The 137,872-nt window shown below is 37.6% G+C and overlaps 17 protein-coding genes and 1 non-coding gene across 28 annotated transcripts in view; 6 read left to right on the top strand and 12 right to left on the bottom strand.

Annotated features, from left to right (window-relative positions):
• Positions 1–738, bottom strand: part of LOC116199271 — a 3,349-nt gene extending 2,611 nt beyond the window's left edge. The window contains exons 1-2 of the mRNA XM_031529567.1: positions 167–738; positions 1–59 (exon numbers count right to left, since the gene is read on the bottom strand). The exon at positions 1–59 is cut by the window's left edge and continues 127 nt beyond it. Coding sequence (XP_031385427.1) covers positions 1–59; positions 167–670 — 563 coding nt within the window. The 5' untranslated portion in view covers positions 671–738. The remainder of the gene's footprint in view (positions 60–166) is intronic.
• A 6,383-nt stretch (positions 739–7,121) lies between these two features.
• LOC116198794 (PI-PLC X domain-containing protein At5g67130-like) lies at positions 7,122–11,392 on the top strand. The gene is made up of 9 exons (XM_031529033.1): positions 7,122–7,266; positions 7,413–7,505; positions 7,615–7,737; positions 8,171–8,308; positions 9,113–9,211; positions 9,497–9,800; positions 9,953–10,176; positions 10,337–10,423; positions 10,983–11,392. Exons 1-9 carry the CDS (start codon positions 7,261–7,263, stop codon positions 11,181–11,183), a joined length of 1,275 nt encoding a protein of 424 aa, XP_031384893.1. The 5' UTR covers positions 7,122–7,260; the 3' UTR covers positions 11,184–11,392.
• TRNAT-AGU lies at positions 7,850–7,923 on the bottom strand. The gene has a single exon. It is a non-coding gene; the product is annotated as a tRNA-Thr (tRNA).
• A 1,502-nt stretch (positions 11,393–12,894) lies between the features above and the next one.
• LOC116201049 (probable serine/threonine-protein kinase At1g01540) lies at positions 12,895–16,142 on the bottom strand. Its single transcript, XM_031532120.1, has 8 exons — positions 15,517–16,142; positions 14,840–15,021; positions 14,626–14,730; positions 14,365–14,487; positions 14,113–14,283; positions 13,903–14,032; positions 13,611–13,820; positions 12,895–13,283 (listed from the first exon to the last, which is right to left on the bottom strand). The coding sequence occupies exons 1-8, from the start codon at positions 15,940–15,942 to the stop codon at positions 13,104–13,106; spliced, it is 1,527 nt and encodes a 508-aa protein (XP_031387980.1). The 5' UTR covers positions 15,943–16,142; the 3' UTR covers positions 12,895–13,103.
• Positions 16,143–20,082: 3,940 nt separating this feature from the next.
• Positions 20,083–30,653, top strand: LOC116201645 (DNA polymerase alpha catalytic subunit). The gene is made up of 32 exons (XM_031532936.1): positions 20,083–20,558; positions 20,788–21,581; positions 21,886–22,056; positions 22,197–22,280; positions 22,383–22,457; positions 22,612–22,676; positions 23,053–23,143; positions 23,245–23,433; positions 23,678–23,841; positions 23,966–24,080; positions 24,371–24,550; positions 24,624–24,737; positions 25,072–25,191; positions 25,284–25,589; positions 25,693–25,785; positions 26,079–26,197; positions 26,298–26,370; positions 26,494–26,550; positions 26,632–26,724; positions 26,832–26,954; positions 27,028–27,125; positions 27,274–27,319; positions 27,689–27,802; positions 27,906–27,989; positions 28,089–28,202; positions 28,294–28,383; positions 28,467–28,543; positions 28,775–28,994; positions 29,637–29,690; positions 29,829–29,948; positions 30,042–30,116; positions 30,227–30,653. Exons 1-32 carry the CDS (start codon positions 20,234–20,236, stop codon positions 30,368–30,370), a joined length of 4,587 nt encoding a protein of 1,528 aa, XP_031388796.1. The 5' UTR covers positions 20,083–20,233; the 3' UTR covers positions 30,371–30,653.
• Positions 30,654–32,171: 1,518 nt separating this feature from the next.
• LOC116200838 (nicotinate phosphoribosyltransferase 2-like) lies at positions 32,172–38,124 on the bottom strand. Its single transcript, XM_031531767.1, has 15 exons — positions 37,700–38,124; positions 36,915–37,062; positions 36,124–36,243; positions 35,851–35,985; positions 35,708–35,769; positions 35,298–35,373; positions 34,949–35,050; positions 34,581–34,697; positions 34,213–34,271; positions 33,684–33,858; positions 33,464–33,598; positions 33,251–33,349; positions 33,037–33,145; positions 32,701–32,813; positions 32,172–32,597 (listed from the first exon to the last, which is right to left on the bottom strand). The coding sequence occupies exons 1-15, from the start codon at positions 37,870–37,872 to the stop codon at positions 32,520–32,522; spliced, it is 1,701 nt and encodes a 566-aa protein (XP_031387627.1). The 5' UTR covers positions 37,873–38,124; the 3' UTR covers positions 32,172–32,519.
• A 19,807-nt stretch (positions 38,125–57,931) lies between these two features.
• On the bottom strand, positions 57,932–58,664 carry LOC116198469 (probable E3 ubiquitin-protein ligase HIP1). Its single transcript, XM_031528622.1, has 2 exons — positions 58,513–58,664; positions 57,932–58,193 (listed from the first exon to the last, which is right to left on the bottom strand). The coding sequence occupies exons 1-2, from the start codon at positions 58,657–58,659 to the stop codon at positions 58,062–58,064; spliced, it is 279 nt and encodes a 92-aa protein (XP_031384482.1). The 5' UTR covers positions 58,660–58,664; the 3' UTR covers positions 57,932–58,061.
• Positions 58,665–58,717: 53 nt separating this feature from the next.
• LOC116200337 lies at positions 58,718–62,758 on the bottom strand. The gene is made up of 5 exons (XM_031531196.1): positions 62,710–62,758; positions 60,977–61,444; positions 59,827–60,500; positions 59,019–59,069; positions 58,718–58,894 (listed from the first exon to the last, which is right to left on the bottom strand). Exons 2-5 carry the CDS (start codon positions 61,407–61,409, stop codon positions 58,718–58,720), a joined length of 1,335 nt encoding a protein of 444 aa, XP_031387056.1. The 5' UTR covers positions 61,410–61,444; positions 62,710–62,758.
• A 3,456-nt stretch (positions 62,759–66,214) lies between these two features.
• Positions 66,215–68,879, top strand: LOC116200049 (F-box protein At5g67140). 2 transcript variants are annotated; one of them, XR_004155649.1, is made up of 6 exons: positions 66,215–66,506; positions 66,651–66,797; positions 67,317–67,452; positions 67,640–67,738; positions 67,992–68,222; positions 68,599–68,879. XR_004155649.1 is itself a non-coding variant. In XM_031530713.1 (5 exons), the coding sequence occupies exons 1-5, from the start codon at positions 66,400–66,402 to the stop codon at positions 68,154–68,156; spliced, it is 654 nt and encodes a 217-aa protein (XP_031386573.1). In that variant the 5' UTR covers positions 66,215–66,399; the 3' UTR covers positions 68,157–68,420. The 2 variants fall into 2 exon arrangements, 1 of the variants encoding a protein (XP_031386573.1); XM_031530713.1 differs by lacking the exon at positions 68,599–68,879 and having other exon boundaries at positions 67,992–68,420.
• On the bottom strand, positions 68,653–73,145 carry LOC116200047 (PI-PLC X domain-containing protein At5g67130). 2 transcript variants are annotated; one of them, XR_004155648.1, is made up of 9 exons: positions 72,790–73,144; positions 72,489–72,611; positions 71,513–71,650; positions 71,022–71,120; positions 70,615–70,918; positions 69,963–70,186; positions 69,722–69,808; positions 69,085–69,496; positions 68,653–68,876 (listed from the first exon to the last, which is right to left on the bottom strand). XR_004155648.1 is itself a non-coding variant. In XM_031530712.1 (8 exons), exons 1-8 carry the CDS (start codon positions 72,919–72,921, stop codon positions 69,317–69,319), a joined length of 1,287 nt encoding a protein of 428 aa, XP_031386572.1. In that variant the 5' UTR covers positions 72,922–73,145; the 3' UTR covers positions 69,082–69,316. The 2 variants fall into 2 exon arrangements, 1 of the variants encoding a protein (XP_031386572.1); XM_031530712.1 differs by lacking the exon at positions 68,653–68,876 and having other exon boundaries at positions 69,082–69,496; positions 72,790–73,145.
• Positions 73,146–74,699: 1,554 nt separating this feature from the next.
• Positions 74,700–81,921, bottom strand: LOC116200815 (histone-lysine N-methyltransferase CLF). Its single transcript, XM_031531732.1, has 17 exons — positions 81,631–81,921; positions 80,787–80,888; positions 80,360–80,691; positions 80,108–80,269; positions 79,820–79,904; positions 79,445–79,600; positions 79,307–79,354; positions 79,144–79,215; positions 78,327–79,042; positions 77,506–77,662; positions 77,171–77,394; positions 76,862–76,993; positions 76,164–76,254; positions 75,657–75,704; positions 75,440–75,568; positions 75,263–75,340; positions 74,700–75,159 (listed from the first exon to the last, which is right to left on the bottom strand). The coding sequence occupies exons 1-17, from the start codon at positions 81,694–81,696 to the stop codon at positions 74,968–74,970; spliced, it is 2,790 nt and encodes a 929-aa protein (XP_031387592.1). The 5' UTR covers positions 81,697–81,921; the 3' UTR covers positions 74,700–74,967.
• A 6,160-nt stretch (positions 81,922–88,081) lies between these two features.
• LOC116198530 lies at positions 88,082–88,836 on the bottom strand. Its single transcript, XM_031528695.1, has one exon. It carries the CDS (start codon positions 88,584–88,586, stop codon positions 88,383–88,385), a length of 204 nt encoding a protein of 67 aa, XP_031384555.1. The 5' UTR covers positions 88,587–88,836; the 3' UTR covers positions 88,082–88,382.
• Positions 88,837–92,946: 4,110 nt separating this feature from the next.
• On the top strand, positions 92,947–95,809 carry LOC116200200 (protein IN CHLOROPLAST ATPASE BIOGENESIS, chloroplastic-like). Its single transcript, XM_031530975.1, has 12 exons — positions 92,947–93,106; positions 93,226–93,309; positions 93,744–93,818; positions 93,887–93,929; positions 94,009–94,066; positions 94,231–94,398; positions 94,473–94,535; positions 94,623–94,717; positions 94,821–94,902; positions 94,994–95,104; positions 95,229–95,386; positions 95,487–95,809. The coding sequence occupies exons 1-11, from the start codon at positions 92,995–92,997 to the stop codon at positions 95,367–95,369; spliced, it is 1,032 nt and encodes a 343-aa protein (XP_031386835.1). The 5' UTR covers positions 92,947–92,994; the 3' UTR covers positions 95,370–95,386; positions 95,487–95,809.
• LOC116200199 (filament-like plant protein 7) lies at positions 95,799–100,728 on the bottom strand. 4 transcript variants are annotated; one of them, XM_031530973.1, is made up of 7 exons: positions 100,128–100,703; positions 99,858–100,000; positions 99,533–99,656; positions 99,204–99,348; positions 96,764–98,810; positions 96,607–96,667; positions 95,799–96,412 (listed from the first exon to the last, which is right to left on the bottom strand). In XM_031530973.1, the coding sequence occupies exons 3-7, from the start codon at positions 99,629–99,631 to the stop codon at positions 95,951–95,953; spliced, it is 2,814 nt and encodes a 937-aa protein (XP_031386833.1). In that variant the 5' UTR covers positions 99,632–99,656; positions 99,858–100,000; positions 100,128–100,703; the 3' UTR covers positions 95,799–95,950. The 4 variants fall into 4 exon arrangements, with proteins under 4 accessions (XP_031386833.1, XP_031386832.1, XP_031386831.1 ...); XM_031530972.1 differs by having other exon boundaries at positions 99,938–100,000; positions 100,103–100,702; XM_031530971.1 differs by having other exon boundaries at positions 99,938–100,000; positions 100,128–100,702.
• A 7,537-nt stretch (positions 100,729–108,265) lies between these two features.
• LOC116200193 (OVARIAN TUMOR DOMAIN-containing deubiquitinating enzyme 7) lies at positions 108,266–113,571 on the top strand. Of its 4 annotated transcripts, none has more exons than XR_004155684.1 (12): positions 108,266–108,437; positions 108,562–108,668; positions 109,111–109,186; positions 109,627–109,776; positions 110,180–110,241; positions 110,486–110,570; positions 110,672–110,821; positions 110,944–111,064; positions 111,463–111,567; positions 111,715–111,803; positions 112,783–112,926; positions 113,233–113,571. XR_004155684.1 is itself a non-coding variant. In XM_031530949.1 (12 exons), the coding sequence occupies exons 1-11, from the start codon at positions 108,291–108,293 to the stop codon at positions 112,910–112,912; spliced, it is 1,245 nt and encodes a 414-aa protein (XP_031386809.1). In that variant the 5' UTR covers positions 108,267–108,290; the 3' UTR covers positions 112,913–112,926; positions 113,233–113,571. The 4 variants fall into 4 exon arrangements, 2 of the variants coding, with proteins under 2 accessions (XP_031386810.1, XP_031386809.1); XR_004155683.1 differs by having other exon boundaries at positions 111,463–111,590; positions 112,783–113,031; XM_031530949.1 differs by having other exon boundaries at positions 108,267–108,437; positions 111,463–111,590.
• A 308-nt stretch (positions 113,572–113,879) lies between these two features.
• Positions 113,880–117,791, top strand: LOC116200194 (CBS domain-containing protein CBSX1, chloroplastic-like). 2 transcript variants are annotated; one of them, XM_031530951.1, is made up of 8 exons: positions 113,883–114,368; positions 115,171–115,258; positions 115,360–115,424; positions 115,648–115,696; positions 116,594–116,646; positions 117,155–117,270; positions 117,349–117,406; positions 117,519–117,791. In XM_031530951.1, the coding sequence occupies exons 1-8, from the start codon at positions 114,156–114,158 to the stop codon at positions 117,591–117,593; spliced, it is 717 nt and encodes a 238-aa protein (XP_031386811.1). In that variant the 5' UTR covers positions 113,883–114,155; the 3' UTR covers positions 117,594–117,791. The 2 variants fall into 2 exon arrangements, with proteins under 2 accessions (XP_031386813.1, XP_031386811.1); XM_031530953.1 differs by lacking the exons at positions 115,360–115,424; positions 115,648–115,696 and having other exon boundaries at positions 113,880–114,368.
• A 4,319-nt stretch (positions 117,792–122,110) lies between these two features.
• LOC116201916 (ethylene-responsive transcription factor ERF008) lies at positions 122,111–123,915 on the bottom strand. The gene has a single exon (XM_031533374.1). It carries the CDS (start codon positions 123,021–123,023, stop codon positions 122,496–122,498), a length of 528 nt encoding a protein of 175 aa, XP_031389234.1. The 5' UTR covers positions 123,024–123,915; the 3' UTR covers positions 122,111–122,495.
• Positions 123,916–132,945: 9,030 nt separating this feature from the next.
• On the bottom strand, positions 132,946–137,495 carry LOC116201856 (protein couch potato). Of its 2 annotated transcripts, none has more exons than XM_031533288.1 (10): positions 137,130–137,495; positions 136,469–136,531; positions 136,098–136,182; positions 135,918–135,983; positions 135,584–135,659; positions 135,361–135,412; positions 134,478–134,563; positions 134,312–134,381; positions 133,888–133,973; positions 132,946–133,359 (listed from the first exon to the last, which is right to left on the bottom strand). In XM_031533288.1, exons 1-10 carry the CDS (start codon positions 137,433–137,435, stop codon positions 133,311–133,313), a joined length of 939 nt encoding a protein of 312 aa, XP_031389148.1. In that variant the 5' UTR covers positions 137,436–137,495; the 3' UTR covers positions 132,946–133,310. The 2 variants fall into 2 exon arrangements, with proteins under 2 accessions (XP_031389148.1, XP_031389149.1); XM_031533289.1 differs by having other exon boundaries at positions 135,584–135,656; positions 137,130–137,493.
• Positions 137,496–137,872: the final 377 nt, after the last annotated feature.

Here is a 137,872-nt window from a genome sequence, read left to right as displayed (position 1 = left end):
GTCGCCACCCCAGAGTGATCTGACCCTGCTTGCACCACGAACTGATCAAACTTGATAGTCTGCACCCGTAACACAACATCAGACATATATGTACAAAGTTAAATTTGAAATGACTGCACCAAATTGATCTAAGATTGACGTATGGTTAATTCTATGGTGCTATCACCTTCATAGTGATCCTAGGCTTCTGGGGCCGACTCGCGCCCCACAAGATCAGGGCAAAGAACGAGAAGAGCATGAAGAACCCTGCAACAAATGCCGGGAAGTAGCAGCGCCGAGGAATGATTCCTTCCTCCCTATCATCCCCATCAAGGAGGCCCTCCTCCTCGATCACATCAAACTCCTCTTTCCAGGGCACACCACGACGGGAACCCCTGCGACCGTGCTTGGTGTGCTTGAGGGAACCAGAGAAACGGGTGGAGGAGGAACGATTGGAGTGGGGGCCAAGGGAGGAGTTTGAGTGGGAACGGGGAGGGGAACCGGCGGGGCTGAGGGCAGCCGGGGTGGAGTGGTGGGATGAGTTGGTTGTGGTCGCATCGTGAGAGTCCCGGGACGGGCTTTGGACAAAGTATGCCGGGCGGCCGCCTCGGGCTGGGGAGGAGTTGGGTGGTGATGATGGGGTGAGGCTGCTCACTTCCGAGTCCGTCTTAGAGAGGTTTGTCGACGACATTGCCGTTTGCCCGTTTGCTTAGTGAACCACCAAGCAAAGTTTGAGGTAATGAAGATCAGATGGTTTCAGGGGGGGGGGGGGGGGGGGGGAGCTAGGGAGATTTCAGTGATGCTCACTTGGAAGCTTCAGTAATCACAATGATATTGGAGTTTGTGTTTTCTTAATTGCATGGTGCATATATATATATATTCTTTTAATCCTAACACTCCGAATTACGAAATCAAGCTTTTTTGTCAATATTTTTTTTTTCTTTTGGAAATCACGAAATATGCTCATCCCCCTATTGACTGTATAATCTCAGCTTAAATATCAGCTTATTTGACCACAAAATACTTTATATTTCAAATTCTTCCATTACATGCAGTTTACTACTAAAAACCAATAGTTGGGTTCAAGTGATTTATCCTTTTCTTTTTTTTCTTAAATAAGATTTCGGTTTCAAGTCGTGCAACTGGAGAAAATCCATGATTGAAAAATTTTTATCCCTTAATGGTTCGATTTCATTCGAACTTATTAGGCTCAATTGAATTTTCAAATACCAAATGATATAAATCGAAAAAGGAAAAGGTTCATCTAGCAGTTTACTAAATGATGCGCACCTCAGAGGTCAATAAATCTTGTTTTTTTTTCGGTGAAGAGTAAATCTTGTTTTTACTTGGAAAATAAATCTATCTAATCATACAAATACTACTATTATGTCTTCTTTAATACGCGCTTTTTTACCATAACCTCAGTTCATTCAACAATAAACCCTTAAATTCATTCTAGAGTTCGAAAATAAGAGTTGAAAAATCATCAAATTGTAGGTTACATGTTCATTTTCTTACAAAAGAGTGAACCGAAGGTGCCCCCAAATTCGACAATCAGGGAAGGCGACATCACGCAGAGACGTACGGAGCTGTGTATTTTTATCAAGGTTGGGGGTGGTGCAGAAACCCTAGCTACCATGCCCTTCATTAATAAGGACAGCAGGTTGATTAATTTTTCTATTGTTTCTGATTCTCTTCCCCTTAAGATCTATCGATCGCGTCCATTTTAGGTTGCAGGGGGCACGTTGTGCTTCGGTTTCTTTATTATTTCCAAAGAGGGCGTTTATGAAGGTAATTAATGGAGGAAGGAGACATTGACAGACTGTGTGTTCCCCAAATTGATTAATTATTCCTGATTTTTGCCTACCGGTTCTTGTTTTACTCATGGTCATGAGTTAATTAATTACTAATCAATTTGTCTTCCCAAATTATTAAATGACAAAGCAGTCCAACACTTGAGTTCAGTGCAAGTGATTTTGCTTTGTCGGAGCCAAGTGTCGTAATGCAAAAATCAATTGTAGAAATTCAATATATGAATTGGATTTGTCATCTAGCTTGGGTTCGATGTTATATTCCTATTGCTTTCGGCTTCGCTCGGTTACGTGTCACGCCAATCCGTCGGCTTTGTAGTTTGCTTTAACGCGTGTTACATAATTAATCTGATTGATCCACATTCATGCTATTGGTCTACAACTATATATAAAACTAGTCATGGAGCCATTACATGGAAAAAAAAATTATAATTTAAGTTTTTTCAATTATTTAAAAATTATAATAATTAAAATGTATATATTATTAAATATTAAATATATGGCTGAGGGTAATTTAAATTGACGAATAAGATATGAAAAAACTATATGAAAGAAGTATAAAAAGAGTAACAAAAAAAGGTATAAAAAGACATCATAAGTAAAACTATTAATCGTACATAAGTAACGAAAAGAAAAACAACTAATTGAAAAATTCACTTTCATGTCTAATGATAGACAATCTTTTCAAACACTCACCTTCGATTTTAATGTGTATATCAAGAAAAAAAATTCAAAGCACAACGTGTTACATGCATAGAACAAAGCGTGAAATTTATGAAAATGAATTTTTCATAAGAACATAACTAGACATACAAAAAAGATAAAAGAAACAAATAATATTAGTTTATCATTATTTTCATACTTTCGACGTTGAAAGTTTGAAGTGAAATAACAAAAAGTAAAAAATCTCAACCACCACCGTCAAAAAAGTTGACTACGACAATTTTAGGTCTGGGGCTTATGGAAGTGGCTGTTTTAAAGGGATGGAGCTCATCGAGAAGGAGAGCATAGTGTATGCGATACACATCTTCACGTAATAATTAAAAGATTTTAAATTTTATTATCGTTAATGAGACAATTAATATTCTTTTATTTACCTTTTTATTTTCTTATATCATGTCTTAGATCACTGTTGTAACTGAAAAGGCAAGGAGTGCAGGTCGAGTTCTCGGGCATGCATGTGTTCGATCTCTGAGGGCACATGGTTGACCTCTCAGTTTTTTGCCGCGGCGACGATGCAGCTTTTGCTGATCCGATAATTAATTAGATGCTGCCCAAGTTATAATTAGATGTCTCTTCTTACTCATATCGTCATTGATTGCTGATGAGAATTCAAAAAATGATGAAAAATAAGAATGGAGGATTTCTCTGTTTAGTAGCACGAAATGTTTTTTTTTTCCTGAGCAAATAAATGAATGTTCATTGATGTACAAAAATGGGTATAAAGTAAAATCTTCAAGAAACAAAATTACAATGATATAAAAAAAAAGGCAGGAAATCTGCCGGATCACTGTAGCATAAAATATTATTATTATAAAGGAAGGTATATGAAATTATAAGTATGCATATCAAGAAAAAATCTATCATGCCACCAGGTGCGTAGAATGTTGGTAAGCAGCCTTATATACAGCTGATTGTGTAGTCTCTCCCTATGTCAGATGAATGCGTAGAAGGACCTTAGAATTCCTAATCTAAGGCAAAAGGATACGTGAAGGCCGCCTTCCGCGTGCCTCAGATCGATGCTCAACAGTGTCTGTCGTATGGCATGATGTTGATGCCTCCTCTGGCTTAATTGCCACACAAAAGAGGCATCCCTCTAGCATGGGGTGGAAGCAGCACCGGTGCCTCCTCCCTCAGATCAATGGCTAGTAGGGATGGTAGCAGTGCATATACGATGCAGATGCCCCAAGAACTGCAACCACACCGTGATCTAAAATCGCACATTGTATCTGCACTACATTCGCTACGGTTTTGAAAATTAAAAACCATTAAAACTGCGGTTATCCACACCGCACAGCGAAATTAAATTAAATAAAAATCACGAAAAGCGTAGCAATTAAAGAAATAAATAAAATAAAACCCTAATAAATAAAAATTATCCATGAATTACTATTCAATTGCTATAATTTTATTAGTTTTTATTAAATTGATTAAGAAAACAAGTGAGATTGAAATTGGGCTACGGGTGAAATATTAGTCTAATCTATATGTATAAACATACAGATTGCAGTGCGATTTTTTATCCACGGTTTTTTCATCAAAACCATATCGGCACCACTCCACAGCGATTTTTTAAATTAAAAATTATCGCACCATAACCATTTAGTGCGGTTATGTTGGGTGAAAAATTATGTGGTTATCCACGGATATGGCTTTTTACCAACACCATTGACATTCCCAATGGCTAGATAAGAGGCGTTTATCTAAGATTTGATTGAGGCGGTGTCGACACTTTTAATCGATGCCTGACGAGCGCAGACACCTCCACTAGGGATCAATTTAAGTTTGAGCAAATTTAGCATATCAAACTTTTGTTATATGAACACTTTTCGATTCTTCATGAGGGGCATCTTATGGTTCGTTAGCTGCATGTATAGTTCGATCAAGCCCAACAGTAACATGTATATTAGCATTAGCCTCATGTTCTCTCTCGTAATAAAAAATATATATATATGGATGAGAAGAAATGGGTCATAATGCAATAAGGCGTCGACTCTGAATCAAGAGGTCTCAATTCTTATTCTACGGGTTGGACTTATATACCCATTTATTTCGCTTTATTTTTTAATTTTGTATTGAACTTCAGGATATCCTTATCACCGAAAAAAATATATGGATGAGTACTGATGGACCAAAAGCCCGCGTTCTTAGGCGAATAGCTAACGGGGGCTTAACCCATGTCAGTGAGCCCAAGCCCAAAAGTGCTGTCCGTCTTTTCTTTTTGAACTTTTACATTGTATCATTTTTTTTTTCTATTTTTTTCCATTTATTTATTTCAAAGAAATCTGAAAACGCAAGCCTAATTTTATTTTGTTTATTATTAAGATTATCTGCATGGAGTATGGACTCCCCTTTTTTCTTGGCTAGAAGAATGGACTTGTATTTTAGAAGTTTCGATTTTGACTAGGAAAGAAAAATATATTTTTTTTTTGGCAATGGAAGATATTAATTTGATTGTGTCTTTTTCTTGCGATGGCAACTACGGCGCAATAGAAAATTCCAAGGTAGAAGAAGTCTCCTAATTTAGTTTAACTTCATACGCCACATTACAGAAAGGGGTATCACAAACACGGTTCCCTTTCAAACTTTTCCTCCTCAAGTTATGTTTCACATTCTTTTTCGTGGACCGTTTTCTCTTGAAAGGGTCGACTTCTTAATGTAATCCATAAATGTTATCGGTTTTATAGTGTGTTTGAATGGGAGGAAAATGGAGAAAAAAGGGGGGGAGGAGAGGAAAAACTTGTATAGAAAATTCGAAAAGTTCTATATAATGTCTTCATCTCTGCCCTTTCCTTTCCCTTCATTTTTCTTTATCCAAATAAAGGGTTAATGTCCTATGAATCTATGATATTTCTCATTCGGTGCAAATAGCAGTTGATAACGTTTCGCTCTCTAAAGATAAAACAATTCGTAGTGATTTTCAATGTTTGTTTCAATGAAAAAAAGAATCAATCAAATTAGTAAGATCCGGAATTATTTCTTCAATCGTGTGAAGGATAAGCAAATTATATTGGGAGATGATAATGATGAGAACCTTTTTTTTTTTTGATAGACAATGTGAGCTTTCAAACTTGATATACCATATTAATAATTAGAGCAGTTGTTCTAATATTAAAACACATAAAAAATAATCTCAACGAGAACTTTTGACTTCTACCGCAATAAAATAAAGAAATTCCAAATCTTGCAGGAAATGAGAAGAACGTTCACAAGTGTGAAATAATCCGAAAAAAAAATTGTAAAGTGTGAAATCAAAGAATTTGTGGACAAGTTGATATTATAAGATGGATGTGAACTTAATTGATCAAAGTATGTAAAACGTAGAACTTGGAAATACAAACTGACAACATATATAATCATGGCATTAAGTCGACCACATTTATAAGAACCAAGGGAGAGGGAAAACGTCGCTTCCTGTCATAAGGAAAGTCTAAGAGTCTTGTATAAAGATAAGAAATAAAGTGAAATAAAGAGACAAATGAGTCCTACTATAAGGATCAAACTCAGGATTCTTAGTTTCGAGATTATGTTTTTTGCAATTTGCTACTGCACCAAAGACCAAACATTGTTAAGTACAAGTTTTTTTTTTTTTGCTGTTTATAAAAAGAAGTGGGACCCTCTAGCGTGACCGCATGTCAAGGTGAACTCGCGTCCCAGCCGTGTGATGCGCATGGGTCCCATAAAGAGCAGCCCATCTAACGGTTGGTATAAACGGATTCCGTAATCATGTGCCATGCTAGAAATTCACAACGAAATGGGAAAAAAAAAGTTTTTTGACTTCTACCGCAATAAAATAAAGAAATTCCAAATCTTGCTGGAAATGAGAAGAACGTTCACAAGCGTGAAATAATCCGAAAAAAAAACTGTGAAGTGTGAAATCAAACAATTTGTGGACAAATTGATATTATAAGATGGATGTGAACTTAATTGATCAAAGTATGTAAAACGTAGAACTTGGAAATACAAACTGACAACATATATAATCATGGCATTAAGTCGATCACATTTATAAGAACCAAGGGAGAGGGAAAAAGCCGCTTCCGATTATAAGCGAAGTCTAAGAGTCTTGTACAAAGATAGGAAATGAAGCGAAATAAAAGGGCAAATGAATCCAGCTAATAAGGATCGAACTCAATATTCTTAATTATGAGATTATGTTTTTTTGCAAATTGCTACTGCACTAAGACCAAACATTGTTAAGTACAAGGTTTTTAATTTTTTGGCTGTTTACAAAAAGACGTGGGACCCTCTAGCGTGATCGTGACACGATAAACCTGCATTCCAACGGCGTGATGCGCATGGGTCCCACAGAGAGCAGCCCATCTAACGGCTGGTATATGCGGATTTTATGACCATATATCATGCTAGAAATTCACAACAGAGCGGGAAAAAAAGAAATTTGGCCTGTGTGGGGGTTAAAATGTACTTTTCAATCAATCCCAAAAAGAAAAGGGAAAACCAAAAACTTTCTTTTTGTTATTATTATTATTGTTTTTATTATTATTTGCTGGGAAACTTCTTTCTTTTATTTTTTTGGTTAATATAGAAAGATGTCAGGTTCAAAATGGAACATCTCATCCTCTTTAACCACTTCATAGCTGACGATTGAACCCATCGATTCGATGGACCCGTCAATTACTTAATAGTAATCAAAACGCCTTTGCTTCCATTACAACCCTCTCCCTCTCATCTCTCTACTTCTCCTCTCTCTCTCTCTCTCTCTCTCTGAAAAATAGAGAGAGTCCCGAAAATGCAGGCAAGCATGCAAAATTCTCCTCCATCGTCGCATAATCGCATTCCCCCATGTCCATTTCTTTTCTCATTGTACTTTTCTTTATTCAGAATTTACTTACTTACCCAGAAACCTTTTTTTCATTGTCTTCTCTTGTATGGTGTCTTTAGTTCCAGAGAAGGAATCAATGGATCAACATCAAGGCTCTGTTCTTGGCTGCCCTGTTGTTCTGTCTCTTCACCTCCTCCTCCTCAGCTCTCAAGGTCTCTGTTCTCTCCATCCATATACACAATTAACATTCTAACCTTTTTTTTTTTTTCTTTTTGTGATTCCTTCTGAAACATTGAATCATTTGTTTAAACAAAATGCAAGATCGGGGAGACATGTTCCTCAGACAGCTCGTGCGACGCGGGGCTGCGGTGTGAGACCTGCGCCTTGAATGGCAACACCAGGCCGAGATGTACCCGGATCCAGCCCGTGGCTCCCACCTCCAAGGTCCAACTCCCAACCCTTCCTCTCTCATAATAGTTCCTTCTAGAAAGAAGAAGGAATTGAGAACTGTTTTATCGGGAAAAAAAAAAAAGGCGAAGCTCCCAAAAAATAATAATGCTTTCATTGAGAGTCGAACTCAAGACCTCCCGCTTACTAAACGGGTGCTCTAACCAACTGAGCTATGAAAGCTCCTCGTCCATTGTTCGAGACCTGTTTTTCAGATTCTTAGCCAGCTCCAAGCATCTGAACATATTTTAAGGAAACTATTATTAACGTTTTAATGCCAAGTGCATGAAGATGGGGCCGGACCGCACCGTACCGTAATTGCATTTGCTTTGTTGACTTTGATCTGACCGTTAGATTTTTTTGCTTTTGCTGTGTGTACGTGTTTTATTGGACGGCTGTGATGTGATGTGATGATGGGGGGAAGGAACAGGTCAACGGGTTGCCGTTCAACAAGTATTCATGGCTGACGACGCATAACTCGTTCGCTCTGTCGGGATCGAAGTCGCAAACCGGATCGACGATCGTCACTCCGACCAATCAAGAAGACAACGTTACCAGTCAACTCAACGTACGCCCCTCATTTGCCCTCTTTGCTTTTACACTCTTTCATATCATTTTTCTCGAAGATTATGAGAAGTATTACTCCCACTCGAATTTAAACATTAAAGTTTTATCGCATTTTTGTCTCTAATAAATTGTGCTTTTTTATAACTAAATAAGAGTTCGAGACTCCCTTAACCCAATCTTTCAAATGTTTAAGGAAGTCTCTCTTTTTCATTTTTTAAATTAATTAACTCTTTGTACAGTGAAAACGACTTGCCAACTACGTTTAAGAGATCCCGAATTTGATTATTACCAGTACTTTCTTACTGGGTCCATCAGCTCCTTCATAATCGAAAGAGAACCCCTCTTTTCCATAGCTAATTAAGATCGTGATTAGGTAATTCTTATCGATTCGCTGTTTGTATAATATGTCTACGTGGAAGGGATATCTTGCGGATGCCTCAATAAAATAATTATTAATGTCACCTAAAACCCAAATATAATTATTATATATCACAACTGCTCCATTGACGGACCATCTGGCCCTTTGCTTAGACAAGAAGCCTCTCGAGTCACAGCCTTGCTTTTTTGATTCTATCATTTTTGTTAATTGACAAAAAGCAAATCTTCAACAACTATCATTCACACATACTTACGCTAGTACTTATACACACGTATGTACGTAATGTGCGCGGGTTGTGATTCATGTTGTCTTGCCGTATTCATACTTCGATTTGTTTTTCATGATTTTTTATGAAATGCAGTGATGCACGTGGCAGTTTGGTTCCTAATGTATGTTTGCTAAAAAATTGTTCCACTTTTGCCGCAGAATGGAGTCCGAGGGCTTATGCTCGACATGTACGACTTTGAGAATGACATATGGTTGTGCCACTCGTTCCAGGGAAAATGCTACGACTTCACCGCTTTCGTAAGCAATCGACGCTTCTTCATCGTCTTCTTTAACCGAAATTATTAGTCAGGCAATATTTTCGTGTCATAATCGTATAGAAACTACAAATGAAGTAACGCATGTCTCATGCAAACACTCTCCGATACATGAATTTGCAACAAGCATGACGCGGCACACATAGCTCTTCAAGTATACGGAAATCGTCCAAGCCGTAGAATAACATTAGATGTATCCTCAAAGATTGAATTTCGAAAGGACTTACCTAATTTTCATCGCGTTTCTGCATCGAATTCTTCTCTCTAGCAACCGGCAGTCGATGTGCTCAAGGAGATCGAATCCTTCCTTGCATCAAATCCAACGGAGATCGTCACTATCTTCATCGAGGACTATGTGACGTCCACACAGGGGCTCACCAAGGTATTCAACTCCTCAGGCCTGAACAAATATTGGTTTCCAGTGAGCCAGATGCCCAAAAATGGCGGGGATTGGCCGACAGTGGATGATATGGTGAAGAACAACCAGCGGCTCGTGGTATTCACGTCCAAGTCGTCGAAAGAGGCCAGTGAAGGGATTGCTTATCAGTGGTCTTACGTGGTCGAAAATCAATGTGAGTTGTTACATGTACTTTCACAATACTCGGTGTCCTTTTCCATAACTGGGAACTCCCCCCATCACGTAGGTGTTTTACGTGGAATGTCACTTCAACATGTTGCTATACTAATCCTGGTTCTAACATTTTCGATCAAAACAAAATTTCAGACGGGGATGGAGGAATGGCGGTCGGTTCATGCCCAAACCGAGCTGAATCTTCTCCCATGAACACTAGCTCGATATCGCTTGTCCTGGAGAACTACTTCCCTGACAATCCCAATATTACAGAGGCTTGTTCCGACAATTCAGCTTCACTGACCACCATGATGACCACTTGCTATGAAGCTGCCGGTAAAAGGTGGCCCAACTTCATTGCTGTCGATTTTTACCAGGTGACTGCCGCTTAAAAAATGCCAAAATATATGTCTATCTTTTTTCTTTTCCGTTTTTTTTTCCGTTTTTTCCCCGGCTAACCGGAAATCTGTACACATGAGATGACGTTAGGCGTCCGTTATGATTTTTGGTGGGATCTTAATATTGTTGTGTGGGCAGAGGAGTGATGGAGGTGGAGCCCCAGTAGCGGTTGATGAAGCAAACGGGCACTTGACTTGCGGATGTGACAATATCGCCTACTGCCGGGTACGTCATCGTGACCTTCAATTCCTTGCTCAGGATCCTTCAATAGGAAACAGATTTCTGCCTCAACCGAATGGTTACACCAAATCACTTGTTCACAGTGTCAGCTGTTAGACTGGGTAGAATCTGCCTAAAACTAATGTAGAAACTCACTGATCCTTTGGGATGTTGATTAAGCCGCTGTAGCTCGTCTCGGGTGTTTTAGATACCTTATTCAGATCCTTTTGAACCAAAAATTGTTATGCCCATCAATTTCACAGAATGCCTACAGTTATGTTCCCAATGGGCACTATTTTAAGATCTACAATCCTATGTGAGCACCTCATGAACACATTGTCTGCAACAAGTCCTCAGTCCAACAAGGCCCGTGGATCATTGGCAGGACTAGTTTAGAAATATCGCACTTTCAGCGTATTGACACTCACCGTATTTGCAGAAGCCTCTATCTTTTTGTACTGTGATTGTTCACCACTATCTTTTTCCTGTGCTATAGGTCATTCTCATACTTGTGTTTCTGCAATTTTCCAGTTTCTTGACCTTTCATTTGTTGATTGATGGCCAGGCTAATGCTACGGTCGGGACATGTGATGTACCTAAGCTTGCGCCTCCCCCACCAGCTGCACTGTCCTCCGATTCTCCCGGTTCCACTGGAGGAAGCTCGCAGACACCTGAGTCCAGCTCTTCTCTTCTTGAGAGCCGACCGGTTCCATTCCAGTTTCTGGTCCCAGCAATTTTGATTGTTGCACAGCTACTACGATCATAATTTTTCAGTTATATACACTTTAAGAGGAGATCGGCGGTCCCATTTCGCATCACTTTGTCGCAAGTATATGTTGAGAGTAATTTTAGTCAGTAAACATTAGAGGGATGACAGTGAACAATTTGGTATTATTACCATTCATTCATTGATGAGCTGAGGGCTGTAAATATAATTGATTTATTAATACTATTAATTAGGGCCTCCATAATAATGTTCCTTTCTTATGGCTTATCCATAGAAAAATGGCAATCACTTTACAGAATTTTCACGTTCAATCCCACAGCACGAACTGTTCGCAAGTAGTGAATGTATCGGGTTGATGAATCAAACCAATAGGTTTTTTGCATTTTTCACTCGAAGACCCCTGAGATGGCAAGTGTGTTTTTTCATTGCCCCGGTAGTCGCTAATGTGAGTCCGGGAAATAGCCTATCGATAATGCATAATTGACTGTCCACAATAATAGCAAAAAACGAAGACGATACCAAGAAGTCCAATTCAATATGAAGAGTGTAAGTTATTACACACACAAAGTACACCACAAGATCTGTTAGACTGAATGGACAATATAGTGAAATTTTTCAGATAGATCTACATTTATTACCGGCGAGTTGGCGAGTACACCTGCAGAAATAAATTGAACGCAATCGGGCCCATCCCAAGCTGTACTTCGTCCAAGAACTTGCAGCTTCTTAGCATGTGGACTGTCAGATTCGACTTAATATCTCCCCGACACGCTTCAGAATTTGTAATGTAGACCCGATCGGTCCAATCTGCATAGTTTTGAGGTAACTCGCTTCAAATCTATGGTTTCCGAAATAGATCACATCTAGGTAAGAAATTTGTACAATAGCTATGCCTGAAGTTAGTCGAATAGCATGCAATGGCTGCCGAATATTCATCTGATCTGAACAGAGACACACAGAAGTGCAGGAAACTGTTCTAGAATCCTTTCGTACATGTCTGATGCAAAAATGCTAACATGGCAGAAAGAGAATCATATGATTCATGCGAAAAGCTGTGTTTCATACAGTAATAGTCTCTACCTAGTGGCACCCACACGTCGTAGATTCGACACCTAGTGGGACTGTCCGAATCCATTTATTAATTATTTAGGATTTTATCTTTCATTACACTAGGCATTGAGTCACTTTTATAATTAAAAAAAAAAACAGTGCGAGTACTACGTATGGGTCATCTTTTCAAGAGAAAAATTGCCATAAAGGAACAAAACAGAAACCCTAACAATGGCCACCTTCCTTTACTTCCTTCTAAAGGCTGTGGGCATCTCATTCCCCCCATCAGAGAAAGACAGATTCCTCTTTGGATGTCCCAATGCATGTCACTTATCAGCTCTCCATTAGCTGTGACAGCCATGAAACGTGAAAGCTCCTCATGTCGAGAGCAAGGCCCCTCTCTTTCCCTGCGCTGTGGGAAAATCGACTAACAGCCCATGTTAGAGGAGGGACCCCAATCCCTCTTTGATCCGACACCCACCTACTCATAACAGCAGATTCATAAATCATAGACGTACATATATGCATATATAGAAAATACAGAGTAGTTATTAGATATTTTCGATATATCACCGACAGTTCTTTCTTCTAAGGTTTTCGCATGTTCATCCCGTATAAACTGCAAAAAGACGGCAATTTTGAGATGCTGAAGATGCTGGCATTGCTCTCAGCGATTGAATTGGGAAATATGGAGTCAGTGTAAAAGAAATGCAGGGCTCAAAGCTTAAGGGCTTCTCCATTGAATCAGAGAATTTTTTATCATTCCATAAGAATTACAGCAAAAGTGAAAAAAAAGAAAGGGAAGAAACAATGATACGTACAATACATTTTTGTGGTACAAATGATACGTGGGATGGCAGCTTCTGAATAAGGGCATTATTGTCTACCGTATAATAAATTCGAATTTCTTTACAGCTTCTCTTCTTTCGGCTCTTCATGTCTATTCCTCATCTCGTTCACTTGCACTATGCTTTCGTGTTTGGGTCCCCCGCTGTCATCACCGGATTCCCTCACTGTCTGCTCAGTCAGTCCGGCTCTCGAACTACTGTTCTGGGACGAGCGTCCCCCGTCCCTTCCACCCCTCCGTTCCTGGCACACAGAACCAGAAGGTTTGAAATGAGATACGACAATGTCACTTTAGATGGAAAAGAAAGAAAACAACTTGCGGTACGGTGATGGTCGAGTAGCCATCCAAGTCGGGTCTACAATGAAAAGAACGAATAAAAGATTTTGAACAAACAGTTCAATATTTGAATTTTCAGGTGGGAACTTAAATGGTGTTCCAGTTATGACATATTTGGAAACTTGATCTGATTAATAGCATTCTTATGGTATCATGTTGTTCCTATTTTGGTAACATATGTAAATCTAACTCTGAGATAAGCTTGTGAAATGCAGAACTAAATTACTACTCACATCTTTGAAGGGGGAATCCTCAGCCTCTAGCATGTGAACCACGTGGCCCATTTTTGGCCGCTTTTGTGCAGTAGGGTCGACGCATCGTAGAGCAACAAGGAGCACCCTCTTTAGTGCCCTGGAGGTAGGCTTCTCGGGCAACTTGGGGTCTAAGACTCCCTCCGGGTTCTTGTCTGTAACCATCTTCTTAAGCCAGTCGACTAAGTTCACCTAATGAAAAAAGGTTTCATTCACATTTACGATGCTACTCAATGAGCTAATATTAATGAGAATTGATAATATCAGCATTTACCTCTTCTGGAGGTCTACTATAATCAACAGGGTTTCTCCCAGAAATGATCTCCATGATCAAAATCCCAAAACTATACACATCGCTCCGTTCATTCAGCATTCCCGTACTCGCATATTCGGGAGCTACATAGCTGCATAACCATGAAACATAGAATCATTTGTCGGTCCTATTAGGCACTCGGTTAGAGAAAGAGGTAGGTCTTTTACTGACCCGAATGTTCCCATGACACGGGTCGTGATGTAGCTACTATCAGAACAGAGGAGCTTCGCAAGGCCAAAGTCTGAGACCTTGGGATACCACTGCTTGTCGAGCAATATGTTGCTTGATTTAATATCACGGTGAACAACTTTGGGCTCAAGCCCTTCATGAAGGTAAGTTAACCTGCACAGACAATGAGCCAGATGAGCAGCCACAGGAAATTTTTTATTCGAGTTTGAACTTGAAATTTTTTGGTAGACTCACCCTTTCGCAGTTCCAAGAATGATTTTCATTCGAATATCCCAAGTCAGAGGACTTTGAGGGCCCACATCTCCATGAAGCCACTGCTCTAAGTTACCATTATTTACATACTCGTATACCAGCATCCTGCATCAATGAACCAAAGTACATTAACTCTCAGAAAATAATTAGAGGATCTCGATTCAGAGAACTTGAATTAATAAAGCAATCTCTATCAATTCCGAATAGGCCAACTATGTATTACAACGTAATCTTGATGCTCACCTATGAGCTCCTTCAGCACAGTAACCAAGCAGTCGGACTAAATTCTTATGTCGAACTCGTCCGATGGCTTCAACTTCAACTTTGAATTCCCTCTCCGCTTGCCCCCTAAAATATACTCGACGTTCAAATGCTCGCCCGGATTACCGATCCAAAGATAAACTTCCAAAATTTAATTAAATGTAAACTAGACGAAAACAGTGTCAGTTAGTTTGACCTGTTATTGAGCAAGTTCTTGACGGCAACCTGAGCGTTGTCCTCAAACAGACCATAGTAAACAATCCCATACCCGCCTTCCCCGATCACATTCTCGTCGGCAAAACCCTTGGTGCAGTCCTCGAGCTCCCTCAGTGTGTACCAGTGGCCCCACCCCAAATGCGAAACCTCCGGCACCACTGCCTGTTAATGTTATAAGAGCAAGGGAAATATGTAAGAGCACATCACATGCCATCAGTAACTCAACAATTAAGTCGATATCGACCGAGCACAGATTGCTAAGTCCGGTCGAACTAATGGGCCGATATGCGGATATGTAGTCAAATGTTAATTTCATAAGCTATTGGAGGATCCAACACTTAAAACAAAGTGCACATTCCGCTCTACTACCATGTTAAATATTGCAGGATGTCATAATGAATATTAATTAAATATGAAACTCCAGTAACAAATTTAAAATTATCAAATGAAAAAGGATTAAAGAAGAAGGTTAGCTAATGTTCTCGATCAGATAATGTAATTTTTGCTTAAATGATGTAATTAATATTCATATATATATGTACGTATATGTATATATAATAATTATAGATAAAAGAGTAGACGAAACCTGCGAGAATAATACTAGGACCGACCGACACACAACAAGAGGAGCTTTAGAAATGGAAAGAACACGGCCACCTGTCCCGGCTGGTCGCTGCCGCCGCCGCTTCTGGGAGCCTCGCCGCTGCCGTGGGAGGATGAACCGCCATAGTACCGGTCTGGGTAGGCAATACGGTGGTCCTTGCCGATTTCAATGTGGATCCTGTTGTAGCCGACGAGGCTCTCTTCCTCGGGCAGGGGGTCGGGCGGGTCTGGGAAGAGCGGGTCGGGCTGGACCTTAGTGTGGACCTGATGGATTTGGATTTCCTGGATCTCCTTGGACACCGCGGGGATGGTGGGCTTGGTGCTGCCGCAGCCGCCTTTACTGGCCTTGGACCTGCGGGAGGCGAGCCACAGGGAGATGAAGAAGAGGAGGAGGACGATTGCGGCACCGACGCAGATCCCCACCACCACCCACAGGTGGAGCCCGAATATAGAGGTCGTCCCGGACAGCTGGTCCCCCATCTCTCCAACCAAGGAGGAGGAGAAGAAGATGGCAATAGCTCAATCGTGTGATACCACCATGAAATGATGAAAGAATCAGCTCTGCTTCGTCTCGAAGCAGATACAATTCATATAGGGAGAGATGAAGAAGAGACAATGGCGTATATAGAGCAGAGCAGAGCAGTGGAGGGAGGAGTGGAGAGAGGGGAGTAAAGCAGAAGCAGCAAAGCAAAGAAAGGAGGTTTATGGGGGAAAGCTGTCACTGATGGAGATGGCGGCCCTTTGCGGCGTGGGGCCCAACGGGGCCCTTTTCACTAATCTATCTATCTATTTATTTTTTTATTTTTTATTTTCCATATTGAAGCCGTTAGCTTCGGTGATGGGAAGAACGCGGGAGATGGGAGTGGAGACCATTGGATGCTTCTTTGCTTTATCATTGCGCCGAGGCTTTAATCGATAGTGTCTTAATTGCACTTAAGTTTGGGTAAATTATTTTGCCTTTTCGGCCACGCTTGCTGGCTATTGACTAAACTGTGTTCAAAGTACTCTCCGTGTCAATCGAAGGGCGGCCAAGGTCATACCACGACGATGCTACAATACCTTATACGATAGAACGAAAAGAGCGATGGAACGGAACATTATCCGTTTTTGTGGAAATTAAACCAAATAAACAATATAATAACGATCAAAACGTCCCCTCAGATCACACAAATGACAAAATGATCTATGCTCATTGCTTCCATCATTTATCTAAAATAAAATCTTTGCTGCCATCATTGCATTATTTCGAGGGGACCCAGGGGCAAAAAAAAAAAAAATGCTATTTGATCGAGTGGCTTTTGTCTGTTTTTCCCGTAACCTACCAAATTAGTGAATATTATTATTATTATTATTATTTACCAAAAGAAGAGAAAACTAAAAAATAAAAGGGTGACACTCGATGAATAATATTGTACCGCATCCTTTGTCGTCCATGGAGATGCATCATCAATCATTCATGGGTGATTCATAGATTTTTATGTCCAGTTTGTTTTCAGGGTTAAAATCACAAAATTTTAACTTTAACTTTAACTCAACACACTACACAACATTTGTCCTTTTCCGCAATCAAAATCAAAATTATTTTAACTCTGAAACCAAACGCACCGTTAAAGTTTCTTTAACTTTATTTCTTTGGGTATCCTCCTACCCCTCATAATCGTACAAGATTGTATTGATTGCCTCATGAATTACAAAAACCGTCTGGATTTGGGTTTATCGATGATATACGGCAATGTCATGATCTTAGTTTTGATATTCCATTGCTCGCTGCAATACATACTAATGTACATGTAAGGTGAGATATCTGCGTATCATTGAAAACAAGTAAAATGCAATTTGCATTCCCATCTTCGAGTTTAGTGACAAAGTACTCCTAATCAAAATTTTGCAATATGGCACTCGACCTATTAAAAAAAAGTGAAGTGCGGCCCGAGATACTTTTCCAGTCAAAAATTAATTTATCATTAATTTCAAAAATTATAAAAGGTATCAAAGGTGGGATGAAAACTGCATTTTACTCAAAAGAAAGGATAAAAAAATAAAATCTATTGGATAATGGTCGATCTTTCTTCGGTACAAGCAATGAGTTCAACTATCTATTGAATACAGTGACCACTAAAATAGACAATGCAGTGGATATGGTGATAAGTTTAGCTAGCAGATGGCATGTGATGTATTAAATTGACTCCTTAATGAACTTAATTTCCCAGCTCGATGGAGTGAGCATAATCAATGGTTTTGTGGGGATTGTGACCATTGACTCTATTGTTCATTCTTTAATAAATTGGATCTTGCCCAAAATTGGTGGCCTTTGTGACAATTTGGTGCGGAGGCTGGGATAGGTGAATGATAGTCGTTCGTCTCTCATGGCAAAAGCCCCAAGCCTCCTGCCCTCCCGGACCAATGCTTATTAATATACGAGCCGTCTCCGTCTCGGTAATATCTGATCGAGATTCGTCAAATGAAAGAAGATATTGCATGACATGCGATGATCCATCGTGGATCGGTTCCTTTAAAGCTTAATAAAGACTTCGATTATCAAATGAGATAATTTTGACGTGAATCGCCTCTTTGGTTGCAAGAGGCGTAAAATTAACTTATCAGTGAAAATAGTAAGTGTTCTTTAAGGAAACCAATCACATTTGATGTAATGAATGGAATTTTAGTTGTAGATATTTCCTACGCATAGTTCAACATATCGAAATTAATGATTTCATTATGTTCTTCCTTGTGCGCACGGAATCCCTAATTAGATGATTAATTGATCTCGCCACACAAATGATCAAAATCTTTCTCAGATTTGGTGCAGATGAGGTTTATGATAATATGTAAAAGATGCTGCAGTGCTTTCCTGCATATAGGAGATTGAATTGCCTTCTTCATATCATGCCAAATAACAGATGAAGATGCAAGTGCGTTCCGAGGATTTCTTAAAAGTATACTTTTCTACAATCTCTTAATTGATAGACGAGAACGTGTACCACTCTCTTTCTCAATATTATCAATTTTAATTTTATCATGTAAAGAGTAAATGCCAAGGGTGTGACTGTTAAGATTGCAGTGTTTTCTCAATACGAAAACTATATGTATCTTTGTAATAAATAGATATTAATAATTAGTTTGATATAAGTTCAGCAATCAACCAATATATATTATGTACTAAATAATCCGCATATTGATCTCTACTTGACAATATGCATTGTATATTCGTTGCCTAATGATGAATTCAAATACTAAAAATTTCTTCCATTAACATAAACCCAACAAACTTAATTCCCTCGTCGTATTCTCTGCCAAAATTTTCAAGCACTATATATATTCTAAGCAAATGTGATTTCAATTATTAGTTGTAACCTAACGCCACTATATATATTATATAAATGTGTGCACTATGTGGTACAGTCCTTTTAGGGTTTTGCATAGGCTCTACCAAATCTTCAATTATATATTACCAACTTGGGTTGCTTCAAGCGGTTCGACGTTTGTTCCACTTAAATAAAGTCTTGTATTTGAATTTTGATAAATCAGAAAATTCACGCCGGGAGAGATTTATTCTAAGGGGTCGACGCGGCTCGACTGGATTAGTTTCAACTCAATTGGACTTTCCAAATACCAATGTTGGCACCAAAAAATGATCTTCAACTATATATTCATGGAAACAAGTTGATTACATAAAAATAAAGCCTTATATATGGAAATATCATCATTCAAAAATTGTTTCTAACTAAATTTGGTTGCATGATTATGTGGGTATTTCGCACGATTATGTGTGTATTTCCACCACATAGAGGCCCAATAAATCGAAAAATATAGTAGATTTACCATTTCGCCAAATAACAGGGGTCGTTCGCCATTTCTTTTAGATCGTATCAGTATTGCTCTTTATTAATTAAAAAAAATTAATCGTTAGTAAACGTTCTCTCTCTTTATGCATTATTTAGTTGGGCCTATTCCAACTTTGTCCTATCGGTCGATTGGACGGGTTCAGCTTTGTACGTTCAGTTTTGGTTGAATTTCAAGGCATTAAACAACAGCTGAGTTTCGGTTAAGGCTTGATTTGGAAGTAATGTTGCTGATGAAGAAATGCCGAAACAAAATTACAAAAAAATAAGTGATAATTTCAAAATAAGTTAAAGTATTTGAAAGAAACAACTTTCAAACCACCGAAAGTAAAAAAAATAAAAATTGAAACATAATAAACAGAAGCAGATTTCATAAGTACTTATTAACCTACTTGATAAAATCACGTTTACAATGACAATTTCGGCACAAACAATGGTTTCAAAAACTCTCACTAAGCACCAAATTTACTTAAAATTATAAGAAAAAGTGATTATGAAACCTCTTACTGTACTCCTAAACGAACTCTAAATACAAAAAGTATAGGGGAGCAATTTAGCAAAACATGATACTTTGGGGGGTCGTTTGTAATTCAGTTAGACGACCGGGCAGCTGGTGTATGGTATGCTATGTGCCCTTTGTCGCACGTGCCGAATCCGCCACACGTGCCAGGCAGCTTCCTTTCTCCTCGATTCAGAAATCTCTTTGGCGCCAAAGCAACAGTCGCCTCCCGCCATTCCCCCCCCCCCCCCCCCCCCCCCCCCCCCCCCCCCCCTCCAAAACCCTAAGCACAGACCCTCGACAGACACTGCACAGATCGATTCTCCCTCTCAACTTCTGTCTGATCGCTCACTCTCTCCCTCTCTGAATCCCTGATTCTCTATACGTTTTCTGTTTGTTCATTTCCTTGCGGGACGGGAAAGCTGCAGCTATGGAAGAGGACCAGCCGCGAGTCGCCAGCAGGCGGCGGAGCAGAGGGGCCGATGCCACAGCCCGTTCAGAGGCCCTGCAGCGCTTGAAGGCCCTCCGCACAGGTGGCCGCCGGTCGGAGTCCACTGGGTTCCAGCTCAAGATGGAGAACCCCATCTACGACACGGTTGAGGAGGAAGAGTACGACAAGCTCGTGGCCAAGCGCCGGGAGGAGTTCCGGAGCTTTATTGTGGACGACGACGGCGTCCTGGGCTATGCTGACGACGGAGAGGAAGAGGACTGGACGAAGGCCGGTCCGAATTTTTCTTCCGAGGAAGAGTCAGATGGTTAGTGCTCCGCAGACTCTTCGATCTCTAACGATTAGTCGCAAATAAACTTTGAAGTATGAAAATTGTCTTAATTCCCACATTTCATCAGATTTTTTGATAGGCTGCGTAAAATTTTTAGAATTTAAGCTTGTAAATGCATACATTTCATCAGATTTGATGATAAACTGTGAATCTTGTCCGCTATTATCTGAGAATTGAACTTCTGTTATATATAATGGGCTGTCAGGGGAGAGGCCCAAGAAGAAGAAAGCGGAAAAGAAGGATCCGGTAGTTAAGAAGCCAGCTGCTTCCTGTCTATCTGCTGCAGCAGCTTTAATGGGAAAGCAGAGGCTGTCGTCAATGTTCACGTCCTCAGTTTTCAAGAAGAATGGTGTTGATAAGGTCAAGGGGTTGTCTTGTGACAGCATCGTTGATGATGTAATTGCTGAGTTTGCGCCCGATGAAGCCGATAGAGAACGGCGGCGGAGAGTCCATGCGACTGGGAGGATTTATCCACCGAGTAGTAATGTTAAAATTGAGAAAGAAACTTTTGATTCTCCAAATGAGATTGGAAATGGTGATTCTTTGCTGGGGTCAACAGAATCGAGTGATGGAGGTGTCGTGGATAAACTGATTACAGAGGAGGCATCTGATGCAGGGAAAGAATCCCGGGATGAAGTGCCCCACGAACCAGTTACCACATTAGAAAAATGTGATATTGCGAAAGTAATTGAGGATAAGGAGTTGAATGTTGCTGAAGTGAAAGCAGAAGCGCAGGTTAAGGAGGAGGTTCGTAGTCTCAATGCAAAGATCACAGAAGAGAAGGATCCATCATTGAGTGCTACTGCTGGATGGAAGAAAGTAATTAGTGGGGAGAACGGCAACATCGCTGGTGCTGCTGATGAGACTAAATCCCCTGCAAGTGGAGAGGAGAAATCGGATTTTGAGCTGGACTCTGAAGGTTCTCTACCTTTTTATATCATGGATGCTCATGAGGAGATATACGGTGCAAATATGGGCAACCTTTATCTATTTGGGAAGGTAAATGGGGGCAGTTTCCATGTATGTTGCAAATATGCTGATTTTAAAATGGTGATTCTTAACTTTGCTGCAAGTGCAAACTGTTAACAACTAGTTATATAAAGAAGATGCGATGGCATAATAGCTTGACATTCAAGAGCTTGATCTCATACTTATATATTTAGATAGGGGGCCATCAAATGATTTGTGAACAATAAAAGTGTCTGAGAATTCGAATAAGTTGAATTTCACTTAAGAAGATATTTTTGTCTAACAGACCTGTAACAGGTAACAATTGACTATCTACCGCTCCTTGCTTTTTTAGGTTAAAGCTGGAAGCACATATCATAGCTGCTGTATCATTGTAAAGAAAATGCAGAGATGTGTTTATGCCATTCCCAGTGGCTTGCTTTTTGATTCTCATGAGATGATGAAGCTTGAAAATGACGTGGAAGCATCTCGGATTACTGCTGCAGATTTCCGAGCAAGACTCCAAGTGAGTTTTCATAATTATGTGTTTATCTCTCTCTCTCTCTCCATCTCTCCTTTCCTTTAAATAAAACTTTTCTCCATGATTCTGCTTCTTTGATTTCCTTTTCCCTTTACTGCTGATGCTCTTCCACCTCCAATTTTCAGAATATGGCATCGGGAATAAAGAGTGAAGTGGCAAAACATTTGGTGGATTTCAATGTCTCAACTTTTAGCATGGCGCCTGTGAAGGTTTGTAGATACAATCATTTCAAACTGTGGAAGATATTGTCCTCACTTTGAGCACTGACTTCTGTTTCTGCAATGCTTATAATTTGTATGCAAATTCTGCAGAGGAAATATGCATTTGAGCGATCGGACATACCTGTTGGTGATAATTATGTTCTCAAGATCAATTACCCTTTTAAGGTAATAGATAGATAGATAGACGAATATTTCGACTTCTCAGAGCTTGTGTAGCAGTTGACTGTTTTTGCTTATTATTTTTTGCAACCTGTTATGTATAGTTGAGTATTAGTAAGACCCTGCCAGTTATGAATTAACCTGTCTTTTCTGAGTGTAGGACCCTCCATTACCTGCAGATCTTAAGGGGGAAACTTTTTGTGCTTTACTTGGAACTCATTGCAGGTGTGTGCATTAGTTTTTTCCCTATGGTTTGGATTGCATATGTGCTTCACTGCTTCTTGTTAGTACATTATATTGTTTAGATATATACATGAGTTATTATTGTAATTGGCAGCGCCAATGTATCCGACCTAAAAAAATGTCTATATAGAATTTGATTTTTGTGTTTGTTGGTTTCAGAGCTAATGCTGGGTTAGCAGTAAATTTCTCTTGTAAATTTAATCTTTTATACTTAAGAAGCTTATAATTTTCTGAGAAGTTTAGCTGCTGTGGATCATTTATGTTGGAGATTTTCATGCACTAGGGCAGTTGCAAGTTAATATATATACTACTCAGAAAATAGACTTTATTCATTAACTCATGAAAGTGCAATCTGCAGTGCCTTGGAACTTTTTCTCATTAAAAGAAAGATTAAGGGACCTTCCTGGCTGTCAATTTCCAACTTTTCTACCTGTCCAGCTCCTCAAAGGGTGAGTAATCAGCCTAAAAATCCTGATTAAAAGAAGAGCTGCTAATTATTCAATGGAAGCTTTTTTTTTCAAATGCTTGTGTAATTATTCTTTTATGACAGGTGAGCTGGTGCAAGTTTGAGGTTACAATCGACTCTCCCAAAGACATAAAGATCGCGGTCTCATCGAAACATGCCATAGAAATCCCTCCTGTGGTTGTTACTGCAATAAACTTGAAAACTATCAGCAACGAGAAACATAATGTGAATGAAATTGTTTCCGCTTCTATCATCTGTTGTCAGAAGGCCAAGGTTTGCTCTGAACTATGTTTCTTGCCAATATTTATTTTGTTGTTTATGTAAATAAATCAGGTGCTACTCATGATGGCTGGATTTAATAAGCTATGCTAAGATGACGATAAAGTTAGCACCACAATGAAAGAAAGTTGAATTCTAAATGCTCGTGTTTGCTTCATATGAACATATTTGTTGTCTTTATATTATACATAGTAATATTAACTTCATCCATGCTTGGTCCTTCTGTCTGAATATTCAGATTGATACTCCCATGTTGGCATCAGAGTGGAAGAGACCTGGCACGCTCAGCCACTTCACTGTTGTTCGTAAGCTTGATGGAGGTATATTTCCAATGGGATTTACTAAGGAGGCTGATGATATAAACTCGAAGACAGGATCATATGTCATAGGATACGAAAGCAGGTGTTTTATGCCTTTCGTTTGTCCGACAACATAAGTTAGATGCTTGTTCTTGCAAGAACTTTTTCAAATTTTCCTTTTGCCGCTTCTCTAATTAAGTTATTGATATATTTTTTTTCCTTTGCAGTGAAAGGGCACTTCTAAACCGTCTAATGATTGAATTATACAAGCTGGACAGTGATGTTCTTGTTGGACATAACATATCTGGGTTTGACCTGGATGTCCTACTTCATAGAGCTCAGGTGAGAATTTCTCTTTGGTTTCTTTCGAAATTGCAATTTCATTGGCATGATTCACAATCAGAATCAAGAAGGAACAAGTTGAGATAATGGTTCTCTTGAATTGTTGAATGTTCCCGTTGATATTAATGGCCTCTGTTTTCAATAGATGTTCTCATTATATGCTCGTGCATGCCTAAATGGTCAGATAGGAAGGAGCTTCAAAGCTATTCCAGGCGGCCTATGTATAATAGTCTGTCCTGTCATTCATTAATTTCATCACTATCGTAATGGTGCTTTGTGGGATCATGTAGGCTTGCAAAGTTCCCAGCAGCATGTGGTCGAAGATAGGTCGCCTCAAGCGATTGGTGATGCCTAAGCTCACAAAAGGAAGCACAATCTTTGGGTCTGGGGCAAGCCCAGGAATAATGTCTTGCCTTGCTGGTCGGCTTCTATGTGATACGTACCTATGTTCTCGTGACCTATTGAAAGAGGTAGATTACACAACTGTAGGACAATTTTTTCCATTTAGAATCTGTTCTCTAACTTGTGTTCTGGTCCTCCCAGGTCAGTTACTCATTGACACAACTTGCAAAGACTCAACTAAACAAGGATCGGAAGGAGATCACTCCTCATGACATTCCCAGAATGTTTCAGACTTCAGGATCCCTCAAGGAACTCGTAAGTGCTGATGTTTGCTTCAATTATTCAATCTGACAGGACTGTTAGATGTTAAACTGGTACAGGTTACATAAGTTTTTAGCTTTTTGAGATGGGAAGTTGAATTTCAGGACTAAATACATACCGATAGATGCACACCCCATGTGACTGGATTATGATAGTCTTTGCTGGTGTAGGATTAACTGGAAAAATATAATATTAATGGTCATTAGCTTGGGTTGCTAGAACAATGATTCGAGCTTTTTGAATGGGATCAGTGGTTTGAAAACTCAATGCTCTGACATGAGAACTGCCTTAGGTGATCAGTTGCTTATTCACTTAATTCTTGCTCCAGATCGAATATGGTGAGACAGATGCATGGTTGTCAATGGAACTTATGTTCCATCTGAGCATTCTTCCCCTCACACGTCAGCTGACTAATATCAGCGGTAACCTTTGGGGAAAGACTCTGCAAGTGAGTTTGTCATTAACCTCTTAGTCTCTGGTGGCTGATTCAATGTGATGTCTTTTCAGTTTTCCTAATGCTGAGTTTTTTTATTTTACTAGGGTGCCAGGGCGCAGAGAGTGGAATATCTTCTGTTGAATGCATTCCATGCCAAGAAATATATCGTTCCTGACAAGTTTTCAACTCATTCAAAGGATAATAAATTGACGAAACGACGACTAAATAATGTTGTTGAAGAACAAAATGATGATGGATTAGATATTGATGAACCCCAAAATAATGAGCAGGGTAAGGGCAAAAAGGGTCCTGCATACTCGGGTGGATTGGTGCTGGAGCCGAAAAGAGGTCTATATGACAAGTATATATTGCTTCTGGACTTCAATAGTCTTTATCCATCCATCATTCAGGTTAATAATTTCATACTCCTCTCATTGCTGGAAAGCCCAAAAGTCTGCTGAATTCTATCTCTCTTACTCTTCCATTTAAATTCATTCATCAATTGATTTGCAGGAATATAATATCTGCTTCACAACAGTGAAGAGACCAACAGATGGATCAATTCCTCGCTTGCCGTCTAGTGAAACAACTGGGGTGTTACCCGAAGTAAATATCACTGACATTAATATTCTTCTCTCTCTCACTAATGACGTGCTCAGTAGGAAATTACAGCATGATATGAACATACAGTTTTCTGATTTTGTTAGTTTAAATATTATTAGTTCGTGTCTAGCCCTCTGGCCTCCCCTTTCACCAGAAAAATAAAATAAAATATTATCAGTGCAAGTACAAAGACTCACACCCATCGGTTCATGTTCAAAACATAATGTATCTAATTCCACGATTGCCTTTGACGATTTTAATTGGAAAAGCTAATCTCTAGATTTGCATTTCTTTAGTTGCTGAAAAATTTGGTCGAAAGGAGGAGAATGGTCAAGAAATGGATGAAATCTGCAACTGGTTTGAAGGTCCAACAACTTGACATTCAGCAGCAAGCGCTGAAGCTGACAGCAAATAGGTTTCTATTCCCTTACTTAAGTCAACTTTTAATAATTGTGAATTCTTTCAGAAATCTAACAGTACCTGTTGCTTCCTTGTAACTGGGCTGCCTAATGCAGCATGTATGGCTGCTTGGGGTTCTCTAATTCAAGATTTTATGCAAAGCCACTTGCTGAGCTTATAACATCACAGGTTAGGGAAGCTTTGTTGCATGTATTGGAAGAGCAAAGATGAATTCAGCAGAACTGCAGTAGTTGATATGAAACAATAATATGCACATGTGTGTTTTAAAGGAACTTCTGCTGTCTTGTCCAGGGAAGGGAAATACTGCAAAGTACTGTTGATCTTGTGCAGAGCAATCTGAACTTAGAGGTTATTTCTTGTCAAACATGCAGATTCTGAAATTAATCCGGTATACATGGTGATCGCTTTTGATGGTTTTGTATCTTGCAGGTAATCTATGGTGACACAGATTCCATTATGATTTATAGTGGACTAGATGACATTGCAAAAGCAAAAGGAATTGCTGGGAAAGTTATTCAAGAGGTTAGCTCCTATATGCTTATCTCTTTCTGCCAGCTTTGCAATTGTTCTAGCTTTTCTTTCAGTTTTTAATAGATTTTTCAAACGGGTAAATTTGCTTGCTATTTCAGGTTAACAAGAAGTATAGGTGTTTAGAAATTGACCTTGATGGCTTGTACAAGAGAATGCTGCTTCTTAAGAAAAAGAAATATGCAGCTGTCAAAGTGCAGTTCAAAGATGGAACACCATATGAGGTGATGAAAAATTTTTGGGTTTACATATTGTACTCCAAATCCTCAGGATGCTTAATTTTATTTTCTCTTGCAGGTCATTGAACGGAAGGGCCTTGATATGGTTCGACGTGACTGGAGTTTACTGTCAAAGGAATTGGGTGATTTCTGCCTGAGCCAGATCCTTTCAGGAGGGTATGCCGGTCATCATTAGTTTCATAATACCTTTTCTGGTCCAAAAAAGAAAAAGGAAAAAAAAACTAAAACTAAAATACAAAAGAAAGAAAATTTTTATTGATTTGCCCACATCTTATTTTTTCTTATATCTCTCATGCTGATACAGGTCATGTGAGGATGTCATTGAATCGATACATGATGCTCTTATCAAGGCAAGTCATTATTGCACCACCACTGGTTACTATTATTAAAATTTTCTTTCCCTTGGACATGAACAAAAATGAGATGACATTATGCTTCCTAGTACAGCTTCAATGGTCGTTTTTGCTTAATGATGGCAGTCATACTATTACAACACGAGGAAAGATGTTGAGGTCCTTACTTTTTAATTGATTTTCACGAAAGTCAAGAGGCTTGAATTTGTTGATTGCTTGAGTCAACATGGTTGCAAGCCAAAAAGACAGACTTAGCTAGTTTGAAAAAGTTCTGCACTGGTACATTATGTTCAGCTGATTGTCTTCCTCACATTGTAGTGATCAATCTTGAAAGGAAAATTGACTTGTATTGTGTCTATATAACAGGTGCAGGAGGAAATGAGAAATGGAGAGGTATCACTTGAGAAATATATCATCACGAAGACATTAACTAAACCACCCGAGGCATACCCCGATGCCAAAAATCAACCACATGTTCAAGTAAGCTCAGAAACAAATGCAGTTTCAATAGCCAATTGATTTATATGGTTTAAATATTAATCTGCTATATTTTTATTTGTTTGCATGGTCTGGCATTACTCAGGTAGCACAGAGACTGAAGCTAAGTGGGTATTCTACAGGTTGGTCAGTTGGTGATACTGTCCCTTATATTATTTGCCGTGAGCAGGTATGCCTTGAGTTGGCTCCTTGGCACCGAAGTAAGATTGACTAGAGTTTGAGCAGATCCCATTCATAGAATGCTTAGTCCAACTTCTTTTCTGACCAGGGTGCAGAACTTAATAGTTCATCTGGGATTGCTCAGCGTGCAAGGCATCCTGATGAACTGAAAAAGGATGAAGGGAGATGGTTGGTTGACATTGACTACTACTTGTCCCAACAGGTTTGTCTAGTCTCTTCCAAAGAGTTCAAATCTCATATATAACAATTAATGAACACATTTTGCCAAAAAAATTCCTGTTTTTGGTTTGCAGATACTTCCCGTTGTATCTCGCTTGTGTGCCTCAATTCAGGGTACGAGCCCGGAACGCATAGCTGATTGTCTGGGCCTCGACTCATCCAAGGTAAGACTGTCCCTACACGGTTGCTGTCTGTTTCCAGTTTCGTTTTTATTTTTATTTCTAACATAGAAAAACCTGCTTTCCAGTACCGAAGTAAATCAGGTGAATCTTCCGTCTATGATCAGTCCACCCCACCCTTGTTCGCTGGGGATGATGAAGAGAGGCAAGCTTCGTCACATTTTTTTGTTATTATTATTGCCCTGAAATGGATATTCACTCATTCTACAACAAGAGAATTTGCTGAAATAATTGATTATTGCAGGGATACCACTTTTTAGCTTGTTCAGATGATATCATGTGCATATTATCTGAGCTGTATATTTATTGCACAGAAGTCTTCCCTTACTGGATTAGATGATTTGATTGATACTTGAATGTTGAATGCCAATTGCAGGTTTCAAGATTGTAAGCCCTTGACCTTGTCATGCCCAAGCTGCTCCAGCACTTTCGATTGCCCTGCTATCTGCGGTTCCATTTGTAAATCCATCAGTGAGAAATCAAATGTAGCTGAAGGAGAGGAGCCTTCATATGGTATCTGGAGCAAATTGCATTGCCTTAAATGCCCATCAGAAGGTGATCTGGGTAGATTTACTCCTGGAATGATAGCTAACCAGGTATTGTAGTTCACTGTTTTATTTTTGCATATCTTTACCGGTGAAGTATATACAGTGACTAGTCACAGAATTGTCACCAACTTCATTGAAACCCATAATTGGCTTCACCTTTCTTCAAGAATGTTAAAAAATGCTCTACTTGTATCTGTCCGTCAGGAGAGAGGCATTTGGCGTAGACCATACATGTTTACCCAGGAGATTTCAAATTACCCGCAGATTGGCGCTGTACAATGCACTTTGCCATTATTCTTACTGGTTTCATATTGCTGGCTGAATAAAGTTGGAAGTCATATTTGGGTGGATCCGTGAACATGTTCTTTTTGGTTTTCCTGGCCAGTCACATGTTCATCAGTACACAGAATAGCTACTTACCTTTTCCACTGCAATAGATTTATATCTTGGGTTCTTCACTTTGTATTCGTGTTAGAGACAGAAATTTCACCTTAAAGAAGTCCAAAAATGTCCAAAACTCTAGGCACAGAGAAGCATGATTTTCTGAAACATTAGGTCATTAGTTTTGAAGAGGAGTCATTAACCTGTATATTTGTTGTGCATGTTTGTTAACCCATAGAAATCCCTTCCTTCCAATGCGACTCTGCGATCAATCGAAAATGATCCTCAAGAAATTTTTTTTTTGGCCAGGTCAAAAGACAAGTTGACGGATTCATTTCGACATACTACAAGGGCTTGTTGACGGTACTTGTACTCCTTTCTCATACTATGCATTGAGAAACTGGACTTGCCAGAAGTCTATGCATCCGCTTACATTCATAATAATTCAGGTGGACAATATGTATTACCATGATCTTATCGAGTTTTCTGTATGATTTCCAGTGTGACGACGAGACCTGCAAGCACACGACACGCAGTCTGAACTTGAGACTGATAGGAGATGCCGAGAGGGGAACTGTTTGCCCAGAATACCCTCGATGCAACGGTCGTCTTGTCAGAAAGGTATCTCTTTCTTTTTGACTAACCGTGAATTCTCCTGTCTTTGTTGTGCCATATTTCTGGTTATACTGAGCTCCTGATTTTCTTCACTTCCAGTACTCGGAAGCAGATCTCTATAGGCAGCTCACATACTTCTGCCATGTCTTGGACACTGTGCGCTGCATCGATAAGGTCCATCATCTTCTTCTTTTCCTTCAATTATCACCTTTCCAATGAGATTGTTATCTCTGAGTTACCCATCACAAAATCTTCTGTAACTTGGATGAACTTGCATTTGGCAGGTTGATAATACCATTAGACCTCAAGTCGAGAGAGAACTGGCTCGAGTTAGGCCCATGGTGGAAACGGCTGCATCTACAGTGCAGCGCATCCAAAACCGGTGTGCTTTCGGTTGGGTCCAAATGATGGAACTTATCATCATCTGAGAGTCCGTTCAGTGGTCCTAGCCGCTCAACTTATTTTAACATCTCTGATTATAAATTTGTAAATATATGGATTTTATAGTTGATGATCTCTTGTTCAAATGAAATGATATTCAACGAAGCCATAGTCCTTGCATAATGTAGTTTTCTACTGTGTCTGCCGTTTCATCAATGTAGATCTTTGTCTTGTTAGCTTGAAAGTGTGTCGCAACAAAATGAGAACGTTCTTGACGGGAATTTGATGATGATTCTCGCAAGTTTTCATGATTATCATGTGAATCTGGTAGTTCATATACTTGGCTGGGATCTGGAAGATGAATCAATCAATATATATATATATATATACGTATATATTAATAATAAAGTTGTGGGTTGAATTCTTACGCCATTATGGATTTAAAAATATAAAATGACGTTCTTTAGCATTGCTACATCATTATTTACATAAAGGAAACATATCCATATTGTTTTACTTATCAATTAATTATATGATCAAACATATAAATTACATACATATAGCAAATCTTACTTATCTCTTCATTATTTTATTTTACTTATTATTATTTTTTTTAGCATAGCAAATTTTGAATAATATTTTTTTCACTCAATCATCCATAACTGAAAATATATTCTCTATTTTCTCTTTTCGTTATTTTTCAATTTGCATGAGAATTTTACTTTTATTTATTTATTTATAAGTTATAGAGTATATTTTGAGGTACTATATTGAGAATGAGAGTACAAGATGGTTGGATATTGTACACATAAGAAGTAACGAAATCATCAATATGGTAACAAGATCACTATGTTTTTAGGATTCTTTATTACCTTTCAATTTTCTTGATAAGGTTCACAATATAGAACATAATTTATCATTTTTTCTTAATAGGTGATAATTTCATCTAATCTTTAGAGTTAAAGAAATTGTTTTATTTAAAAATCAATATCCTTTATTTTCTATACATTTGGAGAAATTTTTTACCCTTTTTATGTTAGTGTATTATATATATATATATATATATATATACACACTTCAACATTGTAATCCAAAAATTTTTTTTAAGACTTCCTCCTGAAAATTTTCTTATGATAACAAAGTAGGGCTATGTTTATAATTTAAATGCAGGTATATGCATGCATCCAATAAAATATGTCAACAAATGCAACTCATTTACCTCATATGATTTTATATTTTGTAATTTATATCTATACATATCACTATTTAAAATTTAATGATTTTTTCAGCAAAAATATTTTTTTCCAAATTTAATTATCTTAGATAACTATTCCTCTAATTACTTCGATTTCTTGAAACAATTATTATTTTTGGTTAACAAAACAGTTACTTTTAATTTTATTATCATGTTGTTATTGCAATATTGAATCGGAAACCGACAATTTCATTGATAAATTTTAGTTATGATAATTACCAAATAATTAAGTTTCCTCGGTTATGTCCTTAGATAATTCTCTTTTTCAATTATTTACTTTTCTAAAACAATTATTTAATATTATGCGTTTTTCTATATATTTGAAAACAATAAATTACTTTTTGGCTTAAAAATTATTTTTTCATTTGAAAGGGTATACTTCCAATTGTTTTACTTTTCTAAAATATTAATATTAAATTGCATGATTTTGATCAAAAATAAGAAAATCCTACTTAGATATCAAAAGCTCGATTTTTAATGAAAAGTTAGTGATCCTCCAATAAATTTTCAAGTAAATCTATGACTTTTTTTACATACGCAATATATTTAATTTAAATACTACTTTCTATCAAAAGAATTAATAATCATTCATACACAGCGCATGGATTCTTATTTAGTTTCAATTATGATTCCTATGACTAATGTTATCAGTTATCACAGAATGGTCAAGAGGAACCAAAATAAGGGGAAAAAAAAAAAACAGAGGCACGACAGAAATTTTATTGACCAAGGACAAGATTATAAGATTAGCTGTTCAAGAATCTAAATGTAGGATAGTATTACACCGGAACCGCAACATTACGTGCTTTACTGAGTGCCGACCCTTCTAATACAACCAGAAGCAGCTCCTCCAACTTGATGAAACAAATTCTGCAAATTCTTCTCTCTTTTGCTGGGTGCTCCAGACTTCCACCGAGAATGTATGTCGTTATAGTACACCTTCACTGCAACTCCCCTACAGGTGCCTCGTTGAGCCACAGGAAATGAATAAAGTCGTACAGGTTGGCGCTCACACTCACCTGCTCAGCAAGGGATTCGTTATCGTATAAAAACTTGGTATTCGACCGAGAGAGATGTGAGGAAAAGATTAGAAGGGAAGAAAAGACAATATGAGTTCCGAACCTTGTAAGGTGTCGGATTGAGCTTCCTCATGTGGTCAGGGCGCATTTGCTCGAGCTGCTTGATACAGCGGTTTCTGATGTCTTTAAGGGAAGGTAACTCCTCTCTTTTTTCACCTACATCAAAAACCAAAAGACAACCAAACCTTAGTCCACAACCATGAGAAAACTCGAATTTTAATAATACAAAGATAAACATAACCGAAGGTTCCATTTGTCTGCAGTAAGAAGCTAACATGCCCCTTTTTTCATGCAACGGTAACAGATGAAGACATCCACAAGAATTCGTTAAAATAGGTTAATAACAAAAAGCAGAAAACTAATAGGGCAAAGATCCCACCTGAGTTCCCAGGCCAATAACACTTGAGCAGCTCTTCAACTTGCTGGGGCACGACATATGCTCTCTTTGATTCATTGAAAGGGTGACGACAGAGAATTCGCTCGCCCAACTGTAAAATTCAGATCCACAGATCAAAGCGACTTTATCAGCTACATAAGTCAGGGAAGCTTCAGAACATAATATAAATCAAGACTGACTGAGAACCATCATATACCTTTGGAGGTGGTTCATTTTCCCCCGTCATTATGTCCACAAGAGGATAACCCTCTTTCCCGTACAATCTGTAACTTCGCTTTTTACAAGGAATAGATACCTGCAAGGTTGGGGGGAAAAAACAAGATTAAAAAAAAATTATTCGTCAAGGGAACTGATAAAACAAATTCGACATATATGGAATTACTAAATCTCCTCAAGTCTCAATAAAAACCTTTGAAACATCTTCTGAAAGTTTGATGCGAGGCTGGTTATTTATCTCAACAAGCTTGAAGACAACACCCAAGGCGGCTTGAGCATAACAAGTAACCAGATATGTCCCGATTCCAAATGCATTAACCTCATGCCCCTAAGTGGAAAGCAAACACGATAAGACAATGGAGGCATAGCAATGATATCTGCTTGTTCGAAACATTAAAAGTTAGGCTAGCTACCTGCTTGTTCAAAGCATCTAAAGTTTCCTCATTGAGATCGTTACTAGCAGTAATAGTCATCTTCCCAAAGCCAGCCACTCCAAATTCCTTCTCGATGTTGCAGAAGAATTTCCGGGCCTCACAGGACAGATATGCTAGATCACCAGAGTCCAGTCTGATGCCTGATGCTTTATATCTATGAAGAAAAAATTATCTAAGTTGAGCCTCTGATGTCAAAGGTAATTCTAGAAAGAATTACAATTCATCACATTGCTAAGATGATGATACGAATGAAACAGTGAATACAGCAGCCGAAGAATTAAACTAGAATCTGAAAAAGATCTCCTTTTATCCACCTCATTGATCTAGATTTCACCTAGGCTGAAAAAGAGGAGCAATGTCCACTGGGCAAGGACATCATGGGATTAGATATAGATTCACATACAGTTTCTAGCTGTTTTGTAATTTGCAAGCAATAAGGAAATGGAAACAGATATACAAAGACAGAGAGAAATTATTTTAAGTAGTAAAATGCCTAGAATCTGCATACCCTAATTCATTGAGAGCCAAAGCAACAGCACAAAAGTTGGGAATCCCACTTCTTATAACCTGAAGATACAATGACCAAATTATCCCAAATAAATGATCATCTTAAATGCAAGTACGAGAAACACTAACAGAGCAATTATTTATGAGTACATTGAGTAGCCATTTATTTGCAGAGTAAAAAACGGTTCAGTTTGTTTAAAATGCAAAGCAACAGAATCAAACTCCAACATTACTGGTTGTCTTGAGGAACAAAACAACTTGAGAAAGTATTAAAGAAAAAGGGCAACCAAAGTAGCGGTCAACTAACATTTGATGAATTACCATAATTGATGAAAACATAAGTAGGCAAAGGGGATTCGTCAAACTTACATCATATGTGTCCACAAGTGCTAGAAAATTATTAGGGAATGCCAAGGCGTAAGATGTGAAAGCTGCCAGCTCACTTTGATTTGTCTCACCAAAAGTGCCATTTAACAACTTTGACCACTGTAAAGCACAAATAACTTATAAATAAAAAGAATATGAAATACAGAAGATGGGGCAACTGAAAGGACTATAATTTCATGAGCAACCACAGTAAATATAAGCAAATGGAAATACAGATGAGGGAATTTTTCGCACGACCAAAACTGGCCTTGAGTTGCTAGAACATTTCTAGGAAGACACCAACCCTCAACTCTCGTTAATGTCATCATGTAGTTCAAAAAGGGTGACCATAAATTAAGCCAATTATATACCTGAATTTTATTCAACCATGACTGGACAAGACCAACAAAATCCTCACATGTAGTTGAACCATCTGCACTGCGCAATAATTTATCCAAAATTTCATCGGGACTCTGCAATTCATCGAAGAAATTAGGCATTATAGTTTAAGCTGGGTATCCTGAAAAGCTCTATTTTAAAACATACAGAAAGGAAAAAATCACCAACCTTTCTTGGAGAAGCATTTAATAAAAACAATAGATTTGGAGAAGAAAAAAACTAGATGAAAAGGAATAAGATAATTATTATCTTCAGTTTGCCTAAACAAAGAAAGATAGCGAGATTATCAATTAAACATGAACCGCTTGCGAAACCACCTACCGTAAAAGAACTGACAAAGGCATGTGAATGTGTTCCGCGAAGTGGTATCCCAAATAACTTTCCAGCAGCAACATTACTGTAAATAAACATGACTTTTTTTCATCAGTGTCTACAGACAATAACATGCACCAAAACAGCAGCCAGATAATGAACTTATACATCTCTACTTCAGTAATGAACTTATACATCTATACCTCAGTACAAATTCATAAGAAAATCCTTGCATCTAACAGTAGTAACATATCTTAAATTTTATCACGGGGTTTGACAAAGAAGAGAACCCCACATTCAGGATGAGGTTTGCCTCCTGCTGGATATTAAAAAGCATTCTGGAGATAAAATATAAAACTATTGCAAAAAAAAAAATCACATTCTAAATTGTGGTGATCAAAATTTTTGGCTTGATTTACCTGGTTGCATCAAATCCACCCATGTAGCAATATTTGGATGCTCCTATGCCACCATCAGGTCCCTACATGAAAAATCATTTTATCATTCTGATAAATATGCACAACCAAAGGGAAAATAAATTATAGAGGAAAGCACCAACAACCTGTGCACGACGAAGCCCAAACTCTAGTAGAAGTTTAGATTTGCCAGCAACAAACCGATGCCTTGCAGCATTTGTAGTTACTAAAGATGCATAATTTACAAGATTGACAAATGGAGTTTCAAGCAATTGCACCACCTATAAGAGCAAAATGTAAGCATAAACTCAAAAGAGGCACAACCATAAATCCTTAAGACTTCAGTCTAGAGCTGAAGTATAAAGACAGACAAAAATGGAAACTCAAATCCTCCATACAGTGCTTTAAGATACACTCACAGCTACTGGTCCTTCAACTCTCAGCAGAGGAACCTTTGGAAAAACTACAGATCCTTCTGAAATAGCATATAGTTCAACATCAGAACAGTCTATTCCTCTAAGGTATTCGAAGAAGCCATCCTGTAATTATCACGAGGGAAAAAAAAATTAGTGAACCATTCAAGCTTAGCATTGGATTGTGGTTAAATTTTGTGGCACCATAAAAAAAAATCCAACAAAATAAACCGGAAAATTGTCCAAACTCTGCTAGGCCAGTCAAATATATATGCTTCCTTTGTGTATGCAATAAAACAAATATGCTATGAGATAAATGATTATAAAGAAGGAGCAAAAATGATCTCATTTCATATTCAACTTGCCCTAAAGGCATCATATTACATGCAAAATTCCTTTTCCTGCGATCCACATTTTAGTAGCTATAAGAGAACATGAATCAGTCAATAAGCAAGACCAATTTATGCATATATTGCCTTAGGCCGATGAATATTTGGTAGACTGATAAGGAAATTGAGGACAGTACAATAAGTATAGCCCATTGGCCTTCTGAAAACAGCCCAATTAAACCCCAAAGTGCCAAAATTTGTTGGCATACTAGAAAGTGCAAGTTTCCTCTTGTAAAGTAGTCACACAAACAAAGCTAAAATTCCTTTTGCTATGTTCTTAATTACGGTCAATTGACCATTGCCTTTGAGCTCTAAGGCCCCTTAGAGAACTCCCCCACCCAGTTGCTTTAAACTATCAAATGATGTGTCAGAGAAAAACCATGAACCAAAGGCAGGAGAAGGATTTACCTCACATGAGGGAGGCAAAGTGTCCCTAATGAAAGAGATCTCATCCTCTGTAAATTTGAAGTTGGCAATGAATCTAATACATTCTTCTAAACCGGCGAAAACTGTATATTCACCACCAAAGGGGTTCTTCCGGAAGTAGAGGTCAAACCTGAGGCAAATAACTTAGAATGAAAAGAAACTTCTTATCCAATTAATCGGCTTGTCTGTCCTCTGAATATGGCTTGCAGTGACATTTCACCAAAAGAAAAGGCCTCTTTTTTTTTTTAATATAAGAAATCTTAATTTGACAGAGGCAAGAAAACGATTATGCACATAGAATGTACAATTCCAAGGCGCCAACGAAGACAGCACAAAAATATGAAGTCACCAAACAAAGTTTGTCAATAAAAATGGTTACTTTAAACTTAGGAGACATCGGAAACATTCATGTGCATGGAAACAATACGAACATTGTTTTAAATCCTTTGTCTCGAAACATTGTCCGATGGCTGCATGGGAACAAAACAATTCCCTCTGCTTGCAGCTGAAATTGTTGATGTGACGAAACAAAAGCAATGAAGAATGCAACAACCTTCCGCCTAACGAACGTTCAAAGATTAAAAAGACGCCAAATTTCCACCAATAAGCCATTTCCTTAATCGACACAAACAACCAGAAATTCATTCATCGATTCACCCATGACAAAGAATAGAACCGAAGTGAAACCAAGCAAAGCAATTCATCAACACGGAGGCGCGACGACACAGCTCGTGAAACGAGCTGAAGAGGAGGAAGGGAGGACTCACACGGCTCGCTCCTGGTGCTTGCCGGCCTTCCAGTAGGCGTAGGACATGGTGAACTGGTAGTGATCCGTGAGGAGAGGCGTCACCATCGGGTTAGTCGGGCCGGGGACGGCCCCCGGCGGCCGAGCCATGTCGGGGCCGTTGGAGTGCGAATTGGGCTTGGACTTGTCCTCCATGTTTCCCGAATCAAATTCGTTCCTAGGGGATTAATGGTTGTTTGGCTATTCGATGTTCACGGAGCCTTCTTCCGATGGGGGGAGAGAGAGAGAGAGAGAGAGAGAGCTTTATAAGTGCATGGGATGGGAGGCTCCCCCGCTCACTGAGTCGTTCGTGACTCGGAAGGCCGGCGTGAGCGTAACGACAGAGCGAGGGAAGAGAAGGCCGGAAGAAAGTTGCAGAGAAACGACAGGGAAGAGTCGAAGAGAAAGGGAAGAAAGGAGAAGGAAATCTCTTCTTCTTCTTTTTTTCTTTTTTTTTTTTACTTAAAAAAGAAAAAAAAGTCGCTTAATTATTTCTTCTTTTGTTTATTTATATTTAAAATATATATAATTTATAACAAAAGCGAATTTTATTTTTTGGGGCCAGAATAAAGCATGAACTTTTTGGGGGCCAAAATTATATATATAGCATGAACTTTATTTTTTGGGGCCAAAATAAAACATAATTTATTCTTGTTAAAAAATAAAATTCGTGTTAAAATTAAAAAATGAATACAAAGTCCATATTTTTTTGGATTAATCCTTAATTTTTCTTGGTAATTGAAATTATTGCAATAAAGATGAATCCTCCAAACATGGAAATACAGGGACACATACAGAAAAGATGGAATGGACTAATAAGAGTAAGTCCTATCACAAAAAGGACTGAAATAATTATAGACAAAGGAAAAAAGATGCAATTGAAAAGGCATCCAAAAAGAGAGGACCAACAGTACAATTGTTGACAAATTAGATCCATAGCTTCTGCCGAACAAAAGGTTTGTTTTTTGAAATTTTTTTAACTCAACTCAACTCTACTTATCTTTAATTCAACGTTACAATTATTACTTTTTTATTTTTAAAATTTTTTTAATCATTCAATTTAATTTTTAATATTAAATTCTCTCAACTATTAATTACTTTTTCATAATTCAACAACACAATCATTACTTTCTTTCAATTATTTATTATTTTTTCGCACTTTTTTCTCATAATTCAACAATACAATCATTACAAACTAATTAAAATTAAAACTCAACTCAACTCAACTCTAAATCCAAACGCACTCTAAATTGATGGCGCGCTCGAAGCCACAAAGATGCATGTCTTTGAAAAATTGGTAATGCCGACGAACAATCTAACTTTACTTTGGGATCTCCTCATTTGACGATCTCAAACCATATATGCGGAGATATGATGCGAAATCTTAATGAAGAAAATTTTAAATATATTTCAACTCAAGAATGAACGACCATTCAATTAGAGTGATGAGTTATATTTCTAAGTTTTCCAGAAAAAATAAAATAAAATATGAGAGTTCTTTATGACAAAGGGAAAAGGAGAATTTTTTTAAACATCAACTTTTACTGTTTTATTATTTTGATCCTAAAACTTTTTTTTTGGGGGCAGTGCCTCCCAACAGACTAAAACGGGTCGCCGATGATAAGTAGGTCGCCAATGATCCCAATTGCGTAGTGGTGGCAAAAACTCCAAAAGTTGAGGATCAAAACTGTCTTTTTTCTTTATAAATAATAAGTAAAGAAAAAACATGTAGTAGAATAACACATACAGTTCAGATTTAGGAAATTTTTTGTTGGTTGTTTTATTTTGTTTCCTTTTGGGTTAATAACCAAAAAAAATACAAACGTTTCACATTTTCACATTCTCGTATAGAGTCAAATTTTCCATTAATTTGGACTGAATCAAGATCACAGAGGGTTTCGACGACTCCAGTTTGAGAGAGGGCGCCGGTGACCTTAATCGGTGGGGTGGTGGCCGAAATCAAGGTTCTCACCCCCTGAAATCAGAAAAACTCTCAAATTAGGGATTCTTCAGATTCGAACAGGTGAAGTCACGACCCTAGCGATCGCCCCCCGATTGGGATTGTTAGCGCCCTTGTCGGCGTCCTCTGTAGTCTTCATTTCGTCCAAATGAACGAAAAATTTGATATTATGTTAGAATTATTATTAAATAAAAAAATTATATATTTTTAGATTAAAAAATAAATCGTGCTAAAATTATTAAAATATATATATTTTTTGGTTGATTATCATTTCCTTTTCCGTTCACTCTATTATTGGCCATGGACGTGGCCCTAGCAAAAATAGAAGGCGGCTGATTAATGGCCTTAGGTCCTCACGTAGGTGATCATTGTACCCACACAGAAGCCGTGGCCACATGTCTTCTTTCGCGGGCATCCACCGATTCTCTCTGTCTCTCCCCATTTTTCCTCGGGACAAAATTTCAAAATGAAGGTTTCCTTAAGCGCGCTACGTCCCCTTTTAATAATTCACGACTCCTTTTGAATTTTCCAATTTCCAAAATTTTGAAAATTCACCTGACATAATCCCACTAAAATTTTCTTAAAATAACGATAGAGTCAGGGGTGATTTTGACCACTCATCCACCAAAAAAGGGATCGTGTTGGGAGGGAGGGGTGGGCTGTTGGTTGTGGGGAAGGTGATTATCCCGACTTGACAGATCCAATTGCACGCATTGAGCGAGTTAATGTTGCCTGTATAATGACAACGGTTGAGTACTCAACTTCTAAGTTTTCATGGGGTGATCCGATCTAGCTGTAGCATGGCGCGAGCGCTTCATATTGGCATCTCCTGTTTAGTATTGTATGATTTTGTAATGAATCTAATGATTGATGAGTATACGGGCAAACTCAACCGAGGAATATGATGTACCATAGGCATTATGTTGTTCATAGATGATTATAGGATTTCTTGTTTGTCTATTGGGACAGAACCAAAGATATACGCTTGCAAAAGAGGAGTTCATGCTTTTCGAAAAAGGCCAAGAACTATCCGAACAAGATCGATGCCCCTTCTCTTCTAAGATTTTGGACGTCTCGGTTAACGACACGATTATTCACAGGATATGCCTTGATCTTACAATGAACTTGAAGAACATTCAGGCAAACATAAAATATTACATACCTTAGACGACACACTCAGACTTGATCATTTGGAAGAATCAAATATTCGGTTATCCTAATTTTTTAAATTTCATTGGACTTACGAGTGGTTGGGCTCATAATACCCAACTCAAAAGTTTAAACTAATAAATAGGACGTTGGACTCAATTATATCTTATAAACCTAATATTTTTATTTTATTATTCCAATGTGAGATCACAAGAACCTTAATATTCACCCTCGAGCTCACGCACAACATGCATACAAATTGATCCGTTGTTGGACAAGACGCGAAGTTGGCACGCTAGCATAAGCACAGTGGCGAGCAGTTCGATGCACAGCGTGAGCACATCAACATGTTGGCGTGGGGTCTGAGCCTAACTCTGATACCATTTTAAAATTTAATTAGGTTTACGAGTGATTGGATCCATATCCTATCCAAAAGTTTAAACTGATAGGTCGAGGGACTCAATTATATCTTAGAAATCTGATGTTTTTATATTTTATTATTTCGATGTGGGATCTCAGGAGGATCCATAATATAAGGTATTGATGCTAATGGAAAAGTTGTTATGATACGATTGTTAAAAAGTAATTGTTAATTGCATTAAAGTATATAATTTGAGAGATTCTAATTTAGAAATGTTGAAACCAAAATAGATAATTGATTAATGTTTGAAACAACTAAAATAGGAGAATGTCTTGTGTGTAACGGAGATATCACGTATGATCATGTCATCAGACACATAGAAAATATTATTTTTTACAATAATAAATTATTTTTGTCAATAATGAATTTCTCTTATTTTTGTTTACATACCAAAAATCAAAAATCAAAATGATAAATCATTATTGGCTGGTGGCATTGCCACGTGATACCTCCGTTACATACAAAACTTTATTGTAAAATAGAGAAATAGTATTTATAAGTACCTATTAATTGGCCGATGGGAGAAAATTACGTTCACAACAGTCAAATTCAACCGACAGTCAAATTCAACCGAAAGTACGATTTAGAAATTCTCATCAACCACCGTGTTGTTTAAAAGATCAGAGAAAAAGCTCTCATGAGACCTCCCACTGATCACGATTAATATCGGCATGCTATATGATAAAAATTTATTTTCTTTTTCAGTGAACAAAATTTCTTTGATATTATTAACTGTGACATGATTCACATATTTCAAGCTTCTCATGGCTTTTCTTTCAATAGCAGCACTGCCGAGAGTAACATTCCTTTGAACAAGACACACCTATTTCTGAGTCTCTTTAGTAGCCCCGAGACATACGTCTTTGATAGCAAACTTTCAAGGTCAGCAGCATTGACAAGGACCTAGAAAATAGATTTATTTTCATTTTTTAAAGAAAATTCTACTTTTTATTTGGAGAAACATTTAACACTCCCAGTGCAAAATGTGTTTCTCGAAACATTTTATTTGTAAAAACAAGTTTGAGGAGACTAACATATTTTACAGGATTTTAATTAGTTTTCCGAAAACAGCTTCCACGGCCACGGCCCCTAATTGTCAGCGGCAGTGTTCGGATGTCAACCTTCGGCCATTGCGGGCATTCTGCCGGCGGTCATGATCATGACAAACAAAACTTATGAGTAAGTGTAAGATGTAAATATATGTGCATGCATATATATGTTCTGTATAAAATAGCTTTGAAAAAATATGTATTTACCCAAATTAAGGAGGATTATATATATATATATATATATATATACACATGCGATATCAATCCACATATTTTTAATGAAAAGCAGATTGAATAAACCAAACAGCAAAGAAACTACTTAATTATGAATCCTGAAATTTGCATAAATGAGAACAAAACCACACACAAGTCTTGAAACCCAACAAGATATGATCCATAAACTTCATAACCAATATATATATATATAAGCAAAAGCTTATGCAATTAATTAATATGAAGGTAGCAAAGCATATTTGTACATATATATTGTCTACAGAAATTAATAGGAAAGTTAAATTCAACTTTGGGGATAGTTGCTGATGATGATGATTATAAAAAATGCCGCTAGATGTACTGATCGAATCGGGTCTTGCTAGGCCTCGGCAAGATTCTCTTCCTTTTTACAGATATAGTTGAAGAACTATATATAATATAAGAATTGGTAGCGCTCAGAGCTTGATGGCCTTTCGCTTGCAAATGGGGCAATCATTCTTACGGACTAGCCATTGCTGGATGCAGTTGAAGTGATATTCGTGTCCACAAGCCAGTCTTGCGATGTCGGCGCCTTCATCATACTCATCCTGGATAATGGCATGCATGTAAGTTATGTATTTAGTTTTAACAAATACAGAGAAAGGAAGAGGAGGAGTGAGAAACCAAGAATCTTTATGTTCACACATATATATATATATATATATATATAATATAAAGCTAAGCTGTAGTGGATTCAATCAGATGGCTTTAGAATGTCCGGATTGCTGAATGAAATTTTCTTGGATTTTTAGTTTTTTCTTTTAAAAATAAAGTTTTTATAATTTTGAAATATATAGATTTAGATTTGTGAGGCCAATCATTATTTTCTTGATTTATTTAGCTTTCTTTGAAAAAGATTATTTCAATTTTTAAAATTTTAAAATATAAAAATATATATTTATGGAATCGTCATTATTCTCGTTTTTTTAGATTTTTCTCTAAAACAAATTTTTGTTTTTTAAAATTTTTTAAAACATATAAGTATATATTTGTGAGACTGTTGTTATTTTTACGATATTTTGAACATATAGCTATGGGAATAGTCATTATTTTCTCAATTTTTTAAACTAAAAATATTTTATGAAAACATCTCAATAAAACAAATAATATAAGATGATATTTACTTTTCAAAAAGTAAATCGAATCATATATTCTTTTATGTATATAGATATGATGTGTTACCTATATTCTTATATATATATATATATATATATATAATGTGTTATTAGATCATAAATTTTTTCATTTTTCATACGCATTACGACATTATTTTGATACATGTACTATTAGACATGAATGTGAGTTCTTCAACTTTTTATTTTTCTAACATGTAAACTTTTGTAAATTTTTAGATTGTCCAGTTTATGTATTTAGTTAACATAAGACATGATGTAATGTGGTTGAAACTTTTTTTTTTATGCATAATCTCTTTTCGAATCGGCCGACATGAGTTTTTCATTTTTTACCACTTTTATTTGTACTAATGCGCTAATTTTTTTGTTATCGTATTCGTAAAATAATATTATTATTATTATCAGTAGTCTTATATATAATAGAAATATATTGTACTGATATTGATTTTAAATTATTATTTTTAACTACTTACAACAATATTTTATATAATAAAAATATAAAAGAATCACGTTCTATTTCATGTAATGCGCATGCTTTACGACTAGTTATATATATTTTGGGGCACAAAATGAAAATTAGAGCCCCTATAGGTTAATTCGACGGAGATCGATTGCTGTGTATTTTGGTTAATTTGGTCACTGAGGCCTATATGTGTCAGAAGTTTTTGATGTTTTCTTTCAGTTATTATGAGCAAAAGCATGATTCACTTCAGAATCAAGAAAAATAAAAATAAAATTAGGTGACGTCGGACCTTGTTTACCTGGCAAATGCAGCATAATTCTTTCTCCAATTTATCAGGAAGCGCAACGGTAGGAGGCTCAAACTTCCGGCGAGTCACATGTTGCGAGATGAGTGTTTCAGTTAATCCTGTGGAGACGCTTCCGATGCTCTCTCCTAGCTCCATCAATTGCTATACAGTTTGACACAGAATAACTAGTTAATCCTGCATCTATTCTTTACTAAATGGTGCAATATCTACGAAAAATCAATGCAGAATACAACTGACCAGAGAAACACTTCCGGGTGTTTTACCTCATAAGACATGTCGTCCACATTGAAACGCAAAGTTGCATGCGTATCAGGTGCCTCTTCTGGAATACGGACTGGCATCGGAGAATGAATGGACAGCATGTCCTACCAAATGCAACCATGCAAACATCAATAACATATGAACCGATTATATAAGATTGAGTTACGTATAGAAAAAGCTTGCACTGCATGATCAAAATGGATTAGCCTATAGCAATTCAAAATGTTGAAACACATAATCAGAATAGATTAAAGTTCTTTAGCCTAATCTCAAGAATGAAATGTACGTATATATATGGGGCAACTAAGGTAAGTGCATTGATCTGAACCTGCAACATCCGATATTAAGACGTACCTAAGGTTGTCGAAGAGGATATGCATGCATCATGCTGCACTCTACCTACAATCTGCTAGAATTCCAAAAAGTGATAAAATCTGTATTGAGGGAGAGTCGTCGTGTGAGGTAATCGAGATATGCGAGTCTAGAGAATGGACTTTATATTAATTCCCTACTTCAGTTAAAATCTGTCAATATTACTATTGGAAATAAATGCATCAGAGCTGTTTTTACCTTTTTTTTTTGTTAGTCAAATGTTATTATCGTTTGTTTTTTTTGGTGGCTATTTTTAAGGAATCAGTTAGCTTGTATTCAGGTGCTTAGTTTTAGCACGATAGGTGCAGTTATTTTCCAGCTTTATGTTTTTAAGGGTTAACTGTTTTTTCTTTGATATATTGTACTGAAGTTTTCAGATGAATTAAAAATAGCAGACAGTTTTTTTTTTCCTTCTCTCTGTAAAATCTGCATTCTCTCATTCTCTCTAAATTCAGTTTTGCTGGTCTTCTGTGAGGGTTAAATTAAGAGATTTAACAGTGGTATCAGAGCTGCAATTGATCTTAAGGGGCTGTGAGTTGCTTGGTCGAGAGTCTTTGCATCCAGTGAAGGCCAGAAGAAAATGGAATCAGGCTCAAGCAGCTTCCCTAGTATGGCGCCACCTATGTTTGATGGAGAAAATTATCAAGCATGGGCAGTGAAGATGGCTGCTTACATGGAAGGGTGCGATTTATGGGAAGCAGTGGAGAATGACTATGAGGTGGCTCCACTTCCTGAGAACCCGACCATGAATCAGATCAAATACCATAAAGAGAGGACAACCAGGAAAGCCAAAGCAAAGTCCTGTCTTTTTGCAGCCGTCTCCCCAATAATCTTCACAAGGATAATGAGGTATGGATTAGCTAAAGCTATTTGGGATTTTCTTAAGTCTGAGTATGAAGGAGATGAGAGGGTAAGAGGAATGAAAGTGTTGAACCTCTTGAGAGAGTTTGAGAGGCAGCAAATGGATGATGCAGAAACTGTGAAGGAATATGCAAATAGGCTAATTGAGATTGTTGATAAGATAAGGGTGCTTGGGACAGATATAAAGGATGATAGAATTGTGCAGAAAATATTGATTTCTCTGCCTGAAAAATTTGAGGCTACCATAGCTTCTCTAGAGAACACAAAGGATCTGTCAGAAATAAAATTGGCAGAATTGCTCAGTGCATTACAGGCACAAGAGCAAAGGAGGATGATAAGGAGAGGAGAGCCCATAGAAGGGGCATTGCAGGCCAAGTTGCAGCTGAATGCTGCAGGCAAAGGGAAGAAATGGAACCAAAGAAAAGGAGAAGGTGAAGGCTTCAAGTCAGTAGCAAGATCAGAAGGCTCCAGTGCTCAAGATCAAAGCAAGAAGGGAAAGCAGACCACTTGCAAGCATTGTGGGAAAACAAATCATCCTCACTACAGATGCTGGAGAAGACCAAATGTAAAATGTAGAAAATGTCATAAAATGGGCCATATTGACAGGTTCTGCAAGGAGAAGAGCACACAGCAACAAAATGAAGCTCAAGCAGCACAGGAAGTTGAGCACTTATTTGTTGCATCCTGCTATGCCTCAAGTATTGCAGGTAGTGGTTGGCTCGTGGATAGTGGTTGCACAAACCACATGACAAGTGACAGAAACTTGTTTAAGGAGTTTGATGGCTCTTTTTCTACAAAAGTGAGGATTGGAAATGGAGATTATATTGCTGTGAAGGGAAGAGGAATTGTGGTGATTGAAGGTTATACTGGTGCTAAGGTTATCACAGGTGTGCTCTATGTGCCCGAGATAGACCAAAACTTATTAAGTGTTGGTCAGCTGGTTGAGAAAGGGTATAAGGTCATGTTTGAAGGAAAGGAGTGTTTGATTTCTGATGCAAGTGGCCAGGAGCTGTTCAGGATACCTATGCAGGATAAATGTTTTTCTTTCAATCCTTTGGAAGAGAAGCAAGTTGCCTTCAAGACACAAACTGAAGCTACAGAAATTTGGCACAAAAGGCTTGGGCACTATCACAGTAAGGGCCTGGTGTATATGCAGAAGAATGAATTGGCTAAAGGGCTGCCAGTCATGGAGAAACAAGATTCCACCTGCAAAATCTGTCTACTCGGCAAGCAAGCAAGAATTCCATTCAAGGGAGCAAGCTGGAGAGCTACTGAGAAGCTTGAACTGGTGCACTCAGACGTGTGTGGTCCCATGTCAGAAGCCTCTCTAAATGGAAGCAGGTACTTTATAACTTTCATTGATGACTTCACCAGAATGTGTTGGATTTATTTTCTGAAAGCTAAGTCAGAAGTTGTTGAGGTGTTTATGAAATTTAAGTGCTGGATTGAGAATCAATGTGGTAGAAGGATCAAGGTACTCAGATCAGACAATGGTACTGAGTATACCTCAAACAAGTTTAAGTGCCTTTGTGATGAAGCAGGCATAGAATGTCAGTTTACTGCCCCATATTCTCCACAGCAAAACGGAGTAAGTGAGAGAAAAAATAGAACTATAGTGGAAATGGCAAGGTGTCTTATGCAGGAGAAGGACATGCCACTAAAGTTCTGGGCAGAGGCAGCAAATACTGCTGTCTTTCTACTCAACAGGCTCCCTACAAAAGCCTTGGAGAAGAAAACACCCTATGAGGCTTGGCACGAGATGAAGCCATCTGTGAAGAATTTAAAGGTATTTGGTTGTATATGCTACACACATGTACCTCAGGTAAAGAGAAGGAAGCTAGATCAGAAGTCTGAGCCTGGTGTGTTTGTTGGATATAGCCTGCAGTCTAAGGCCTATAGAATATTTCAACCTCAAAATGAGAAGGTGATAATTAGCAGAGATGTCACCTTCTTGGAAGAGGAGAAGTGGAACTGGAAAGAAGGCAGTAAGGGTGAGAAGGGTGTGACTCAAAAGTGCTGGTCACCACCACTGTTAAGTGAGAAAACGGTAGAGATAGAAGACTCTATCGATGATTATCCAGTAAGGGGCAGCAGACCATTATCTGAGATATATGAAAGATGCAATGTTGCAGTGCTTGAGCCTTCATGTTTTGAAGATGCCAAGATAGATCAGAAGTGGATGATTGCAATGAAGGAGGAGCTGAGCATGATAGAAAAGAACCAGACCTGGGAATTGGTTGATAGACCTCAAGACAGGAAGGTCATAGGAGTGAAATGGGTGTACATGACCAAATTAAATTTTGATGGTTCTGTCAACAAGTATAAGGCTAGACTTGTGGTAAAGGGCTATGCACAGGTTTGGGGAGTAGACTACTCAGAGACTTTTGCTCCTGTGGCTAGACTTGACACAATCAGATTATTAATTGCAGTTGCAGCAGAGAAGAGCTGGAAAGTATACCAGCTGGATGTTAAGTCTGCATTCCTTAATGGTGTGCTCGAAGAAGAAATTTATGTTGAGCAACCTGAAGGTTTTTGGGTCAAGAATCAAGAAGACAAAGTGTACAAGTTAAAGAAGGCACTATATGGTTTGAAGCAAGCTCCTAGAGCCTGGTATAGCAAGATGGATGAGTACTTGAGGAATTTGGGTTTTCAAAGAAGTTTGAGTGAGTTTACTCTATATGTGAAGAAGGCTTGCAGCAGTGAAATTGTTATCTCTTTGTATGTGGATGATTTACTTGTGACAGGAAATGATGAAGATCTAATCAAAGAGCTGAAGCAAGATCTGATGAAGGTCTTTGAGATGACAGACCTTGGAGTAATGGCCTACTTTCTAGGCATGGAGATAAAGCAGACTCAGGGAGAAATCTTCATCTGTCAAAGAAGGTATCTGAAGGAGATTTTAAAGAGATTTAATATGGAGGAGTGTAAAAGCGTGAAGACTCCTATGGGTTACAAAGAGAAGTTGCAAAAGGAGGACGGAACAGAACCAACTGATGAAGCACAGTATAGGAGTTTGGTCGGCTGTCTCATGTACCTGATAGCAACCAGACCAGATATTCTATATGTGGTAAGTGTTCTGTCAAGATTCTTGAACTGTGCAAAAGAATCTCACATGATTGCTGCAAAGAGGGTCCTAAGGTATCTAAAGGGAACATCTTGTCATGGAGTTAAGTTCACAAAGAGTAAGGAGTTGAAGTTGTCTGGTTTTTCAGACAGTGACTGGGCAGGAAGTGCAGATGACATGAAGAGCACTTCTGGTTACTGTTTCAATCTCGGTTCAGCATGTTTTTCTTGGTGTTCAAAGAAGCAGGAAACAATTGCTCAATCTACTGCTGAAGCTGAGTTCATAGCAGCAACAGCAGCAGCCAATCAAGCACTTTGGCTAAGGAAGTTGATGCAAGATCTGCATTTAAGCTTAAAGGAAGGAACTGAGGTGTACGTAGACAATCAAGCTACTTTAGCTATCTCTCATAATCCTGTTTTTCATGGAAGGACTAAGCATTTTAAGGTGAAGTACTACTTTCTCAGAGAAGTGCAACAAAGTGGTGAAGTAAAGCTTATGTACTGCAGAACTGATGAGCAACTTGCAGACATCTTTACTAAGTCTTTTCATGTTGAGAGATTTGAGTTCCTAAGGAAGAAGCTTGGTGTGTGCAGCAGCTTCTGATCCAAGGAGGAGTGTTGGAGATAAATGCATCAGAGCTGTTTTTACCTTTTTTTTTGTTAGTCAAATGTTATTATCGTTTGTTTTTTTTTTGTGGCTATTTTTAAGGAATCAGTTAGCTTGTATTCAGGTGCTTAGTTTTAGCACGATAGGTGCAGTTATTTTCCAGCTTTATGTTTTTAAGGGTTAACTGTTTTTTCTTTGATATATTGTACTGAAGTTTTCAGATGAATTAAAAATAGAAGACAGTTTTTTTTTCCTTCTCTCTGTAAAATCTGCATTCTCTCATTCTCTCTAAATTCAGTTTTGCTGGTCTTCTGTGAGGGTTAAATTAAGAGATTTAACAATTACATTGAATTTGAAAGCCTAAGTGTCAAATGGATGTGATGTAACAGCACGGTATATATAGTAAATTGAGTTCTAGTATACTAAGTATAAAAATTATTTGCAATTATGGAATGTATAATACCTCAGAGACGAGTTGGGCTCTCATAATAGGATCATAACTGGGGGTCTGGAGCTCAACTGCCCGGAACATCCTGTTGTACTGATTAACCAGTTCTACGAATCTCTCTCTCATCGGATCTGCAACCTCTTCTCCGACAGCTACTTCTGCAACAGATTGTTCTCCTCCTCCTCCCGCGTTTTCGTTGATGTCATCGTTAAAAAAGTAGTGAGCCTCCTCATCCGTCATCCCGTTCCTGCGCTCTTGCTCATACCTCTCCCTTATGTATGTCATGGAAAACTCAGAAAACTCAGCAGTACTCATAGGAACCGCAAAGGACGAGGAGACCGGAGGAGGTTGAGTTGCTAGTAGATCAATGTTTCCTGTATCAACACCGATCCATGTACTAGTGCTGTTGCTCGATCCGCTTTCCTGATAGTTTGATTGTTGGGGTATGAGCAAGGGCCTCCAGCCTATGGATGGTCCACCAACGAGGGTGGAAGTAGGAGATTGGAGTGTGTTTAAAAAGCTACGGCTTTCTGGTAAGGAGGGGCTGCCATTGTCCATAGAGGGATGTAGTGCAGATTGGGAGAGACTGTCCGGGATATCCGAGTACTGCAGAGGTGCTAGAGACTCATGTTGATGATACTCCATTGGATTAGGTGCCAATGTACGAGTACTTCCCCCAATTTCATAACGAGGGTTCAAATCCAACAGATCTGCCAAAAAATAATATCGAGATGCATTGCGCATCAGAGCCTTAGTTACTGGCTAGCAGAATTAATCATTTCTAGATATAAAATTTGTGTTTCTCCCATTCAATATAGTAGGTCCATAACTATCGCTCTTAGTATCTGTGCTAACCATAAATTGATTCATGGCCTAGATTCATAAGTCATCAACCCATAAAACCGTTTTGTCAGCGCCATGAGTAAACTACATCAACTATCCTAACGTGGTGGTCCTAGCATATGTGGCTTCCCCTTATATATGTTCGTTGCGATATACACAGTAAACAAATCGAGTTGTACGTAGTCGAGTCATCGAAGTCTCTTACGCTACTCAAAAACACATGCATGCATATGTCAGTTATATTATAAGGAGAGAGCATGAGTTATTCACTAGATTACCCAGAGGAGCTTCCTGAGCTAGGAAAGAATCTTGTACTCCCAGTGGATCACTATTTTCTCCCAGTGGATCACGGTTTTCTTCCTGGCCACCAACATTAGCAGACAATATCGACGGCGACACCATCCTCATGGATATCTCTCCTGATATTGCTGATTCGCCAGTGGAGATCTCTCCTGATCCTCCCTCCGGCGGCACCATGCTTATGGAAGTTATAGCCCATTCATCGTCCGAGGATGAATATATATCTCCAACCTCGATGGTGCTCGAAAAGGTAACTATTATAGAGCCATCAGGAGCAAGGCGTAAAGCCAGGCCTTCTCGAGGATATAATTCATTGTCAACAGAAGCCTCGTTCAAGTCTTCATTGGCAATTTCATTGATGTTGGCAGGAACATTTTGCTGAAGATCATTATCGTCAGCAATGTTGGATCCTCCGAGGTTGAATGCTCCGTCGATGTGGTTGTTCAAGTTGTTTGCATGATCACTTTCCATAGTAAAAGAGCACCTGAAAAGTGTATGTATGATGGCTTTAATTACTCTTGCGGGTCGGAAATCCTTGAAGAGAAAATTAAAGATCTATGAAATGGACATTCGTGAGTCATGACACCACGCTGATCCTCCTAATTAACATAAGACACTTGGATTAGAAAATCTAATTATATATAAGCATATGCAATAATCGATATATTATTAATAAAACTTGCTAGTCACCTGGATTTTTCTATATCTACATATGTGTGTGTGTTTCTGTTAGCTATAATATATATTACCGAATTTACTTCAAGTATAAAAGATTAAACAATTGTACTATGAAATTCTGATTACAAAGGAAATTTCCCGTCAACAATTTCCATTTTTAAAATTCCCAATATAAGTCTCGGATTCGAGTTTTGTAATTGAAGAAAACTTATGTTGGAAGAACTTTATCCCCTTAATGGGTCGACCCGACTCGAATAGATCAATCGGAATCTGTTAGGTTTCCAAACACCATGGTGCACACTGAAAAAGGTTGTCAATATTTTGTCTCTTAAGTCCCATTAATCTAATGATGAAAAAGAAATGCTTCTGGCCCTCCTTCTAGGGTTTGTAATTAATTATAAATATATTAAATAATTTTTAACATATATACACCTATATTAAGATTTTAATTTGATATCACATCAGGTATCGGCCGCTCTATATTTTCTTAATGGCCACGTGACTTCTACGTATATACAGAGAAGAGATGAAATGAAGGCCATGAGAAAACCGGTCCTTTTCACACAATTTGTTTAATTAAAAGAAAATTTTCAAAGGCCTCTGATTTTTGAAACTATTGAGAATGTTTTTGAACAACATAAATGCATCGTTATGTAAATATTGAGTTTTTGAAATCCTATAAACACAAAAAGTATGGCAAGTCCAAGTTTGGCCATAGGGGTTACTTAGAAGATAATCTAAAAACTTCCATTACTAACCTAAAAAGAGGGATTTTATTCATGTTAGTATCCAGGAAAACGAAAATTTATTCTGAAAGGAAAAATCATTTGAAAATTTTTGTTCCATCAAATAAAATCATTTGAGGATTTTTCCACAATACAACAAAACAATATATTTTATAGAGAAGATCTAAATGATTTTTGGATGAAATCTTTTTTATATTTATATTATTCAAATTGAGAGAAAATAAAAGACAATTGAATCAGTAATTTCGGCATAAAATCATGAAACATCATAATCTGCTATATAAGAGGGGACCGTCATGTCATACTTACCAGACTACAACCTTGTTTTTGGCTTCGACCAAAGAACGAGTAGCAGCAGTGAAATAATTAGTTTAGTCTTAACCTGATGATGATTAGACAGAATAAGTACTCTTAAAACAAAATCAGGATAACAAGAGTTGGTATGAATATAGTACACCAATGTTAGTAAAATCTAATCTAGTAAGATCACAATCCCCAGGGAAGAAAAGAGAAAAAGAAAAAGAAAAACCTCATCCATGAATCAAATATATATTTACAACATAACTAAGAAGTTTAAAAGGTTTTCATTTAAAAACAAAAGTTTTACGGGCCTTTTTTTTTTTTTTGGCTGGCCGGACAACCATGAAATTAGATGTGAAAATGCTTTGTTTCATGAACCGGGTGGTCATACACCGAAATGATAACAAGCATAAACTGGATTTTTGCTTTGATCTCATTTCTCCATATTCCTCGTTTTCGTTGTCCAAAAACGCGATATACCCTCCGTTTTCCAACATCACAGATCAAATGGAAATATACACACGCACACAGACATATATATATATTACCAAACCAAAAATAGAAAAAGGAAAAACGCAAAACAAGAGAGGATGATCAAAGAGAGTTTCTGCAATAGCAAGCTGAGCCCATCAATGGAGGTAGAGAACTCACTTTATCTCTCTGATTACTCTCTCACTTTCTTCCCCTTTTCTCTTCGCTCTCTCTCAATGTTATTTTGTGTTGTCTTCTATTGCATGAAGAGATGCGCCTTTTATAGAGAGACCCCTACACAGAGAGAGCCAATGGAGAGAGAATGGCATAAATAAGGGAAATCATTTAATCATAGGGTTCTAAAGGAAAACATAAAATAGGGGAAGAATTTAATTGCACATACGAAGAAAGCGCCAAAATTTATTCACATGGAAACAAAAGGCCTTGAATTTGGTGGATATATCGTGTACCCACTGGTTGGAGTTTTTTTTTTTTCCTTCTGATTTAAAACGTGTTGAATATCAAGCGAAATCACGTGGCACTATATCATATCATATCCCTTTCCGGCGGGAGAATTCTTTGGGGTTTCTTACTAAGTGCACCGAGCATTCACCATAGGAAGTTTGCACCGGATGCATATTGGACCCGTAGAGACAATGGGGTGGACCCCACTGGATATGAATCGATGGACCGGGCACATGCATTAATATACGTGGAGTTGGTGTCCTTTCTGTGTATATGTGGTGTCTTTGGGAATGCATGGGAGCGGTTTCAAAGTACCTGCCATAGAGAGAAGAGCCCCCTCACATTTTATTCCCTCTTTTTTGGGTGATTTTTTTTTCTTTTTGTAATAAAGATTTGTTCACTCTTGTGCATGCCTCTGACGTTCTCATGGGATTGAACTTTTGTTTCTTTATATTTTTGTTTAAATAATTTATCGAGAATATTGTCCCATATACCTTTTATGGCCAAAGTCGTCACACATTGTAATACTTGTCAACATCATTAAAGTTTTCATGTAAGAATCCAAAAAATTAACATGTATAAAAGGCCGATTGTTATTGTTATTATTACCATATGTTGGCCGATGATCGGTTATCGTTGGTCCGCACTGAAATATTCCGACTTCGTTTGACAAGTGTAGAATCCGTGTTGCACAAGTTATTATACAATGATCATCGCACATGATCGACTTTGATTTGAAATACGTATATAACATATGGTTACCGTTTTATCCGTTAATATCGATTTTTAACTTTTGATAAGGTTAGGCTCCATGTATATCCATCATTAATTGTTTGATCGATCGTTCAGTCTGGATCTTTTTAAGAAAAATAAGCTAATTTATGACTATGTCTAATATAGAATATATTGGTCGCTTTTCATTAATATAATTTATTGGTGATACATAATTGGTATTCTAACTGTCCAACTTGACTTTCTTCTAGAAATATCTGTGAAAGTGCCGTTAGATATTACTTGATTTTGCTACTCGTACCACATCATTTTTGTTATTACAAATTATCCAAAGTTGATTGATTCAACTCATATCGAGAACCTTGGATATTAATTGAATATTTCAAAACTTAATTAGATCCTTTGAAAAAAAAATACATTGAGGAAACATGTGTAATTTTGTAAAAATTTGGTCTATTTATTTGTAATATTTATACTTCTAATCAATTATGAGTTTTTGTTTGTCAAAACAACGGAGAGTTACTGGGTTCGGAGCAAGATACTTGTTATTTCACAAGAATCTTATTATATTCAAATTAATAAATTTCTTACAAAATAATAATATATCTTACAAGGTAATTAAATCCCATTCATTGCACAATTTTTGTGAAAAGAATTTATATTTAGAATTTAAATATGAAAATAAAAAATATTATGAATTTATAGTTTTTATTGATATATGCAAAACGTTTATTTTTTATTAAATTCGTAAATAAAGAATTTATGTACTATATTCATATGCACCATTTCAATTAGCAATCTTATATCCATGAAGGAATTTTAAATTCTTCAATATTCAAATCCTTAATTTCTATTTGATGAAAGAATGATAATCATAGAATAAATTTTATAATTTTAGTATTTGCTTGAAATATAAGTTTTATAATTTCTATTTGATGAAATAATGATAATTTTAGTTTTTGCTTGTACTTTATTCTTCTAACATTACATAGATTAAATTTAGTGAATTTTAATAATTTTAAATGAAATGATCCAATCACTTCGACATACGATTTACTTAATTGATATTCAATAAGAGTAGCTATATAATACTTTTGAAATTTTTTAATATGATGCATTCAATGTCAATAAATTAAGAATAATGTATGTTTAATAATATTAATATATAGAATTGGTTTATATATATACACTTATCTTCATAAGAATAATTTGTATTACGTTTATTTATCATACTAAAAACTTTCAATGTAAAATATTTTAATGTTAATTAATTGAGCATATCCTTAAAATTCCATTTATTATGTAGAATTAACATATTTATATTTAATTGTGTACTTATTGAAAGTTATGCAATTATGTTTATATGAATTAATTATATAAATATTTACATTAGATTAATTTCAAATATTTCATGACCATAACATATTACTTATTTTATGATTCTACCGATATTTATTAGCTTTATCAAGTGAAACAATACAATTCACTTTGTTGCTTGAAATCTTGATTCATCATGAATTTGATAATATGCTCCATTTTTTGTAAGCTCTTGTGAAAACATGCCAATTGAACCGTACTTAAAAAGAGATTTTAAATTAAAATTATAAATTAATTGGAAGAAACTACTTACCTTGTAAATATTTATCCAATAGATAGGAATAATCGAATCAAGAGTTTATATTGATCTTGACAAAACAACATCATCACTTGCCTATGAGCTCCAAAACCAACTTATATACAGATATAGCCATCATAAAACTTATATAGAGATATTTATGCAATTAAAATAATTCAAAATGTAATAGCCATTTTTTCTTTATCAATTGATGGTATTGGTGGTAAAATTTAGATTATGACATTGATGGTAAAATAATATTATGAGCCCATTTAATGCAAATAATTAGTGGAGTTTATCATTCATAATCGATTTATTAGTATTGAGAAGCAAAATTTAATTTCTTTTATTTTACTGTACATGATTTCCTATTAAAATGATAATATTAGATTTGAATTCTTCTAAGTATTACTTTGAATATTTTCTTCATTTTCATCATGTTAGTACAAATTAATGTAATATGTCTCATTATTTATTTTATTTATATAATTATAAGTATTCGTTGCTAATACTAATTACAGTAATATGTACGATTATTTAATTTTTGTTCATATAATTATAAATTTTCATAATTTTCGTATAAAGTGATTTGAATTAGTAGCTACTTCATGTCATAATTGCTATTATTAATTACAATAATATGTATAATTATTTAATTTTTATGTAACATATTAATCTATGTATTAGTAAGAAATTTACTATCATACCCCTATTTATTATGTCGTTGTAAAGTTTATATGATATATAGATGGGAGCAAAACTTATATATGTTGATTGATATGTAGATATGATGAATTTTTTTATAAAAACAATTCACTATATTTTATTTACTTAAATCCTAAGATTGAATTTTTTTAATCTATATATTATTATTTATTTTAAAACAAAGTTGAAGATTATACTAAAATAGTTTTTCATATATTTATTTTCTTTCAATATTCTATTAAAGTTTTTTATTTAATGCATTATAAAATACAAAATTTTCATTTTCCTTACTAATATTGACCTTTCTAACCCTACATTTTTACATATTTTACATTTCTAGTCCTATTTATTGTCTAGTTGTCAAAATATATATATATATATATATATATATATTAAGAAATGAGTTTCTCTTGATTTAATAGATGTCTTATTATTTTTAAAAAATAACGAGTTTCTTATTAATAACAAGAGTTCTTTTATTTAACAAAGAATCTCACAGATAATTATCCGATGCACTACATCATGGAGGCCTTTGATTGATCTCTATAAACACTTCCTTTTATATTGAAGTTTAATCGGGAAAAAAAAAACCGTACAATTGATATGAGTGTTCCTAAGATCCGGAACATCCTTAAAAGTGCCCAATGAAAGAGTGGCCACCCCAAGATTGACCGGCTTGACCCGACCTGACCAGCTGGTCCCTTCCGAGTTCCGACATGTAGTTTCTTGTCCGAATAGGCACCAAAAAAGTCCAATTTAGAAAAAAGACACGTGAAATTTAAAACGACCTAACTACGTATAAAGCAAGTACATGCAACGGCAAAAATAGGGAAGCTTTCAGAAGTTGACCCAGAAGTTTTTATTCTATCAGCAATTGGCACTCTCATCTTGGGAAACCACCAAGCGTTTTTCTGCCCGTCAAGCTAAACATCAGATTGTGGTGCAGTTTAAGTGTTTATTTTTCCCAATCCCAACCATTCTTTTTGTTCTTTGAAGTGAATAAGCTTTATTAATTGAGCATATTATACACAATGAGAAATAATTAAGGAAGTCATGCCATGGTAGACTAATTGGGTCTTTAATTGATGTATTAGGAATTGGAGATACATATACAAATTTATTTCAGATATAATTGGCAGCGCGCTCATAGCTTGATGGCCGTCCGCTTGCAGATCGGACAATCGTTCTTGTGGAAGAGCCACTGCTTGATGCAACAAAAGTGATACTCGTGCCCGCATACCAGTCTCCCGATATCTAGTCCTTCATCATACTCATCCTGCATAATAGCATGTAGGTTATATATTTAGTGTTAACAAATACAGAAAGAGAAAGAGGAGAAGGTGGGGGAGGAGGACGAAGAAACAAAGAATTATATATATCTTAAGGCACATAATAAATCTAGGCCCCTATATGTTAGTTCGATGGAAATCGATTGCTGCATATTCCAGTTTGGTCACTGAGGTTTATATGTATCAGAAGTTTTTTTTTTTTTTGGATAAGTATTTGTATCAGAAGTTTTGATAATTTCTTTTAGTTTTTACGAGCAAAAGCGTCAGAATCAACAAAAAAGGAACGTGAGATCGAATCTTCTTTACCCGGCAAATGCAGCATAATTCTTTCTCAGATTCTTCAGAAGACACGACACTCATCGGAGGTTGAAACTTGCGACGAGTCACATGTAGCGAGATGATTGTTTCAGTTAATTCTGTGGATACGTTTCCGAAACTCTCTTCCAATGCCATCAATTGCTATACATTTCACACAGAATACCTTGTCAATCCAATATCCGGCAACTACTCTTTACTTACTAGTGCAATAATCCATGAAATTAATGTCGGACGCAACTGGCCAGAGAAACGCCTCTGGGTCTTTTACCTCATAAGACATGTTGTCCGCATTGAAATGCAAAGTTGCATGTGCATCAGGCGCCTCTCCTGGAACACGAACTAACATCGGAGTTTGAATGGACCGAATATCCTACCAAATGCAAGCATGCAAACATCAATCTTCCAACAGTAACATATGAACCAATTATACGAGATTGAGTTACATAGAAAAAGTTCACATTCTTTCCCTTTCATGTTAACATATAATCACATACCTCGGCACGGAGAGAACCAGTTCTGTATGCTTCTGCGATGGCAATATTAACCTATAGCAATTCAAGAAGTTGACACACATAATTAGAAAAGATTTGCCCCGTTTGGATTCAGAGTTCATTGATTTTAACTTTAACTCAACACACTACACAACAAAAATACACATTTCCCAATTCAAAAATTTTAACTTTAACTTTAACTCAACACATTACACAACAAAAACACACGTTTCCCAAGTCAAATTTATAATCACATCTCATTTGTCATTTTCCACAATCAAAATTAAAATCAAAATCAAAGTAACTTTAACTTTGAATCCAAACGGCCCCTAAATTTTTTAGCCAATACACAAGAATCAAAAGTGCGTATATATGGGGCAATTAAGGTAAACATTTTAATATGAACATTACAAACACACAACACACGATATTGAGAAGTACCAATGGTTGCCGAAAAGGATAGCCTAGATCATGTGATATACTTATGCACATGCACTCGAACTATGCAATTGTGCTAGGGTTTCCAAAGTGACTAAAGCTCTGTTAAGGGTTGCCTGAGGCAATCGAGATTTGATAGACTAGAGAACGGACTATTAATCCCTTATTACTTCAGTTAAATTTTGCCAATGCATGATCTTCACTCAAATGTTGGTTAAATTTGAAAGCCTAAATGTTATGTGGATTTTATGTTACAGCACAGTATATAATTTTTTTCTGGTTACAAGGAAGAACCGACAACACAGTATATAGTTAATTGAGTTCAACCTGTATACTAATTATAAAATATTTATAGTTATGTAATGTATAATACCTCGGAGACGAGTCGGGCTCTCACAGTAGGATCATAATCAGGGGTCGGGAGCTCGACTGTCCGGAAAATCCTATTGTACCGGTTGACCAGTTCCATTTGTCTCTCTGTCGTCGGCTCTGCAACCTCTTCTCCTCCAGCAACTTCTTCTTCAATAGACTGTCCTCCTTCTACTTCCTCGTTTTCATCAATGTCATCATTAAAGAAGTAGCGAGCCTCCTCATCTGTCATCCCGTTTGCGAGCTCTTGCTCATACCTCTCACTTATGTACGCCATGGAAAACTCGGAAAACTCAGCAGGAGTCATAGGAACTGAAGATGTCAAGGAGGCAAAAGAAGGTTGAGTTTCCATCCTTGTAATAGTGTTGCTCGGTCCTCTTCTCCAATGGTTTGCATGTTGGGGAGTGAGGGAGGACCTGCGTACCGATGGTCCACCAACAAGGGAGGAAGTTGGAGCAGGGAGTGCGATGACATAGCTATGGCTTTCCATTAAGGAGGGGCTGCCATTCTCTAACGAGGGAGGTAGTACAGGTTGCACCTGGGGATGGGAGAGACTCCCTAGGATATCCGAGTACTGCGGAGGCGCAAGGGACTCATGTTGATGATACTCTATTGGATTAGGCACCATCATGCGGTTACGTCCCCCAATTTCATCAGAGGGGTTCAAGTCTAACAGTCCTGGCAAAAAACCATTCGAGAAGCATTGCATGTCAAAGCACTAGTTACTAGCAGAAGTAGTCATTCCTAGACGATCAATGGCCTCATGCATGATAATTGTAATTCCTATATGATCAAAACCCTAATTGTTTTTCCCTTTTGATGTAGCAGATCCAAACTATCAGTTATCACTCTTAATATCTGAATTAACTGTAAATTGATACTCAAAAGATAATCAGGTGTACTGCTTACGATAGAGAAATCATGGCCTAGATTCGTCATAATTGTCAGCACCACATGGGTAACCTACATCAACGATCCTAACATGGTAGCGCTGCCATATGTGACTTCTCTTTGTATATGGTGCCACGATATATACAGTAAATTAACAAATCGAGTTCTACTTAGCTATGTCATGAAATTCTTATGCCACTCGAAAAGACGCATGCATATGTTGATTATATTAGATGTAGAGAGTCGAGTTATTCAAGGATTACCAATAGCAGCTTCCGGTGCTGGGGAAGAATCTTGTACTCCCAATAGGGTTCTGCTTTCTGCCTGTCCACTGGCTTGGTTTACAGCCGATATTGATGATGCTGATTCGCCAGTGGAGATCCCTTCCGATTCTCCCTCTGGCGGAGCCATACTTATGGAAGCTATGGCCCATTCATCGCCCGAGGATGAATCTCCAACCTCGATGGTGCTTGAAAAGGAAGCAACTGTAGAGCCATCACGAGCAAGGCGTAAAGCCAAGCCTTCTTGAGGATGTTCATAGTCATCAGCAACCTCGGTCAAGTCTTCATTGGCAATCTTATCGTTGTTGGCAGGAACATTTTGCTGAAAATCAGTGTCATCAGCAGTGTTGGATCCTTCAAGGTTGAGCGCTCCGTTGATGTGGTTGTTCAAGTTGTTGGCATGATCACCTTCCATTGTGCTTGATTTTCTAGTGAAAGAGCACCTGAAAACTGTATATACATGATGGCTTAATTACTAATGCGGGTCAGAAATCCTCAACGAGAATATTAATGCTGCGTATAGTTTCAAAGTAGGATTTAAAAATTAGATTTTGATTTTGAAAAAGATTAGTGTAAATGGGGCCACCCTTTGACTTTGTATGAGTTATATTGTTTTGTTGTGAAAAAAAAAATGTATAAATGGGGCCCACTCTTTGACTTTGTATGAGTTATTTTGTTTTGTTGTTGGTAAAATTAGGTTAAAGTTGTTATTTTAAAATCACATTTGCAAACCAAACAAGCCAAGATCTACGCAATGAACATTCATTACGCCACGCTAATCCTCTTAATTAACATAACAGACTTCGATTGAAAAGCCTAGGTTTATATACCAGCATGAAATAATCGGCATATATTTCTGTTAGCTATAGTATATTTATTACCGAATTTACTTCAGAAATAAAAGACTACGTATAAGATTCTGATAATAAAAGAAATTTCCTGTTAAGAATTTAAATTTTAATAAGACTGCCAAGTTCGTCTCTTAAGTCCATTCTAATGACGAAAAGGAAATCTTCCTGGCCCTTCTTTATAGGGCTTAAGGAAATATTAAAGTATTTTTTGAACAAATATAAACCATATTAAGATTTTAAATAAGTTTCATATCACACATTGGATATCGACTTATCTACTAGCCACCTATATTACCTCAGCCAAATGATTCACATAAAGAGAACGGATGAACTGAAGGACATGAGAAAATCATTCCTTTTCTTCCAATCTAATTCAAAAGGCCTCTGATTTTCGAAACTATTGAGAAGGTTTTTGAAACATATACATAGGTAGAAATAAAGAATATTTGAAACCCTAAAATCATAATCATAAGAGTGCGTAAAAAATATGGCAGACGACTTTTGGTGGTATGGGTTAATTAGTATACGTCGTTTGAAGACAATAATCTAAAAACTTCCATTGCTCACCTAAAAACAAGAAAATTATCCTGGAGGGAAAATCATCTGAAAAATTTCTGTTCTATCCAAGAAAATCAATTGAGAATTTTACGCAACACAGCAAAACAATTTGATTTAGATTATCTAAACGATTTTTAGATGAAATCCTTTAATTTTATTCAAATTGGGACAAAAATGAAAAAAAAATCCTTCAATTTCTATCAATAACTGAATGGTTCACAAATCAGTAATTTCGACACAAAACCATGAAACATCGTAATACTCTATACGCACAAAATAACGTAAGAGGAGATCGTCATGTCATACCGGACTACAACCTTGTTTCTGGCTTCGATCAAAGGGCGAGCAGCAGGACCTGTCAGAAAACAAATAATTAGTTTAGTTAGGTATCACAAAGTACATATACTAGAGAAGCCGATAATCATAACATCTTATGATCTTAAATTTCGTTAAGAAAACTTGAAGATGGAGTATACATAGATAAACTAAAATCATTGCAATATATGTATTATATAAATATACAAGATCAATGGGACTGAAGAAGGTATATACACATATTTGAATCAAAAGTAAAAATCGATGTAGCGACACACTGAGCCCATGCACAGACACAAATATACAAACGTATATATATGTATATATATATATGTTTGTGTTTATATACTGAGCAAACAATTAGAGATAGAAACCCAAGGCGTTCATCAAAAAAGAAACTCGAGGCAACACACATGAAAATGCCACTTTGCTTTTCATCTTCTATTGAAAACCAAATCAAGCATATATATATATATATATATATATACCTAGCAGCTAAAACACCACACGAGAAATTCATGCACGGAGAGTGCAAAAACAAATATTATTAGCAAATACAGAATTACGAAACGTTGGGAGTAAAGACGGGTCATTGCAACGAAATGATAACAAGCAAACAGACTTTCCTTTGTCCAAAAAAATGATAAGCACTCTGTTCCTTTACATTAGAGATCAACTAAAAATGAAAAAAAAAATGCAAAACGCAAAGCAAGAAAGGAGAATCGATGAGAGTTTAAGCAGGAGCAAGCAGTTGAGCCCATCAATGAAGGTAGAGAACTCACTTTCTCACTCTGATCACTCATCACTCTCTTCCCTTCTCTCTCTTGCTCTCTCTCTCTCAATGTTATTCTGTATGTCTTCTATTACATGAAGGGGTACGGCTAACCTCTAGAAAGAGAGAGAGAGAGAGCCAATGAAGAGAGAAGGGCATAAATAAGCGAAACCATTTAAACTTTAAGGTTCTAAAGGAAAACATAAAATGGGAGAAGAATTTAATTGCACATATAGCCAAAATTTGTTTTTATGGAGACAAAAAGCTTTGAATTTAGTGGACATGGCGTCTACCCATTGGTTGGAGAATTATTATTATTATTTTTTATGTGTATCACCTTGTAACTGAAAACCCAAAGAATTTCAACTAATTCAATACGAGACATGTTTATTATTTAGAAATACAGTTCTTACAATCATGAATTTTTTCATTAAAAAAATTATCCAAACCCTTGGCCAAGAAAAAGAAAAAAAATAAAACTCAAACCCAAAATCCCATTTAAGGAAAACAGTGGATGGAGAACCACCACAGTCAATCCATATTGGTTAGGATTCTTTAGGGTTTCTGCCTTGGTGCAACTTTGCATGGACGGTGACCATAGGAAGTATGCACCGGGTGCATGTGGATCCACAGAGACAGGGTTGGACCCGTAGAGACAAGGGGTGGACCCCATTGGCTATGAACCACAATGGACCGGGCACATGCATTAATATTTTACATGGAGTTGATTTCCTTGTGTGTATATATGGGAGCGGTTTAAAAGTACCTGCCATGGAGGGAAGAGCCCTCTCACGTTTTGTTCACTCTTGTGCATGACTTTCCCCTCCTCATTAATGATTTAGATTACACTGCACTGGATTTAACTTTTATTTCCTTATATTTTTTATTTAAAACAATTTATCAAGAATATTGTCTCATATACCACTTATGGTCAAACTCACACCTTGTAATACTTATCAACATCATTAATGACCAAAACCCTTTGTTCTTCATCATGTAAGAATCCGAAGAAATAATATGTAAAAGCCGATTGTTATTAACGTATTATTACCATAAACTGGCCGATGATCGGTTATCGTTGGTTTGCACGGGAAAAATCCGACTTCGTCTGGCAAGTTTAGGATCCGTGTGGCACGGGGTCATATACAATGATCATTGCACATTATCGGTGTTGATATGGAATGTACGTATATAATATATGATTATCGTTATATCCGTTAATATCGTTTTTCGGTTGGTATAGGGTTAGGTTCCATATATATCCATAAGGAATTGTCTAATTCTTTCAGTCTAGATATTTTCAAGAAAAATAAAAGAGTTTATGATCATGTCAAATTAAGAATATATTGGCCGTTTTTCGTTAATACAGTTTATTAATTTTACATAACTGATTATCTAACCGTTCGACCTGATTTTCTTCTAGAAAAATCCATGAAAGTGTTGCCATTACTTGATTTTGCTACACATACCCACATCCGTTGTTACAGATTATTGAGAGTTGATTAATTTGACTCATATCGAGAACTTTGGATGTGAATCCAATATTTCGGAACTTGATCAGGTCCTTCACAAAATACATTGAGAAAACATGCGTAATTTCACAGAAGGCATGGTCTATTTTATTTGTAAAATTTATATACCCTTAACAATTATAAGTAAAAAGAAAAAAGAAAAAAGAATGACACAATATAATATAGGCCCATGTAAGGGAGTAGTAGCAACCAGGCCCAATTGAACCGACTCAACGTATCCAAAGACAGAAACGTGACCGCCCCGACCCGAACGATCCGTTCCCACGTGCGATGTCTTGTCTGAATAGGCACCAGAAAAGTACAGTCAACGAAAAGGCGTGAAGTTGCCCCAGAAGTTTGAATCTATGAGCAATTTGGTCCCTGAACTTTACATATCTAGTCAAATTGGCTCTTTCCTTTTTGATAGGTTTGAACCTATGCTAGAATCTTTCAAATTGGCACTCTCCTTTGGGAATGCACCAATGAACGAAAGCCCTTTTGCCGGCGAAGTTGAAAGACCAATCCAGTTTGTCGTAACCTAATAATTCGATGTGTCATTTCCAAAAAAATTGGCAACAAAAATGTATTATCATAAGCAGAAGTTACACGTATTAACAGAAGATCAGACAAGATAATTGTTTATTACTAAGCGTAGCATAGTAGCAAGGAGTTTATTGATATATGTGAATTGGGTGATTTCTATGCTACAAGTAGTTTGAACATCATCAGTTTAAGGTATAATTTAAGTGATGATTTTCCTAATCATTTTCTTTCCACTTTGAAGTGAATAAGCTTGATTGAGCAGATTAAATGCAACGAGGAATAGTTAAGGAAGCCGAGGTGACCAATTTTACTAAAATTACAATCAAGCAAGCAATCAACTTCTCGGGTAATCCAATGGAAAAATATATGTTCATGGAACAGGATAGCGAAAAAGTAAAAAACAAAGAGGATAAAATGCATATAAAGAAAATTGTTTGCGGAAGGTCGTGATTAACTCGAATATTGATAAGACGGAATGGTCGAGCCATCTTTCGCTTTTGGCAGTTTTACCGGACCTTTGGGGACTAAATGAAACTAGCAACGAAGTTCATGGGCCAAAATCATATGCTGCTGAATGAGAGATTGCAACATCGGAAATAAATAAATAAATAAGAAAGCTTGATTCTGTGGCAGTAAGAAAGCTTGGAGGATTCATTTTCATTTCATTCCAGGAAGATTCTCATCTCAGAACAATGATAATAATGGTGTAACGATGACAGGGTGATGACCACATCCTTAACTGCCTGCCCTGTATAATAATTCCCCGACAGCGACGGTTCTGTCTCCCTCCTCCTCCTCCTCCTCCTCCATGCTCTGTTTCAGCCACCTCTGCTTTGAATAATCAGAATTGCGGTGATGACGGTTGAGGCGGCGACGGCTGAGGAGGCGGAGATTGATCGGCTGCCGATCGACCTGCTGGCCCACATACTCTCCATGATCGCCTCCTTCACCGATTTGGCACAGTTGCGTTCCGGAAGCAAAAACTTTGACCCATTTTGACTCTTCTTTCGTTGATTGATTCTATGTGGGGGTTCTGTTAAAAACAAAAAAAATTGTTGATTCTTGGTGGGTTTGTCTTGTTTGATTGGAATTGGGGGTTTTGATAGGGCCAGCGGAGTGTGCAGGAGATGGAAGTTGGGGGTGAAGCTGTCTTTCGGGCGCAGGGAGAGTCTGAGCTTCGCGGGGTGGAAGATGGACGACGACTCCACTGCCCGTATCGTACGGCACGCTTACGGCCTCAAAGAGCTCGACATGTATACTCTCTCTCTCTCTCTCTCGTTATACATGTTTTCTCTTTGTACGTAAATGTTCTGTTTGGTGTGTTATTCCTTCCTTGTCTATTGATCATCTAATTTTATGGCAATTTCCGGGAAGAGGGTTAATGGCAATCAGGTGTAATGTATGAAACTCAAGAATGTGTGCAGTCTTAAGTTTTTCGACGCCAATTGATTTCTCAGGCCATTAGATTTAGAGATGAAAGATATCGAACTGTCCAGAAGTGGGGGTTGAGTGGAGCAATGCACAAGAGGGTGATAGTTCGATTAGACGGATCATATATTTGAATCAGTTGCCATGATCGTGTGCTCCGTCCGTAGTTGTTGGCAGTCGATGGAGCTGCTGATAGTTTGAGCTAGAGAAATATTTCTGAGGCTTATGTCTCTACAAGCTATTTTCTGATCATTTTTAGCTGTCGACTTTCACATCGGAAGTTGGGAATTTTATCAATTCAATTGGTAGGTTTGCTGATATATGTGTATCGCTGTTGGTATCAGATCGAGAAGCCGCTGGGGTTGCCAGATAACTGACAGAGGGCTCTGCAGAATTTCCTCCGCGAAATGCATCGGAAACCTCACGTCCATTTCCCTGTGGGGAATGACGGGAATCACAGATGCAGGCGTCGTTCAACTGGTATGTGAATTTCATACTCCGGAAACTACGGAAAGAAGCAGCCCTCCAATCTTTGAAGTTTTCTGGTGTTTATGTTGGTTCAAAGTCTCGAAAATCAGTTTTCAGTTCCTCCATTGCTTGGTGTAACTGTACATTGGATGCTCATCCTCATCACTGCCCTAATCTTGATGCGTTCCTCTTTCTGCAGATCTCGAGAGCCAGTTCCTTGAGGCACCTGAATATAGGCGGCACATTCATCACCGATGAATCGTTGTTTGCCATTGCAAAGAGCTGTCCCCAATTGAAGGTGGGTCGCCTGATAGATTTCTCATAACTGATGTCTCGAAAAGCAGTCACCGAAGAGGCAGCTTTGTCCTGGTTCTGTGACTGCCTTGGTCATGGTGTTCTTACCAATGAGCAACTATAAGATTCGTTTTGATTTAAAACATGTTCGTCCCGACGGCGTCGTTATTGTTGGCCCTTTTCTCGCTTATTGATTTGAGTTATATAAGTGTTCTTGGTCCTTTTCTGTAAGTGCGTTCTTGCCTTCTGCTTCACAGACTATCAGCCTCTGGTGCTGCCGCCATATGACTCGAGGTGGACTCGTCGTCCTTGTGAGTAGATGCTGCAAACTTAAGTCGATTAACATCTGGGGAACGAGGGTTCCTCTAGATTGCTTCGCTGATCTGCTCAGTATCAGCCCGGATCTCGTGATAAAGCCGTAGAGCACCGAGAAATCAGCCATTTTCAGGAACCTCCTCGCCGACCAAAAGCTTGCACATACAATCAGTGTAAGACTGTACATTGTGATAGTCTTGTCTGTACAGATCTCTATTTTCATAAAGAAAAATTGGTACATATGGAAAATAATCTGCAATTGTATTCGATTCTTTGAAATGAATGGTTGGAACCATCAATCGGTCAATGCTGTAGTCATGTGGAATTACAATTGTAATAATCAAAATTGTTGTAATGGGAATCTATGTGAATTTGAATTCAAATAAAATCTTCATGAGATGAAACAGATTTCTCAGCTGTGTTTTGAACCATCCCCTTGGCCGGCATGATTCCAATGACCTATCTGTTCATCGAATGGTTCTTTCAAAAGATTACACAATGTGAGAGACTCAATAAGATTCTGACAGTCATACATATTTCCGTTGGCAGGATTCTGCTATATTATCGCAATGGAACCCGACTCTGAAATCTATTACCAACGTAGAAACCCGAGAACGTGGAGCATTACTTTTGATAGAAAGGACCATCAATATAATGATACAGTTTTTACTTTCTTCGTGGGTGGATACTAATCTCAATTCCTACAGAGAAAATACCGAATTTTAATTATGATATAAACATCCTATGTAACTCATAACTGAAGAACCTCATAGTTCATGGCATTCTCGAGCTATCTACTCTTCTAACCAGCAAACCCACCGTAAGACCTGCAAAGTAGAAATTGGTATTGTAATCGAGCTGAGGATTGGATATTTAACCAAAATATTGCATATGACCAGAAGAATCCGAGGCTCACAGACAGTTCCGAAAAAGAAGGTCCGCTGTATTTTGGAAAAGACGTCAAAACATGTTTGATTGAAAACCTTGAGATATCAGTATAAGGAAACGGGGAGAAATAAACTGCACAGTGCATACCTGAAAAATTCCCTATTGAGTTCCTGGTCCTTCATTGCTCGTTTTTTATACATGAGCTTACTCAGACAGTCCGCATCTTTATCCGCGGAACAGAATATCGAGCAGTCTTTCTTCTTTCTAATCAAATGCTCTAACTGTGGTAGGGCTTCACAAAATTCCGAGCCATTACAGCAGGGAACGAAGTGAGAGCCTTCTATCCTAAGCTAGTAATGGAGTAAGCATGTGCTAATGTTTAGAGGGAAAATGCCAACATCGACAAAAAGAAGATTAAAACAAAAAAGTGGTCTCGAGGACAAACTGTGAAAGCAGAGTTAGAAAACTGGACAGATCCCGTGAAACTTCCGCCGCTGTTCGTGACGGGACTTCTCGTAGGTAAACTGATGTTCTTGCATGAACCATAAGGTGCTCCAGCCTGCCGAGAAATCCATTATCATCTCTTAGCAGAGACAATTATAAGTTGTTTTAAATATGGCCCCTGGGCCACTGCAATTATCACAGGGCTCATATAACACTCAATAATTCAGCCAAAAAACCATTTTCACACCAGGTCCATATAAAGAATATCCCAAAATAACGCCCATTCCCTATATGCAAAAGATCAAAGCAATTATCTGCTTATATGTAATGCAGGACAAACCTGACACGCAGCGATAGTAGTACAGCCACACAATCTCTGGCCGTTGATTCTATCTAGGGCTTCGAAGACGCCACCTCCATCGCTTCTCTGCACCATTAATTAACATGAATCAGGATAATAGTGAGGAGAATATACACAAAGAAGATCATCCCATTAACAGACATTTGAAAAACAAAATAATTGACATATTCTGAGAAAAGAGACAGAACGAGCATGACAATTCTCATAAAATTTCTTTTACCATGTAAAAGTTAACTGCGATGAAGTTGGGTATGACATTTCCAGCAGCTTTATAACAGGTGCCCACCATCTGGGCAAGAGGAGTTGAGTGCTCTTTGCAAGCATCAGACTGAACTGGATAAGTAGGAAAGTAATTCATAAAGAAAAGAGAGGCGGCTTTCGAATTCAATGGTTTTGATTCTTTTCTGTTCGGGCACGAGCCTTGGACCACCCCGGGATCCCCAGCTGCAAATGGAAATGGAAACGAAAACGACACAATCAGAAGACAATAAAAAGACTCAAGACTAAGGGATATTAACCAATTACAATAACATTTCCACCATAATGCCTCATTTTTACAGGGAATTTCATAGAGGGTCAATTCAAATACATGGTTTTTCTTAGCATCTTACTGACAGAAGGACAATCTGCTTTTGCTTGCTGAATTTAAAAGAGGCCAAAAATATAATATAATCTAAATAGAAAGCTCAAAATGTTTTCGTTAATCAAAGAGAAGACTTCTTTTTCTATATCTATTCATCTATTTGTCAGCAGTTCGTTTTTCTGCTTTCCCAGAAGAACAGACAAGGACTTGCTTTTGACTTCTGAAAGAGTAAGAAAGGAAAAAAGCTTTCCGCAGCCAGTCAACCAAGAAGTATTTAAGCCGTTCTTACATTCATTTTCCACCATGTACTTCCATTGATAGGCAACTCCTTCCTCTGCTTCTTTTGAAGCAACTGAAGTGAATACCAAAATTCGGTGATTATCTTGGACCATCTCAGTCACCGTTGGCCAGTCTTCGCCTTTCTGTGGCATCTTTGAAACGGGAAACCAGTACTTATCCAACCCAGCATTAGTGAACAGATTGATTATTCCATTTGGTGTATGAACATAGTCTTCAATAATTATTGTGACAATCTCTGTTGGGTTCTCAGTCAAGAATGCTTCTACCTCCCTCAAAGTGCTGATTGCAGGTTGCTGTAGAACAAATATGAAGGCGCATTAAGAATGGATAAAAAATTATGTTTGTAAATCTGCAAGTGAAGAGCTTAATCAGCAATGAAAGGGAAGAATCCGTTACAAAGGCAGTGAAGTTGAAGCATTGCCCCCGAAATGAATGGCAGAGCCAGATATCCCCCTCAAAGTCATACATGTCCAACATCAGTCCCCTCACTCCATTCTAAAGGCATAGGATCAAACAAAAGATACAAAGAAGATTAGCAGCATATACAAAGATCATTCTAAAATATTACTCAGTTACCAAGAAAAGAATAAGAACTAAGTAGTACAAACTGACATGAAGACACAGCTTGGAATAAAAGAAAACCAAACAGACATAAAATCGTAATCAACCAATTTCATCCTGAAAGCTTAAGCTGAGATATAGTTATGCACATCTAACAAAGAGAGGTTATGCACATGCAGCATATAACTAGAACGACAACGGACCAATATCCTTTCCTTTCAAGAGGAAAGAAAGGTAATTCAGCATGCAGCACCACATGCAAGATATGGAAAAACAAATTGGACATATGAGAGGGACACAAATATAATATGAAAATAAGAACATACTCTCAACTGATTAGTCACAGTGTCCTCTTGATTGTAAAATGTCATCCTCTGCACACCTGGCAAAGCCGGAGCATCGACAATGGAGAAAGAATTGTGAGTCACCAGCCACGAGTACTTATTGTAGGGCAGCCCACCAATCTACAAACCCACCAATTGCAACACGGGAATCACAAAGCCAAAAGGTTCAGCTCAAATGATCAAATCATGAAAACCATGAAGGAGAGGCATTACTGAAACGAAGTGCATGAAATGTACCAGGAGAACATATATAATACACACACACACACACTATCTTTCAGTATAAATATCATTCAGCTCATTTGGGGATGATAACAGCTAAAACTGTAATACTATATATACAACAGCTTGCTGATGCAGCATTGCATGGTATTATAGTAGAGCAACCATCACAGGCAATGTCATTAGTTACTGCCTCGGTCATCCGCAGAGAAAATCAAGCACTCCAGCCCAATTGTGATTGAATTATGATCTGTTCTTCCACTTTTTCCCATCTGCCATTTATTTATTTGCCAAACACATGTTATCGTGGTGCCACTAAGCAACTGACCATCATTCCTACCTCGGAATGATTACAGTAATTACCTTTCTTCATCATTCAGAATCTATGGAAGTAATATTGGAAACAGATGTATTGTATCGGTGGATGGAATCACAAGGGGGATGCACTCAAACTGTTTAAATTAGGAAACTCTGTGTAACCCATCAACCCAGCTCAAATATGAAAATTATACTGAGGCTCAGACCCCGAAATAGCACTTGCACTGTATTAATTGAAGAACGCTCAGATTACGGCCATGGATCAAAATCCATAGATTGCACCCTGTTATAGCAGCATTAATTGCAGCAGGAACGCCAAATCACATTGCAACATTCTATGACACTTGCTTAAATTAGGCCACAAGTACATTGCCAATAAAAGAAAGGTGAAAACAAAGAAATAAAGAGAGAAGCTTACAGTGGAAGTGGGCGCGATAGCTTGCCCTCTAGTGCAGATAGGCTGATTCTTGCCCAGAGCAGGGCAATTCCCACAGTAGAGGCCGGGCCCACAATCCGTAGCAGCAACACACGCTTCTAGCACCTGAAAACATGTCAAGCACGACAGATCGTAAGCTAACATCCATGACCCACCACACAGAATCCTAAACGCGGACGAGTTCTTCAGTCGCGGAAGTGAATTACGTCGGATGTTTTGTGGGGTGGGGAGGGAAAGAAGAAAAGGATGGAGCTTTCGGTGAAATGGGAGTGGAGGAGAGGACCTGGCAGCCTCCATTGGAGCAGGCGGAGGAAGGTGCGATCATCAAGAGGAGTGAGCCGAGCAGCAGCAGAAGCAAGAAGTGGGATGACGGAGTGAGAGCTGCCGGAGCTCGGCGGGCATCACAGGGCAGCATAGTAGCAGCTCCGCCGCGCCCCCTCAACGCAAAGCGAGCTCGCTGAGGAGCGAGAAAGAACTCAGAGAACCCACCAGAGGAGGAGAGAGAGCAGCAGCAGCGAGGTAGAAGAAGGAACGGAGGAAGGAAAGTGAAGGGAAGAGAAGGGAAAAGCTAGGAAAGTGGAGTTTCACTCTGTCGTTGGCGATGGAGAGAGAGAGAGAGAGAGATGACACCATACTCTCGTCCTTTCGTGCTCCGAACGCGGGCTTTTCTTCAAGGCTCCAAGTTTGTGTTAATACGTTTTGCTCCCTGAATTTTTCTCCACGTCCCAATTTGACGCATCTTGATTTCTGTTGTCTCAAGGTTCCTGCCATTTCTAATGACTGAGCATCGTCAAGAGTGCAACATTCGGTACAACAGGTGCGATAGGATTTGTGCAAGTCGGTCGAGACGCGTGATTACTCGAATAGGAGCGGTTGCGTTGGCGGGCTAAATTTGTTCTTATTCCCTCGCCTATCTATGGATGATGTATTTTTACTTGAGGAATCAAAGGCAAGTTGAGTGGCGCTGCATACGTCGAGACGATATATCACACTGTGGGCGTAAACTTAAAATCTGATAAAAGTAAAGGGGATAATTGAAATTAGAAGAAGCCTACGGGGGCAAAAGAAGTCAATCCATCTACCTTTGTTTTATTCCTCTTTCCCCTGAGTCTTTTTTCCCTCCAATGGTGGAAACATCTTTTGGCCCCAAGGGCCATGAATTTTTGCCTCTTTTCTTGGTGATGATGATATTAAGACCACAATTTAATTTTCTCGCAAGTCATCTAGGAAACGGGAGTGAAGGATCAAAGACTTTCAATGACATAAATCATCGATAAATCGATCGAGTACAGAATAATAACACCACTTTTAACTTTGCACCAGTCAGCTTTCATTCGAAAGATAGCATCGGCAAACAGCTAAAGATAGCTCCAATTTAGCGAACATCAGATTTCATTGATTCTTCGATCGGTGACTGGGGATCGAGTTGATGATTGAACCGTCTTTGGTGAAATCTTTGGAAATAAATTTTTGTCAATGAGCTAAGTCACTTTCCCAGTGCAGTCCACGTGGTGGGGTAACGTGATTTTTGCGGCTTGGCTTGGCCTGGCCAATGCGATCTTCCCAATTATTACGACGTTCATTGAAGGTGCCATCCCTTCATCTAATCGTACACTCAACAACAAATACATGTGGGATCCATATCCAACCGCTTAAAAGAAAAATCAACGATATATTTAATAGGAATTAAACTTGAACAATGAGGTAAAAAAAAAGTATTTTCCAAACTTATCACTAGACTATTACAGCTTTGTGTGCGGGAAGCCATCAGAACAATAAATTTGTCACCGCACATCAGCGGCCTCTGGTTGTAGTTGGACTATTACAACAGCCACTGATCCCGATTGCCGGGGATTCTTACGGCACGAGTCGATGATGAACTTGAATACAAAATGTTCAATCCCGAAGAAGCCAGACTCCAATGCACGTCATTAGCCGCTAACAACCGTCCTTTTTTTTTTTTCCCCTTCATTTTATATTAACTGACTTGCAGAGGAGTTTGCTTTTATTCCTAAAAATATACTTTTCTTGATATAATCTTAAGCAGAACAATTGAACGCCTCACTTTTTTATATATTTGAATTTGAAATTATACTTTATACCATTTAGTTACTTTTTCTTTTATAATCTTGATTAGAGTTCTAAGATTAAAAATAACAATAAAAATAATAAGTTGTGTCAGGGAAGGAGCGCTGGTTTATGAGAATGGAAGAAGAATTTACTCGATCGGAACTACAACATTCATCGGTCTTAATACATAAATGGAGGAAAGGAAAAAAAATATAATTGACAAGTTACATGTGGAGATGACAATGGCCCTCCACGAGATGGAACGATTCCGAACCCAATTTCCCTCCCTCGGTTGAATCAATCAGAATGATGCTTCTACCTGTAAAAGAAAGAATTTGGCCAAAAAGAATTTCCCAGGTCTCAGTGAGTTAAATAAACGAATTTGCCGGAGTTAGGCGAGTTTCTTTGCACGGCCGGTGGAAGGAGCACCATCCTCCTTTTTGGCCCCGGAGGCCTCGGGCTTCCGTGCCCAGGCAGGTGCTCGGTCAGGCTCATAACGGTAATCATAGAAGAGTTCCTCCCCAGCCTCGATCCTCTCCTTGGCGAAGATCCCGACCCTGTGATCTCCCGCCACCATGATGACCTGCAACGGATTCTCAATACTGAATGATCTTGCAGACCATGGACCTTTCATTAAAACTCAAGATGTAAGTGCAGACAAGAGCAAAAGACAGTTGAAAAGGTACCTTGGCATAACAATTAGGATCTGGAGAATGATTAGCAAATTTCAATTTGTCACCTTTCCGATAAGCATCGAGAACAAACTGCATGTATAGGAGGTCCAAACATTGTCAGCTTAATCATGTCTATATATTATGGAAGGCAAAAAACTTTAAAGACGGAATAGTATGTGGCACTCGTACCTGATCATTCAAGTTAAAAAGAAATGACGAATTCTCACGATCGTATATCTTCCCACGTTTATCAGCTTCCCTGTGTGAAATCAGCTCTCCAGTATACTCTCCAAGATATTCATGCTTGCCAACAGTATTCTGAGAGGTGGTCGGTGATTTTGTAAGCGTTTAGAAGCAGAAAACGAATGGGAAAAAAAAAATTAGGATTTTAAAGCTTTGAAATTACCTTCAAGAAGGCTCCCCAGCCCGATACATCGGATCTCCCAAGCAACACCTGCATATATGTGGGAGCTGACTTAAAGCTCAGACAGAAAATTATTGCATACAGTATAAGATCCCCTTAAATAGAAAATCCTATGCCATTCCTCCGCCCTCATCCCCCTGCATCTCTGTCCCTTGCAGCACATTAGCAGAGGTGATCAACCACATCAAATTTCCCTGGCATCTCAGGCATGTAGAGTATCTTGTCCTGGTGCGGTTTCTTTTTTTCCCCTTATTAAATCCTAAGTAATACGAAAAAACCTAGAACAGCACAAATTTTCGACAAGCTGCTAAAATATTATAAGTTCAACATTTGAGGGTGTGCTGCCCCAGATATAGAGCTAATCACAAGTATCAGTTCAGGCCAGACCCAAGAGACTTGAAAACTGATACTTTTTCAAGCATTAAGTCGACAAAAGAAAATAATTATAGCTCAGTAAATTGGACATAATAGTTGCTTCGTTGTGTTTACCCTTTGCTGTTGTTTCAGAAGCAGTTTCATGTTTCTGCATTCATAATTATCGCCTCTCTGATTAGGAACACCAAGGGTTCCATCACCACAGCTGGAAACCAAGATATGAATCAGTCAATGAAGCACATCCCAAGACAGCAATTCCTTATAAATGAAAAAAGCAAATGATAGAAAAGTAGAATGACAAGAGATCACATGGACTTAGCTCAAAAGGGGGAAAAAAAGAAAGAAAGAGAAATTCTTGCAATTGATAAGATCTAGAAAATGCTTACAAAATTAAATATAAGAAATATGAAGCTGCTGATTGTCCCACGATCTCTCAAACAATCAGAGGAATCCAACACAATGTAGAAGAATCCACAAGGGGACTCTTGACTAGAATACTAATAATGCAGGATACATGTAGTCATAGAGCGATATATTCTATTTTTCTTTTTGGTGCTCGTTAATAGAAAGATATTATTGATTTTGTCCAATGATTTTAGATTGAGGATCATTAATATATATAAAAAAAACCATATTTTTCTCATGCAGTGCTCGCATATAACCTTTAATCATGTTACTTAAGTTATCCTTTCTTGCCAACCACATCAAGCCACAAAAATGCAAAACATGGAAGGGAACAAAAAGAGAACTTGTGTGTGAGTGCATGTGCACATGTTCTGGCTGGGAGCGTAAAATCAAACTCAGAGACCAACCTGACCCAACAATTCCGACAAACGTCTGGATCGCATTCTCTGTCAGCTGCAAAGCATGGACATTGGCGACTCCTACATTGGCTTTTAGCACAATGACAGCCTCTAAATCTGTTCTTGCAGCTCTTTGGGCATCTATACCAAAGTAAGCAGCGTAAGAACAAAAATTCCAAAATAGAATATCGCTGAAAAAAATTGTCTAAAACACTAAGAAATATTTCCCTTTAGTATATGCTTATTTTAAGGATTACTCCTACCTAAGGGCAAACAGACCACAGAAGCTTATTCAGAAGGGACAAAGGGGCAACTCACCCACAGTACTTTTCACAGCAAGTGCCATTTAGAAGACAGGAACACTGTTTTCCACAAGCAGTTTGGCAATTACATGGATTATACTGCCGACAAGGTTGATCTTTTCTCTCAGTAATCCTTTTCCTGATTGAATGGTATGCAGCCGACTTCCAAGTGTATTTCAAGCGACGAACTCTGCCCCTCCTACGCAAAAATCTTGATCTTCTTCTAGCTTCATTGTTACCCTGAAATTTATCTTATATCAGCCCCAGCATATATAAATAGAGACATAAATCACAAGCTCAAGCACATGAAAAACCCTAAACGATATTAGGCAATTGGAGGTGTATACTGACCACATTTCCATTGTAGTCGAACTTAGAAAAGCCTTCACCTAGACAGTTAGAACCATCAACGCCTTGGCCTAATAGCTTATTTTCAGAAAAGTTCATGTACTGGAAAACCTCCCAACAAGTCTTCAAACCAGTTAAAAGATTCCTTGCAATTAAACAGCTGCAATCAAATTGAATAATTATTTCAGTGATGAACCAATTACAAAAAGCAGCATATTTTAAGATGAAATCCAACCCGCAAGGGAAAATTCATCTATTCCAGTTGCAAAGAGAAACTCAAAAAGAAATTGTCACCCAAAGAGAAAAAACGCGTTAGTACCTCTTTGTGCATTATCCAATTTTATCTTGCCTATTAACAGGCAAGTCAAAGTAAATAACCATAGAAAGTAAAAGATTTTACCAATCAACAGGCATCTGGAAGTAAAAAAGCTATCGAAACTAGAAAACTCAAAAACAGGAGACTGGAATAAATTTTCAAAATAACTTATCAAAAATAATAATAATAATAAAATTTCTAAATGTTACTTCAGCCGAATTAGATAGTAGGCAATCCACAGTACTCAAGTAAAATGGATAAACGTGCATAGTCAAGAAACCTCACAAGATAAACAGAAGGCTAAGAAATTCAGGAAGCAAGATAAGCATACATCCATGAAGCGATCTTCAACAAACAGGTTAATGCTAATGAAAAATAGCCTTTTAGAAAATGGAGCAACATTAACTCAGTAATTGAAGTTCATTTCAGAAAAGTAAAACATAAGCAATCAGTGACTGGAAAAATAAAGGATCAATGAGGGCCGAACCATGATATAATGTATACTAACCTGTTCCTACCAAATATCTCCAAACCTTTCTCATAGAGTCCTTTCTCAAGAGGTTTCCACGACTTGTCCTCATTTAATTCTCTCTTGCTTGTGTTTTCATCAATAAATTCTTCTTTTCTCAAGGAATCGTTTGTACTAGCTGCGGGATTATCATTAATCACTTCATGTCTCGGACCATCAGGAACATCATCTTGCACTAAATTGCTGCTCTCCTCAACTGGGACAATCTTCTTTCGAGGCCTTCCTCGTGTTGCAGATTTCACCTTTTTTTGTGACGAAGAACTGGCTTCTTCATTCTCCTTCTGTGAATTAGACCTAAGTTTTATATCACTCACGAGGATATTTCCACTTGCAATTGAATCTGAATCAGAAGGTGCTATCTTCTTCTGCCTTTTCCTCATGTTGAAGAGAACACGTTCAGCCACTCTCTTGCTGTTTCTCTTGTGAATCCCACTTTTATCAGTGACTTTAGTTTTGGAAGGTGATGAGAGTTGTGCAGAAGTGTCATCTCCAGGTCCTACATCCGAGTCACTACTTTCTGAAGCATTTTTTGCATTGGATGAGGCACTTTCACTTTGGCAGGACTTCAGCTGAATCCTAGAAGATGAACCAGATGATTTCTTCTTGGGCATTTTCTGCACCTTAGGACCGTTAGCTGTAGGAGTAGACTTTTCTCCAATATTACCACACATAGCAGCTTTTTCTGACTTTACAGCCTGACATAGAAACAAAACCATATAATATAATTGGTTCACCTGACCATCAATTAGGGAAGCATCCTGCTGGAACTCACAGTAACATCAAATTCAGTGCATACCGAGCGGTAACAGTTAGGCCCACATGGCACCTTTCCCTCATCGGGATGGCTCCAGGGAAGTTGTTTCTCAGTCTAATCAGTATGAACATAAAAAAAGAAAAAGGGTTAAAAAATGAAAATTAAGAAAAAGTTTCGATTATTTCGTGGTATGAAATTGGCTTACAGGAAAGACAAGATCCTGAGAGCATCCATGTAATCTGCAATCGAACACCTGTACATAATAAAGAGGTGGAAACAATAACCTTCAAAAAGGAAATAGTAGATGAATATATTATAATAGAACACAGGAGAGATTGCTTACAAGACATCGACGACAAAAAAGGTTGTCAAAAGAATCTAATGCAGCCTCAAGATCTTTATCAAGAAAAGAATTCATAGTTTGAGATGTCTCTTCATTATCTTCAGTTTTTGTGCCCCCCACAGCCTTTTCATCCTTAACAAGGATATCATATCTTGCCTGTATAAGATGTTTGATGGTGTTTCATTTCTCTGTAAAGCCAGCAGAAGAGCAAATGGGAAGCAGCTGGACCAAAGTTTACACTATGACCAGTTCTCATTATAGAAAAATAAAAAGAGAAGCACTATTAACGATCTCGTCTAAAAGGTGGCACAGTGAGTACACAATGAGAAGCAACATAAGAAGCAACATAATTATCTGTACTTCCGACGTGTATACCTTCACTTCAGAAGGACTCCTAGATAAACAGTTTGCCACCGCTTCCAGCACCGGATCAGATAAACCAGCCTTTTTGATGGTCATGCTGCATAAATCATGCATGATGGGGAATATAATTCAGTCCATAACTCTTCTTTTTTAATGATCTACTTATATGCAACTTTGGAAAAAGAGAGAGATCCAAAAAAAAAAAAAGTATTTACTAAAAATTTCAACCGGAGAAATACAAGTGACCAAGAATTCTACAGCGTCTACATTGATCACTTAAGAGAAATTAGTTATACCAACCGAAGAATATAATCTTCAGATTCTGTAAACTCTCTCTTTTCTTCTTCGTCGTCAATTGCTTCCTCTTCACTGTCACTGCAAATAAGTGCTTCCCCGCCATTTTGATCATAATAAATTCTTCTTCGACCCAATACCGATTGATCTTCTGTCATTCTTTGATTTCTGTACCAGATCCATCAAAAGGCTACCTATACATCAACCAAACCATGATAACATAAACACATATAGCCAACATCAACAACCTCAACTAACCTGTCCAAAAATATCCATGTTGTATAAGGAGGCAATCTTTTGATTTCTGGGAGCTTAATTGGGCGCACAGCATTCTTCACAGGGATACTAGATCCTAAAAGAACTGCTGTGGAAGTGTGACCCTCCTCATTGTTGCTATTGCTTTCCTTATCTGCATTGCTTGATTCTATACCAATTTGCATACCAAGTGCATCTGCTTGCCTCTTTGCCAGTAGATCTACGTTATTGTCGGTAACATTATCAGTACATTGATCATTTCTTCTCTGCCTTGATAAGTTATATACATGTGTTGTGACTCCAACCAGCTTCCGTTTATTTTCTGCAATTTTTTTCTGACAACACATTGTAGAGATAAAGCAAATCTTATGTTAAGTCAAGCAAATGGTGAGATAAGAGAAGCTTTAGAAAGCCTACAGCGAAGAGAAACCTTAACGTAAGTACAACGGTCAGCTGCAACTTGCTCCTTTATAGCATCAATAACTGATACTATCTCTTTCGCAAAAGGCACTGTTTCACTTGTCCTTGCCGGCTGCATAAAAACGAGAAGTGAGCTGAATTAGCAAATCTTTTGTTTTAAAACATGCTGGTAAATTTAAAAAGAAAAATCATCAACGAAGCAGATGAATGGCTGGAAAAAGGGGAAACTCAAGCAAGACAACGAACCGGTATGTCATTAACCATTTCCAAAATTGGGATTATAACCGTCCCACAGTCGACTTGAGTTCAATGGTGACAAAGGAAGAGGTCGAACTTTATAAAGGAAAAAATTAGACCTTAACATAATGAGATGACATGAGTGGTTTAGCCAAGGGAAAATTAAAAATGGGCAATTTCTAGCTTCGTGAAAGCAAACTTCTCATCCAAGGTTCAGCTAAACTTGATTGTGCCGAAGAAGCAGAGGGAGAATACTCAAGACTGTGAGGCGGCATTGATCAATGTGTCCAACTGTTTTTGTAGGTTATAAGGACCTCAAAACGTCAAAGAGGCAGCTCAGAGACAATGTAGCAACCCAATCCACTGTAAAAGCATCCTACATTCTAGAGAAAACACCATTGTTACACTTGAAAGATAGATAGAACCTTTCGACCATGAAACAGCTCCGGTCTCCGAGAGAGAAGACAAACAAGGGGGGTGCAGAGAAATTTCCGAGAAACAAGGAACGAAGCATATCCAGAGAAAACAATCAAAAACCAGCTGGGGGAGCTCAAAGCTCCACGCATTAGTCATGTAAGCCCCTCCGGCGGGAAGGCGAGGAATCGAGGGCGCATTACCGGGGGATCCTCGGGAGGCTCCGATCTGCTGGCGGAGGCAGAAGCGGAAGCCGCCTTGGACGCCATTGGCGGCGGCGGTGCCGATGCCGGAGCTGAAGGGATCCGATTGGCCGACTGGGACCCGGATCAGGACCCGATTCATGCGAGAGAGCGGAGATGGAGCGAGGGAGAGAGGGAGAAGAAGAAGGGGGGAAGATGGTCAAAGTGGGGAATTGGCGGGTCGGTCTTGAAACCCTAAAAAGTCCACCATCCACCTTCCTACTCCTGTCTGCTCTGCTGGACGCTGTGCCGATCCCGTCTGAGGAAAAAAAACAATTAATTAAAATTATCATTTTCAGCTTTTTTTTGCATAACCTTATATTGGGGTTTTATTTCAATTTGATCCCCAGAGTTTGTGCATTGTCTCAACTGAATTTGTCCCCATTTACCTGTCCATATTTCAGAAATTGGCTAGGGTCTCCGACGATGTCACGAGACCCTAGCATGCCTTGAACTTTCGATGGAGATGGATAGCACAAAAGAGGACATGCTAAAATTATTGAAAAGTAATCTTATATAATATGACAGACACTAAAATTAAGAAGAATAATTTATTTATTTGAATTACTAATTATTGGAAATTCAATGATAAAAAGCTGAATATATTGGCCTCAAACGATTACGATAGCAATGTCCTCAAATCAAGACTACGGCGTGTTGATGAGGTTCTTACTCTAGCTTTGTGCTATTGTTATAGACATTGAGGCCATTTCCATTGCCAATGTGGTATTAGGTACGATGTTTGATTGATGGATTATTATATGACTAGGATTATAATTTACTTATAGAATTTTATATTCAATATATGTGATTGGTACTTGCATTGATTAAACTTTGGGATATATAAGTGTAATGACCAAAATGCCCTTATAATCTTTTATTATTATCATTATAGTTGTTATTTTTGTTTGTTGTCCTTATTTGAATAAAATAATTTTAGATTTAAAAAATAATTGAAAATGAAAAACAACGAAAGGATTAGAGGTTGGTGGAGGCCAAACTTCAGCTAACACTGGTCCGCCAAGATCATGCGAAGCCATGATTGCTGAAGTTGCACGTACCCTGCTGCCACCTCCATTGATCATCTCCATTGATGTAAACACTAAAGATAAAAAAAAAAAAAAAGAATTATCATTTTCATTATAGATTAAATATTATCCTAAATTTCAATCATCCATTACATCAAACATGATTTGTAATTCATTAAATAGTCATGTCCAATGGAACCTATATTCCATCCACGTGTAGGACATGATTTGATAAATTCTTGTCGCACCTCAAACCCGTTCGATCAAACGTGCCTTAGTAGATTGATTTGGGAAGTTGGGATAGCTAGAAATGTTTGGGGGCATGTCTAGACGGTAACCGAAATATGAGGGGGCGATTTGAAAGTTGCCGTGAGTGCTGGGTCTTTTGCGTTTTTGACGGGGAAAGAGTGGAATTGGGGGGAAAGTGACGTGGCAGTCTGCTTTTGAAATGGCAGATGGGAAGGATAATCAAAAGATATTATATATTATAGGAAGGAAATTTTTACGAGCTAAATAAATATACTTAAAAAAAAATCTACCAAGATATTCATCTTTAGATTCATTTTGTTATTAAATCCCTTGGAAATCGGAAGCTCATCCTACCAATAAGGTAAGTTTGATTGTAGATCTTTTCATCTTCTAAATAATCTCGGATTTCAGCGTTTTTTTCCAAAGAATGTCAATTAATGACAAATCAGACAAAGGAAAATGTCTAAGATGATAAATTACAGAACAGAAAAAATACGACATCCATTAAGATCACTGTAAAGAAATACATGTGACTAAAGTACATTAAATATATAGTTGAAGAACCCAACAAAAAAAAAACAACTAGTTGAAGAAATCCTTACGGTTGTTGTAATTTGTTCTCAACCTCTTGGATCCCAGTGAAAATCGAGAAGTGGAGCATAGCGCAATTTATAATGCTGTAAAAATAGAGAATCAAAGCCAATAAGAGTGTTGGACCAATACCCGATGCATGAATCCTTCGCAGATCACACCACTATATCAATGCAATCAATCAAGACCTGAATAGTCCAATCCCTATACAATCAAACCAATTCAACGAGGTTTTCTTGATCGGCTCAAATCAGCGACAGTTAAACCAATCAAAAGCAACCAAACCGTCAAATCAAAGTACATAAGCTTTTTTTATCAACTCGAACCAGCAAGTATGGTCGTGGAGCCTACATATGCAAAAAACCAATAAAAAAAAGTTATGCAGAAACCGTACTCTGTATAATAGTCTATCGAATTGAAGAGGCCTTGTAACTGACTCAAGATAATTTCAAATGATAGCATCCTCTTCCAACACAATTATCTCGAGTCTCGACCTCAACGAAACTCAAGTCTTAATCGGTGCAAAATGAATTGCTCTCATCAAATGGCAAGATCTGCAACCCATACTCCAGGATTTGATTCTTTATCAACGGGGCCTTGAAATCGACTCAAGCCATGTACAAGTCTGATGTTATGAGCGGACTCTTGCTCTTGCTCTCGCTCTCCCTCCGTCCTTTTCTTCCGGGTAATAAGGAATTTGATAAAATATCAAACTACATGTGAGAGTTAAGCCGATGAAAAGGCAAGATATGTATTTTCGGTTCAGTCAAGTTTTTTTTTTTTTGGTAGTATACGCAGTTCTTCATTAACTAATCAACAATCAAGTTCGATACAATACGGGGAATAGGCACTCCCATGACATCTTTAAGTAATAAAAGACCCTAAACAAGATGGAGCACAATGAAAGATAGACAGAGGGCTCGTTAAACAACTTCCTTGTTTCTCCAGGAGATCCGCACACGAGTTTGCTTCGAGATAGATGTGCTTTGGAATAATCTTCGCAAACTGAGTGCTAAGCATCTCGCAATCATCGATATCAACGCAGATTTTGTCAATTCCCAAATTGAGGGCTTGGTGTAGGCCTTGTCTAAGGCCATGTAGTAGGATCCCTAGATGGGAGTTGATGTGCAGTTTGATCTGACCCAAGACTCAATGTTGTCAATGAAAAAATTTGTTGCATCCCCTGGTGGCGTGATATATTCCCATAATGGCTTAGCGATGCATCCGTCTCTCAAGATGTGCAGCACTGATTCGTTGTGTCCACGACGGAAGGGGCAGCAGGGTTCGATCTGGATGCCTCTTTGCGCTAAGAGAGATGCGGTGGCGATCCTCTGGTATAGGCAGAGCCAAACGAACATTAGAATACAAGGTGTGGCCTTGCATTTCCAAATCCAAGGACAGTCAATTGGTGAATGAGTGTTGTCAGCCTTTGCTAGTAAGCCACGAGCAGACTTGGCGCTAAATTTCCCATCTTAAGAGCACCCCCAAACCACTTTGTCATGGATAGGCGAGAGACGACTCGGGGGAGTACCTCGGATTAAATTGACGACATCTATAGGGGGTTCAAAAGGAATACTATCAAGAGACTAGTCCCCTTCAGGAGAAATAGCAGCGCTAACCGGTCGCTCAGTCTCGCCTCTTGGTAGAGGCCCCACCACCTGTGGTCTTAGTGTGGAGCTACTAATCCATTTATCTTCCCAGAACTTAACACAGACACCGTCTCTTATGCGCCATTTTGCCCCCTGTTCCCAAACTTCTAAACCTGTACAACATTGCACGCCGAGTGAGAGATCCCTTCCAAGTGGTGGTCGAATTATGCTTTCGAATTTTATGCTGCTAGAGCTTAGCCCATGGAGCTTTTTCCTCACTTGCTTGTGCTACGAAACCACCAAGAAGGGCTTTATTTCGCAATTCCATCTTCTTGATGCCAAGACCGCCATAATCTTTGGGTTGGGTCACTACATCCCACCCAACTAAGTGTAATTTCTTTTTATCGGCGGTAGAGCCCCATAAAAGGTCCCTGTATAATTTGTCAACTTCTGAGGTGATCGTTTTCGGGAGGTAAGTGCATTGCATGATATGAGTAGAGATTGTGGCGGTGACTGATTCTATTAGCGCAGCACGTCCCTCCAAAGATAGCATTTGCGATTTCCATCCTGCAAGTTCGGATTTGACCTTTTCAACAATGAAAGAGAAGTTTTTCTCTTTTCTCTTCGAGAGGCTCATTGGAAATCCAAGATGCTTCCCAAAATCATCAGTTTGCGCTACGCCAAATCTCTCCATAAAGGCAGTTCTGTTAACTTCCAGGGTGTTATTGGAGAATAGTAGTCGGGGCTTGGCCTTGTTGATCTTCATTCCTGAGAGATTGCAGAAGTGATTTAAGACTTCTCCCACAGCATTTAGAGTCGATGCACTAGTATTGCCAATCAAAATGATATCATCAGTGAATAACAAATTTGAGATAGCAAAACTACCGTTGATCGGCTCTATACCCCTCCATCTTCGAGATTCAGTAGCTTCTTCGATGGGAACTGAGTACATGAGATGAAAATATATGACGAGATTGGGTCTCCTTGTCTAATTCCTCGGGAAGATTGGAATGGCTCAAGTGTGCCGTCATTAAACAGTATAGAGGTCGTGGTGGTGGTAATGCTGCTCATCAACCATCTGATCTAGTTTGGAGGGAAGCCAAACAAGTTTAAGAGTTCGTTCGGCAATAGAGTTAAATTTCGAAATTTAACTTTATTCCCTTTGAAATAGGTAAAAGACAAACAAATATGTTGGTGAAAAAGTGTGTATATATATATATATATATATGTTTAAGTGGGGTTGTAATAAAGTGATTGAAGAAAAAGATAAAAAAATAATAATTGTGTTTTTAAATTGTGAAAAAAGTAATGAATAGTTGAGACTTGAGAGAATTTAGTATTAAAAAATTAAATTAAATGGTAGTTAAAGATGATAAAAATTGAAGAAAAATGGAAAAAAATAATGATTGTATTGTTAAATTTAAGGAAAAATAAAGTAGAGTGAAGTTGAGTGGAGTCAAAAACCTTTCCCTCTCCAAAACTAAATGGATCCTAAGACTCGATGGACAAAACTTCATTCAAGTCGCCACCAAGGCTAGTGGTCTAGTGCATTGTCAAAAATAATAGCTAGCTGTGTGCTATTTGATTTGGGCTTGGAGGACACTGGCTTCTGTAAATTATATTGAGCATTTGGTAGTGTTATGCTAACGGGATCAGTGCTTACGCTGATTATTCAGTTCATCTGATATATTCGCAGTTGAACACTAGAGTCCGAACATTGCGTAATGGGAGCGACATGGTCGTCATTACTGTTGTCCATCATTTTACTTTTAAGAAAAAGAAAAACTCCATTCAAGTCTAATTCGTCGGTTCAGTCAATTGCCCAACAGTAGCTTCTTCCGAACAGCAATAACTCTTTTTTTTAAAAAATAACTACAACAATAAGTTGTCATCAATGAAGTTTGGTGCTCTTCATCTTTAAGGTCACATCACAACAAATTGCGACCGATTGGCCGTTGATAATTGATGAGTTATTATCCACAAAATTTCCAAATTTCACTTTTAAAAACGCAATCTTACTAAACGTGAATGAGATCCAACGACTGACAACCTCAGACCAATGTTATTTGAGATAAGTTATATCCTCCGAATTCAGCACAGCCGAATACACTGAGTGGCATGAGCGTAATTATTAGAAAAAGCAAGGGCACATTCCTAGAGAGAGACATTCGGCATGTGCCGAACTGGAGGAAAAGGAATTTCCCATGTTACTTAATCCATGATGAACCCATCCATGTCCGTGTTGGGGCTTTCCCCTCAGGCAAAGCTATGGAAACCTTGTATAGGCCTCAAGTTCGTCCGGAACGTGGAATCGAGGGCCAAGTTGAACTAGCTGTGCTTATACCAGCTCAACCTAGTACAGCGGAATCGAGTGGTCAGCAGGACCCATTGTTTCGACCAGAAGTTCCATGCAATGGACGTCCGTGCTCGTTCTAGCCATACATATTTACATCCATCGAAACCAGAACCATCGTAATATTTTCATGGAATTTTCAAGAAACATTTTCTTTCCCGACACGACTGCATGAAAAAACGATTTCATGACACGGAACAACAGTACTACTCTCGGCTAAAACCCGAGCAAAGAAAGAATGCAGAAAATTGAAGGAAAAAGGATCGCAAAACTAATTAATCAGGGGGGAGGAATAATGTAACCTAGCTCAGCGGAACCGAGGGGTCAGCAGGGCCCGTTGTTTCGACTAGAGTTCAATGCTACACACGTCCATGCTCGTTCTAACTATACACATTCACATCCATCAAAACCAGAACCATTGTAATATTTTCAAGGGATATTTTCTTTCCCGACATGACTGCAAGAAAAACGATTTCCTGTTCACATCAATTTCATGGCACGGCACAACGGTACTACGCGCGGCTAAAACCCGATCAAAGAAAGAAGGTAGAAAATTGAAGGAAAAGGGATCGCGAAATTAATTAATCCGGGGAGGGATAATGTAAGAAGAACATCACAAACACAAACTGCCATTTGCACATTAGAACCCAAAGTTCAGTTCTTATGTAGTCAGGATTATGTAAGAGAAAGCATCCATAAGTATAAAAATCCATATGTATTAAATAAAAAAAAAGGGAAAAGGAAAAAACAAAAATTGCAATTTAGATATTAATTACACGCTAATTCTCCGATAAAGCACGTACGTCTTCTAACCTGAACCTGAGGGTTTTTTATTCATCCGATCGAAGCGGACTTCCCGTCTTTTTCATCTGATCAATTGATCGGTTTGGGGATTTCGGAGAATCACTGGTGGAGGACGAGGCGGCGGGTGCAGAGGGTGCAGTAGTATCGGCGCTTGGTGCGGAAGTAGAGAGGGAGGAAGCAGAAGCGCCACTGGCTCTCCACGTCCATGGCCTGTATCATCCCCCCGCAGTACGGGCACGCCCCCGGCGCCGGCTGCCTCCCGATCACCTTCTCGTCCTCGTCGCAAACGAACACCAAACACATCTCTCTCTCTGTGCGTGTGTGGACGTGCAGCTGCAGCTGATGGGACCAAAAGAAAATCGCTTGATCGTCGACGCTTTTATGGATCGGTTACCGAATCGCTAGAGGAAATGGGAAGAAGTATGCGCGAATATATACGGAAGTCGCAGGCGCGTGGAAGGGGAATCTTAACTTTAAGCCATCTGCCGTCGAAGGCCCGCTGTGCTCATCGTCTGATTCGAGATGAACCTCGAAAGTTCGCGCCAGGACAAATTGGCTTTTGACGGTGGAAAGGCGCGTGTTTGGAACATTCCGACTTCCGAACGGCTGGTGGGACCGCGGCTTTTATTCGTCGCTTATCCGCGGGGCGTCATTTCAAGGATGTATAATAACTTCAATCTTTAGCCATAAAAGAGGAATTTTCTAAGAGAATACAATGATTTCGTAAACATTTTTATTTCAAATGATGCGACTTATTGATTCAATAGATCAATCGCTAAAATGGAATTGAGTAAAAGTCATCCATATTTCAAATAAACTACGTAAATTTTAGTAAAATACTTATAAATTCAGAAAATTATTGATATTTCAAACATGTAACATTCAAATAAATTAGGGTAAATTGTACTGGTGGTCCAAAATATTTTACAAATGTTACATGATGGTCCAAAAAGTTTTTTTCGTTATATAATGGTACAAAATATTTCAAAGTTGTTTCATGATGGTACAAACCGTCAATTGGCCCTGACGCCGTTAACATTTTGCTGACGTGTCGCGTCCTATGTGTCACTTCTGTTACATGGAACCAATCATAGTGCGCCACGTCATTTAAGAGAAAATAAAATTTAAAAAAGTCCAAAAAAATACAAAAAATAATTAAAAAAATACAAAAAAAGAGTAAAAATTTTCAAAAAAATAAAAAATATTTTAAAATTTTAAAAATTTTGAAAATTATTTTTTAAAAATATAAAAAATTTTAAAATTTTTTAAAAAATATAAAAAAAAATAAAAAAAGAGTAAAAATTTAGAAAAAAAATAAAAAAAATTAATTTAAAATTTTTGAAAATTATTTTGAAAAAAATTAAATTTTTAAAATTATTTTTTAAAATTTTTTAAAATTTTCTTAAAATTTTTTAAACTTTTTAAATTTTTAAAAAGAATTTTATAAAAAATTAATATTTAATATTAAATTTATTTTAAATTTTAAATTAAAAGTTTAAAATTATTTTTAAAATTTTTTAAAATTTAAAATTATTTTTAAAAGTTTTTAAAATTTTAAAATTTTAAAATTTTTCGGCCACGTCAGCAAGGAGGTGACACGTAGTAGCCACGTCAGCATCGGCTTGACGGCGTCAAGCTCGAGTTGACGGTTTGTACCATCATGAAACAGTTTTGAAACATTTTGTACCATCATGTAACGAAAAAAACTTTTTGGACCATCATGTAACATTTGTAAAATATTTTGGACCACCAGTGCAATTTACCCAATAAATTATCCATTAGTTTCTTAGATCGTACTTGAATTACTTTGGAAATGTGTGAATTACCTTAGAGAAAATGCAGTCTGGTCCCGAACTATGGAGTGTTTTTATTTACCCTCCAAAGTGAAATAAGCGTGATGCCCTCTTTCATTGGAATCGAAGACTTTACTTCTTTCTAACCGAAGGACCAACTTGGAGAACATCTTTCTCTTATGTTAGATAGACGTCCGATTAGGGTGCTTTCACAGCCTTTAAAAGTCCGGTGAAGAATACTATAGTTTAGAATCAACTGAAAATTCAAAAAAAGGCTTGACATCAGAATATGAGGTCAAATTTCGGACTTTGCCACAAAGTTATGCAATATCTCTTAAGCCACTTAATGGATTAAATTCTATAAAGACCTATAAAATTGGGTATTAACGGCGATTCTTTGATATGTTACTTCCAGTCTTAAATTTCTTTTATAATTAGACTTTGTAGATCATAAGAAAGCTGTAATCTTTACAGCACTCAATTTTGTTAAACGATAAGAGTTATTCAATCGTAAAAATGTCCTTTAAGATTCACAACACTCATTCATTAATTTTTATCATTCATCTCTATCAAATAGTCTTGCATTTTGACAACTGGATCACTTAAATTTATTTACTGACACCAACAAGTGGCGGTAAAATTGCACTGTTCAAGCCACCGCCTATGCTCGACTTTTCTGTTATTATGATCCACATACTTCTTTTGCATTACATTGATTATATTCGTATCTTTCATATTTTATGTTTAATCCCACTTTTTTATTTGGCACCAGTGTGTGTAGCTTAAAAGATCACCTGCTTTTAATTCATATAGATGGCAACTAGTATGAACAAATTGTATATATCTGTTTTGCCTAGATTGTGCAAATATGCTTTCCAGCCACAGCATGACAAATCGCTTATGTGTTAGGTGCCAAGCTTACCACGGTGCTTTCCCAAAAGGTCTATAGGTCTAATCGACGTCTGGGTTTTAAGGTAGAGCAAATTGAATGGTTACTTTGATCAGACGACTATGCTGCCCGAGGAATTGGTTGCTTAGATTCTTCCCAAACGAGCGCATGTGACCTATCAATATAATAAGTGAAACGGCTTGGGAGCCGACCCTAGAGATGGTGAGATTCACAGCCATATTTGGTCCTCGATCTCTGTGAGTCCGGTTACCCGAAGGTAGTGAGCCTCGGTTCGGAAACCAAGACTCGTGGATAGTGGCCGACGGATCAACATGTGTGACCTATTGATATAATAAGTGAAACGGCTTGGGAGCCGACCCTAGAGATGGTGAGATTCACAGTCGTATTCGGTCCTCGATCTCCGTGAGTTTGGTTACCCGAAGGTAGTGAGGCTCAGTTTGGAAACCAAGACTCGTGGATAGTGGCCAATGAATCAACGCCGAGCAACCCCGAAAGGTCGGTCGTGTTTTGCTCCAGAGAGCAAGTTGAACCGAAAAATAAAGTGTGGAGGAGATAATGTGCAAGAAAGTAAATGTGCGAAAAATAAAGATAAATAATGTAATTGATTAATATGACGAAGAGATAGGTCTTTTGTCTTACTGGTACTTATAGCCTTGATCTATAATTGGCGATGAATACCAAGCTTGACTAATCATTGAGACATTATTCTTCCTAAGGGAACTCTATAATCTGTGGCCACTTATTTTGCTATCCTAGTTAACTAAAATAGAAGCAAACCTAAATGAAAGAAACGTAGGTGAAATAAAAAACAATAATGATTGGCCGGTATACATATATGGAGTTTGACTGCAACTTGATGTCTATGCCCCGCCTTCATTGATTCTTCCACGATTGTTACCTTGTACCTTCCATGATATTCTTTGACCGATCGACCATCATTGCCCATGAGTTCCTTCATCGACTCTTTCCGTTTGGTGCTCATCCATTCCCTAGGTGATTTTGAGATCAAGAATCTCCCGATTAAACCAAACATGGAAAGGTGCAGTGAGACTGGCTGATCACACATATGCACACGAACTTGTCTTCATTCATTCTTATCTAGGTTGCAAGATACCAAGAATCAGTAACCCATTGTTACCTTACACATTCCTCAACTGTCCTAGAACGAGTTGTGTCGCGGGCCTTGGCGCTTTGAAAAGGCCTTTGACTACTGGCATGGCCGTCTCTACCAAATTTGTGTCGATTGTAGCTCCTGGCTTTCCTCTCCTCTCGGGTCGACTTCTTGGGCTTCATTCATCTATCACACGTGCCTAAACCTGTATTTATCTCGACATGCGGAAAATGAGTGTAAACAATATCATAATATCATATTTTCATTAACCTATATAGATCTTATGAATTTAATTTTCCTTTGTGTGTAAGAAATTGTTATTGTTAGTCCATCTCGAATCACTGCCTTTGCAGGATGCGACTCCCAACTGTCATAATAAAGTTTACCCAAACTTTTCAACTTCAAGTCAATTATTATTACGAAATATGAAATTATGAGTTAATAATTATTCAAAAAATGTTATAAGATTAGAAAAGGCTCAATTTAGTTTTGCTGGAAATTAGAAGGTAATGAAAAAACTAATGGCTTGTTTGGTTTGCCAATCACATTTTAAAATCGCAACTTTAACATAATTCGACTTATAACAAAACAAAATAACTCATACAAAATCAAAGAGTGTGTTTCATTTATATCACTTTTTTCAACAACAAAATAAAATAACTCATACAAAGTCAAAGAGTGAGTCTCATTTATATCACTCTTTTTCAAAATCAAAATTTTATTTTAAAATTCTATTATGAAACCAAACATAACAAAAATTATTTTGTCAGGAAAATTATTATTTTTTTGGCTGGATAAAAAAGAAATAGAAAATATTGGTATCATTATCGAACGCTACATAACTCCCACCAGTCGCTCCTCCGTTAATAGTCTCGTTCACTCATATATCACCCGAAAATGCTGGCGGGCGGCGGAGTGGTGTGCGGAGTCTCACGCGCCACCTTTATTCCCTCCCTGCTCCGCCGCCACTATGGCGGAGCTTCCACCCTTCGCTGCTTCTCAGCTCCAGGTCTTCCAGTCACTAGCTCACTGTTGGGTTCCATCTGACTGAACTTTGAGCGGCCACAATCGGTTGCTCCAACTTCATTCCACTTTTCGGTGAACCTCCTTCCGTTTTGTGCTTTGCAGATCACGTTGGATTCGTCAGAGATGTAGCTGTAACTCAGCCTCCAGCTCACCTGCCTCAACTGCTGAAAGTGCTTCAGGCGAGAGGTAGGGCAGCGGCATTGGCCGCTAAGAGGATTCTCATTTCTGGCTGAAATTCTGTAGATTTTGATATTCAAGAAATTGAGTTAGTTGAATCTATCATAGTGCATACATATTACGTTGATGCTCGTTTGAACTTGGAAGTGTTCTTGGCTATTCAAGACTCCACTGCCCGTAAACAATCCCGAAAATCGGGAATTTCATATCGTGGATCGATATTGTTGATTCTTTCTATTTGACTTTGGGGCATTAGCCATCTGAAATAGCAGAAAAATCTAAAATTGGCGATGATAATAGTAATTTGTTAATTCTTAAAGTCATTGCAATCTCGAATAATTGACAACATATTAGATGCAGCATAAGGTGCTATCACTTGGATGTTTACCAGTTGCTATTATGCTCCTCGTGAAATTCATTATCACTTTCATTGTGTGGAACAGGTGATAAAATATTATCTCCGGGAGCCAAGAATGGGATCATCCCTCTTGCTATTCCGTTAGCTGAAAATAGTTCAGGTACTGGAGACATGCGCTACATCAGATTTATATTGGAGTGGCAACTATAATTTCGTTTCCTGTAACAGGGGCTATTACTGCATTCCTGCGATGGCCAACAGCTCCATCTGGGTAAGATCTCCGTTTGATGACCTTTCCTTTCTGATGGTAACTTTTCGAGGAAAATTAACTCCTAGACTGATTCTTGTAGTATGGAGATGCCAGTCGTGGAGGTTCAGAGGCATGGAGTGTGGCTTTTGGCTAAGAATGTGAGCTGAACCCTGAAGTTAATCTGAGAACTATCGTTATTTAAGATTGTAAAATATTTACGCCTAATACTTGTATGGAGACAGAATTATTTTCCTGGGGGTATAAAGATGCAGGATTCATTAGTTTACTCGTGCTTACAGTGCTCTTCCCTCTCTTGATTCAGGTAGATCAATTTATCCATAGAATTCTAGTCGAACAAGATGCCCTCGGCTCTGCTGAGAGCAGCAATGAGCTATTTCATGCTTCTGGTGATGCCGGAGACAAACTTTACAGGAAGGGGGATTTCGCCAAGTCTAATGTCTCAAGTCTAGATGTCTATCTCCTCCAGAAGGTATTGATCAAAATTTTTCTCTGGACAAAATCAATGGGAATTGTTATGATGAAAAATGGTTCATCCATTCTCAGGTTGGTTTATTTCCAGATGTCTTGGAGCGCAAAGTGATGAAACACTTCGAGAAAGGGGACCATGTAAGGCTTATTACTTTCTAATATTTTCTGAAGGAGCACTGCTCCACCAAGGGTGCATATTATGCTGATCTATAATTTCTGTGGAAGGTTTCAGCATTAGTGACGGGTGAATTCTATACGAAGAAGGAAAACTTCCCAGGATTTGCACGGCCTTTCGTATTCAATGCACAAATTTTACTGAAGTTAGTAGAGATCTTGTCCCAGAGTGTACTTCAAGGAGCTCTTAATCAGTTATTAACTAAAGACACTTTTACCAATTAAGAGCCTGTTTCGTGCTTTTTTTAGGGTTGGGCGCAGTGTAGAGGCCAAAGATGCTGCAAGAGGAGCTTTGAAATCACCTTGGTGGACTCTTGGTTGTAAATATCAAGTATGACCTCTTGATAACTAACAAGCCCGATTTGGTGCGTGTGTCTCTCTTTTCATGAGGTGGTTCATGTTTCTGTTGGGTTCCTGTTCAGGATGTTGCTGATATAGCAGAATGGGAAGATGAGCAGATCGAATACATTAAAGAGAAGATTACCGAGGAGGGTCGGCAAGAAGATCTAAAGAAGGGGAAGCCTCTCGAGCAGGTAGTTTCAACCATAATGCGTTTTTTTTCTCTATGATATTCTATTTTCTCCTTGTGCAAGGTTCTTTCACTTCTGCAAAACGTATAGATTTTTAGTGCGAAATTCCGGAATTGCCAACGTGCAGATTGTGTTGGACGAAGCAGCATTTCTATTGGATTTAGCCTCAATTGATGGGACCTGGAATGAATATGTGGAGAGAATTGCCGAATGCTATGATAAGGCTGGGCTCCCAGATATCGCAAGATTTGTTCAGTATAGAGACTGAGAATCACCATATACAAGGTCATCGCATTTTGTTCTCCTATAAAAATTTGAATTTCGATTGCAATGTCATGGTCATATACTAAAACTTCAAGTCGATCTTCTCGATTGTGTTGTGCAGGACTTTTCCGGACCATTCTAGGGTAATATGTGCAATGGCAGAGTGAAATAGACCATGGAAATTTATAGAGAAGATTGGTGAGACAATTTTGAGTCATCGGGTCATTCATGATCTATGTAGGATCAAACATTTTCCCCTTATGATGGCGAGATTCATTTGGAGTTTCCAAGCTTATGACCCTGCCATTAGTTTATGATGGCGAGTTGTCAAGACGAGCTCTGGCCGTTTTGTTGTTTATGAGGGCAGATTCTAAAGACCTGCTCGGAGTTCGGCTTGGCATTCAGCCCTTCGATTTAAGTACGAGAAAAAGGATTTTTACACAACCAGCACACAAAATTTGAACATAAGATACCGTTGTCTCTCTCATTCTATGCAAGCATTATTCTTTTCTCCTATAGCTATTAACACAACAAAACAAAAATGGCTAATTGGCATCCAACATAAGCATGAATACCGAGAATAACTCACAGAACATGTGGCGCCGATGCTTTCTTGCTGCTAACTCTCTTCTTTCTCCAGAAGAGCTTTCTCCAGATTCCCCCACCTCCCTGTTTCTTCAGGGGCACAATCGCCAAAGACTCCATTTTCCTGTCTTCTCCTTCTCTGTTCGCGACTCCTTTGAACCCATTTAACTTCTCAGGCTGTCCGGTCGGTTCATCTGGGATGAACATGGGATTGTCATGAGTCACTCTCGTCTCATTATCATTAGCCTTTGCCTTGTCCTCAGCTAGCATCTGGTCCAGCAAGGAAGGACGGTGGCTTGTGCTTTTCTTGGGCGAAGCTGAATCATCAGTTGTCGTGACAATAACTTTGTCGAAGAGATTGGCTTCGTCTGGTGAGGCCACTGCCTTCAACTGCTTCCTGAGGTTCAAGATGGTCTCCTGGCACTCTGCCAATTTCTCCGTAGCAGCAGTGATCTCCAAGTCCTGCAATATTTTGATTCTTATCAATAAGGAAGCAAGTGCATCGAACTCCTTCAAATGAGTGGGAGAATTGGGAAAACTTCCCATATTTCTCTTATAGAACAGAGAAATTAACGTTTAAAGCGAGTTACTTTAAGAACAACTTATATCAAATGCATCTTGTAAGGTGTGACTATGGCAACTGGCTAATGACTTACAGTTCGGAGTGTCTTGTCTACTCGACTGCGCTCATCTTTAGGGTCCTCGCTCTGCGTCACGCTAAAAATAATGAAAATACTCAAAATAATCATTTAATTCAACAACTCACGAAATCAATAATTATTATTATACGGTTGGAAGAATCATGTACAGTACCTTTCAAGTTGTAGCTGTAGATCGAGGCACGTGTTCTCGAGTTCCTCGCAGCAACTGTTCTTGTTTTCCAACTCCCCTTCGAGGGAAGATGACCTTTCGCGAGCTTCGTTTAGCTCTGCTCTGGCTGCTGAAATCTGCCTATCAAGATCTTCGTCGATTGACCTGTGACTCTTGATCTGATCCTCGATCAATCTCTTTGATTCCTTCCGACTCCCCATTTCACTCCTCAAGCTCTCGACTGTTTGGCTCAGTTCTTTGTTCATCATGTCATCCTCTTTTGGTTCTTTATTTTTAGAAACACCTCTTTCTGCAAGTGGAGTAACTAATTTATTTGAGTCATAAGTTCGGCCAATGGACCCTACTTCGGCTTCACTGTCGCTCCTCGGATCATCCCATTGGAAACTTTTAACAATTTCCTCCTTCATGCTCGAAACATCTTGAAGGGAGAAGCAATGGTTCAAGATCCACTCAAGAGCAAGCGCCAACTCTTGCCCGAACTTGCAAAAATCAGTCTTTTCACTCAACAGCTCGTAACAAGTGTGAAGAAACTTCTGGAGAATGTCCTCAAGCTCCGAAGTTTTCCACTGAAAGACTCGAACCGTGTAGCTTGTGGGCGTTCCCGACGTCTTGCTTGAGGAGAAGTTTCCATCTTTCTTCGGTAAATTTCCCACACTATTGTAATTCTGTTGGGCAGAGGGCAAAGTAATCCCCTCAAGAAGCTCAACAATTTTGGATATTGCTCTGTTCATCATTTCCCTTGAATCTCCAAGATTACCAGGATATCGATGATTCTTATGTTCAGACTCCAAAACAGTTTTGATGTCTTCAAGTATTTCTTTTGGGTCTCTTCGATTGACCCGATTTTGTTTAACCACCAGTTTGACTATATCCTGAAGCCAATCAGGGAGTTCACGAATTAACGAGTCTAACCGGTTCATTCCCTCTTCCATATCTCCTTTCAAAGACAAAGGAGAGGGAACTGAATTAGTTTGACCTGAAAAATTAGAGAGGCGCTCCTTAAATGGCTGATTGGCTGAGGAAACAGCAATTTTCTCCATTTCAACAAAATCATCCATTAGATCGATCTCTGAAGCTCCAGTTGTTGCGCTTATTGGCAGTTCCTTCAGCTTCTCATTCCTAAAGTTCTCCAGTTCCGATATCAAAGCAGAAGTCCACGACTCGGCACGACTGGCCTTATCATCACTTCCAATGTCCGATACTGAAGCTATGGATGGCTCGTGATGGAGCTTATTAATATTCCTTTGGGATGATTTCGAGGCTGCCTGGAAATACATATTCCGAGAGACTTGGAGCTCATTAGACTTCCTTTCAAGGGCTTCCCTGAGGGCTCTATTCTCTTCCTCCATAGCGTTCAATTGATCAGTCAAAGCCCCGATCCTCATCACGGAAGGATCCCTTGTCAGTGCTTCAGCTTCGTTTCTCATCTTTGTTAGGGCCACCGGCCCTGGTAATCGCTTCCTCACTAGGAGCCTCAGCCTTTGACACTCTGATTCTAATTTTGCAACCTTCTTTGCCCTCTCTGAGTGTTGTTTCTGGGAAATCTCTGCCGATCTACGATTGAACTCCCTCTCCTCGTTCCTTATGTCAAGCTCCTTCTCGAGAACCCTGACCTCATACTTCAATGAAGCATTCTCCCTCTCCATTGAGTCAAGTTTATTCATCAAAGCACTTAACTCCGACTCCACTTGTGACCTCTGCTTGCTCAAATCCTCAATTAATCTTTCCTTTGATAGGAGAGACTTGCTGAGGTGGTTATTCTCAAGGACTATCTTTGCAAGCCTCTTGGTGGTCTCTTCCAGCCTCTCTTCCAAGACAAAACGGGATTTCTCGAACTCCTTTGATACCTTAATAACAGCATCGTGAATCCTGTGCTCCTGTTCTTCTCGGAGAAATTGCAGATGCTGCGTGCTTTCCCTCAGAGCTAAATCAAGGTGGGTCAGTCTCTCTTCATCGGCAGCTCTTTGCTTCAAACATTCATCCGACTTCTTTCTCAGAGACATCAATTCTGATTCCGCCATGTCCCTGGCTATAAATTTAGATCATCAATTAGAGATACTAATGTAGTCTGGGGTAGGCTAATTTAAGACGGGTTGATTAGCACTAACCACTCGTTCTCTTTCCATGAGATGGAAAGCATTCATATTCTAAACGATAGAAAATGCTAAGAAATAAGCTCTTTCATGACTGAAGTGAAGTTCTTCGGCTTTTCAGTATTCTTGTTATATGAAGTTTTCCATTTTTTCATATTTTCTGAAATATATGAAAAGAAATAGAGAAAAAAGAATGTGTCAAGCCATACTGCACAAAGCTCGTTACCAAACAAGACAAAGAAGCTAAAATCTTTCACCATAAGAAGTTTTTATCAATATTTTTGCAGTGTATAATAAATTAGATAGAGACGATAAAAAGTAGCAGTTACCAGCAAGGGTGTCTTGTGCCATCTTTTCATGCTTCTTCGCGAGATCATCTTTGTCATCGGAGTTGGAAAGGGCAGAAGAGAGCTTTCCATTTAGATCTTTGAAGCCTTTCTCCAACTCTGCTCCACCATTCTGAAATGCTCCTACCTGTTGGAAACTAATCAATCTATATAAAAGTTTATCTCTTGATACTATAATTCTTTTTACGACAATAGCATTATAGAGTTCTCTGCAAGCAAGATCACTAATCTCTTGAATATCCGATTCTTTTGTGATGAATTTGAAGACAGAGACATCCTCAAAAAGATATGTTTCAATGATTAATTATTACCTGTTCCTCGAATCCTTCCAAAGGAGAATTGACTCCGCTGCTCGAGACTGTGGTCTTCTCGGCCGATTTCTTCCTCCAAAGCCATGCTTTGTTGTCCATAATCCCACCAAATCAATTGTAGCTCCTGAGGAACACGCCAAGATTACAAATGTAAAGGTAATGAAGAATAAGTTCAACATATCCATAGGAGTATATCTGCAGCTGAGCTAAGCTGAACTGAGTTGAGTATATGATCAAGTGCACTATGTTACTGGAGATGAACTCTGCATGCGATAAGTTACCCAACAAATAAAAGACAAAGAATTACATGCAACAAAATCCTCACAATGAATTTCAAGATTTGCAGACACGACCAGACCCCATTTCAGTCCTCATGAAAACAGCAAAACCCAGAAGCCAACTTACTAAATTCTGCCCGCAATCTCCAATGCCAGTCAAGAAAGCAAAATTCGATCAAACCAAGCCAATCTGCAGAGAGAAATGCTCATCATGGGTTAGAGATCATTGTTGGGCACTTATCAAACTGCCCATAAAACCCAAGTGGCAAAAAAAAAAAACATTTTTTCATACGTTCTTGTGAAGGGAAAGCTCTGACCTTGGAGAGCGGTGGACCAAGAGGTGCGGTGAGAAAAATGTGGAGGGAAGATTCACGTTCTGGGCATAAAATTTGGGGTGGAGAGTGAGTGCGAAACGAAGGGCATTGATTAAAGAGGGCAGTGGGTATGTGCGTGTGTGTCTGTGATGTGATCCCAACAGACACCAACTTGCGAAGATAGTGAAGAGAGGGACTTTTGGCAGTTGGGGCAGAGCTTTGGGAGCAGCAGTCTGCAGAGAGAGAGTGAAAGAGGAGGAGGAAGAAGAAGGAAGAGGTTTTGGTGAGACAGAGAAAGGAGGAAAAGGAAAAAAAAGCGAAAAAGATGGTGAAGTGAAAAGAGGGAAAAGCTAGGAGCTGACTTTCAGGCAGACAGAGAGAGAGTGAGAGAGAGAGAGAGAGAGGGATGGGACCGTTCACAGGAGAGGTGAGTACGGATCGGGACGGGGGTGTTGGGGAAGTGTCGGCTTTGGATCTGATTTTTTTCCATGGTTGGGGTCCTCAGCAGCTCGATACAATCATCGGTCGATGCCAAGTCGAACCAGCTTGGTGACTACACCAGATATATCGTGTTGGCTCGGGATGCAAGCCTGCACTGGTAGGGTCGGTGGAGGATAAGAGCTCATCAAACCTGAACACACACACACACGGTCCCTAAGATCTTTGGGTTTTTCTCGGCACATGTGAATCGAGTGCTATCAGAGCTTCCTCTGGAGGTTAGGGGTCCGGTCCCAGTTCCCATGGTTGTTGAATGAAGTGGAAACAGTCGTTGGGGGCGATGTCTGTCTTCTTATGCTTTTGGTCCCTGAAGTTTGTCTCTTTTCTCAATTCACCCCCCCAATATATCCTCTTTGGTCTGATTAGATCCATGCAGTTCGGATGTCGTATCCGTATGCGTTCTGCCTGATTAACGAGAATCATGATCATACGAGATACTGGGGATTTCTTTCGGAAAACATTCACGGACTGTTACGATACATTGCAGTTTAATATTCTATAATATTTGTTTAGATAATAGAAGATTAAGAACCCATCTAGGTGCGTCAACAGATACTGGAGGCACATCCTAGTTAGCTAAAGTGAGACAATGACACGTAATGTCAAAGTATGTTTAAATGAGGCAGAGTGATCCAATTAACATACTTGTCATTTGAACATTTGACAATGGAAAATGAGCGTGATTTTACTTAGAAATGTAGGGAAGCTAGAAGCAAATAATTTAAAGAAGTTGGAGGACTTTCATATATCATTTATAGAGCAATCTATCTTCTTTTCCATTATGGGGAAGGTATGTAAACCTAGAACAACAATATGAAAAAGTAAAATAAAGAGGCAAGAGGTCCCACTTGAAGAGGATCAAAAGTGGAATTGGTTTACGATAAAATCCTGAAATCCTAATTTTTTTTTAGAAAGACGAGGAAGACGTTCAAAAAAAATTAAGAAGTACAAAAATTGGCTGTGGCAGTCCGTACAATATCTCTTAACAATAAAGAGCCTAAATCATTATAAACTAAATCAAGGACATGAACGCTAAGAGGACAAAGGATGGAGTGTTGTGCAAGTCAATCTGCACACGAGTTTCATTCCAGAAACCGGTGTTGAATACGAACCTCCCAATCCTTCATAAGTAAGCTCTTGATATCATTAACCAACGAAAGATGAAATGGAACGCAAGCCACCATTCCCGTAATCCAATCTCTAACAAGAAGATAATCGACTTCGAGAATAATCCGTTTACAACCCAAAGACCAAGCAAGATTAAGTCCCGATATGACACCCCAGATTTCAACTGTCACCAAAGTTGCATGACCGATATTGTGCATGTAACCACCAAACCAATTCCCTGCTTTATCTCAAATAATGCCGCCCGTTCCGGTAGGATCGGGATTACCACGAGCAGTACCATTCGAATTTAATTTGACCCAGCCAGTTGGTGGACGAGACCAACTAATAAAACGCTAAGATTTTTTTGAGAGAGGTTCATTTTAAACTTGACAACTTCGAGCCAGAGAGATGTCCATGATACGGGTTGCCTCATCAAATGGTCTATGCAAATCCTCCCAAAGCAATTCCTTATTTTTCCCATTTCACAAGAGCCAACAGCTAACCCCAAAGATGATTGACTAACTCACCGAGTATTTTACTTACTTTTTACACAATTTACTTAAATTATAAGTAAATTATTTGAAGTTTTTCTAGTAAATACTTGCGTTTACTATATATGCATTTTAAATATATATACCAGAGAATTTTCCCAAACGTGGGACATCTCAACTCTGAATTGGTGACTTGTACCATTACACTTCCTCAAGGTAATCCATCTTCTATTTCTCTATTACTTATCAGTCCATGGAAGTAATAATGCAGTAATTGTTAGACCTCAGTAGCAAATCACACATGCTCCCTTTTCTCCTGGGATGATATTTGAAAGGTTATTGGACATTTTCTCATTAAATAATAATTCAATTGAGGAGTATATATATATATATATATATATATATATATATATCTTCTATTACAAAGGCGAACCGTTCAGTTTTTAAAAGGATAAAAGATGGAATATTAACAGAGAATATATCACAGTGACACACCTCTTACCTAGTGATTAAGAGGTGATCTTAGGTTCAATACTCATTGAGACTATCTGTGTCCCTTTATTATATATTTACGATTTCTATTTTAAATTATTAGGTTCATGAGCCCCATTTGTAATTAAAAAATAGATGAAACATAAAATATACAGAAAATTCTACTAATGAGAATTAAATATGTTTTGTCTTGATTCTGAATGGAAGTGTTTATCATTACTCTAAATTTTATTTGATGGGACAAGCATAATAGGAGCCCTATAAGTTTTACGTTTTTTAACTTCAGTCCTAGAAGTTTTATTTTGCAAAAATCAATCCTATAAATTTGCTTTGTGAACACTTTGGTTCTATCCATCACTATTCGTTATTTAATGGGAGAAGTATAGTAAGAGCCCTATAATTTTTACATTTTTTGAACTTTTGTCCTTTAAGTTTTATTTTGCAAAAATCAATCCTATAAATTTGCTCTATGATACACTTTTTGTTCTATCCATCATGAAATTGTTTATGTGGACCTCATGACATTAATGTTCTCTACATGACGACTTTTTATTTGTTTAAAATTTAAAATAAAATTTAAAAATTTAAAACTAAGTAAATAAAATTTCAGAAAAGAACATCTAGCCTCGGTAACTGGCTCAGAGTGATCCAAATTGAGGGGATCCTCTTCCAGCCAAACCTCCTCCCCAATGACCTTGGCGGCTCGGCTGGCTTGGCAAGGTTGTCAAGGAGAAGGAGTTACCGAAAAGGAAAGCCCCGTTGATTTGGCCATACTTTCCCTCCCCTCCCGTCCCTTCCCTCTATTTTGCATTGAAATAGAGGGAGGAAAGAGGAGGGGGGCACAGATTGGGGGGCTCCATTCTAGCACCTCTCCCTTCCTAGCAATATGCAACGTCACTGGGAAGGGGGATGTCGGAAGAGGAGTCCCCTACGATCTGGGCTCTTTATTTTAAAATTTTAAGCCAGTAAGAAATCGCCTTATGGACAAAATTAATAGTGTCAAGTCCATCAATCGTTCCGTGAAAGTTGATAATAGATAGGGCCAAAAGTGTGTTACAAAGCAAATTTCTAGTACTTATCTTTACAAAATGAAACTTATATGACTCAAATTCTAAAAACGTAAAATTACTTATAGAACTTTTACTGCATTTCTCTCCTTATTTAACCAATTAAGGAGTTGAAGAGACTCTTACTGCATGTCATCAAATGCATCATTACTTGGAACTTTGTGGAAGATCTAAAAGACCAATTCAAAATTTTTTGATAGAAATTGTGTTTACAATTTATTAATTAAAACTAATCTCTTTTGAGCTCCGATTTGACCATGATCACAAAACATTTTTAATAAATTTCAAAGTTCAAACCAGTGCTATATTATTAAAATCCATCAATTAAAATTGTATAGAGTTTTAGTGCATTTATACCTGCTCTATTGTCCTTATTTAGATAGTCTAGTATGCTTTATTTTCCTTTTTCTTGTCATGCTAGGCGATGCTCGTCCTTTTATTAAAAAGAAAATCTACAAGTCCATTAACATCTACAATAAAAAAAACTGATAAATATATGTCTTTTTTTCAATAGGCAAATATCAATTTTTTTTTTATAGGCTGATAAATATCTAAGTTGGTCATACGAGAAAAGAGCTTTCAGCTAATGCTTAAGCTAAGGGGTTGTTTTTCTTAAGATGGGGATAAATCAACCACTTTTTGTTTGCTTCAAACGCCATCTTTCTTTTCTCGCCTTTGTTTGTGTCAAAATCCATTTTGTTAATTAAGTAGGGCATAGTTTTCCTAATCTTTAAGCGAAATAACTAATCAACCACTAAGCATTGTACTTTAAGAAAGGAAATTTTGTTTGGTTAGAGCTCAGTGCAAGACAAATTAGAGTGGGGCTTAATTAGCGTAAGGCCATTAACATGCGTCTAGATGAGTAATTTATTTACACATATATAAAAGCTAGAACGAAGCATCAAATGATGCCACATAGGACGAGTTCAAACTCTAATTGAGTGGCTTTTCGAGTCTCAACTCATGAAATTCCAATAAATAGTACAAAATTGTGGTGCCACATCATTGATAAAATCTCAAAAGTTTCTTAACTTATAAAAGTTGAAAAGTTATCAACTGACGGAATTTTAAAAGATTTTGATTGATATAAAAGTTCAAAAGTTTATAACCCTTAGAAGTACAAAAGTTTCCAAGTCAAGAACATTTGAAAATCTTATATATAGTGGACGTGTATTTCTATTAGTACTGATTTACTGCTGATGAAGAAATATTTTCTTTTTGAATTTTCATAATTGGGGACATATTACTATTACATTACCTTGGCTTTTCTACCAAAGACAAAGAGGATGTGGTAGTTAAGATGATGAATTCATAATTTGTTATGATTTTGTTAGCTAAAGTAATGGGTTTCTCCATTTTCTATTGATGAATTTTTTTTTTGAGTTTGTTATATTTAGATGAATGTAAAGTGATCATTGGTGTTCTTATTGATTCCCAGTAATTTTCAATGTGCATATAAAGTAGTCAAATGATTGAGGAAATATTGTGGAATACGTATAAACTTGTTGATACCATTGATTTACTACTGTGTTATTAGGTACAAGTGATGCTACAATTTAAAATTTATATATAATGTTCAATTAGTTACTAAATAAACATACAAATTTTATATGTTAGACTGCACATTAAACATAGTTCTTATATCAATTATTCTAATTATGTTATATTGTATATCTCATATTCCTAATAGCGATAATCGATTTCGTTATTTTAATAGTTCTATATGCGCGGCCTTTCCTTTGGTTATCACAAAACAACTAACCTCGCAATCAATAGATTTTAGCTTTTGGACTCGTCGATAGTTTGTTCTAAGAGGGAGACTGCATTATAAATTGGGTAAATGAGGATAGTTGCTCATCCTTAAATATAAATATCCAAATTGGTTCACAAAAAAGCAAAGGCTTAAGAGGCAAAGGCCACCTATGTCGACCCGTACTATTACGTTTGAACGATAAACATTTTTTTTTTCAGTTACAATAGGAGACTCACGGCCTAATATAAGAAAATTGAAATGAAATCTAAATAAAGGGACACAGGTAGTCCCACTGATGAGAATCGAATCTAGAACCTTTAGATTACCAGGTGAGGGTGTTAGCCACTGCACTACACCCCCATTCTCGAACAATAAACATTTACCGGATGAACCAAACCGACGATCTAGAACTATTTTTGGACCCCTGTCTATCCATTTCTTTGTATGAAAGCTTGCTTTAATTATGAAGTGGTTGGCAAGATGTTAGGGTTGTCTCACGAGTTGCCCTAGCTAGCCAGCATGTACTAATTAATTAAATCAGCAGCCAAACTCAATGCCTTTTGCAAATTAATTACATACGGTGCTACCCCTTATCCTAATCGCATGCAAATGTATATCTCATGACACAATCCCGGCTGTGCAAGTCAAATCTCTCATGCAAATTTATACTTCCTATTGAAGAATTACAAATATATACATCCCACGGGATATGGATGATCGCGTGCATTTGCTGCTGGTGGCATTTCGATATTTACAATGGACGATATCTCGTACATGCTATGCATGAATCTTGTTAAATTAACAAAGCTTATGAAGGCAGTGCCGATCCCCATTAGATCAATCCCCGCGTGGTCGGTGTAATTGATGGCAATTTGTGGACACTCGCAGCTCCATTTGGTCAGTCTAGCTAGCTCAATAAAGTTAGACTACAATTGAATTAATCAGTCCAGTCGAATGGCAGGGCTACTTTATATCATTCGTGACATAGACATGCGTATTTTCAGAAAAAAGAAAAGCGATACACTGATTAAAGTTAAATTCACGTTGATATATATATAGTCATGGACCCCATGGGCCATGGCATATATACTATTATTATAAATGCGAAAGAACAGTACAATTGCATTGGGCGGTCCATATCATTTAGCACGTATATGTTAGGTGGTTGAGTGCCATAATGGCCCTAAATATTATATGAGTTTATATAGCCGTGCTTGCTGTATTTTTCTGTGCTCTTCGTCCTATCCTATATATGCTGTTATTTTACCCACCTTATAATATACACAAATGCATATATGCTATACGTGTCTATATATATATATATATTGTTTAATCGAGGGCATGCATGCGCTATCAAACAATCACACGTGGATTGCACAATATGTACTAGGACAAGATTTTCTAACCGAGGCTTCAATAATACGACCGAATGCGGACGATCGACTTATTCAAGCATATAATAGATACGCAAACACACACATATACATCCCAAATATTCCTTTATCTATATATAAGAATATCGCATCCAATTCAAGTAGAAATGAATACATGTAGGACATTACATATGATAGTGAATTAAGTGGCGCGACCTTGACATGGAAAGCCCACTGCGTACTCTTTGATCAATTAATTCTTCTCGATCTCGGTATGGTACTTACTGGTTCAGACTTAGGTCCAATGTAGGGGTGGCAATTCGTGTCGTGTCGTGTTTATACATGTCGTGTCTAAACGGATTCGTGTCATCGAAGTCATAATCCGTACACGACACGATTATTAAACGGGTTAGGTTTTGGAAACCCATACACGACACGTTTATATCCGTGTCAATCCGTTTAGACACGTTTAAACCCGTTTATCGAAACGTGTTATAATAGGTACACGTATATACGACATGATTATAAACGTTATCAGGACACGTTAACACAACTTGTTTATCCAATCAACTCAGTTACCCGGATACATTAACACGACATGTTTATCCGAACACGTTAACACGACATGTGTTGGATTGGGTGAAAGAAAGAAAAAGAAATTAGGTTAGGGACTTAGGAAGTTAGGATTACATGAGGATACTTTGGTAAATCCAAATACATAAACGAGTTAATGGGGTTACATGATTATAGTAACACGATTAAACATGTTTAAATAAACAGGTTTAATCGTGTATAATCGGGTTACACGGGTTCAACCCGATAAGACACGCTTATTAATCGTGTTTAAATGGGTTGGACCCGTTTAGACCGATTATAAAAAATGTCCAACCCAAACCCGTTTAACTCCGTATCGTATCCGTGTCGTGTTATCGTGTCGTGTAAAATATTGCCAGCCCTAGTCCAATGTCGTGAACATCCCTCTGCTCAAGTGTCCCGAGCACGCCTTATCGTTGGGGCAACTATACTCCGATTTTCTCCTTATGATCGAACTCCTCTCTCCTCCTACTCACCTACGTATCGTTCGATTATGGATCATCTTCAGGTAGAAAGACGATTATGATGGTGGAACCACCCGCGCCCCGATCCATCGCAAGGATGTATAGTCTCGAGCCGGAAAAAATATATCACCCGGTCCATTTAAGGCCCATAATCCTTCATTTATATCATGGGCCGCCTCAGTTCATCAAAAAATTATGGTCCGGGCTCACCTATTTTGAAATTGCTGACGGCCCATGGGCTTCTCCATCACTTCTTCTTGTTCTTGTTCTTGTTCTTCTTCTTCTTCATCATCATCATCATCTCCTCCTCCCTTGCGTCTGTAATATATGCTGGTAAGAATAACCACGAGCTCTCTCTCTCTCTCTGAAAACTATCAACGGAAGAGGCAGCAGCCATTTCATTCATCGCACAGTGTTCCTGCTATGGTGCAGGCGAAACACCATAAATCGAAGCCCGGGAAGCAGCCTCATCAGGTGAGCTCGTCCGTCTTGATTGATATCTGCTCAGCTCTTGAGCTCCAATTGGAGCGATTTTGATTGCTCTTTTTCCCTATTTGAACTCGGAGATGACTGCACGAAGTGTTTGTTCGGTGATCAGGCTAAGAAGCATGGGAAGCAGGCGGATATGACGCAGTTCCGAGCTCAGGTCGACGCGCTGGGCCTGAAGATTGTACAAGTGACTGCGGACGGGAACTGCTTCTTCAGGTCAGTCAGCATTCCGTTGCTGAGCTTATGTAATGCTGCATTTGCGTAGATGTGATGTCTCAGTCCTATTTGAAGGTTTTAACTCTTCTTTTTTTTTTTTTCCCCATCTCTGGTATATATATATATGCTTAAGTTCCTAATAGTTTGGAACTAGTGACAAACTGCGGCATTGTGCAAGCTTGAGCTTGTTGTAAGTTGTGCAAGTTGTGGCTTCTTCAGAGGCTTTTGCTTTTTAGGCTGCATTGATGGTACTGTCTCATTTTAATGCTCAAGAGATTAGCTTTGATACCATGTATCTGCTTGCACGTGTTGGGAATCTACCGAGATGCCTTTTGTTTCTGAGTTTTGCATTCCTGTGCGAGATTGGCTGCGTAATTAAATGTGGTGTTTCTGAAGCAAATCATATTGGAGTTTTGAGTTGTTTATAACTGTTAGTTTGCAGGGCCCTTGCTGATCAACTGGAGGGCAATGAGGATGAACATGGAAAGTACCGAAGCATGGTCGTGCAATATATATTGGTAAATGATGATATCAGCTTTTACAAGGATGCATGTCCTCATCACAAGAAAAAAAGAAAAAAAAAAGGGAAGATTGTTATAAGTATCTTAGAATAGACATCCTTGTCAAGATCTTTAACGGCATTGGAAGGTTTCATGTGGAGTGAAACTGGTGATGGGAAGATTCTACAATTGTGCTTATTATGCAATCATAGACATACATGGTTGAATCTCTATAACTATATTGAAGGTTATTGGCTTAAACTAGGAGTAGAAATTATGTTTGTTTTCGCATTGTACTATTATGTTATCGGAGCTAAACTTGCATTATTTTTTCCACAAAAAACCGGTGTTTAATTAAAAATGCGGATTCATTCTGGAGTTAAAATACCTTACTTTCCATTTTATTTCATGGAAAATATATGGCTTAAAATGAATCTGAAATAAGTCATAAATGACAGAAAAATCGAGAAATGTTTGAACCGTTTATTGAAGATGAAGTTCCATTTGAGGAATACTGCCAAACCATGGAAAATGATGGCACGTGGGCTGGACATATGGAGTTGCAAGCAGCTTCACTAGTCACACGGAGTAATATATGCATTCATCGGGTATGATCCTTTTCATTAAGTTTCTTATGTAACTTTCAGATAAGACATCGGAAAATTTATTGCATTCAGCAATGCTTGAATGATACTTTCTGATTGATGTAATTTTCTCCTAATGCATGCACTATTTTTGTTATCTGCTGTGTGTATTTTGTGCAACTTTATCTAAAAAATCTCAAGGTTGGAATGGGCATGCAACGGAGTTAGTGGGAGGTGTTTTATGGGATAATACTCCATGCCTTGCAAATGATTATTGCAATAGACTCATCCGTCTCATCAACACTTGTTAGCTTAAACTGTTTCCAGGAGTTTCAACATTTATCATTTATTTTCTTAGGCATATGTTTGGTATGAATTATGCTATTATGATGGATGCATATTAGCTAAAGCTCAGTCTTTTATACAGAGCATGTCCCCTCGCTGGTACATACGGAATTTTGAGAAGCCCGGCTCTCGCATGATCCACTTGTGAGTATCTGAACACCATGAGCTCTACTACTCCGTATGCAAGTAGTCAATTCTTTTGGAGAATGTGCTAAAAAGTATGAGTACCTTTTGCTATCAGTGTATGTACAGTTTGTACTGGAGCATAAAACAGATTGAGATTTCTTCTCCTAAATAAATAGACATGACAAATCTCTAGATGTGTAAAGACAATTATTGGTGGACCTGTAGATCATGTCTAACACTACGAAATATTCATTTCTTACAGGTCTTATCATGATGAGGAACATTACAATAGTGTCCGACTGAGGGAAGATCATGGTGATGGTCCAGCCAGACCAGTTCTAATCAAGGTCCTTATTGGAATTACATAATCAATTATGAGAAAAGTTTGGTTCTTTCTAGTTTGCAATTTACTGCAAAAGGCCTTGAGATATCTAGTTGTCTGTGGTAGGCTGACTCAGATCTATCATCATCTTCTCGACAAGCAAAATCTGCATCGAACAATTTTAAAGGAGGGCCTGGTAAGAATGCGGTTGACACAGGATCCATTAAATTGGTCATGGCAGGAACTGGTTGTGAAAATGCGGAGAAAGTTGAGCAGGTTTGTTTCTCCCTTCTCTTTTCATTTCGCTCTGTTGAAGGGTCCATATGCGGTTAGAGCCACGGTACTGCAGATTGTAAGCACAAGTTTTCCGATCTTCTTGGATGCTGATATCATTGCAGGTATTAGAGCAGATGGATGGGGATGTTGACGCCGCAATTGAATACTTGGTAGCAGAGCAGGGGATGGAGGAGTTTTCAGAAGAAATCAGTTCACCTAGCTGTCAGCCAGAAACTTCTTATGGTAATGACTGGTCAGTATTTATCTCTGTGAAAGGATAATTACTTTAATGAGTGGATATACATGGTTTTACTTTTGTAGTTTTCGTTCACCTCATATCTTTTCTGCCTTCTTTTTTGGGCAGCTCTTTTCTGCAAGTTTTAAACTTAGAAGGGGACATTTTCACTTGTGGAAGACAAATTGCGGTTTTTTGGTTTTAGAATATGTACCTGATAGGCTCCTTCTGTCTAAAAGATACCTTTATGAAAATTTTTCTTGGAGCCGTTGTTCAGCTAACAATGATCTCCTTTTCCAGAACACTAAAGGTCTGATGTTATCATGTTGTCATGTCTGCACCGAGACGAGTATTGCCTGGTTTTGCTGTACTACCATCGGCTTATGTTCTGTTTTTCGTTATGAAGGTGATGGGGCAAATGGAAATTCTAAACAAAGCAAAGAGGAAATTGCAAATGAAACCATCAAACAAGACCCATCGAGCGACAACTTCAAGCGGCCTCACAAAGATAGTAATTCCCAGCCTGATGGCAAGGTTCTCTGTAATTTCTAATGAGAAGTTGGATAGACAACTTTTCCTGCTTTGAAGCTGTAACAAATTAAAAGCAATTTTATTGGCTATTTTATTCTACTTAATGGCTTTGTTTGCTAAAATGCAGAAAATTTCACGAAACAAAGCCTGTCCATGTGGTTCAAAGAAGAAATACAAGTCTTGTTGTGGATCTGTGGCAGGGCGATCCAATATTACGTAATTTCTCTTTCTCTGTCTCTCTGTGTTTGCTTTAACAGTAAGAATGAAGTAATTTCTCTTTCTTGGTGAGGTTAGGGTTTTTTCTCCCTTACATTTGACAGAGACAACATCTACTATCTATATAAATATGTAAAGTTGTATCCCCATAATAAATAGGGGTAGAAAGTAATTTATGTATGGTATAAGGTCATAAAGGTAAATGTCTAAATAAACAATTATAAATGTATATACAATTAGGAGTAAATTAGTAAAAATACTCAATAATTTTATTATACAATGAGCACATTTTTTATTTAAAATATATAATCTCAAAATTTATTTATAAAAAACACAAGTTCTTAAAATAAATATGTATGAAAAATTTTTGACATCATTAGTAACTAAAATAAAAATATACTATATGCAATAAGTACGTTAAATATTGAACACTTTTGAAATAGTAATAATAGATAAATCTATTTAAAAATTATTAAAAATAGATGATTTGCACCTTTTTTTTTAACAAAATACATGGAGGTCATTTACTACAATTTTTTAGAATATTTAAGGAAATGTGATATGTTTTCTATGTAATATCATTTTCTTCATCCATATTTGGTATTATAATTCATTTTCAATTATTCTGAATTTGTTATTGTATGCACTAATATTTGAATGCTTTGAATTTAAGTACATATATAACTTAATGAAAAATTCAACTATGATGTCAAAATTTTAAAAATTCCATCTAAAACGAACCATTCTAAACAATAACCCGTGCTTCACACGGGTAAAAAAGCTGGTATGGAGTAAAGATGAATTTCTGAACTTGTTTAAAATAATGCTGTACTCCTCTAGTACCATCTTCTGTGCGACTAATTTCTTGTCTTCGACACGAGCACAGACATAACATTATGGGGAGTTAGGAAAAAGGAATGCTTGTTAAGTTTGAATAGAGAAGGTGAAAGAACGCTTGTTGTTTCTTTTTTTTGCACAGAATTCAGGCAGTTGAATCCAGAAAGAGTAGAAAGGACAAAAGGCAAGGCAAAAAGGGAGTATCTGCAAATTCTCCACCCTCGGTTGGACCTGATGGAGGGCCACCCGACGTGGGAGCACTTTGTATATGACCCTTTTTTCTCGTGTATGTGCCCATCAATCTATAAGACATTGAATACTTCATGATAAATGTCAATTCATACAATTCTTGAACAGGAAGTCCTGATACTCTCAGTCACCAAAATAGAAGGTAGGAGTAGAAGCTCCCTAAAATGAACGGTACATTGATATCGACGTGTGAATCAACTACAAATAAATTAATTTGTAAAACGAGTCTGCAATATGGAAATGCAATCGTGTTTGTGATCTTGCATTCCTCAAGATTATAAATGTCGAGACTCTTGTAAGATTTGTTGAATCGCTGACTGTTTCACGGTTTATTTTATTCCAGGAGAATATGCAGCTCTCAACTCTCACCTGTCACTGGACTCGCGCTTGCCCTCGAGTCCCGGCTATTTTGGTTCTTCAAGAATTTAACGGTCACAGAGGCGAATCCTCTGATGCAATACTTCCGAGAGAGAAAAATATGTTTCCACATATCCGGCTCATCTGCTCTATTGTCATGAATGCTAGTAACATAGTGGTTTACATGGACGAGGAAAGGAAAATGTGATTCACATGAGGACCATTGGTTCATTTTTGTAATTCTAATCTTAAGAGAGGCTTCATCGCTTATGCTTTTTTCCAGTTCTTTCAGGTCAAATGTTACAGCTCATTGTCAATTTTGCCTTTTGTTTAGTCTAATTTGGTCGGCTCTTTATTGTCTCTCTACACGATGACATTACTCGAGAGTAGCTTGCGAGTAGGTTCGGCTCGATGATACTTCCGACGCAGAGTGAGATGAAACTCAAACTTCATGGTGTACTTATGGCGAAATGTAAAATTTAGGGCCACAATAGGTCCAATGTCAAACGTTTAGGGTGCAAAATCAAATTTCCTGAAATAAGCAAAGAGAATGGCGCGCGTGTTAATCACGGGAAGGTCGGTTTATTAGATATATCCGAAAGCTTCACGCTTCTCATCATGGAAAACATCAAAAAGTAATCATCAAGTATCTATTTTATTGTTTTTTGTAATAAAAAGAAAAAGGAAAAAACAAATTAAAAGCTTCCCTCAGTTCTCTGCGGCTTCTCCGACCTCCGCCACGCAGAAGCCGAGGAGAAGAGAAGCAGCAGCTCCGCCTCCGTCGCCTCCTTCCGACGACTCCTCTCCCCCAGCTGATCGGTCTCCGCTTCGAGTTCATAGAGACAGAGATATCCACCACAAAGACACAGCGGGAGAAAGAGAGGGTAAGCTCTGCAGAAATTTCGGATAATGGAGTCAGTTCTGGTGGTCAACTCGCAGCCTCTAGCCCTTCTCCGTCTCCGTGCGGCCGCCATCGCCTCATCTCAGCTCCAGCTCCAGCTCCTCCCCCTATCTTCTAGAAGCTTCCTCGCGCCCCTTTCCTTATCAAGCCGGCGGACTCTGGGTCTCCGCCGCTCCTTTGCTCTCTCCGTCAGTGCCACTCTCACCGCCAATTCGACTCCGGTATGTGCGTTCTCTCTCTCTTTCTCTGTTTCTCGCTGGAACCTCCTCGGAACTAATGAGATGCCTTATTTGCTAATCTGACACTATTGCCCGAGCTGATTTTCCAGTTCAGTGAACTGTTTTCTTTTAGTCTGAGCATAGCCAGAAAGTTACCTCGCTGTCTTGTTTGATTTCTGAATTTGCAATTCTGAATTATGGGTCTGGACATCCATCTGCTTGGATCCTGTTGGTCATGTTTTATAGATTAGCATCTGATGGAACTCGCCAGAATTGCTGCACCAGGCCTTGGCAGGATAATGGGAAAATGGTTAGTCAGTCTAGATCGGCCACTCTTGTCGACATGTTTTGAAAAGTTGATTCAGGACGACTATTCCTTGCGATGGAAATTTAATCATCTGATGGGCCTTGATTTGATGGTGAAATACTGTGATGGGTGATGAATGTAGTGCATGTGTCAATCCGATGTATTTGATATGCTGTTTCACTTTTGTGATAGGGGTGTTATCATTAAAATTCACCAATGATTCCAGGCAAAGATAAAATATTTTGGAACAAGGAAATACCCTTTTTCAATTGTCTCGACAACTTCACATTAATAAAGTTAGCATTTTTGTATTGATGTAGTCCATTTGATTTGCTTATGGAGGGTATGCATCTTGCCTGATTATAGGCTAGTTATGAGTCACGACCATGAGAAGTGCCAAGTCGTATTCGGGGTTTGTCTCAGACCTCTCCCTTGTAACTGTGCATTGACATGATCTCCTCACGATAGTTGCACGTACACTTCTCTGTTTGTTAACAGGCGAGAAGTGGTGTTTATACAGTAGGGGATTTCATGACAAGGAAAGAAGAAATGCATGTGGTGAAACCAACAACATCTGTAGATGATGGTATCTGCATATCCGCTTATATGATTTAGTACCAAGATTTTGCACTTTGGTTTCTGTTTACATATATATTGGGTGTTTCAGAATCCATCTTTTCTTGTCAGCTTTGGAGATGCTGGTTGAGAACAGAATCACTGGTTTCCCTGTAATTGACGATGACTGGAAGCTGGTATGTATTTTGTTCTCTTGAATGATCGTATACTGCAGGGGCACTCATCCAAAATCTTTTTTCTCATATTCATAATCACTCCTCTACCCAAAGTCTGGTTGCTCAGCTGTTTTCCTGAACAGGATGCTAATGATTTATTCCATTAAAGTGTCTTTAGTTGCTGAATTTATTCTTATGATTAGGTTTTAGTGGGATAATGTTTATGAAAGACTCTTCACTGCAGGTTGGTCTTGTTTCTGATTATGATTTGCTGGCATTGGACTCTATATCAGGTAATTCGAATAGCTTGTTGGCCGTTAATATGAAGTTTGGATGTGTCATCATTAGAATATGACCTGACGAGTGGATTTCTTTTATTTTCCTCATTTATTTACAAATAGCCCATTTGCCATGGAGATATAGGAATCGGATCAGCTGTCTACTGTGTTTAGTTTGGTTGATTGAGTGGATATAGGATGATGACAGAAGCTATTATCAGAAAGATAGTTTGCATGCTGTAAACAATAATGTTATTTCCTGGATCAATGGCTGATATGTAAAGTACGATGATTTTTGTAGTGTGTTCGTATATAAAGCAATGAGTTAAGAGGAATCTCTTGATGCTTTTAAATATTGCCCCTATTTATAGCATTCTGGTGGAGAACTGAGATTGGAAATTTCAACTCTAATTGCAAAGTGAGGGGTTTATAGAAAATGAGATTTGATATATAAAATACTCCCCTCTCTTTCTCACACGCACAGCATATGCAGAGATCTAATCCCTTACTCCCGTTGGTTTGTATTTGAGTTAGGAATATGAAAGATACCAAATTATTGCTCAATCATCTATACCTCTAGAGATATCTTTCGGACCTTCCCTCTCTACCTCCTCCTTTTCTTTGTGTCTGAACTTGATATATCAAACAGAACATTTTGGCTTTTGCACATTTTCTTTTGTAAGTCTGTTGTAAACTTGTGCATTGCATTGCCATTTATTATAGGAAGAAAAGGAAGTTTCAGTTATCAGGGTTTTGGTATGACAGTAGGAATTGATCAGAGATATGATGTTATTTGTCCTTTTTTATTATTATTATAAATTGGATGCTGTAAATTGTGCACCATTATTTCTCACACCTTATGTACATGATGTGCACTTTTAGACACTGCTATAATAAATAACATTTTCACAGGTGGTGGACTAGCTGATAACAACATGTTCCCTGAGGTTGACAGCACCTGGAAAGTATGTCTAGGCTTTCCTTTTACAGTTTGGCGATTGTTAGTTTCATTTTGCATGTGTTTGCAATAAGTTGAAAATTTTTCATGAAAACTTCCAAAACCTGGAGGCAGCTCTGTTCATATTAGTAATTTGACATCATAAGTATTAAAGGAGATATACTCGTCCTAGAATTTGCTGTATCCTATACTGTTCTTGGGGATTGCTTTGGTAGCCTGGAAAACTCGGATGGAGATAATCCTTTCTTCCCTGTTTACCTTGCATTGCACTTATCTGAACAGCCACACATACGGTTAAATGAGATTCAGAGAAAGAGACTACATGTGTAAAGGTTTATATAAACTGAGTAAATTTACTCGGTGATATCCAAGAATCCAAGAAGGATGAACATGCTTTTGCTAATTTAGCTGCATGAACTTTTTTACTGATGCTATTTCGCTGCTAATATGAAGAAATCTTCTCTGGGCATGCCAGACAAATTTACTTTGAAACAAATGTCGCTGCGATGTTGCAGACATTCAACGAGGTACAGAAGTTGCTTAGTAAAACCAACGGGCAAGTTATTGGTGATCTAATGACCCCTGCTCCTGTTGTTGTTCGTGAAACCACAAATCTGGAGGATGCCGCAAGGTTCTGCCAAATTTCTTTTTTTCTGCATTTACTTCTCTCTGTCTTTGCTGCTGTTCTTATACATGTCTTGGCTACCAGATTATTGCTTGAGACAAAGTATCGGAGGCTTCCAGTCGTAGATGTTGATGGCAAGCTGGTAAAATCTCTGTTTTTATTTTTATTTTTTTTTATTTTGTTAAGTTGCCTTTTGATTAATCCAACAATCTTTGCTGCTTCCTAATACGGACTATATATGGTGAAATGCTAAGGTCGGCATCATCACAAGAGGGAACGTCGTGAGAGCTGCTCTTCAAATAAAGCGTGAAACTGAACAGAAAGCTTAGTCTGACAATTGTGGCCGAGCAGAATTGAGGCGAGATCGGTTTTTCCTGAACGTAGTTCCGCAGTTGTATGAAAGGAGCTTTTGTGAGTAAGCAAAAGCAGCTTTTCGTATGCTACAATTTTGTGCTGAATGATACGTAACAGATATTGCCTTCAACTATATAATATCATACATGAGTACAACATCCTCTCGGCCAATGTATAGCAGATCTTCAATTCTTGCCGAAATGTCGCACAAATCTGTATATAATATATAATAGCAAGATGCGAAAGGCGATTTAACAATTAAATAATTAATATATAGAAATGTATAACAATTTATTGAACTTAATTAATGTTATTTGATTTTATAATTCAATTTTAACATTTCTTAGCCAATAAACATATAATTCAAGATCATAAACTATTTATAAAATTAAATTCGCAAAAATATTAATAATTAATATTTTCGAAGAATTAATATGCTTTTCATGACTTTTCACTTAATAACTTGTATTATTTGATAAAAAAATTTACTTGAATAAGAATTAAGTAATTACTTTAGCAAGTGAAAAAAAATATTGCAGAAGAATTTAGATATAAAACTGTAACTATCAATTTTCAAATAAAATGCAATACTAAAATGATAAGTAAACCATAAAATTGTTGGATGATCATATTAATTAATTACGTTTATTTTGTTCAAAATAATTTTTGCTTTTGTAATCCACACTGGGAGAGTTGTACTCCTTGGTGGGCCGTCCCAGTTCAATTGGATTAGTCAGGATTTAAATTGGATTTTCGGATATCAAGTTTAGCTGAAGAGATAATTATCTAGTTACTGACAGTTGCAGGAGAATCGTTTTCCTCGCATTCGATCTTACCAAACGTGATTTCGATGCGCCCGATACTCGTGAGCCGGCCTGCGCACTTTTTACAGTGCAGCCGCAAGTAAAAAAGAAAAAAGAAAAAAAAAAAAGAGGCAAGACATGATCAGAAAGAGATTGGTCGGAGACACGATTCCTCTTTTCCTACACTATCATCACGTCTTTGCTAATATTTAACTGTGGACATTGTCATCGATGACATCGAAACGCTTCAGTTCTTTCTCGATGCTGATGAGGCTGTGGGGGAAGATATTCGGGTTTTTTGCATAAATTAAAGAGTCGTGTTTGAAGCAAATATATATATGTTAAATAAATAAGATTAATAAAGATTAAAAAATTTTATTTTATGTTTGCCCATTATTATATAAATAAATCCTACTCATTATAGGGATCGAGCACTCATTAGAGTCAAACCCAACAGCTGTTAAATTCTCCTCTTCCCTCCCCCGACAATCAAGGATTCTGATCCAAACTCGATCCCGCTGGATTACTCCGACGTCGTGAACCACACGTGTCGGTATATGTTTGGACATTTCATAATCGTACGTGTCTTCTGTCTTTCTATTATAACTAGATAATGACCCCCCGACATGTGAGGAATTGAAGAAAAATTTAATTTTTTTTTTCACAATGTTCAGTATGAGTTCACAAGAAGTGTTTTTCATTTAGCAGAAAAATAATTGCTAAACAACAATAATAATAAAGATAATAATTAATAACCAGTAAACTATTCTTCTACATGTTAAAATTAATAAACCAGATAATAATAATCTAATCCATCCATATATATATATATATATATATATATATAAGTAAAATGGTCTCCTATTGAAATAAATGATCCATCATCAATGTAACAAAATTATTGAAATAATTTTTTGAAAATATAAAACTATTAACCTCATTTCTATTATCAGATTAAAATCATTATAGTATAAACTTATAATAAAATAAAAATTACATATTTGAAATAAATAAATCATAAAATTTCATATTTAAAAAAAGCTATGATCGAGTTTGTGTATATACATATATTTATGATAAATCTGGCTACTGCGCAAATAGTTAAATAAATATAAATTGAATTATTCAAAATTAGTATAATTTTATTAATCTATTATTGTATAAAATGTGAAATTAATTATTATTATTATTATTATTTATTTTGTTAAGAAGGAATATATTTTCCAAAAATCAGAATAATTGCTATAAGAGATGCCATATAAATGTGCTAAAACAAATATTTACAACGCAATATATATAAACACCATGAAAAAAATTCAATTGATCATATATATAGAATTTTAAAAACGATAGTGAACATAAAAGAAAAAAATTATAACATATCGCTATGAACTTAATCTCATAAATAAAGTAAAATTAAAAATTAAAAATAAAGATGACAAAATGCTATCTTAGAAAGGGGCAAAACTAATTTCTATTATAATTACTAAACTTAATTAATGTAAGTGACAAATCTATATTAACAGTTAACTTGAATATCATATACAACTTATTTGACCATATTATAATAATCAATTGACTCCAACTTTTAACAAAAAATGTTGAATTGAAAATTACAATTATTAATTGAAAATATTTTTAATAAGAAAACTGGTTCTCAATATATAATAATTACAATAAGAATTTATATAGCTAAATATAAAAGAGAATCCATACAACGCACGGGAAAAGAAGACTAGTAAAGAAGTATTACCGAGAGAAGAGTTATAATGAGGGAAAAGAATTTACATTCATAGAACAACAAAACTTACAATAAGCTTACCTCCAATATTTTCTCGAGGAGTCAAACACAGATCGTTCGTCCAACAACATAAATTTAACTATGCCAATTTATATTGAAAAAAGTGTACTGTACCTAAAGGGAAAAATAAAAGTTAAAACTACTTAATTATTCGTTAATGTAAACTTGTGATTATTGTCGAAATAAAACAACAAATTACTTGTAAGTCATAAATTTGCATACATAGGAAGACAGTGGCAGGGTTTGGAGGGAGAGAAGAACATGAAGTAATTTGTGGTTACATATATATATATATACACATATATTTCTATGTATCCCAATCAATAGGACTTTATACAATATGAATTTATACAGCATAATAGGAAACGACATATATATTATTTTATTATTAACTTAAAATTAGCAAATATTATTATATAGTGTCTATTCTGTTCTTTGTATATATAAATCAAACATATAATATGAAATTTTATAATTTTATAATTTTGAGATTATTCATCAAAAAGAATTTTAAGATAAGGCATATATTTAACTGATGATGGAAATATAGTTACTTACTGAAACATATTCATAACCATTTTTGGACAGACAAAAGGCAGAAATTCCCATGTTTTCCATTTTCTAAAAGTGAACTTGGATATATTGACTAATTTAATATTGCAATACTTTTCTTACGTAATATTTAATAAGTTCGTATTTACTGAGGAAAAATTACATTTACTCTTTTTTTAAATCCTTTTTGAGAAAATTTCACAAACAACTTCGATTTGACAATGTGGTAACATAAAAAGATAACTAAAATTGATTGGTTCAAACCGTTCGGCTTTTGTTCCCCTTAAGTTATGTCTCAAGTTCCAGTCTTATGTTCACACCGAAAAACATAAGAAGGTATATTCCTTTTGCTAATGTGTTGTCGTCAAAAGACGGTATTTAGTTATGATGAAGCAATTATCTAAGGGGGCGACAAAAGACTTATTATATATATAGAGAGAGATTGAGATTGCGAGATAATTCTTTGGGAGTAAACCCGATAAAATACAATCTCAAAAGTAGATTATACACTATAGATAGAGTATATCTGGCATTAGATGGTACGTTGGGCGCCGGGTCGGAGTGGACGAGTCGAAAGATGGAGTTATTCCTCACATATCATCATCATCAGCAGCAGAGAATACCTAACTCAGATATTTTCACTTTAGTAGTTTGCACCAACTGCTTCTTATTGATGTAATGTAGGCCATGGCCTGTTCCCCTCTCCCTTCCAACAATCCAATTCCTATCCCAATCCATCTCCTCCCAACTCTTCTGTTTCGTCATAATCATCTGCAGATTCGTCTCTGGCCTTCCCCGCAGCCAATCAGAGTACAAGAAACTGGTTACTGTTTTTCATTGTCATATTGGAAAAATATTTGATTTAGTTTTTCCTTTTTCAGTGGAAGAAATATATATATATATATATATATATTTTTCTTATAAAAACAGGATATGACAGTTCCAATAATATCACCAAACTCTCAAGCACTAGCAGAAGATGATGAATGCTCCTAGCCAAAAAGCTTGCACATGCATTCCCTTCTCCAATAAGAGAAGGTGTATCACTTCTTTCCTCAATAAGAGAAGGTGTATCGATCCGCTGTCTAATGTTTCCTCTTACCATGTATATGCATCGGTTTCGACCTTTTTTCTATGAATCGTCCCTTCGTGTCTTGTTTGGTACGAAAAGATAAACCGCAATAATTCTGCAGGGAGAGGGGCCGTTTTCTTTCCATCGTGTGATTCTTCTTTTTTCGGTTACAATAGGAAGTTCATGGTCTAGTATAAGGAATGAAAATGAAATTTAAATAAAGAGATATGAGTAATTCCACTGATGAGAATCGAATCCAAAATCTCTAAATTACCAGGTGAGATATTAGCCATTGCAGTGCGCCTCTTTCTTCATCATGTGATTCTTCAACCACTCAACAAACTGCAATTTCTTCCGACAGAAACTAACCAACCAAAACTAAGAGGAGAAACAAATAGCAAAAGACCCAAAGAGAAAAGGTTAAGATGGAAAGGATGCTAACATTATGATCTCTTCTAACCAAAATAATTTACATTTTACATCTCATCTTGCCCCCTTCTTCTTTACAACTTTCCAAAATTTCTTGAACTTCATCAAGAAAATCCACTAAAGATTTGAATCCCCTTAATCACCCACTAACCCCCACTAATAAGATCAAATTTCTCATCAATCAAATCCATTTGTTCTTCCACTTATATGTAGTGATGGATCATTGTTCATCACTGTCAGAGTAATCCTCAGGGTTGGGCAGCTTGTTCAGATCAACTTTCTCGAGAACACTCCTCCCACAGCTGCTGTTACTGCCGCCGCTGCTCATCTTCACTTCACAGCAGCTCTCGTAGTCGCCGCAGCCGACCATGCCGTTCAGACCCCTGTTGAGGGCCGCGTCCACCCGGGCGCCGACCTCCGCTGCCTTCCTCCTTATGAAGGCTGCTGACACGTCCACTCCTCCGTCCGCGCCGCTGGCTACCCCCTCAGCTGCCACGAACTCCGGGAAGTTCAGCCTCGCGGACGGACCGCGCAGGTAGAAGACAGCCGTGTCGTAGGCCCGGGCCGCTGCAACTGGGGTGGAGTAGGACCCCAGCCAGATCCTTGACCTCTTGTTGGGCTCTCTCACCTCCGCCACCCACTTGCCCCACTTCCTCATCCTTATCCCCTTGTATGGCCTCTCCCTAGTGCCGCCGCCGCCGCCTCCGCCGCATCTTTTCCGGGTCTCCACGCTTTCCCCAGACTCCATGCCCGTTCACCACTCCCTGTCTCGTCTGCCGCAGAAGACCGAACGAACAAAAACCGATTCTTGGGCAAGAAAAGAGAGGTACGTCGATTCAAGCCGAGATTTTTCTCGTACCCATGTGAGTGAAAATCGGGACAGAGCTGTTATCGCCGGACATCAAGCGGGATGGAGATGGTGTAAAAAAAAAAAAAAAGTCTTTGGGACAAAAAGGATTGGTGGGTCAAATCAAGAAGGGGATTTTCATGGGGAAGACGAGCTGGAACCAACTCCCTCAGCAAGAAAGATGGGTCTCAACTAATTGAGGAATTTATCGAATCCATGGGGGGGAGAGGTCTCAGGCTCAGCTGATTGAGGAAGGAGAGAACTGACAGAGGAGAGAGAACTTATGGGAAGGCAATAAAGGAGGGAGCTTTAAAGCAAACCGAGAGGAGAGGACACGACAGGTTTCATGGATTTGGAGGTTTCCTGTAAACTTGGGAAACTGAAGTTGTCTTCTGGGCAAGCCTACACGTTGAATCCCATGGAGCAAAAACCACTTAAAAAAAGGGACAAAAACATCAATAATTTCGAATAGAAAAATCCGACCAGTTCAGAGCCTCACTGACAAATCCCGTCGGTGATTTTCATGAACAAAAAGGAGGGGGGAGGGAGGCGGGATTAGCTCATTCCATAATTGCAGTGGTTTCTTGCATCAGGTGGGTGGGAGTGGGAGTGGGAGTGGGAGTGGGAGGGGACTTGTTTGGTAGCAGAGGGAAAAGCTGAGCAGGGGAAAAGAGGAAAGAAAATCTTTTTAACAGGGCAAGAGATTACTTTACTTTCCCGTTTGTGGAAGGAGAGAAGAGAGCAATCGCAATGACCACTGAAATGGCTTCTGTGAGCAGAGCATGGAATATAAGGATTACTGTGTGTGTGTGGGGGGGTGAATATTTTATAAAAGAAAAAAAAATATATATTTATTCCGTCCCCGACTACCACTCTAATAACTGCTCACCGCTTAACTCACACGAACGTTTAACATGTCAAATATATGTGTCGTAACACGTCTAATATCTTATATCATATGAAATTCGAACGACGATCACCCACTTGGCCGATACAGGAGCACAATGATGCATTCATAGGATTATTAAGTTCGATTCTTTCTTTCTTTTTAAAAGATTAGTTCATCGCGATACTTGAGAACTCGACTAAACCGAAGTGTCAAGGCAAACTAAATCCGAGCATATCAGATTTGACTTTGTATATAGTTGTTTTCTTCTGTACTACTCGGAACGAAGAGGTCTAGTGATGAAAAGATCTTTTCATAAATTAAAATTATTTGGACGAGCTGGGGTCGGTTTTAGAGAATTCTTAGTCTCGGGTCGATTTCGACGTTAATGCTTAATTTATTGAGGTTTTTGGTTGATGTTGTTGTTTTTGTTAGGAAATGAATATGGATGGGGGAAGGGCAGAGGAGAATGAGATGGGAGGGGGGCAGGTCGGTGGTCGGTGGATGGATACCGTTAGGAATTGACTTTCCCTCCACGCAATAACGATTGGGTCGGGAGGGGGACGGGGGGGCCGAGGGGCCTCTCTGTCTTTTCCGTACATGTTCTGTTCCTTAGCATTTTATGAGCAACCTTGGCATTTTACTTGTAACGTCCCATCATCACCCGTTGCGCAAGCATTCATACATACATACATACATACATACATACGCACGTACATTTTTATAATAAATTGGAATTCAATTTCTACAATAGGAGATGGACGGCTATATCGGACAACGAGACTAGATAGAAACTATTCCCTTGATGACGAGTTCTAAATCCCCAATTATCAACAGATAAATCAGACAGGATCTGCTCTAAATCCTTGAAACGTGAAAAAATGACTTGAGTGACGAGTCAATTTATGTCCGTAATTCTGGATATTGAAATAGAGTTTTGCTCTGATCCTTATATACTGACACTATGCGTATCATGCATGGTTAGTGTCAATTATGTGCCGATACACAAATATCAGTCGGTCCTATATATTGGATACTGTGGTTCGAACCAGATATGAATAATTCTGATTGTGACGCTCACATTTTCGTGATGCTGTTGAGTTCTCTACTCTCTCTAGAAGCAGCCCTCGTCATATATATACTTTTTCTTTTTCTTTTTTATTAGAAAAATAGTCTAATATATTTATTAATAACGAGTCGCTACAAACTCCTGGTTACAACTAATGAGTCGAGTGATGACAATACCAATTACATCAACATACAAAATATCTCGAGCTCCAGGAGGTGGGGAATCAAAATACACTACATTGTGACAATCAAAAAAGTCGTCACGAGTAGCCTTGGCAAGAAAATCCGTGACCGTATTTGCTTCACGGAAAGTGTGGCAAACCTTGAAGTCCGCGAATCTCCTAAGGAGGGTCCTTCAATCATATAAGATAAGCATGAGAAATAGATTGTCATGCAAGGATCAAGAAAGAAGATCACATATTACCTGAACATCCAACTCTATAATGAGAAATTGGATGCCTAAAATGTGAGCTAGGATAAGCCCATCCCGAAGTGCCCAACATTCCCGCAAGTAAGTGGTTTGTAGTACCAAGGGATCGACATAATCCATAGACCGAGAAGAAATCCTAATGCATAGGCCGTTTTTATGGAGAAAGTGACTTGTAGGAGAGTATTTTCAGACCAAGAAATCCTGGCCACCCTCCCCCAAGAGACTACGAGGGACGCTTCTCAAGTCATCTCCTATATCATCATGGAGTTCAAAAGATAGTTATCTCAAGTCCCAAGAGTCATCCACATCGAGTATATCAGAAACTTTGAGGGCAGACTCAGTGGCCTTTAGAGGACCAAGGAGACGAGTTCTGAGTGGCTGACTCCCTAACCAACAATCATTCCAAACATTGATATCTCGACCATTGCCAACCACCCATCTGCTGCCCAAAGAGCATATTTGCAAACTTGTCTTAAGGGTAGATTTGTTTAAAGAGTTAGCAGAACCATCATAGACCTGATTGTCAATGTATTTTCTCCTAAAGATTCGAACCTAGGGTCTATTATCTTCCCGTGCTCTCCAAGAAAAACCTCCTAAGAGGGCGAGTTTACGCCCCTTTGCACGCGGGATGCCAATACCACCCTCATCCTTGGGGAGAGTAATCTTATCCTAACTTAACAAGTGAATTTTCTTCTGAATTTCCGTGGATCCCCAAAGAAAGTTCCGACTAAGACGATCAATGGCATTGCAAATAGCTTGAGGGACAAGTGCATGATATGGGATGGAATAGACGAAAGCACCAAGTTAACAAGAATGGTTCTGCCCGCAAAGGAAAGATGGCTAGCTTTCGAACCAGCTAGTTTTTCTTTAAATTTATCAATGAGAAAGGAAAAAGAGGAAGAGCTAGTAGTGGATATATCCATGGGAAACCTAGGTATTTACCAAGATCATGAGACTCTCAAATACTAAGGATACGAGTGGCTTTGTTTCTCATTCTCTCAGTGGGGTTACGAGAGAGGACGATTCTAGATTTATCAAGGCTGATTTTTTGTCCAGAGGACTCACAAAAAAAATTAGTTTCAAGTCCCGTTTCAAGGATGATTCTATATATATATATATACTTTGTTTTTGATGTTTATATCTCGATGATTTCCTCTAGTTAGTTTCAAGTCCCGTTTAGGTAATCTAACAGCAGCATGGTCCTGTGTGAATTAACCATTCTTCTCATAATAATAATATCTAGTTCCATCATTTAAAGGGACAGATCATTATATCATATATCACATGTATAGATCTATAGTCAAACTAATTTTGCATAATTCATTCTTTGATTAATATCTGCAAATGATTTTGAGAAAGGGATGTTATATTGGGATATATGCTCTTCCATGAAACTATGAAATTCTAAATTTGATTAGCATGAGTAGGACTTTGGTGTCCATTTTTTTTTCGATTACAAGGGAGGCCCATGAGCTTATTATAATAAAATATAAATCATAATAGTTAATAAAGAGATACGGATGATCCCACTAAATATCGAACCCGAAAACATTTTGGTTATCAGACAAGGACGCGTGCACCATTGCACTCTACCCGCTTTTAATTTTTTTTTTTTTTAAAAAAATCTTTTATAGGGTGCATGAATCTCCTGTGCGATTGAAAAAAAAAATCAAATCAAATTAAAGTAGGGCATGAATTGATTAATACTAGCTAGCTTATAGTGGCTAGAGAAAATCCCAATTAGGGTTTGATTATGGGATGCTTTATCTTGAAATTCTGGGGAAAAAAGGGGAAGAAAATACAAAAGAAAATATCATATCGTGCAAATGCAAGATTCTCTCCACAAATCATGCAGATGTGTTTGGTATCCTGTCATGTTTTATTTTATCCAAATACGAGGAATGGACTCACGTTTTCTCTCTTTTCCTTTACGGTACAATTTTGTCTCTCTTTTCCCATTTTTTTCCTCCTTAAATTTATTTATTTATTTATTTATAGGTGTATACCACGGCATTTAAAAGTCCAGTGGGAACTGATTGATTCAATTAGAATCGGGTCAACCTACATTAGTAATTCTTCAAGCGTGAAATTTCTCCATTAATAAAATTTAAAACTAAGTCATTGTTAAACTCTGAATCATTTGAATCACTCATGTTGATTTTATTTACTTATTTTATTTAATAATAAAGGAAATAAAAGCAAACGAACAGCTTATCTCTCTCTGTCAAACTGAAAACTGAATTCCCATTGGTCGCCCAAAGGAAGAAAGAACTGTTTTTTTATACGGCCCAATGAAAACATTTGCTTTTTTTTTCCCCCCTTTCTTTTTCTGCAAATTAATTTGAGTTACTAGGAATTTAGGATCCCTTCACTGATGTGCAAAAAACAGTAGATCTAGAAGTTAAAAACACTGCCAAGAAACTTGATAATTTACATGGATAAATTTCGGTTAAACTTAATTTTGAGAAGTAATTAAGCGAATGATGATTTAGCGAAAATGTAAAGACGGCTAATGCCTATTCTTGTGCATGTATACCATTGCTAGCAAGGCCAACTGAATACCCGTTCGCTTCTCCTTATTTTAAGAAATTCTTAATACCTCCTCTTTGTGATAATTAAAATTTTGCTTCCGAAAAGAATCTGATAAGGTAATTGTAAGCTGCCGATCGAGCACGCATTCTAATTTTCTCAATAAATCATTGTAAAACCCTACTCGAAGTTTCTTCATTCTCCAGCTAGATTGGTTATACGTCAATATATATCCTCTAGATCCTTAATAAGATTCCCCCAAACAAATATTAACAACCTTAAGTTTCAGCAACAAACAAGTTAATGATAGCACTCATTTTCTTTGTCTTTGGCTGATTTTGTCAAACTCCCCTTGGTCGGCTGCTTAGGCATATATAAACATAATAGATAACAGACAGGTAGCTTGACTGCTTAAGGCTACTATGGAAGTGGACAGAAGTTTCACACAGTGCAAGCTTTGATACAATCTATTGTGGAAAATCTGTGATCTTCAAGGCATATTTATACGTTAAATTGATTAGGTAAAAATGTTATGTCATGTAGTGAAGTGACCCCTTTCTGCTGGCAGTGGCATCTCTAGCTACATGCATGGCTCCAAATTTATGCATTAACACTTTTTTTTGATAGTATTTTATGAAAGGTTACGGAGGGATGGGATGGAGAGGGTTATGGAGGGATTATTTAATTCTCTATAACCTATGTTTGGATGAGTTTCAATAAAGAGTGGGGTGAGATGGTATGAGAATTCAAAAAAGATCTTGACCTGTTATTATCTTTTATAATGTTATATCAATGGTTGATCTTCTTATCCCTCCATAATACTCAAATTTGTGGAATTAAAATAGAGATTATGAACGATTATAGTGAGATTAATAATCTCTCCATAACCCTTCCCCTTTTAAAAATTTTAAAAGTCAAATATGGGTTATTATCATCCGTTCATAACCCACCCCTTCATAACCCTCCACAACCCTCAATCCAAACAAGCACTATAGGCAGCATGTGCCTTATAATCATATTAGGTTTACTCATATATACATACATATATATATATATATTGTATATAGAAAATTGAATTTCATCAAAGAAAGTACATCAACTTGTATTAAAAAATGTTATTTGAGAAAATATATGCAGTCGATTTCATTTATGAGGGTATTTTCTGAATTATGGTAAGAGGATTTGAGTATATTTTGGTTTGTCCTTACTGCAGTGACAGAGTGAGAGTATCTACTTGAAAAATTTAGAAAAAAGACATCCAAAAAAGCTAGTTCTTAATTTTGGTTCGAATATAATGGTACGTATTGCAACTGTCTCAACACTATGAAGTTTAGGGTTTTATTATTACTACCTGAAAAGCCTTTCGTACATATCTCTTATTCTTCATCCTCTATACGATTATATCCTTCTAGACCTCGACGAAGAAAATATGGAATCGGCCTTTTTCCCGCAAATTGACGGACATTTACGTGCATTTGATTTATCTTATAAATAGTTCAAACTTTTTGGACTTAATTGGCAGCTAGCTTAATATAGAAAACAATGGCATCTTCTTTAAAAGGAGTAGCTCATGGGACCTTTGCTTTCATGTGGTTCCATTTTTTTAGGTATGGGGTCTTGAATTTTATATATATACATATATATGTATGTATATTTAATTTTTCGAAAAAAGGAAAAGGAACTTTAAAACATTTTAATCGTTCCCCTATCCTTAAGGAGATAGATGGTACAATAGATGCACATGAAATATATCTAACAGTTGAGCATTTAAGAATTCGGTCCATTAATGCCTCCTTTTTTTCGTGAATATCAAAGTGTGTCCTTTGCCTATTGTCTAATACCAATCCCGGTCGGCCTGGTTTTGATTGCAAGATACTTTTAGTGAGTTTTTAATCCTACGGTACAAGTTTTCCCGCTGAAAATTCAATTTACATATCTTCATATTTTATACTATTTTTTGTTTGGAACCACTGTGATGATATTTGGTCCACTATTTCTCAAAATCATGATGATCTATGGAATATTAAATTTTAAAATCTTAAGGGACGGTTTAATTCATGTTTCGGCGGATATTTTTTTCCTTGTCTCCCGATATATATCGAAAAAAGTTTAAGGCTCTTTCAATATCCCCACCTTGTCTCGTGTTCGGATCATGGGATGATTGAAAACTGTTGGCAACAACTAAGCATATCAATGATACGGAATCCTCCTTTAATATGATATATTTTCCTCGTATGATTTTTCAAACCTTTGACGAACTTTATGTGGTGCCTTCTCTGATGATAAGGGCACATGGCATAATTAAAATCATGCTTTTTTTCTTTTTCGAAAATAAATAAATAAATGAGTAACTGAGAGGTTTGACATTTTATTTGGGTCATGGGACTTGAATAGAAGTCACAAATGAATGGGGAAAATGTGGAAAAATTCTTTCAAGTTATAGGATTGACTATATGAATACGGTAGCTCAATGATACCCAAAAAGAAATAGAGACAATAACATAAACCATAAGATTACTTCATAATACCATGTCAATTACCAAAAAATAAATTTCAAGTTCGATTTTCGTTAAATAGTTGTTTCGGAATTGCTTGAACCGTTTCAAATTAATGCAACGATCGCTTGACCAAATAAGAGCAATAGGAAGCTGGACACACTTTTCGAGAATTGGCCCGAATACGTGACACGTCGATATATCATTAATAAGGTGCCCTATTATTGAGTGAGTGAAGTCAAAATTAGTTAAAGAAATGCCAAATTAAAGACCGTGGACTTTGTGTTTTCTATTTTGTTTGACTTCCATCCTCTGTTTTGTTTTTGAATATCATATATCCCTTTTCAGTGCCATGTACCGACGCATTATGAAGATTTATGTGGCTGGAAACCTACTCAATTTTGTATTATTGATTGATTTACTTTATGTGGAGGGGAGAACAAGACCTTAATGTGATGTTGAAGCCATATGGGCAAAATTACTTGTTGAACCTCAGGATACTTGATTATTACTTCCGTGATTATTAAGAATTTATTATTTGTTCGATTAGATCACGAGATATTATCAGCCTATTGATTGTAATTAACTCTTGTTGATGCGTTAACTTGGCTCGACTCAACCATAAGACTTAAGTACTGTTTGATAAAACTTATTAAAATTTGTTTGGTCGGGCAAAAATTTTAAGTGCTGAAATTATATTTACACAATTACCCTATACTTCTTTTTTTACTCTTGACCACATTTTATTATAATATTTTTAAATATTAGAAAATAAAAAATAATTAAAATTGCAAAAAAAAGGGGCAAAGATTCTCAATCAAAGAGGGAGAAGGCGTTAATATGCCGCCGATAACCTCCTATATGGAGGTGGTAGCTAGGATCGGGGCCTCCACTACTCCCGATCTCCCCTCTCTATCTTTGATGGTGACATCCTCTGTGGAGGTGGTGGCCGGCAACCGCACCATCAGCGCTCTCTCACTCCCCCTCTCTCTAGCTTTCTGTGTCAAAATCCGAAAATGGGACCAAACGGCAATTACGATAAAAGTTGGGGTACTGCTGTAAATTTTTAAAAATCGTCCCTTAACTGAGCAAATCAGTTGAAAATAATAAGTAGGTTTTTCTATTTAATAATTATGTTTTTTTACCTTAAACCTATTAAATTAAGTCATTTTTTTGCTTATCAAACATCCCAAATTCTATTAAGTTCTGAAAATTTAATTTCAGCACTTAATTAGTTTACTTGTGCATTACACGGGATTTTTATATCGGTTATTAATGAAAATTAGTAAGACTAATTATACTTATAATATTAACATATAATTTCTATGCTTGATTTCATGTACTATGCCTATGGTTCCCTTGTAACCCAAAAGAGAAGAAAATTTTCTATGCTTGATTATATGTCTCATAATTCTATTTATACATTTTTTATCATCATTTTATTTATATATTAGCAATGAAGAGACATACATGAAATAAAAACACATCATGTTGATATATTGTAATGCTTTTAACATAATCAAATGTGGCGCCTTAATTATGTAATATAAGCGCATTGACTTAGCTTTTAATCTTAAGCGAATGTTTTGCACAATATTTTAATAGGATTGGTATTCTCTCTTCTTTTTTTTTTGACATGCTTTAGTTTCTATCTCAACTTTTTTAACCTCCCAATATATAATTATCTTGACTTCATTTATAACTGTATAAGTATAATAACATAGGAAAAAGCTTTTAATCTTAATTATTGCAAAGTTTTTATTTTTATTTTTGGATAATTACCTTAGTAATATTTTCTGGACATATAAAAAAAGAAACTCTTCTAACATGATTTACTTGATATAAACATAACATAAGCATATATTTATATATTGTATACGTATTTTACCTGGGCCACCAACTTTTAAATATAAATATACATATACATATACATGCATATAATAAATCATACAAATTATTAAAGAAATTAGCATATTAAATATTTTCAGATTCAAGTGCTTGAGAATTTCTATTTTAAGTTAATTAGCAACAATATTTTGTTGTTCTAATAAATTAATTTGTCAAAATTGTACCTTTGAGGCCACAAATTGTAATTTTTATGATCCATCGATTTATTTATTTAAATATAAGCTATTGTAAATATTGCATGCATTTTTCAGTCAAATGCTTTGAATATTTTGAATTTAATCATATAAATGACTATATTAACCATTTAATTAATCAATTTAGAAAAAATATATTATTAGGATAATAAATTCCGCTTTTTTTGTGATTTATGGAATGTAGATATTTAAAATACTATATGCATATTATAGCGTTTTATATTTTTACTTTATTTGATTTAATAATAAAACAAGGGCTAATAACAATATACATTTAATGTGCCAATTCTAGTTTACTATATACATTGATTGATTGATATTGATCGATGATGATTGGTATTATCAAACAAGCCCTTAATTAGCTAAAAAAGAAGCAGATGGGGGCAATTCTATGTAGTACGCTACTCAGACTGATCGATAACCCATTGCGACTGGACCGATTACAATGTGCAGTTTCTATCACGAAGAAACAGGGGATAAGCAGACAAGAACAATTTAATGTTGCTAGAACACTATCCTGTTTCACTGATACTCGCAAAGGCACAATAATTAATGTTCATGTTCAGCTGCAAACACTGAAGGCCCAATGCAACCATCTGCACCTTCAGAAAACCGTTTGCTGGGGCATAGCTTGAGAAATGACCTCCGATAAGGCAAGGAGATCCCACCAACCATCTCCTATCGTGATTTGGACTTTCCGCGCATCCCCATTCGTGATTTTGCATATCTGATTACTTGTTAAGGAAAAAGTACCATGAAATAGGCAGAATAACCTAGCCAGTTACTGCAAGATTACTAGTTAGTGTGTTAAAGGAGTGTACTGAACATTTTCACCAATATCTGAGCAGAATCAGTGTCTTCTAAAGGATTCAAAACCAAATCAACTTCAATTTGGCGGTTGCATACTTGCAAAATTTATATTAATATGTGATATAAAAACTGCTTCTGCTTATGTGTAATTCAAGCATATTAATTAGTCATCCATATTTGCATTTGGCAGTTTTAGATTAATGTCTCCCGAACACTTTACCTTCTTTTTGAAAATAAATAACTACTTGTCAGCAATCATATTTCAATATTTTCGCATCAGCATTTCCTTTGCTGCCAATTTTTTGCTTTTCTTTCCTTTTCTGTCTGATAAATGTTTGACATAGGATGCTTCTTATGAGACCAATCGGTGATGGCTAATCGTCCGATCTTATATGAACTTTATTCATTTCTTATCGATGCCTTTTGTATGAGCATAAAAGGATACTCTAGTCTCATGCTCTCTCCAGCAGGTGATGAATAAAGAACTGTGCCCTGAAGAAGGTTCAAGGCATCGGTCGAACAATCTGTATCCTGTTGACAGAAAATCATAAATTCGTAAAAGTAACAATGGGACATATCACTTAAGACACAATCATAAGATTCACACCCAAACGAATCCTCTGAAAATGCCCTTGATAATTCATATCAGAACGAGCCTATAGGCAGCTCAAGTGGTTATTATCAGTTTTTTTCTGAATCCCCTTGTGAAGTGGTTACTATCAGTTATAACTGATGCAAATAACAATTAACTTCAAAAGTGGCTTCCAACCGAAGCTCTACATATGCTTCCTGTTTCTTTTCCTGTTAGCGTCTATTGATCCAAGACACATGATTCTAGGACTAAATCTACAATGCAAAACATCAAATACCTTAAAATCAACAAAAGCAACAGGCTTGCCATGTTTGCTCTGCATCTTCAATTTCAAGAACCCAGGACATCTGTTAGACACGGCAGATCACAAGCAAGCAAGCAAATTCAGTAATGAACCGATAGTTTTAAAATCTGGTTAAGATGTGTCTACACTCTCCACAGACCTTGAGAACACTTGAAGCAGCTCTTGTTCTGTACATCTTGGTCCCAGATTAGCAACGAAGAGAGTTGGACATGGAGGAGCAGCACTCTGTTGGGGCAAGAGAAGCGGTAAGCTCCAGAAAAAAATTGTGGCAGAAATAATAGCAATTGTCTACCAGAAGAGCATAAACATAAGCATGATACCAACTTAATGTTGCTCTAAATTACTTAAAGCCGAACCAGTAACTAGAAAACAGTGCAAACTTTTCACCACTTCCAATTCAAATTTGACATTTTCACTGCATCAATAACTCAAAAGGTTCTTCATTTATATGCCATTGAATTGAGATCAATCTATGAGGAAAGATTTGGCAACTTGCTATTAGTTCAGTTGTTTAAAATAATATAAGTTCCTAATATAATAAATTATCTTAAGAAAGTAGAAATGGTAAATTGGCCCTAAAAATGGGAAAAGAACACCATAATGGTCACATAATAAAGTGCAAATGTCCTTCAATCCTCGATTCCTTATGATGATGCCGAAAGTTTAACCTAGCCTTGCCAATGAGCTTTTGGTATCCCTTCTTCCAACAACAGTTATTCTGCTTCAAATGCTTAGCAAACATCTCAACAACATTCGCTGCTTGAGATGCAACCACCAAACAAATTATAACTCCACAGTCAATTAGGTCTTTAACTTCAATTTAAAATTTCAATTTTTAATAAACCACTATGAAAAGAGAAAACCGAGGAAAGTGAGATATACAGTATGAAATGCTTTTGGTGACTCAAATATTAGGTCATATAATTTCCATGGAAGCAGAGTATAGGTACAATAAGCATCAGGAAATAAAATAATGTGAACTAGATTTGAGGAAAGAAAAGATAGTCAAGATGAAACCCTACCATACTTGTTGCCGTCCACTCGTTTACATCTCTACCATCAGGATTTGCAACTCTAAGAAACCAAATATATGACGTGTAAATATACGAGGCAATAAAGATACATTTTAGCATGTTAATCAGAAAGTGCACTCCAGCTCCCAGGGAGCAGATCACGTTAACTGAACAGCGTTAATTGGAGCAATCACTTCCAAGCAATAAGTTGTGCTTAAGTAGTGCAAATGACCTCTGTGCTGGTGGATAACCAATTGTGCTGTAAGAAGAACTACTCATCCCAGGCAAGTGAGTGCTGCCAAGACCTGCTAGTGTTCAAGAGTGCAACACACGTGCAATGTGAGCCTTTCCCCAAGTAAAATGTGCCCTCGAAGTGACCAAGTTTATATGCGCACAACATATCACTCAAGCAGCGTGCATTAAGTTACATGTAGACTCATTCATCTTCAAGCACGGATCGACAATTAATAGCGTAGCAAAAGGTTTTATCCAATTTATCACAAATGGGGACATAGAGTGGGTAGTAGTCCAACTCTGTTTGGACATTCAAATAATAAAGTCCCTACCTGGATCAGGGTAGACAAATGCTGGAGATACTCTGGCTTTCTTATCCAAGCCAAATCTTTCGTCATCTAATTCAGAAACAGCAAGCCATGAGATTAGTTAAATTGAAAAAAGAAAAAAAAAAGTGACAACCGTGAAGCAGATACAAAAGAAAGAAAGAAGTGGGGAAAGCAAGGTTTCACCTGTCCTGGAGCGCTTAGACCTGGAATTTGCTTTTGCAAAGTCAATGAACAGAGTAGATCCCTTCTCCAGATCAAACACCATTCCCTGCAAACAAGGTTTGATGTTTTTACTGAAGCTCAATATTTGACCTGGTTTTCAGTTGCATAGCTGATCAATTCATCTAAACGAATTTTATTTGATCTTATTTTTCACACCCACAAGAGTCACCTCTAGAATGCTTCCTAATTTAGAACTTACTATGAATTAATTTCTTTGTTATGCACATTAGAGAACCCCGCCTCTATTGGTAATCTAAAGACACAATTTTCTCAGCTCCTGGAAAAGCAAACACCTTTTTTGGTAATAAAAAGGAGAAGGTGGATTTTCTTACATTCAGAGTATGCATGGCAGCAACTGCTGATTGCTGATCCGTGAATACCGCAAAAGCAAATGGCTGCTATCAAGAGAACACAACATTAGAAATCATTATCCCAAAATGTATTACAAATAATACGAGATAGACATGGCATTTTGTGATCATCCCTGCCTCAGTCAGATATATGACTAATGATTCCACTAAGTCATGAGAGATGACTCCAAATCATTTAAATTCAGCACTCAACCAACATCAATGTGTCTTGACCCATCTTGAAGACGATTGAGATCACAAATGAGCCTCCCAAACATGGCTCTGAGGAAGAACAGAGCAGTAAAGAATCCAGAGATTCCGATAAAGTAACCCACAAAACAAACAATTCTAACCCAATGGACTTTCAATGTAGCGTCCCGCAAAAGAGGCCGAGAGAAAGTACGCCTCCGTATGTCAACAATGACGCGTAATGTCAGCCAAAATACAGACAATCAAATTCTAGTCAAACTTTTCAACTTTCATCATCATCAGGTATCAAAAACAGTAGCATCAGACTCCTTAATATCATCAGCTTTCCATAGACAAGGCCACATGATGTCAAAAGCTCCCATCACCAATCACCAATCCGTTGAAACACTGATCATAACACCACAAAGTAAAAAGAGAGGAATTGCATTCCCACCTGAGATTTTTTCGTTATGCTTCTCAAATGCGAGGACTCGTAGCCTGGGAATTCACGGAACAGATTATAAATCTCCCGAGGCTTCACGTCATCGGGCAATCCCGCGATGAACAGCGTCCGGAGATCATCGTGCGGCGGGCCTGGACTAGCGTAGTGCGGCGCAAGGTAAGTCTGCCGGATTGGCGGCGGCAGTGGAGCCGCCGGGGAAGGGGGCTGCTGTGGTGACCGGTAGTAGACGTAAGTGGGCACGACCCCCGGCGGTGGTGGCTGCGGTGGCGGTTGGTAATACGCCGCCGCGTCGTCCATCGGAACCGGCAGTGGGGAAGCCTTACTGCTGGTCGTAGCTTGTACTGAGTTTTTGATCCATCAGGAGAAGGTTCGACGTTCGATAACTCCTATTGGCCCATTGATCTCAGCCCGGTCCACAACCGGCCCAGTATGAATAATAAATTTGTACCACATCCTATGTTTTTCTATGTCCTTTATATCATGAGTAGTGTTTTAGATATATTTTTTGCCACTTCTTTAATAGATAAAAACCAAGTTTCTTCAATAAAATAAAAAAAACAATAAAATTAACAAAGAAAAATAATAATAGAGAAGTGATGTGCAAGGAGAGGGAAAATAAAGAGAGGAGAGAGTAATGGCTAGTAGTTTTTTGGTAGTTAAAAGGTGGTGTGTGAGTTTAGCTTATTTAACTCTAACTTCCTTCATATGTAATGGTTTATTTCGTTACTAGGTTT

This window comes from Punica granatum, chromosome 3, assembly GCF_007655135.1.
Source record: "Punica granatum isolate Tunisia-2019 chromosome 3, ASM765513v2, whole genome shotgun sequence".
In the NCBI taxonomy this organism is placed as follows: domain Eukaryota; kingdom Viridiplantae; phylum Streptophyta; class Magnoliopsida; order Myrtales; family Lythraceae; genus Punica; species Punica granatum.
Note: the sequence above shows the minus strand (reverse complement) of the source record. Positions and strands in the feature narration are given on the sequence as shown.

What these genes read in the sequence shown, in the direction of transcription:
- LOC116198794 (XM_031529033.1), top strand. An exon ending in TTGCTGTCGATTTTTACCAG is followed by an intron (nt 10,177 to 10,336) that starts GTGACTGCCGCT and finishes TTGTGTGGGCAG; the next exon opens with AGGAGTGATGGAGGTGGAGC. An exon ending in ACAATATCGCCTACTGCCGG is followed by an intron (nt 10,424 to 10,982) that starts GTACGTCATCGT and finishes ATTGATGGCCAG; the next exon opens with GCTAATGCTACGGTCGGGAC.
- LOC116201049 (XM_031532120.1), bottom strand. Translation starts at nt 15,942, where the DNA reads ATGGGGGACCAGCTGTCCGGGACGACCTCTATATTCGGGCTCCACCTG. An exon ending in TGTGCTGAAGGAGCTCATAG is followed by an intron (nt 14,488 to 14,625) that starts GTGAGCATCAAG and finishes TCATTGATGCAG; the next exon opens with GATGCTGGTATACGAGTATG. An exon ending in ATTCTTGGAACTGCGAAAGG is followed by an intron (nt 14,284 to 14,364) that starts GTGAGTCTACCA and finishes TTGTCTGTGCAG; the next exon opens with GTTAACTTACCTTCATGAAG.
- LOC116201645 (XM_031532936.1), top strand. Translation starts at nt 20,234, where the DNA reads ATGGAAGAGGACCAGCCGCGAGTCGCCAGCAGGCGGCGGAGCAGAGGG. An exon ending in GTCATAGGATACGAAAGCAG is followed by an intron (nt 23,842 to 23,965) that starts GTGTTTTATGCC and finishes TTTCCTTTGCAG; the next exon opens with TGAAAGGGCACTTCTAAACC. An exon ending in CTGAGCTTATAACATCACAG is followed by an intron (nt 26,371 to 26,493) that starts GTTAGGGAAGCT and finishes TGTCTTGTCCAG; the next exon opens with GGAAGGGAAATACTGCAAAG.
- LOC116200838 (XM_031531767.1), bottom strand. Translation starts at nt 37,872, where the DNA reads ATGGAGGACAAGTCCAAGCCCAATTCGCACTCCAACGGCCCCGACATG. An exon ending in TTGGGCTTCGTCGTGCACAG is followed by an intron (nt 35,770 to 35,850) that starts GTTGTTGGTGCT and finishes TTTTTCATGTAG; the next exon opens with GGACCTGATGGTGGCATAGG. An exon ending in GGTGGATTTGATGCAACCAG is followed by an intron (nt 35,374 to 35,707) that starts GTAAATCAAGCC and finishes GTTTATTTACAG; the next exon opens with TAATGTTGCTGCTGGAAAGT.
- LOC116198469 (XM_031528622.1), bottom strand. Translation starts at nt 58,659, where the DNA reads ATGGCATTGGAAGAGAGTTTCGGAAACGTATCCACAGAATTAACTGAA. An exon ending in AATTATGCTGCATTTGCCGG is followed by an intron (nt 58,194 to 58,512) that starts GTAAAGAAGATT and finishes GCTATTATGCAG; the next exon opens with GATGAGTATGATGAAGGACT.
- LOC116200337 (XM_031531196.1), bottom strand. Translation starts at nt 61,409, where the DNA reads ATGGAAGGTGATCATGCCAACAACTTGAACAACCACATCAACGGAGCG. An exon ending in GAGCCCGACTCGTCTCCGAG is followed by an intron (nt 59,070 to 59,826) that starts GTATTATACATT and finishes GAATTGCTATAG; the next exon opens with GTTAATATTGCCATCGCAGA. An exon ending in CTGGTTCTCTCCGTGCCGAG is followed by an intron (nt 58,895 to 59,018) that starts GTATGTGATTAT and finishes TGCATTTGGTAG; the next exon opens with GATATTCGGTCCATTCAAAC.
- LOC116200049 (XM_031530713.1), top strand. Translation starts at nt 66,400, where the DNA reads ATGACGGTTGAGGCGGCGACGGCTGAGGAGGCGGAGATTGATCGGCTG. An exon ending in GGCCTCAAAGAGCTCGACAT is followed by an intron (nt 66,798 to 67,316) that starts GTATACTCTCTC and finishes TGTTGGTATCAG; the next exon opens with ATCGAGAAGCCGCTGGGGTT. An exon ending in AGAGCTGTCCCCAATTGAAG is followed by an intron (nt 67,739 to 67,991) that starts GTGGGTCGCCTG and finishes TCTGCTTCACAG; the next exon opens with ACTATCAGCCTCTGGTGCTG.
- LOC116200047 (XM_031530712.1), bottom strand. Translation starts at nt 72,921, where the DNA reads ATGCTGCCCTGTGATGCCCGCCGAGCTCCGGCAGCTCTCACTCCGTCA. An exon ending in TCGCAGTTAACTTTTACATG is followed by an intron (nt 69,809 to 69,962) that starts GTAAAAGAAATT and finishes TTAATGGTGCAG; the next exon opens with AGAAGCGATGGAGGTGGCGT. An exon ending in CTACTATCGCTGCGTGTCAG is followed by an intron (nt 69,497 to 69,721) that starts GTTTGTCCTGCA and finishes ATTTCTCGGCAG; the next exon opens with GCTGGAGCACCTTATGGTTC.
- LOC116200815 (XM_031531732.1), bottom strand. Translation starts at nt 81,696, where the DNA reads ATGGCGTCCAAGGCGGCTTCCGCTTCTGCCTCCGCCAGCAGATCGGAG. An exon ending in CTCAGGATCTTGTCTTTCCT is followed by an intron (nt 79,216 to 79,306) that starts GTAAGCCAATTT and finishes CATACTGATTAG; the next exon opens with ACTGAGAAACAACTTCCCTG. An exon ending in TTCTGAAACAACAGCAAAGG is followed by an intron (nt 75,705 to 76,163) that starts GTAAACACAACG and finishes ACATATATGCAG; the next exon opens with GTGTTGCTTGGGAGATCCGA.
- LOC116198530 (XM_031528695.1), bottom strand. Translation starts at nt 88,586, where the DNA reads ATGTGTTTGGTGTTCGTTTGCGACGAGGACGAGAAGGTGATCGGGAGG.
- LOC116200200 (XM_031530975.1), top strand. Translation starts at nt 92,995, where the DNA reads ATGCTGGCGGGCGGCGGAGTGGTGTGCGGAGTCTCACGCGCCACCTTT. An exon ending in GTTAGCTGAAAATAGTTCAG is followed by an intron (nt 93,819 to 93,886) that starts GTACTGGAGACA and finishes TTCCTGTAACAG; the next exon opens with GGGCTATTACTGCATTCCTG. An exon ending in CTCTTGGTTGTAAATATCAA is followed by an intron (nt 94,903 to 94,993) that starts GTATGACCTCTT and finishes GTTCCTGTTCAG; the next exon opens with GATGTTGCTGATATAGCAGA.
- LOC116200199 (XM_031530973.1), bottom strand. Translation starts at nt 99,631, where the DNA reads ATGGACAACAAAGCATGGCTTTGGAGGAAGAAATCGGCCGAGAAGACC. An exon ending in TGGAAGGATTCGAGGAACAG is followed by an intron (nt 99,349 to 99,532) that starts GTAATAATTAAT and finishes AGTTTCCAACAG; the next exon opens with GTAGGAGCATTTCAGAATGG. An exon ending in CTACAGCTACAACTTGAAAG is followed by an intron (nt 96,668 to 96,763) that starts GTACTGTACATG and finishes CATTATTTTTAG; the next exon opens with CGTGACGCAGAGCGAGGACC.
- LOC116200193 (XM_031530949.1), top strand. Translation starts at nt 108,291, where the DNA reads ATGCTGGTAAGAATAACCACGAGCTCTCTCTCTCTCTCTGAAAACTAT. An exon ending in CCGGGAAGCAGCCTCATCAG is followed by an intron (nt 108,438 to 108,561) that starts GTGAGCTCGTCC and finishes TTCGGTGATCAG; the next exon opens with GCTAAGAAGCATGGGAAGCA. An exon ending in ATGCGGAGAAAGTTGAGCAG is followed by an intron (nt 110,822 to 110,943) that starts GTTTGTTTCTCC and finishes ATATCATTGCAG; the next exon opens with GTATTAGAGCAGATGGATGG.
- LOC116200194 (XM_031530951.1), top strand. Translation starts at nt 114,156, where the DNA reads ATGGAGTCAGTTCTGGTGGTCAACTCGCAGCCTCTAGCCCTTCTCCGT. An exon ending in TTGACGATGACTGGAAGCTG is followed by an intron (nt 115,425 to 115,647) that starts GTATGTATTTTG and finishes TCTTCACTGCAG; the next exon opens with GTTGGTCTTGTTTCTGATTA. An exon ending in GGCATTGGACTCTATATCAG is followed by an intron (nt 115,697 to 116,593) that starts GTAATTCGAATA and finishes ACATTTTCACAG; the next exon opens with GTGGTGGACTAGCTGATAAC.
- LOC116201916 (XM_031533374.1), bottom strand. Translation starts at nt 123,023, where the DNA reads ATGGAGTCTGGGGAAAGCGTGGAGACCCGGAAAAGATGCGGCGGAGGC.
- LOC116201856 (XM_031533288.1), bottom strand. Translation starts at nt 137,435, where the DNA reads ATGGACGACGCGGCGGCGTATTACCAACCGCCACCGCAGCCACCACCG. An exon ending in GCATAACGAAAAAATCTCAG is followed by an intron (nt 136,532 to 137,129) that starts GTGGGAATGCAA and finishes TCTTGATAGCAG; the next exon opens with CCATTTGCTTTTGCGGTATT. An exon ending in AGTGGACGGCAACAAGTATG is followed by an intron (nt 134,564 to 135,360) that starts GTAGGGTTTCAT and finishes TTGCCCCAACAG; the next exon opens with AGTGCTGCTCCTCCATGTCC.